The sequence below is a fragment of the Colias croceus genome, chromosome 24, assembly GCF_905220415.1.
Source record: "Colias croceus chromosome 24, ilColCroc2.1".
In the NCBI taxonomy this organism is placed as follows: Eukaryota; Metazoa; Arthropoda; class Insecta; order Lepidoptera; family Pieridae; genus Colias; species Colias croceus.
This window is the reverse complement of record NC_059560.1, coordinates 6874414-6995790: the sequence shown is the minus strand read 5'-3', so window position 1 is coordinate 6995790 and position 121377 is coordinate 6874414. Positions and strand designations below refer to the sequence as shown.

The window sequence follows — 121377 nt, the reverse complement described above, 5'->3', positions numbered from 1 at the left end:
AACATAGTTTGATCAGATCGTTAAATCGTCAACGTTTCACGATTTGGTCATCCACATTTGGCCAGATCGTATAAAATATAAAGAGTCCATAAAATATTAAAAAATTTCAGAATAACTATATTCTAAAAACTTGTTTAATGTCATTTAAGTTAGTGCCGCGGCAGCGGCCGGCGAATGCCAGAATCGAATCGTTTTTGCAATAGAAAACAATTAGGTTAGGTTAGGTTACACTTTGATAAACAACGCACGAGCCGAGCGAGCAAAGCGAGCGTGCCGCGGCAGCGGCCGGCGAGTGCCAGAAGCGAATCGCTTTTTAAAAAAACAAACAATTATAATAATATAGTAGTAGTTTCTTAAATTATTTTATTTAAGTCGCATTTTTTCTTAAATACATATAAGATATCCACATTTTCCATAGTACTCGTACCTCTTCGTCGTAAATTCTTTGCTATGACTTTCTTCATAATATTGTTATTAAACGAATTATGAAGTTTTTAACTGCGAATAATTTAATTTTCGCCAGCGGCCGCCATCTTATCACATAAACACAGAGCTTGCAGCGCCTCTACCAACGATTAATGTAACTATTTTACGATATGATCAAATAATTTAGGTCATTTCATGAAAAAACCGTGCGTTAATTGGCCATATCGTGAAACGATTTCTTATCATTGATCTGCCCAAACCACATCATGATGTGGCCAAACTAAATTGGCCATTTCACGATATGCGACCATTTCGTGAAATGGCCACTCATATCATGAAATGATCAAATCTACGATATGACCACGACATATACATTAACTAGAGTTTAACTGTTCCATGTTAGTTAACTACACACAATGAATGTGGAATTAAAGCAATAGTAGATATTTATTTTAATTCAAACAGTTATGATGATGGAAATTAGTTCTATTTAATTTTACATTTTTAACAAAGGTTCGAAATAAAAAGTCAGGTTTCTTATCTTATTTTAATAAACGTAACAAAAGGTTTCATACAAACGTAGCCTATTAAATGTAAATGAGATCAAAATCTTTGGCACAACAAAGATTACACAATTTATCAGCTATGAAAATATCGTAAAAATATTAGTATACAGGAAAATACAGAGGTTTCGAAAACCGAAAATATTGTAAATCTAAACATCAACATTTCAATACACATTTGAACACAGATATACACGATTTTTCATAAAAAAATTGAATAATGTTGATTTAATATTATTGGATATAAAAAATGCTTTTTGGCAGAAATCGGAACTAAAAAAATTGGTTGCCTGTAAAGTCGGTATACGGGCGAAAGTTTTACGTGACAACGACTTTTTATGTCTGTCTCTCTCGCGCTTAGGCAGGCTTACCATGCCCGAGTGGAAGGGACGCGTGCCTCTCACTCGCTCTCATTGTGAGCGCATAACGTGAGCGGAGCGTAACGCAGTTTCTTGAAGTGTCACCCGGCAAACCAATTTATAAGACGTTGTCACGTCAAAACTGACAAAGTCAGATAAGCCTTGTTTTATTTTTAAGTTATGAGTTTTAAAGCTTAATTTCGTACCTACATAATTTATACATAATAAAGGTAATATTGAATACAACTTACTTCTTTTGAATACAAAAATGTCTACAAACATAACTACCCAATAATAAAACACAATTTTAACATTCTCATTCATAAATGAAACAAACACATGAGACGAATTCTATGCATCTGACCATCAGATTATTGAAAATCAGAACAATTTTTATCAAATTCTCAAGGCGTGGGTATTTTAAGTCGGCGTGCTTCATCCGCGTCCAAAGCTCTCTTCATTTCATAGTATTTCTGCTTGAACGAGTTCAAATCTTCGTTCACTTTGTCCAGCTCTAAACGTAAATCCGTCACTTGCTTCTCACGCATGCTTAGTTCTGAAATAGTTAAAATTGTTTTAAGAGCCTTAAAAGAAATAACTATTTTCAGCAAAATGGAAAAAACAGCTAATTAATTATTTCATTGTTAAGTATTTAATTGTGTACGTGATTTTTTGTCATTTGACATGAGAACGGTAAATTTTAAAATGGCAATATTAGAGGACACTGAATCACGATTAATTATTATTATTGAGAATTTGAGAGTAACCAAATATGCATTCAACCTATACAATATACATCTTTACTGAAATAAGTAATTGCGAAAGTTACTCTGTTGCGATTTCACGTTCAAACTACCGAACCAATTTTGATGAAATTTGTGACAGAGAAAGACTAAACGCTAGGAAAACCCGTAATATTTTTTTATATTTAGTTATAAATTTATAAAGAATAAAAAAAAATTAGTTATTAACAAATATGTACAAAAGACAAAAACAAGTAGGTAACAGATGGGTTTCTATGTTAGTTTATAAGCACGTCAATTTGTTCAATTACAGAATTCTCCGTATTACAACGTCACCACCAGAGAAAATCAGCTTGATAAATTTATATTGATGACGCACAACCAACATACTACAAAGATTGAGTTGAAAGTTAATAATAAATAATAATTAATCTTACCAGCTATTAAACATTTCATTTTCGTCGTTCTTTGTGCAAGGGCGCGCTGTGTCCTGTTCAAAGTTTGCTGAAAGAAAAGATAAATAGACCCTTGACATATTATATACTTTTCAGAGAAGCATAGCATTAATGTCCGACTCTAAAAACTCTAAATCTTTACGTGCTGATTTACACAGGGTCAGTAGAAAAGTCAAAAAGCCGAAATTGGCGCTGCGACTGACTTTAACTGTTTACATGAAGTAGTAGTGGTGCGTTTCTCACGGTGACCACACGTTTGTAAGTCAGTGGGAAAAATGAATTCACGAAAACAACTGAAACGACGATTTAATTATTTGTTGAAAAATTTATCAATTTTGCTGTTGAATGAGTTAATGGAATATATTGTAGAAAATGAGATATAACTAAAAATAAACGACAATGGGTAAGAAAATGGATTTAGGGATTTAATATCCCAAAGGTACTCGTTTTTGCCATATTATAATTGCACCAATTTTAAGGTTTCTTTTTCGTTTACGGGTCATTTTTATCGCCAGCGAAAAAAACGTGGTCACTCTACAACGCAGCGGCAATGAAAAAAACGTGGTCACTCTACAACGCAGCGGCAATGACCTATATTACTTGCTCTGTGGCAATGATTAACCAAGCACTGACTTGTCTGTTTACACGGGATTTATTTGGCTGACGCAGGGGTGCGCGGGTACCGGGGGGCGCCAACTGACTTTAAAATATTCGTGTCCGAATATTCAACTCAGCGCTGACTTCAAGCCTCTGTACTGACTTCAAATCTGTTTACACAGGGTTTTTTTCGGGTCAGGCACTGCTATGCACTGATTTGCCTCGAATTTGTAGTCAGTTACTGACCCTGTGTAAATCAGCACCCTATGTATGTTGACAAATTTTTATCAAAATTATATCCACACATTTTACAAACCATTGCACATCGTGGTAATTGGTAAAACTACGATAAGACGAATGACGATTCAAAAGTGCTTCAAGAAGTCTAATTGAAAAAATAAATGTTTGAGTTTGTTTGCATTTTCCTCTTGTCTATCTCTTACCAACTCTAACTTTCTACTCCTATTCACTCTTCACCACTCTTAGTTACGATATTTAGTTTTATAGCATTACACACATTACAATTTTATGGTAATAAATCGTTCCAGATTTTTCGCCTAGAGAAATTTATATTCTTTAATATTTTCTCCATTCTTACTTATAAGATTTTACTAATGCTATATGGGCTATGTGGTCTGAAATAAATGAATTTTATTTATTTATTTTACCTGTATCTCAGGGCTTGGTTGTAACGCAAGCATGTCTTTGACGGCGCCGTACAAATTCCTAGTTTCTTTCAATTCACGATCTTTTAGCACCAACATTTCGCTTTGGGCTAGAACTTTCCTGTAGTAAGAAGGAATGAATAAAAGAATTCAGAATTGTCAATTATTTATTTAAAATTGATATTTATTGCTGTTGCGGATTATAGATAATGTGGTATTTCTATTGAAGTTATGACATCGGTAGGAAAAGTAAGGAACGAATTCAGATACTGAAATATTTTTTTTAATAAAAAATTGAATATTTGCGCTTCAGTTTGTGCGTGCGTAGGTGTGTGTTTTGTGCGTTTATGTGTATATTATATGATGTGTGTATATGATTGATCAAGTGTGTGTGAGTGTGTGTGTGCGCACCTCTGCGTGAGGCGCAGCTTGTGCGTGAGGTGCACGCTGTCGGGGTCGGTGCCCTGCAGCTTGCGCGCGCGCGTGTGTGTGTGTGTGTGTGTGTGTGTGTGTGTGTGTGTGTGTGTGTGTGTGCGCACCTCTGCGTGAGGCGCAGCTTGTGCGTGAGGTGCACGCTGTCGGGGTCGGTGCCCTGCAGCTTGCGTGTGTGTGTGTGTGTGTGTGTGCGCGCACCTCTGCGTGAGGCGCAGCTTGTGCGTGAGGTGCACGCTGTCGGGGTCGGTGCCCTGCAGCTTGCGCGCGCGTGTGTGTGTGTGTGTGTGTGTGTGTGTGTGTGTGTGCGCACCTCTGCGTGAGGCGCAGCTTGTGCGTGAGGTGCACGCTGTCGGGGTCGGTGCCCTGCAGCTTGCGCGCGCGTGTGTGTGTGTGTGTGTGTGTGTGTGTGTGTGTGTGCGCACCTCTGCGTGAGGCGCAGCTTGTGCGTGAGGTGCACGCTGTCGGGGTCGGTGCCCTGCAGCTTGCGCGCGCGTGTGTGTGTGTGTGTGTGTGTGTGTGTGTGCGCACCTCTGCGTGAGGCGCAGCTTGTGCGTGAGGTGCACGCTGTCGGGGTCGGTGCCCTGCAGCTTGCGCGCGCGTGTGTGTGTGTGTGTGTGTGTGTGTGTGTGTGTGTGCGCACCTCTGCGTGAGGCGCAGCTTGTGCGTGAGGTGCACGCTGTCGGGGTCTGTGCCCTGCAGCTTGCGCCAGCGGTGCACGTTGAGCGGCGTCTCGAGCGCCTCCTCGAGCGCGCGCACGCGGAGACGCTCGCGGCCCAACTCGCGCTCCAAATTGAACACCTGATGTAACGATTGCTCTCTTAATTCCTCTTTTTATTACCTTTCTCGTTTATTTTGATAGTGTAAAAAAATTCATACATTATATTTATAATGATGGCTTTGTACGTTTAGAAATAATATTGCGATAATATGATTTGAACAAATCTGCAATAACATAACAATAATGTTCGTTTTACTATCTTATCATTGCGATACCTGAACGCTTACTCAAAAAATCTTAATATGTTTGTATGATTCTGCAGCTATACTGAATGTGAATATTTGTTTTATAGAACTCGACCAAAGATAAATCCTTGCGGCACCCTTCGGTAACAATCGAACCTCGTCAAGGGCGTTATACTAGAAAATATTATTTTGCAAATCCAAGACTTGAATTTAGCACTAAAATAACAGTAAGTTCCAAATTCCTTTCAACTAATAAATAATCCTAAAATATCCTAGAAACACTTAATCAAATGGCTTTTGAAAATCTATTTTGGGCATTCCCATCACCCATGACTACTACCTTCTCGTTCTGTCTGTCATATTTCGTATAAAATGGGGTAATGTATATTAAAACATACGATTTAAATTATTTTATTTTCGTGTGGGACACTCTCCGAAATATTAATAAGAAAATGACCTACTACCTTCATAATAAGATAAATATACCAACCTGGATACTTTAATTTAAAACTTACCTCTAATCTTAAGTCTGTCATATTTTCAATTCCCTTTGATAATAGGTTCTTCTCTTTGCGTAGACGTATAATCTCCAGTCGAAGAAGTCGGATGTCTTCAACTCTTTGCTCGTATTGTCGTTCACCTAGTTTTGATAAATTTTATTTTATGTATCTATCTATTTACTACCAAGTGACAGTTAAAAAATGCCTGTTGATAATTAAGTATTAGTTCAATTTCTACACGAATATGTAAGATTCACAATATTATACATAGTTAATAACATATTGTGCAAGTTAACATATTATATTAGGACTGACAGAAATTTAAAAATTTTCAGCTTCGGCTTTTCTAATAAAGAACAATAAATTTCTTCTTGAATTATTGTACTTGCTATCCTAGTTTAGAAGTACATTATAGTAGTGTAGGTATGTATGTCTTCATCACCTCTATGCAACGTTAGCTCCAATATTCGTATTTTCTCATACAATAACGCAATTTCGTCGTTCCGTCGCACGAGCTGAGCGCCGACCACATCACGTTCGCTCACCAGACCTTCCACCTCTTTTTGTAGCTTCGCTTTAGCTGCATCGCTTTCCTAATGCGATAAATGCTTGTTTAACTATGTATAATGTGAATCCTACTAATATTATATATGCGACAGTTTGTATGTTACTCCTTCACGCAAAAACTGCTGAACCGATTTTCTTGAAATTTGGCACGCACATAGATAAATAGGTAAATTGCATCAGTTACTGCTTACTTATTTTCACATACTAAATACTTTGATAAATTGGTTTTGTCAAAATAGAGCCTCCATATTCGCAATCTTACAGAACCCCTAGTTTATGAATCAAGTTCGCACTTAATTGTTTTTTACCTATATTAGTTTCAATGACATTTTTAACTAGTGAACTGGCGAGGTCAATCGGTAATTGAAATACTTATTCACACCAATATTTGAAGATCAATTGAAGTAGATTCATGTGAAGGTCTAACGTCAAATGTTAATTCGTAATTGCGTAGGTCAATTTATTTGAAACTATCGATTGGAGAAAGTTTTATTGTTAGCAGGCTAGTGTTTTAGGAGGTGTGAATTTATTGGAATTATAGAGGAAAAGCTTATCTGTCATTTTTTTATTTATTTTTTATGTTTAATATTTTGCCGTATTTAACGCCTACGTACACCAGTTTCGCATGAATGGCCTGCTAAAGAATTAAAATCGACACATATGGTAAGGATATTAAGGAAAAGGATATGCTGCAAAACATAACGTCTTCTTGCATAGCCGGGTAAAAGTAGTCCATTCAACTAAATTCTCAATGACGCACTGGTTTCCCAAAAATTATCTCACAGTTAGTTGAGGGAAATCCCAATAAACAAACGAGTGTAAAAACTAAATCAATATTATATCTTGTAATGACAACTATTTTATAATTCTCGGAAGTAGGCGACATAAATGATTTTCCGTTTTGTACAGCTGTTTGAAACCTATGGTCTATTAGTATTACTGCTATTATACTATCTAAACTTTTTAACCTCAAAGCTCTCTAGTGGGATATCAAAATTTCTGTTTTTGAAATGTCTTCATAAGCTCTTTTATTCGAAAGCTATCGAGAGGGGAAGCTATCGAAATTATTGTTTTTTGTTTTTGTATAAAAAATTACTTTTTCTTTACGTAGCGTACGTAAAGATTTTGTGACACACATTTCGTTCAATTTATTAACAAATTCAAGGATATTGCATAAAAATATACGACGAATTTTTAGCAACAATTTGAAAATACAGTAGTATTACCTGTAAAAGAATAAAAAAAAAGATTGCTAAAAGAATAAAAAAATATTGATTTAAGTGAGGATTGATTTGTAAAAAAAAATTGTCTTCCAAATAAGAGGAAATAAAAAAAAGAACGTTTAAATATTATAATCTGTCATCAATAAAAGCCAAAAGGTTAAGCACCTCGGGTCTAGAATGAAATTAGGTAGAATTTGTTCGACTAGGTATTTCTAATATTGATTATTGGTATATATTGTTTAAATAAAATGACGTAGTCGGAAAATAAGTTCTCATAGAAGTCCAATGTTATATTTGAAATTAAACATAATTTATTTATACAAATTTTTAATACATGTTGATCTACATTGTTTATTGAAAAAAAGAATGGATTATAATAATCTCTATAGGAAACCCTGATTTGAAGGGCTCTTGGACAACAATAATAAATGGGCTAACGATAATATCATAATAATAAAACAATTAATTGTAATTTACACGCTTTACCTATTTTAGGGTTCTTTAACAAATGAAAAAATGTACCTTGTCAATTTTAAAATAATATTCAATCGCAGTGATTATCAATTGAGCCCCTTATTACCGAATTACCCCTTAAGTCGCGAATTTTCTTCTATAAGAGAAAAAAAATTGACTTCTCTCTGTCATCATCATCATCATCATCAGCCCATATACGTTCCCACTGCTGGGACACGGGCCTCCTATGAGGGTACAGGCCATAATCCACCATGCTGGCCAAGTGCGTGTTGGCGGATGACACATGTCGTCGAACTTTTTAATTCTTCGACATGTCGGTTTCCTCACGATGTTTTTCCTTCACCGTTCGAGCAGTGGTGATGTTACAACATGCGCAGATAAATTGAAAAATCAATTTATTTCCTGCGCGCTCGCCTGGTCTCGAACCCCGGACTTATCGATTCAAAGTCCGAGGTCTCACCACTGAGCCACCACTGCTCTAACCACACCACTTCTCTCTGTAGTGGAAGTAAATCACGTATAATAATTTGTGTTACTATTTACAGCGCGTTCAATGTGTGTGTGTGTGTATACACACAGCGAATATGTCCGCAGTGTGTGTGTGTGGTCACCTGCAGCGCGCGGGCAAGGCGCGCCTCCTCCTGCCGCGCGGCCGCGAGCTCGGCGCGCAGGTCGGCGTGCCGCGCGGCGGCCGCCTGCACGTCGGCGCGCAGCTGCTCGGCGCGCTTGCTGCACTTGCTGAGCGCGCCCTCGCACGACTTGAGCGCGCTCTCCTTGCCGCTTATGTCCTCTTTGAGCTGCTCGATTTGGTACGCCAGCATCTGTGCGGTACACGTGTCTTACTGATATTGTTACTGTTATTAAGCTGTAGCGACGACAAGCCAATTTATGAGTTATCGAATTTCAAGTGTAGCCCAAAGAAAGTTCACACGGTAACTCATATATTATAAACAGTTCGTGCGCTATGCACGGACAGTCACAGGCTTGTCGGGACGCGGGTGGGTCGCATTAGGTCGAATATTAATTACATACGAATAAATATATGTAGTTAACGAAATATAACCTTTTGCGTAGTTATTCATCTTTTATTACACCCGCACATAACAAGCCCCTATTGCGGTGACTCCCACAAAACTATTGCATAGCTTCTATCGCGGGATTTGAGCGCGGGGACCGAATCCAGAAATTCCGTAACGAAAAACCTCACGCTGACCACTCCGACGGACACGGAGGTGTGGCTTGAATGCATAGCAGACAATAGCTTTACCGCGGCAGTCCGCGAGTGACACACGTCTTTTTTTATCAGTAGTAGCTGTTTGTGTCTGATCAAAATAGTATCTATCTGGCAGTTGTTTGTGTCTAGTAGTGTTGTTGATTCTATTTGGTATATGTTGGTAATTGTGCTTGGTATATGTAGTTGATTGTGGCTAGCATAAATAGTTGTTTGGAATTGGTATACGTGATTGATTGTGTCTGATTAATGTAGTTTTACGTGTCTAGTTATAAGTGATTGTTTGTGTCTGATATGAATGATTGTTGTGTCTGGTATAAGAAATTGATTGTGTATAGCTTATGTGGTTGTTTATGTCTGGTAACTAAGATACATAATATTGTAAATGAATGCAAAATAAATGTCTTTATTTTTCTTCTATTTACAATGACCATATAGTATTATTATTCCCTAACCTTAAGCTTCTGTTTCAGATCCTGTATCTCATCCAGCGCTTCCGTATGGTTTTTGTGCAGCATGTTGCGTTCAGCCCTCGTTGTGTCGAGTGCCACGGAGAGCTTTCTGCTGTTGATGCCCTCATCGCGGAGGGCTTTCTTGAGGTCCAGGATATCGGCGGTGCGGAGTCGGACCTCCTCTGTATCGATCAATGATTTTTTTATTGAAGTGAAACTTCTTTAGGCGCGTTGAGAGTATTATTTCAAGGTCGCGCCATGGCAATACCGTCACATGATGGAGAAAGGCGACGATTCATCTTTAAATCGTGCAAAAGTTTCACTTCTGTCACGTGTGCTCGGCACACACGCTCTTTTTTTCGTTTGCAAACGAAATAATGATGAAATAATATATGTGTGTGTAATAAGTGTAATTTTAAGTAACTTGTATAATATTAAATCAAATGATTTTGAAATAAATACGTTATGGATGAAAGCACTTGTTTTATTTTTTAATCCACATATCCTGTAATTCGATGACATTTTTGTTTTATGCTAACACTTTTACCAAAAGTATTAGATTAAGATACATATCCAAGTAAAGTAACGTGTACAGTTTTTTGATATATTCACTGAAAATACACCAAAAAAATCTAAATTTGAAAGGAGGAAATTAACATAATACTTTAAGATTCGACAATCCACACTAGTACACTATATGAAATCAAATACGAGCATAATTAAAGTCAACCGTTGCAAATTACGGAATTAATAAGGCTCCGAGGTGTAATGCTTTATCAATAATTTATTATCTGTATATTTTAATTACGAAAAACACTAGTAAGATTCATTTTAAAAACTAACTTGACTAACGTTAGCTTGTTTCATTTAGTTATACATATTGGATTTAACATTATTATTTATTACCTACTTGAATTGATTAGTATCCGGGTTAAAGTTAAGTCTTCTTCGTCATCATAAAATATCAATTACGTTAAAATAATATTTTGGTAATTCTTATACACGTATATTTTAATAGTTCAGGATACATCGCCCATTTTTGCAAGTGACTACTATCAAGCTAATTTTCCGTTTGTAGCTTTATTTTGATGAGACACCGAATAATTTCGTGTACGAAACTCTCGATTGTGGTAGCTAACAGAGATAAGAAGGATAAAAATTTTTGATTTGATGGTTCTCAAATGTTTATTACTAACTGAATGAATTTTTTTTGTTCAATCTCAAGATAATTACCTAAATTATTCGAAAAAATATTTGTCCTACAAAATCTATGGTTTGTTCAAAGAGTCCCCCTTTCCAAAGTGTATCGATAACGTGGTCATCATAAATGATTACTAACAAGCTGATTTTTTTATTTTCACTTAGTTAATGTTTATATAATTCAACAGACATATTGTCCTACAAATTGCGTAATAAATATTTGAGAACCATCAAATCAAAAAATTTTATCCTTGTTATCTCTGTTAGCTACCACAATCGACAGTTTCGTACACGAAATTATTCGGTGTCTCATCAAAATAAAGCTACAAACGGAAAATCAGCTTGATAGTAGTCACTTGCAAAAATGGGCGATGTATCCTGAACTATAAACTATTACCTAGTTAGAAAAAACCAACATGAGGTATTCGTTTTTTATAAGATTACAATAGTAATATTTTATGCAACACTAGTTTTCCGCCTGCGGCTTCGCCCGCGTTTTCAAAGAAAAACCCGCATAGTTCCCGTCCGCGTGTGATTTCCTGAATAAAACCTAGCCTATAATCAGTGCTGTGCCGATTCGATTATTTATCTAATCGATTAATCGATTATGCGAACCAAGATAATCGATTATTAATCGATTATCTTGTTCGAAATAAAAAAATTTACATTGTCTTACCTCCAGATTACAAAAATGAAACAAAACTGAATTAAATCACATATTTATTTAAAATAAAACTACTAGATATTAAAAATCAAACAAATACACCAATAATTCCCAATCAGTGACCAGTTAGCATTTAAAAAATGATGTAATCTAGATGATTTGGCAGCAGGCTGTTCCTCCTTAAATTTGTCAACTGATCTCTTGTCCTTGCAAGTAGAGGTAATTCTAAGTATTGTCGTAATGTTATTATATTTTCAGTTGAAGATGTAGATGTTGCAATAAAATTTGATTTCCTTCGCTCAAAATGATCCCAGATCGATGGTTTTGCAGTTACTTGCTCAAGTTGTTGTGATTGTGTAATTACTAGCTCACTATAGTCCCTTGAGTGCTGTTTCTGAGATAAATTAGTTCTTCAAGACAACGTTGTTGGGCATTTGTTGCATTACTATCCGTACCGAAACCGAGTTTTTTAAAACGTGGATCCAGCAGACAAGCTATTGCCACATGTTTGTTGTGTAGGGTTACCATAACTTAAATGGCTTACTCCCAATCGATTGTATCGAAATGATAATCGATTGCAAACGATCATCTTGATAATCGATTAATCGATTAATGATAATCGATTCCGCACACCACTACCTATAATGAAGATGCAGCTTTCAAATGGTGAAAGAATTTTTGAAATCGGTCCAGTAGTTTATGCCTGAAAACCATACATACATACATAATTACAAATCTATCCTCGTTATAATATTAGTATAGATATGGCAAAATTGAATGCGTAGTTATTCATATAAATATCCTATTTGAAATTATCCCTATACTAGAAAAATGTAACATTGTTTTTCTAAGAAAATATTTCATATGCATTTACAAGATGTGGTACCTACTAAGAATAATTTCCCTCTCAGACAGGATAAAAATTTCTAGTTTACTTGCGAAAAGCTGAATGCAATATTATACCTACCGCGCATGTGGTCTATCATCTATACTACAATATTATTAAGCTGAAGAGTTTGTTTGTTTGAATGCGCTAAACTCAGGAACTACTGGTCCGATTTGAAACATTCTTTCGCTGTTAGATAGCCCATTTATCGAGGAAGGCTATAGGCCCATATTATCACATGGATAAGAGCGACAGGAGCGGAACACTGCGGGTAAAGTCGAGGAGCATAGCTAGTAGTCTAATATTGATAACAATAAACTTACCGGATATTTCGTCAATTTTCTCATTTAGAGCTATTGTGTCTTCAAGCATTCTGTAAAATAGAAAGTTATTTGAAATAATTACACATCCATACTAATATTATAAATGCGAAAGTAACTCTGTCTGTTACTCAATCACGCCGAAACTGCTGAACCAATTTTCATGAAATTTGGTATGGAGATATTTTGATATCCGAGAAAGGACATAGGCTACTTTGTATCCCGGGAAAATGACGCAATCCCGGAAATTCCACGGGAACGGGAACTATGCGGGTTTTGCTTTGACTGCCCGGGCGAAGCCGCGGGCGGAAACCTAGTTGTACATATATATTTTGATTAGTAATATCATGAAGACCGGAAATTTCTAAGATTCGAGAAAAAATAATTGAATAAAAAGTCTGGTATGCCTTTTTATTATTTTCAAGTCTGGTTTGTTATTTTATTATCATGTCAAGTCTGGTCAGTCTGGTCAGTCTGGTCTAGTCACATAGACCAGACGATATATATCGTCTGATTGACCAGAACGTCTCATCACCTGTCCTTATCCTTCTCCAGCTGTCTGATGATGAGCCGCTGCTTGTTCACCTGCGACCCGGACACCTCCAGTTCATGCTCCAACTGCTTCCGCCGCTGTTCTTGGCGGCTGATGATTAACAGGTTCTCCATGGCTTCGTCTGATGAAAAGTTTCTTTGATTTTAAGTAGTTAGTTTTAAGTAATAGTAGTTTTTATGAAAACAGGTGTTCAAGTGAATGTATGAACGAAGTAAAGTATAAATTATGTGCCTTGATCATGGAATGATGTATGCAACTTGTAGGATTGGACTCAAATGATTACGAAATTAAAAGCCAAAAGAAATATAATTCAGCAGTTATTCTGAACATTCAAATACGAATTACATAATTATGTTTATTCATTTTTGGAAAAAGAAACAATATCAGAAAAACTACTTTGTTTATTATTTACTTTAGCCAAATGTTTTCAATTATTTGTATGATTCAATTCACTGATGCCATAATATTATGATCACGAAAAAAATAATCTTTAGTATAATTAACTCACTCTGAATCTTCTGCATGTTCTTATTGAATATCTCCTTCTCTCTGTTCATGTTCTCTATCTCTCTTCTATCAGCTTCAGCTTGTTTCTTGTTTAACATGATCTCTCTCTCCATGACGCTCACTTGCTGTCTCAAATTCTCTCTGTTATAAAACAAACCTTTGTTTTTTTATTTCATTTCATAAAAAATAATTTTTAAGATAACCATAAATCAACAACTATGGACTATTTGCTCTCTATGGAAAAAGTGACCTTTAAAAGAGTCTGATTTTCTAGCTGATACTTCAAAAAACTGACTGAATTATAAGCGCGTTAAATACAAAAATTTCGAGTTTGAATTTGGATCGAGTTCGGTCATCATTGAAAAATATCCTTCACAACCAACAATAATTCGCGTAATCTAAAGCATTCATTACCAACTTCCGAAAACCTCACATTCTAACACTTACGAAAACCTCTTCTATAACATCATCATCATCACCAAAATCATCACCGATATCACCATCACCACCACCAACCTATCATGTTCCACTCCGGCCTTGGCCTGTTCCAACAGCTGGTACTTCTTCATCTGCTGCACGCCCTGCTTCGTCAGCTTGGACACTTCGTTGCGCAGACGGTTTCCATCGTCTATCGTGTTCTATATATAGATTTTTATTTTAGGCCCTACTAATATTATAAATGCGAAAGTTTGTGAGGATGGATGTGTATGTGTATGTTTGTTATTCTTTCACGCAAATACTACTGAACCGATTACAATGAAATTTAGCACACATGTAGAGGGTAACTTGGATTAACATATATGATAGATTTTATCCCGTAAATCCATTATTTCCATTACTGTATTTCATAGTTTGAAAGAAGCTTTCTTAAGAGATCACGAAATTCTAAACAGACTATTCCACAATCTAAACAGGAAAAAATCACACTTTTTTGAAATAATGAATTAACCTTTTGATACACTTACGCTATGTTATCAGACAACTTTTACTACCTAATTGTGAATATTTTAGTGTCGTGTACCTAAAGGTCGATACAATTAATATACCTATACCCAATATATAACAAACCTGTCATTAAGCATTATCAAAATGATATCCTAATTCCTAATACACAATGTTATTGAACTTTAGCAAAAAACACTTCCGAATTTTTTTGCTTCCGTGTTTTTTTGATAATAGCAATTGCAAATCTAATTTACATGTAAGTTTTGTTATTGACAAACAAAAGTGGATAAAAAAATGAAACTACTTTTTTCTAATAGATATACATATGCGTCACGCCATGACATTATAAAAAAAAAAAAACTTTCAAATATTTCTTTTGGTTTACGCATTTAAATGTTTTAGAAATCAAAATTTGTTAAAGAACAGAAAAAACGTCGATCGAACCCGCCTTACCCCGCATTTTTTTAAATTCTTTTATTTAAAATTTATTAAAAAACAAATGTTTTGAAGTGAAACTTCTTTAGGCATGTTGAGAGTAAAATTTTAAGGTCGCGTCATGGCAATACCGTCACGTTATGGAGTACGTCATGTCTTCTTGCCAAAGAAGTTTCACTTCTGACACGTGTGTTCGGCACACACGCCTTTTTTATTGTTTTATTGCAACATTTACCTTAAGTTCCTTACTAGTGTTAGTTAACGCTTGTTTAGTTTTATCAAACTCAGCATTAGTAAAGTCAAGCTGTTCTCTAAGTTGAGCTGCTTTATTTGAAGCTGCTTCTTGTTCCTGTTGAGCTACATCCAGCTTGTGATTTATATCTTTGAGCTGTCTGTCGCGTCTGTCGATCGTTTTCTCTGCTTTTGTTAGCTGAAAATTCAGATTTGCTTAGTAAGTATGTAAAATTAAATTAATATTAGATATCTAAAATAAATTTAGAATTTCTGTTTGTTTGTCCTTTGGATTTCGTATAATTTTATTTGGCACTTAAGTATTTCTATCAACTACCTTTAAATTAGTTCCTTTTATTCATGTAACCTGTGTTGTAAACAAAGGTTTACGTCAATTTCTCAAAATACCATTATAATTATTTCTACAAAGAGAATCAAAATTGTTACATTTCGTAATTTAAATCGTTATTTCTTACCTTATCTTTAAGACTGTTAATTTGATTCCCTCGACTTTCCACTTCACTTTTAAGTGTCGTACTCTCACCTTTGAGATGATCCACTAGTCTGTTTTGTCTAACTGCATTGTTATCTGCTTCCTGAACAGAAACATCTGTATTAGAAATATGTAAAGAGATATCTTTTTCATTCAAAACACTTATCAATTTTAATTTTAAGAATAGATTTTTTAAATAAACGATACGATAATGCTACTTTTAAAGATTAAGTTATGCCTTGTTTTTTGCCAATTTCAAGTTTAATTTGTTAAAATTAAACTGTTAAAAAAGTATGACTTAAAATATTTACGTGTTGTTGCGAAAAATCTAAAATACGCATCTAAAATACTCTTCACTCGCGTCATTATTCGCGCATTTATTTATTGCGTCTTCCCTTTTTAACCGACTTCAAAAAAAGGAGGAGGTTATCAATTCGGCCGGTATGTTTTTTTTTTTTTTATGTATGTACACTGATTACTCCGAGGTTTCTGAACCGATTTACGTGATTCTTTTTTTGTTCGATGCGGGATGGTGTCGAATTGGTTCCATAAAAATTTTATTCGGATCTAGGCCCAGTAGTTTGTATTTTATGAGCATTTTTGTCTGTATTTGTAAATGTTGCAAGTGCAAGTTTGAAGTCGGTTGTTTTTAATGCAGTTATCACTTGTTAATAAATAATTATTGGTTACTGATACAATAAAAATACCATTACATCTTCAAAAAATCACATGCAAAATGTAAACACACTTCACATTATGTCTACATACCTCCAATTGTTCTTCCAATTTAGCTATATTCTCATCAGCTGCTGTATTCTTCTGTTCCAACTCCTCTATATAACCGAGTGCATTGGTTAATCTCAATTTGACTCCATCCAATTCACCTTGAAGACGTGCTTTTTCCTTTTCGAATTTCTCTTTTTCTTTTACCGCTGATGTTGCACCTCTAGAAGGTTTAATATAGACTATAAGATAATCTGTGAAACTAAATTACGATTGATTTTTTGATAATATCGTGTTGTTTCAGGATTATTTCTATTTCTTACAAGATTTAACAGCTATAGTACCATAAATAAGTTATACAGCCTCACGACATTCCTTCAAATCATAAATTAAACCACTAACCACTCGACCCGGCTTCGCTCTAGTTGATCCGCTATAAAAGTAGTAAAATAAAGTCTTTGTCACTCAGTAATTTTTACCTAGCTCAGTGCTCACATGTAAGAATCTGTCCAGCAGTTTTTGGGTTACTTCAATTACAAAGCCACATAAAAAACACAAATCTTCTTTCTATTTATTATATTTATCACCAAAACTAACGCATCATCGTCCCCCGCGCGTTTCCTTGCATCTAGCTCTTTCTCCAGCCTTGTGACGGTCTTCTTCATCGTCTCCAGAGATTCCACGCTTGCCAGTTCTCGCGCGTGCATAGCGTCCGCTAGCGCTCGGGCTTCCTCTGTTTAATCGAAACTATACTTTTATTTCATCTATCTTCTTATAGATAAATAATTAAATATTTCAGGACAATTTTCACACACGATCGATCCCATACTAAGCTTTCGCTTGTATTATGGAAACCAGATGGCTGATAAACATACATATATAATTGTTAAATAAATACTGATATAGATAACTAGCTTTCCGCCCGCGGCATCGCCCGCGCAGTCAATTAAAAACCCGCATAGTTCCCGTTCCTCTGGGATTTCCGGGATAAAACCTATCCTATGTCCTTTCTCGGGTATTAAAATATCTCTATACCAAATTTCATGCAAATTGGTTCAATAGTTAAGGCGTGATTGAGTAACAGACAGACAGACAGAGTTACTTTCGCATTTATAATATTAGTATGGATTTACACCCAGACACAGAGCGAATACCTATGGTTATCACACAAATATTTGCCCCGGGTGGGAATCGAACCCATGACTTCTGGATTGGAAGGCAGGGTCAATAAGTACATCTTATACAGGGTTACTTGTAAAACACCAGAAACCTCGCAGGACAAGATAGCTAACATCATAAGTAACAACATTTGTTCTACGGCTTTTGAAAATTTGTTAGATTTTATTTTCATACAAAAATAAATATTCATTTCATTTTCCATCTGAATATTATAAACTCTATGCGCATCACAAAAATTACGTAAACAAAAAGCGAACGAGAGGGGGAAGGGGGCGTCGCGTCGTCCTTTCGATGAATAGAACATAGACTTACAAATGTTAGGAGAGTACAATAAAAGTTACATCTATTTCATCTAACTAATAATCTATTTTTTTGGAGCGCGAGCTTGCTCTATCATCTATGTTGGCTTAATAAAACTAACGTTAAAACTGTAACCTATCTGAATTATACATAATATTATACACTAAAATTATAAATGCACATCCCTTCTACTTGACTGTTACGGTTTCACGCCTTACCCACTAAACCGTAGTAAATTTGATTAAAATCAGACGTTTTAATTAAATTTCCTACTACGACAAAGTAGACCTTCGGAAAGGCTATTTTTTACGAAAATAAAATTTAAAGGGAGAACATTATATACACGATGATCGTGGTATTCTATATTCGATTGGATAATTTATTGGCAACTAGCTTTCCACCCGTGGCTTCGCTCGTTTTGTCTAAAATCTATTAAATTATTTAAAACCTTCCTCTTGAATCATTCTATCTATTAAAAGAAACTGCATCAAAATCTGTTGCCCAGTTTCCAAAATTGAAGCATACATATGGACATAGGGACAGAGAAAGCGACTTAAGATTGTAAACCAAAAACACACGAATTATTTAAAAAAATAAGAATTTTACAGCACTATTATCATAGCACAGGAATAAAAATATTGTTTAAAAAAATTATATTTATTTTATCCTACTGATATTATAAAATATTTATCGTTTACACAAATACTAGGTACTGAACAGATTGCAAGGAAATTTGGTATGTAGGTAGCTGAAGACCCAGACTAAGACATACTACTTTTTATCCCGGAAATCTCACAGATCGATAACTATACGGTTTTTTTTTTAATTAGTAAGTATTTAATATTTACGATCAACGATATAGAAACGATCACTTACCAATCTCAGCTCGCAACTTATCAATAGTTTTATTCGAGTCAGATATTTCATTGAGGTAGGTGTTAATAGCGCCATCGTAACGACCCACTTTATGCTGCAATGTGTTATTATAATATTTACTATTATAATTATGCATATAAAATAAATAGGCTAAATATCTATTGAAGAACGTTGTAATTTACGTGTTACTATATCTGTTTGTATAGATATAATTACCGTTAAACCAGCTATATTCTCCTGGTGAGCGATATTCTCTTCCTTCAGCTTATAATAAGAGTCGTATAGCTTTGTATATACGTCTGTATATAATTTGAGCCCTTCTGACTCTCGCATTTGTTCGAGAACCTAAAACAACAATTTAGAAGATGACTAGCTACTATTAACTTACTCATGTGGCTTTGGTCATGTGTATATTACAGGGTAGTAACTATCTATATATATATAAAACTCAAAGGTGACTGATATAGTGATCTATCAACGCACAGCCCAAACCACTGGACGTATCGGGCTGAAATTTGGCATGCAGGTAGATTTTAGGACGTAGGCATCCGCTAAGAAAGGATTTCCCGAAATTCTTGCGGGAACGGGGAAAAACGGGGATGCACGTACAAAGTCGTGGGCGGAAGCTAGTTATTTATAAAACCTTATTTTTGTAACAACAACTTGAATTGTCGCCTCTTAATTTAAAACGGGCATTTGTATTTTCATAAAATATGTTCAACTACATATAGCGTATCATCGCACATTTATTGTCTCTTGAATTATCAGGCCATACCATTAGGTAGAGTTTAAAAAACTGGTTTACCAATTAATTTAAATAGAAACAATAAAGTAAAATAAAAAATATATTAAATCAGTCATGTGTTGCGTATAGCTGTAAATGTACAAATCCTATTTCTTAATAAAAAAAGGATTCTTTATATTATGTGTATCTACGTTTTTTTTACCGCCAAGTATGTAAATAACATATTTGTGTTAGCATATTTTTATGTCGACACATCAAATGAATAGTATTTTTTTTTGATAAAAATATTATGTCTAAACGAACAATTCTTATGCCTATTAATAAAAAAAAGACTCAAAAGTATTTCTAACTACACCCATAACATAAACAATGCCGCAGGCTAAACTAGTTAACCAAAATATTACTCTTTCATATTCCTTCTCTGCTTCCGTAGTTTCAGAACCAATGACGATAGCAGCCCCAAAGTCTTCTTCCTCCACGGTATCCATTTTAAATTATAAATACAGCGAAAATAACTTAGCAAAACAAATGTCGAAAATACTGGATTGTTTACGGCGTTGCTATGGTTACGAGTTGCTACAGATAAGTAATAAAATGGATAATAAAATAGTGGTAAAATATATATAGATAATGTGATAAGAATTACTAATAAAATGCTTAGATTTTATTAGTTGACTAAAATAAGTAAAACTCTGCGTTGCTTCAGATCCGGTCTCTATATAAAATATCATCAATATCTGTTAAACCTTTAAGGTGTGATTGAACAAACAAACAAATATTCTTACAGATATAACTAACTTTTCCACTTGATAAAACGTTTACCTTTATCAAAATTAAGCAGCAGTTCGGGCATGATATTACAACAGACAGACAAACAGAGAAAATTAAGCCTTGAAAATTTAAATAATAACAATAGGAATTAGGATATCCACTCCTATAGCATATTCAAAAATCGTTTGAGAAAATCATTGACCATAAGGTCAAAACTATCAATAAATTGATTAAATTGACATGACCACGTACCTAATTGGGGCAAGGGGCAATAATTGTCCCATAATGAGGAAACTGGTCATTTTACAATTGTAGCGGGGACTATATTAATGTAAATAATTATGGGTCTAGAATTTCTTCGAGGTTACCGGGAGTCTTTTTGGAGAAAAATAATCAAAATTCCTACCTGGTCACCTTTGTAACTAAGTGTTGTAAAATACTGTTTAGAGAATAGGTTGTTCATTAAAAATTTAATACACATGAAATTTTGTAAAATTTGGTCAAACTTCACGACCAAATTTCGTAAAATTTGGTCGTGGAGTTTGCATATATGCTTATCTATCTGTATTCAAAATTTCACTCACTTTTTACCAAGTTTTTACACATTCATGCAAAATATTTTATCTATTAATATTATTACTTAGTAAAAAGATCCTTGCACTTAGTTTACTGTGAAGTTATGTATGGATAAACAAAATTAATAAATTAAGTTTGTTTATAAACACAACCGGACATTGTATGTAGATTGTACGTCTCTACGGGGAATAACTGTGGAATGTGGGACTGATATGGAAAGTTGTTAATTAATTATTATTAATAAATAGAGTAAATACAATAAACCAGAATGCATGATTCAGTCGCTCAATGAAACTGGGATTCCCTGCATATAGAATGTTGAGCTTTCATTTGTTGTAGAAACAAGTTATCCCTATATGGAATTATAGGTTTTAATCCTGTATTCATATAGGCTTATATTTATAATAAAAATGAATCGCTTAATGTGTTAGTAAGTGCAAAACTCGAGAACGGCTGAACCAATTTCGTTATTTTTTTTAATATTCCTTAAAGTAGATAAGATGAGATGGTTATAAGATAAGATGGTTCTTATGGAGGTTCTTACCACGGGCGAAGCCGGGGCGGACCGCTAGTTTATTAACCACTTGTATTGTTGTTACCTACTCAAATAAATTTATGTATTAAAAATGAATCGTCGAGTGTGTTTTTAACAATGACCTATTATACTAGTAGACGCGGCATACGCCAACATCATTGCCCTAAAAAACAGCGTAATTAATACATACCTACTTACTAACGCATTATCACCAATACAGTTGTTCTCTCTTTCACTCTCACGCACGAGACATAATACATGTCTCACTCATGTACTTCGTAATAACAACTGCCGATTAAAATACAAAAAGAACGTCCAGCGTCCAGCCACGACGCTGAATGGTGCGTGACTAAGTGAGCCCCGGGCACTTAGCTGAGTTTTTTCTTGCCAAAATAGAGAGCGGGTAACGTATCTAGCTTTTTTTATATATCATAGGTTTTTAAGCGTAAATCTCAAGAGCTCGAGCGGCTCTACAAATCCAATTTTTTAAAAGGCAATTTTTTAAACGTTTTTGTTAAAGGCACGAGGAAGTTTCTTATGGAGAGAAAATACGAAAAAGGGGCAATAGGGTAAAACAACGTCTGCTGGGGCACTAAATAAATTAATCTTTTATTGCTCCAAATACATTGAATACATATTACATACTAGATTTCCAACCGCGGCTTCGCCCGCGTATTCAAGCAAAACCCGTATACTTCCCGTTTCTGTGGGATTTCCGGGATAAAAAGTACCCTATGTCTTATTATTGGTCTTCACCTACCTACATACTAAATTTCATTGTAATCGGTTCAGTAGTTTTTGCGTGAACGAAAGACTACTGAACCGATGAAATAATATTAGTAGGATGCATACAGACAGCTATTTCTTTCCTAAACTTGTATGAGACAGCGGTTGTTTCATAAAATAAAATTAATTTGAAAATTAATAGAGCAGTTTTGTTAGTTAATCGTAACAAATAAAAAATCTAATCTTACTTTGTTACTTATAATAATATTAGTTTAAATTAGATTGAAGGTTAAGATTAACGTTTTTGTTAATAATTTTAATAAACTTATAAACCGTGAAACTTAACGCAAGGAAACGCTGTGAATCATCTTGAAATTTTACGTTATTGGTTTTACACCAACTTACTTATTTCTTATCGATAGTGTCATTTTTTAATAAACTAGCAGTCCGCTCTGGCTTCGCCCGTAGTACATGTTGTACATACATAAGTATGTACAACATGTACTACGGGCGAAGTGTTTCTCTACATAAGAACCATCCTCGTACTTCAAGGAATATAATAAAAAAAGAATTTTCGAAATCGGTTCAGCCGTTCTCGAGTTATGCGCTTACCAACACATTTTGCGATTAAATATTATATCTGTCTAAATTACATAAAACGATAAATTGTACAATTACTTAGTTAATGGTCCAATTAACAGTAAGTAATTAGAATTAAAGTGCAAATAAAATCTAATGTTAATTATAACTTCGTTTTTAATGTCTATTTTTATTTATTAGAATGTAAAGTTAATCTGAGAATTGTAATGGGAAATACTGTTAGTCATTGCTGTGTGACCTAGTTAGTAAGACTTTTAAAGAGTGCCATTATACTTACTTAGTACCAACTCAATAACTGCGTGAAAAACAACCGAATTCAAACTTGCACTTGCAACATTTACAAATACAGACAAAAATGCTCATAAAATACAAACTACTGGGCCTAGATCCGAATAAAATTTTTATGGAACCAATTCGACACCATCCCGCATCGAATAAAAAAAGAATCACGTAAATCGGTTCAGAAACCTCGGAGTAATCGGTGTACATACATAAAAAAAACATACCGGCCGAATTGATAATCTCCTCCTTTTTTTGAAGTCGGTTAAAAAGTGACTACTGTTTTATAACATTCAAGGGATTTATTTTTAAATAATACAAAAAATTGCTCCTGTGAAAGGCGAAATGCGATAGTTGATACCGCTTTGTGGTCTTTTTTTTTTAAATCAGAGAAATGGATGATTTTGCTGGATGATGCTTCAAACAATAACTGTACTGTATTTTAAACACACTTTTGAATTGTCATAGCGAATTATTTGCTAAAATAATATTAGCTTACCTACAATAGATATTAAAAAAACACAAAAAACAAGTAGTCGGATATTATAGTTTTAACATTCTTGCTAGTCAATATTTATTATGAAGTTACTAGAAAGTTTATTATTCTGCTAATCAAATAGTCTAGACTCTAGAGTTCTAGACCATAATATTATTCAGTTATTAAAAATATCGATTACTAGGTTTCCGCCCGCGGCTTCGCCCGCGCAGTCAAAGAAAAACCCGCATAGTTCCCGTTCCCGTAGGATTTCCTTGAATGCGTCATTTTCCCGGGATAAAAAGTAGCCTATGTCCTTTCTCGGGTATCAAATTATCTTCATACCAAATTTCATGAAAATTGGTTCAGTAGTTTAGGCGTGATTGAGTAACAGACAGACAGACAGACAGAGTTACTTTCGCATTTATAATATTAGTATGGATTAATACATAATTTATAATCTTCCAATTATTACATAATGGAATCAAGATATATAAATCATGCATCGTTCACCTTGTGTTTAACATCCAAAATAATTTCCTCATACCTCTTACAAATACTTTTTATGAATTATGTCTATGTTAAAAAAAGTTTTAAATAGAGGAAGTTCTACGGTGCGTTTATGATTTATAAGAACGCATACATATGTACAATATATTAAAAAAAATAATTACACTCATCATCAGTCTATTTTATTATAAACAAGGTCCCGGCTTCGCCCGTGGTAAATGTTAACGTTTTCCCTCCATAAAAACCGTCCTTACACTTCAAGGAATATTATAAAAAAAATTACGAAATCAGTTCAGCAGTGTTCGAGTTTTGCGGTTACCAACACATTTTGCGATTCATTTTTATATTATAGAAAATGATTAAATGGTAATTATGATAAGTTATCATGTTCCCACTGGTGGGACTCGGGCCTCATAATATGAGGGTACAGGCCATAATCCACCACGCTGGCCAAGTGCGTGTTGGCAGACGTCACATGTCGTCGAACTACTGTATTCATTCTTCATTAGTACTGTAGGTTTAGTTTAGTGAAACGACATATCACTAAGCCTTATATTAAAAAGAGACGAAATAAACGGGAATTTATTTTTAATTCATAATATATTCGTGATATAGATTTGCTCCTAGAGATTTTGTGTAATGTCTGATTTCGCCAATTTTCTGCGACATATAAAATGTCAGCTTCTCGCGTTAATAAATCGAATATTATTAAGATCTGTCCAGCTGTTCTTGATTTATTTAGTTTTAAATTGTGCAAATTATTTTTATTTTTAACAGCGTTAAAATTTGAATCTATACTAATATTATATAGCTGAAGAGTTTGTTTGTTTGTTTGTTTGAACGCGTTAATCTCGGGAACTACTGGTCCGATTTGAAAAATTATTTCGGTGTTAGATATAGCTTATTTATCGAGGAAGGCTATAGGCTATATCATCACGCTACGACTAACAGGAGTGGAGCCACGAGGATGAAACCGCGCGGAGCAGCTAGTTCAAGATAAACACAATCTAATATGAAGGAAAATAATTGGGTCCAAAAATAAATTAATTTTAGAAATAGTAAAAACTGATTGTGTTACATATTTATTTTGTTTCAGACAAACTACACGAATAAATAAAACAATATTTTAAACAAATACTTATGCAGATACTTACATTATAAATTTACTTACATGCTACCCAAATTAAACATTTGCGAAAGTAAACTGAATATTTTTTTCAAAACGTTCTTTATTTTGTAATTTTAGTTTACAAAACAACAACAACCGTAAAACCGTAAATAAATAATTTTTTAAATTACGTATTACGAAACAATTACGCATTCCTGTCAGAAAGATTATTTTTAAATATTCTCACGAATTTTTTGCAAATAAATTACTAAAAATAGAATAAAGTTTAATAATGAAAGTACTTTACCTTGATTTTTAAAACCAAAGGCTTCCTATTAAAACGTTTTTAGTTAATGAATGAAGCTGTTAACTGTCTTGTTCAATGGAGCGTTTTGTTCTGGGTTCGATTCTCATAATCCTTAGTAATATTATAATTCAATAATAGATACTAATTTTCAATTCAATTCAATTTTTTCGAAGAGTGGCAATTACTAACATTATAACCGCGAAAGTATGTTTTTTTGTTTGTGTGTCTTTCACGTCGCAACGGAGTGTATTTATTGTATGATTTATGTGTCTAGTGATATACATTGATAGGATAGTAAAATATTTTTATATTATATGCATAAAATACACTATTTATAATAATTCTTTCACACAATACCAGCAACAGAAACGAAACTTTAGGAATTCTACCTTTTAGTATGAGCGAACCGATTTATATTATCCACTAGCTGTGCACCCCGGCTTTGCTTGTGTTACACAGTCGAAGGTTGGTCGTATTCAGACACCTTCATGGATTCATGCGCAATCTCAGAGTATACATTAGCAATGCACAACACTTTGCTGAAGATAATCACATAAACAAATGTATTGTACGATTACGATTATAATTAGTGTTGCCCAAATGCAAGAACAAGACGAGACTTAGCCAGTCTTGGTCTTGGTCTTGCGCCAATACACCTGGTCTTGGTCTTGGTCTTGGTCTTGCGCCAATACACCTGGTCTTGGTCTTGCGCTCTCAGTCTTGGTCTTGGTCTTGGTCTTGCAGCAAGAGTCTTGCAAGTCTTGCAATTACCTATTAGTCTAGGTATTACTATTTATTAAAGTTTACTTTAAATCTTAGAAAAACGTATTACAATTGGAACATTGTGAGCTTGAATTAACATAGCCATGGTAAAGATCAAGCAGATTAATAAATAACTGAAGATTTGATAAGAAATTCGAAAAATCAAAGTCCTAGCTGCAAGACGCAAGAGTCTTGCAGGCTAAGTCTTGTTCTTGCTCAAGTCTTGCACGGTCAGTCTTGGTCTTGGTCTTGCTAAAAATACGCGGTCTTGTTCTTGGTCTTGGTCTTGCAAAAACGCAAGAACAAGACCAAGACTGCAAGACCAAGACTGAATTTGGGCAACACTAATTATAATACAATTATATAAAGGACATACAGACAAACATTCTATTCTTTATACCTAATTCATATTAGTTCCATATAATATAATTATCGATCTTTATCTCAGACATAGAAACAACGTCAACACATAAATAAAATAAAATAAATAAATAAAAAAATGAAAACAGACTTTTTCCTCCTACACTCATTCCGATACATCGTATATAGATTACCAATAAATTAATTAGTAATAAATAAATACTTGAATAATTACCCTGTTATTGTGCGTATGTAATAAAAAAAATAATATTGTTGATAAGAGGAAAAATAAGATGTAAAAGTATTATAAAACAGTTTGTACATCGTAGATAGTAACAATGTAATATCTATACTAATATTCAAAAGCTGAAGAGTTTGTTTGTTTGGACGCGCTAATCTCAGGAACTACTGGTCCGATTTGAAAAAATCTTTCGGTGTAAGATAGCCCATTTATCGAGGAAGGCTATAAGGCTATATCATCGCGCTAAGGCCAACAGGAGCGGAGCCACGCGTGTGAAACCGCGGAGCGTACTTAGTAATTTTATAATAGAGCAAGAAATGGAAACTTAATTATATTGAATGTAGGTTTTAGAATGTTTGTCCTTCTGTCAGTTTGTATGTTGGTACACGCATCATGCAAAAACTATACATAGGTACTCAAATTAAAAACACTTTTCCGCAATGTAGAGTTTTAAAAATCGGAAGAGTTTGTTTGTCACGCGTAAACTTAAAAATAACGATACAGTTTTTTTCATCTTAGTCTGAGTTGAAAGTTGACTTTCTTTATAAATAAGTAGGTGATCAGTCTTCTGTCTGTCAGACATATTTTTGTTAGTAAATCGAACCCTTTCGGTTCATTCGTTAACCACTGCACCATCGAGGTCAAGGTAAAATCTATGTTTTATGTATAAAAAAGTGGAGTCCCATATCCCCTAGTGGGGTAAGGGGCAGATGCGTTATACATCTGTTTCACTCTTGTTTCACTGATCGATTTTCTTTAAGGATAAGTAGATGATCAGCCTTCTGTGTCCTGTCAAACCGATAATTTTTTTTTCTTTGTCTCCACCGGGAATCGAGCCCAGGACCCCTCGGTGCTACGCTCACGCGTCTACTACTGTACCAGGGAGGCGGTCATGTCATGTTTTATGTATAGCTTCAAGATTTAACTTACCAGATATAGTCTATTAGAAAATTATTGCCTATAGGTACTAATGCGGAATTATACCTATTTTAATAAGCTGTTATTAAAATAATTGACTATTATTATTATAAATTGTAGAATATGTGGACAGATTATAGAGATGTTATTAAGGATTTATAATACTATAAGATATTTTAATTAAATTCTATTATTAGGTTGCCATATTAATAATTAAGGATACAATATGAGTTTATTTTTGTTCTGTCTAATTGTCTGAACACTTATTCGCACTTTTAAAAACAACTCAGTGGTTTGCTTAAGTTTTCAAACGCATGGCAGTGTGTGTATTTTTGAAGTGAAACTTCTTCATCGGGGTTGGAAAAAAATTTAGTGTAACATTATTCCATCTTTTTCTAATCCCTACCGCGCGTGATTCGACGTATTTCTGTAAAGTTGCATATAGTAAATTATTTTTTGAAAATTAAGGTCATAAAGAAGTTTCACTTCTTACGTGTGTACACTAGTACACAAACACATTTTTTTATTTTATGATTTCAATAATGTGTATATTTTAATGTTCGGATACTACGCTCGCTGCTTTAAATTTTATGAGTGCCAGAATTCATACTCCTCCGTCTCGTATAAAAAGATTGCATCGACTAGCTTCTCCTTAACAAATACTACTACTACTACCAATACTAATTTAAACTAATGTAAAATACTAAAACCTTCCTCGAGTTGTCATCCATTGGAGGCAACCAAATGAAAATCGGTGCGGTATTTTTTGATTTCATCGCGAGCAGACAGACAGACGTGGTAGAAGGTTTTATAGGCTAATACAAAAGCTGCGCCCCGAGGTTTCCCCGCGTGGCCGCGCTCCTGTTGGTCAGCGTGATGATATCTATAAATAGCCGTCCTCGATAAATGGGCTATCTAACACCGAAATAATGTTTCAAATCGGACCAGTAGTTCCTGAGATTAGCGCGTTCAAACTAACAAACAAACTCTTCAGCTTTATAATATTTAGTATAGATAAGTATAGTAGTTGTTATTACACATATGTTGTAGTGTTAAAAATAATAAAACAATATATTATATAGTCGGGGTACCAACTACTTATATACGGCACCGATTGTCGCCCAGTCTAGTCGATTGTGCATCCCGTTATTTCCTATGAGAGGATATTTCCGCAGAATATAGGCTGATACAAATGTATTGTTGTTTTTTTATTTGAATATATGATTTTTTTATTTTTTATTTGATTGTAATGTTTTTATAGATTTGTAAGATGTGAAAACCAGGTGTTTTTCAAAATGGTATATGAATGAAAATTATTAAATTGACATGTAGTACATATTTACCAAGATATTTACATAGATATATTATGTTCCATCTACTATATTGTTAGTTGTTTTCATTCGGAATTGTTAAACTATACTAAAAACCTGCTTAGTTACACCGTAATTAGCACACACTTATTTTTTGAAATTTTTTTCGGCTAATATCTACAATACGGCTAGGCCTGTTATTAAATTCATAGCATAACAAGTGTTTTATATTAATTTTTATACGATAAAAAAGTTTCCGTAAAAAACAACCTTGATTCAGACAAAGTTGGATGTCATCTAGTATTCGAATAACTCGAGAATTTTCTTCAATAATTATTTAAATCTATTAAAATCAAATTAATTTAAACATTATTGTTATACATATAATCCATACTAATATTATAAATGCGAAAGTAACTCTGTCTGTCTGTCTGTTACTCAATCACGCCTAAACTACTAAACCAATTTTCATGATATGTGGTATGGAGATATTTTGATATCCGAGAAAGGACATAGGCTACTTTTTATCCCGGGAAAATGACGCAATCCCGGAAATCCCACTGCGCAGGTGAAGCCGCGGGCGAAAACCTAGTATACAATAAATTACTTACATTTTGTTCGGGGAAGTTCTTTATTGTGCTTTTTCAGATAATAACTTCATTATTAGTCAAAAAACTATTTTCAGTATTTTCTAGTACCGAAATGTAATAAAACCTAAAATCGTAATAAAAATTAATATTTATCTTCATAAATAGAAAGAAGGAAAAATATAAAGTCATTTATTCAATAACTAGCTAGCGGTCCGCCCCGGCTTCGCTTGTGGTACATGTTTACGTTTAGTTTCCATAAGAACCATCCTTGTACTTCAAGGAATAGTATAAAGAATACACAACACATTTTGCTATTCATTTTTATATCTATACCTACTAATATAATAAAGCTGAAGAGTTTGTTTGTTTGTTTGAACGCGCTAATCTCAGGAACTACTGGTCCGATTTGAAAAATTCTTTAGGTGTTAAATAGCCTATTTATCGAGGAAGACTATAATAGGCTATATACATATATCATCACGCTGAGACCATCAGGAGCGGAGCAATGCGGGTGAAACTGCGGGGCACAGCTAGTTATAGATGAGCTTTCATTAGGTTAGATTTAAAGTTAATACATCACACACAGGTAACGAGTGGCTGAGTTGGTCAGTCATCCGCCCCGGAATGGCGCGAAAGGATGCGGGTTCGAGTCCCGCCTCGTGATCGAACTTTTTCATAACTTATTTTATTAGTATTCTTACGTTTAGATCGTAAAATAAGTTTATATTGTCTTAGGTTATGGTTTCAAAGGGACTGTATAAGTTCAAGGATAAATACTTTATTACAGTAATAAAATTTCCATGAATAATAGATTATGCATTGATTATATATGTATATAAGTGCATAGGAAATAAATGCAGATAAGTTTTGAAGTCAAATTATTGTACCTAATATTGAATTATTAATGAGCAATGCTTATTATCAAAGTGTCTACTTGCAAATCAATAATATGAAATTTTTGTATGTTTGTTGCTGTTAATCTCCGAAACGGTTAGACCAATTTTAAATTCCTGTGTAATTTAAGATACTTAGTATATTTTTAGAGAATAACTCGACTTACGTTAAATGTAATTTTAAAGATGAAGTCAGGGTCATTTATTCCATATTCTAGAGACGGTAGAAGAGGCATTCTTTTTAAAATTCGTAGTTTGTTTGGTTTTTAAAATTCTTACGAAAGCTTTAATAATTTATTACTTGGATGTTTGTATCAAAGATTTAGTTATAGAGGGCTGAAATAAAAGGAATTATTAGTACTTATAAGTTAACATGGTATTGACCTGTGTTATAATTTAAATGCTATGTTAATTAAGTACTTACTTAACTATTTTTTTTTTATTAATTGTTAATCGATTCAAACATTTTTTCGTCCAATCTAAGAAAAAAAAGTAAGCTAACCGAATTACAAAATTAGTAGAATACGTACGAACTTATTTATATTCTTCAGACTTCTCGTGTGATGAACGAAATAATCATCACACAAATCTACCTTCTTAGAACCGATCTTATTCGATTTAAAATCCTGCAAGATAAAGGCCAAGGCACACGCTGTAGCACAATCAGTTATTACCGTCTATATAAATTGGTATGAGCCTGTTACGCGCGCAGTTACCCGTTGCACCTTGCATTACACAAGCACTTGACAGTTCGCGTTTGACAGCGCGCCAATTTTTTTTCACGCGCGCGTCTGTGACATTTTGTGCGTTCCAAATTTGAATTTGTGTTTTTTTTTCTCGGATTTTGATCTGTGGTTTTTGCAGTGAGTGTTTTTTTTTTAATTTTAGATAAGGCTTAGGTGTAAAATTTTATTGTTAAAATTATTTTCATATAATATGTAGAATTAATTTAATAAAGAAGACACACATTTATTTTTAATTATTTTTTATTACTACGTAAAATATTATTTCCAAGTTCTATTAAAAGGCAATATAGGATTAAAATAATAGTTTTAATAAGAGCGATGAATACGTAGGTAATTAATAAAAAGCTATCTATAAAAATTAACTAATGAAATGGTATGGATGGAATGGAATTTTTAATTGAAATAGGCAATTTATATAATTCACATTAAGTAAATAAAATCTCCTGAAATATGAAACATTAAAACTAGCCGATTACAGACATCGTTCATAAAATTGGAATGCAACCTTAAAAATATAAACAATTTAATGTTAAAATTAAAATAAACGACTCAATAAAAACCAATAACGCACCAAATCTGTACTACTAATTTCATTTTCACTTTTTCATTTGTATGAATGTAAAGGACACACGTTATCTTATTAAATTGCATAAAAAATATTTATTGTTGTATAAATTGCAAAAAATTACAACATTAAATAAGTAAATTATAATACTAAAACAATATAATTATTATCGTGATAGTAAGAATATTTTGTTTTCATGTGTTGTTAATTAATTTAATTACATTTTAAATAAACCAACATTTATTATATTATAATGCTCAAAAAAATTCAACGTTTACGGTAAGCTTTGCAATTTTTTTCCAATGATTTATTTTAGAAAAAGTATAAAATATAACAACAAGCGTATTCCCGCCAAAAAAAAAAAAAACAAACACACACTGATTGATTCAATGTAAGTGTCAAATAGGTTAAAATATTATTATGTTCTTCTTATAAATTCTTGGTAAGCTTATTATATTATCTACTGAAAAATATAAAAGAAATCTTACTAAAAGTTTAAAGTACGTATCGCTTTTTATTCTTATAAAAAAACATGTTTTTATTCATAGATAATAACTATTACTACATATCTACTGATGTTATTTTTTCTATGGTTTATAAAAAAAATTGTTATAATATATTCGATAATGGAGAACTATTTTATTTTAAGAAAAATTACGGACAAAAAAGGTACGTATTATATTTATTTTTATCAATTACCTACTTATAGAAAATTCTAGCTAAAACGTGGAAGAAGTAGGACCACATAATATGTATTAAAATTAACATATTTTTAATTTTTAAATTACTTCCCATATGGCATAATATATTAATAAGACTTCTAGTTTGTTCACCGGTCGACATGCCGTCCATTGTCAAATCATTAATTATTTAATACATACATAGGTATTACAAACTATTTAAAATTAGATGGAAAAAACAAATATATTTAAAACAAAAAAATAATATGCAAGCGTTTGGCGCTAATCAATATTTTTGACAGTCTTTTTCAATTGTAATTAGAGCTAGCGCGCAAAAGCAACTTTTGTCTCCGCAACTATTTTGTCTCACCCATCAACTCTATGGGCTAGTAAGAAAGTGTGCGCACGTAACGACGCAACTCCCCATAGAGTTGATGGGAGAGACAAAATAGTTGCGGAGACAAAAGTTTCTCTTGCGCGCTAGCTCATATTTGCCTTCAGATTTTTCATTATTTTTTTTCATTTTTTCAATGCTGCATATTTTAAATTTCAACAACGTTTGCAATGAGTGTCTATATATTTTTATTATTATTAAATAGGTGCGCATTAATATTCAAACTGTTTTGTCATAATATAATATGTACCTACAATAAAAATATACTTAATGTTTGTTCCATACAATCCAATATATCCTATAATAAAAACCACTAGGCCTATCCGAATCAAATTTTTATGGGACCAATTCGAAGCATTCCGCATAAATTAAAATAAGCATCACGTAAATCGGTTCAGAAACATCGACGTAATTTTTTGAAGTCGGTTAAAAATATACATCCCCTAAAATAGCGGTAATTACCTACTGGTTTTCAACAATGTGTTGGTTTTCATAATATTATGTTGGTTTTACCACTATGCAACAATTAGGTAACTTCGTTGTTTTTTGTATCAATCGTTTTTCTAGCGATTTGTTATTATCTAACTTACGTAAGCTTAATATTTTTTAAATACTGCTGACGTTTTTCCTATATTCGTTTGGACTTTAGTTCAATCATGAAAAGAATTTTTTTTTTGTATTTACTTAATTCTATTGTTTTTTGGTATAGAGAAACTATTAAGTAATCTATAGTATATGTGATTTATCTATAAACTAGCTGTTCGCCCCTGCTTCGCTCACGTCTAAACTCTAAAGGATGGAATCTCGAACGGATTGAATTTATTTTTAACCGACTTAAAAAAAAAGGGAGGAATTCGTTAATCATTTAAATTAAGCATACATATTTTTAATAAAACTTTTTCTAACAGATACTTAATACTTTTCATACTATAGCTTTTCGCCCTGACTTCGCCTAATATGACTCAATTAAAAAAAATAAGCTTGAATGTACTTTTCTTAATTTCCCGGTCTATTAAAAATGCTTGCGTGAAAAGTAAAATGTGGTATCCTACTAATATTATAAGTGCGAAATTCTTAATAAATTAGTCCTTGAAAACGGAATGTTTGAAATCTGCTATATAAAACGTGCTAAGAATTAAAATTTTAGTAAAATATAAATACCTACTTTATCTTTTATTTTTGGGAATGCATACAATCATACATCCATTTTTTATGTTTAATTGCTGTAATTCGAATAAAAATTATATTAAATTTATGAAATAATATTCATATGCCAATTATTTAAAATGTGGCAACACTTTTATTCAGTTCTACTTCGTAAAATAATAATTAATTTTGTCATATTTAAACTGACATGGTCAGTTTTATATAGTTTAATTATTTGTTATAGTTTTATCGTTTTACAGAAAGTACACAACAAATGCGATTTTGCCGGAGTCAAATATTAGCGAGCGATCTTGATACTTTATGAAAATGAATGAAGTCGGTTACACATGTAGAAATAAGGGAAAGGTCGCTTTGTGGTAAAGAAGAATTGGTGATCGCAAAGGTCATTGACCTCTGTATACTTTGAATTTAGGTAATACCTACCTGAAATGATATGATTTAATTTGGAGATTTCTTATGTATCGTATTACTACAGCTTGTACTTTGTAGTTAATAACTTTACAACTAACATCATCGTCGATGGACAACTGACAAGATATAATCAATACTTAGTATTAAACAATCATTTAACTATGTAGGTACATAATATACATATTTTTGGCTATCTGGTTTAAATCAATTTTTCGGATTGACCATAATGATTTTGATTTTAATAAAGTATGTTAACAGATATTTTCTAATGGAAGTCACATTGTTAATCACAGATTTAATTTTGTTTATTACTTACCAATCTTACATTTTTATTCGTAGATCTTAAGTTACGTCAATCTTGTTTTTGGGAATAAGTGCAAAATTCTAGGCACTGTTTATTTATAAAATCATAAGCTTATTATTATTGGTAAAATCTGACGTCTGTTTAAAGCGTGATCAAACCCACGAACTTAATCTATAGGTATTGTGGGAAAGCAGCTTTTAATAAAAAAAAATCCGTGTGGTTATGTCAAACTTTTTTTTTCTTCAATACCTCGAAACACAAGTTCACCAACGAAACATTTAAGGCATAAGAAATTATAAATTTCTAAAGTTCATTTTTTATTACTTCGTATAATCATTTTATTTAATTTCATTTTATTAAATAATTAAACACATTTAAAAATTTAATTACATTTTTTTTTAAATTTATAAGTTGCCATCTTGTGTGTGACATTTCTTTTTTTAATCAATAGTCATTGATAGTTATCGCGCGCGAAAATCGAATTCTAAATTCGAAATGATTTGGCGCGTAATAAATTAAGTGTACTACAACAGTAGGTCAATGTCAAAATTGTTACAAAATAAAAGATGTAACCTTAGTCGGTGGTCAAGCGGTACAGACAATAAAAGTAAAATTCAAGTACAGGCGAATTATATAACTTAATGGTTGTTTAATAATAGACAATTTGTTTTTGTTATTTAGTTTGGAACATTGATGGAATTTTGCGTAGATTGTTAGGCTGCATTTTGTGAAGGTAAGCTTTGAATTGATTGGTTTATTGGTAGAATTCGTTGATTATAGAGCGTCTTATTAAAGCATATAATATAGAGGAATTGTTGTTTTTAGGGTCTTGAAAAATGACTACCTACGGTATATGAAATGTAACGACGTTGTAAATTGCTCGAAACTTCCATGTAAGTAAATAACTAAATGATAATAGTAAGGCACAACAACGTTTGCCGGGTTAACGTTTATATGGTACCTTTATAGGGATAGCTAGTAAACTATAAAGGTAAGTACCATATAACTATTAAATGACTGTATTTATTAACCGACTTCAAAAAAAAGGAGGAGGTTATCAATTCGGCCGGTATGTTTTTTTTTATGTATGTACACCGATTACTCCGAGGTTTCTGAACCGATTTACCTACGTGATTCTTTTTTTGTTCGATGCGGGATAGTGTCGAATTGGTCCCATAAAAATTTTATCCGGATAGGCCCAGTAGTTTATATTTTATGAGCATTTTTGTCTGTATTTGTAAATGTTGCAAGTGCAAGTTTGAAGTCGGTTGTTTTTAACGCAGTTATCACTTGTTTGTTTGAAAAACTGTCTACAAAATATTAATCACTTAGATAAATACTTATGCAAACGTTCCGTATTCGGATTCATTGCGAGTAAAGCCCCGGGCTGTAACTAGTGTTGAACAAAGACCTAATATAGAAGTAAATATTCTATTTCTTATTCAAATCTTATATGTGCATAATTAATGATGACAAACGGATGACGAATTGGAAAATACATCCATTATATATATTGTTGATCATAATGATATTATATTTAATTTAATCGTAACTTCATCTTGTTTCTATGCACATCTTATAAAAGGTTTTATTACTTACATATCCATAGAACAAATAATTTTTGAAATCGATGCAGTAATTCCTGATTTTAGCGCATTCAACGGACAAAGACTTCACCTTTATATTATTACTAGCGGTCCGCCCCGGCTTCGCATGTGGTACATATTTCGCAATAAAAGGTAGCCTATGTTCTTTCTCAGTGGTTCTTTTCTGTTGGTCTTAGTGTGATGATATATATATAGCCTTAGCCTTCCTCGATAAATAAGCTATCTAACACCGAAAGAATTTTTCAAATCGGACCAGTAGTTCCTGATATTAGCACGTTCAAACAAACAAACTCTTCAGCTTTATAATAATTTTATTAGTATACAATATATATAGTATTACATTATAGTGTGGTATAGATTTGAAATTACTATGACACTCGAACACGTTTTCCTTTTAAAAATTGAATCTGAAATACATACATACAAACAATTAACTTTAGATATAGTCCATTAAAAGTAATATCTATATCTATATTTTCATATATCCTTAATTATTTTCTGGAAATTTTCGATATACCGTCACTTCCTACAAATCGGCCAATGCTAAAACATACATTATTTATAGAGATCCTTATGTATGTTTCCGTCCAGTTTTTATTATAAGTATTTAATTTATATATCTGTGATTACAATATAATATATATGCAAATATTATCAATGGTAACAATCTTTTTACTCGACTGCGCCAGAAGGATGTTATGGTTTTTATTTACATTAGTTTCAAATATTATGTAAATTAATTTTTGATTTTCAGTTTATGTGCAATATTGTGACGTCATTGTAAGCTGTCAAATCGACCGTTCCAATCATGTTAATAGCCTTAATAGGTAACTAATTATAAATGAATAAAAAATAAAAAAGTAAAAACTATGCAAACATTTTTTTGCTGTCCATACTTTTTTAACGAGCTTTGACAGATCAAGGTCATTGACGCGCATATTATTTAAAGTTTAAACTTAAAATGCATCATATTATGTGTTTTGACACTGTAGTGTTGTTAGAATTTAGGAGTTCTAGATTGGTCTTAATTGTGATAGTGGCATAAATTAAAGCAAGCAATTAAAGATTTTGCAAGAAAAACCGCGGGCTGTAGCTTGTATTAAAAATAACATAATTATGACGAGAAAAGACCGGTACAATTTTTATAACAGTTTTGCAAGAAAGCTTATATTAAAATTCGTATATGTACCTACTTAAAACAAAAAAATATCAATCAGGGAATAACATTCATTAATTTTTTGTTAACTTGATATGTACCTTTATTAATTTATTTTTTGTTAGAACCTCATTTTACTAGCCAAGAGAATACAGTAATCCATACTAATATTATAAATGCGAAAGTAACTCTGTCTGTCTGTCTGTCTGTTACCCAATCACGCCTAAACTACTGAACCAATTTGCATGAAATTTGGTATGGAGATATTTTGATACCCGAGAAAAGCATAGGCTACCTTTTATTGCGAAATATGTACCACGGGCGAAGCCGGGGCGGACCACTAGTATGATATATGTAATAGTAATTTATCATCATCAGCCCATAAATGTTCCCACTGCAGGGACATAGGCCTTCTGGGGATTCAGGGGAGTTACCATGACGTCTTACAGCAGTATTATTTCCAGTATGGAAACGTGATAGCGCTGAACGACTATTAAAGCGCTTTTTTTCCATCAGGAATTAATACTACTTTACAACATCACCCCCGGTCATAATCATAGTATATCTAATTAAGTATAGGAAATCAAACTGTATGCTTCTTATATACCTAGTATTTTTTACTTTGTTACATAAAAAAACCTCGATTCTTCATCATTATTGTGTATGTCGGTTAAAAATAGAGCTAAATGTATGCATGTATTATTATCTACCTATCTATTTTACATATTATATAATCTAATATTACTTTTAAACAATTAAAATACAAAATTATAGATATACATATAGATATACATGAGATATAATCGTTGTTAGATTGTTCGAGATAAATTATATAGATTGTAAGATAATTTTGGCGTAGTTAGTAGGAAATTTGTAAATAGTACTAATTAACGATGCAACAGCCTTGTAGTCTGTAGATCCGCTCACTTCCGACGCAAGCCATGGGTACTTAGGTTTTGTGCTCAAATATTATAGTCAAAGAGTAAATGACATAAATAAAAGCTTATTTATCACATGTCGTCGTATATATAGATACTAATAGTATAAAGCTGAAGAGTTTGTTTGTTTGAACGCGCTAATCTCAGGTACTACTGGGCCAATTTGAAAAATTATTTCGGTGTTAGATAGCATTTATCGACGAAGGCTCATCACGCTAAGACCAACAGGAGCGGATGTCCGTGAACTTAGCAGAGCATTTTTAGCAGATCAAAAAAATAATGTGAGTTCTTATCGCGTGCAGTTGAGTTCTATAGTTCCTGATACTTTTTAGAAATAGTTCTGGCGTTTTTACCTGAAAAAACGACATTTGAAAAAATGATCTGCCAACTTCCCGTAGCAGAGCATTTTTAGCAGATCAAAAAAATAATGTGAGTTCTTATCGCGTGCAGTTGAGTTCTAGAGTTCCTGATACTTTTCAGAAATAGTTCTGGCGTTTTTACCTGAAAAAACGACATTTGAAAAAATAACTTAGCAGAGCATTTTTAGCAGATCAAAAAAATAATGTGAGTTCTTATCGCGTGCAGTTGAGTTCTAGAGTTCCTGATACTTTTTAGAAATAGTTCTGGCGTTTTTACCTGAAAAAACGACATTTGAAAAAATAACTTAGCAGAGCATTTTTAGCAGATCAAAAAAATAATGTGAGTTCTTATCGCGTGCAGTTGAGTTCTAGAGTTCCTGATACTTTTTAGAAATAGTTCTGGCGTTTTTACCTGAAAAAACGACATTTAAAAAAATGATCTGCCAACTTCCCGTACTAGATAATTTTTAGCGGATCAAAAAAATAATGTGAGTTCTTATCGCGTGCAGTTGAGTTCTAGAGTTCCTGATACTTTTTAGAAATAGTTCTGGCGTTTTTACCTGAAAAAACGACATTTGAAAAAATAACTTAGCAGAGCATTTTTAGCGGATCAAAAAAATAATGTGAGTTCTTATCGCGTGCAGTTGAGTTCTAGAGTTCCTGATACTTTTTAGAAATAGTTCTGGCGTTTTTACCTGAAAAAACGACATTTGAAAAAATAACTTAGCAGAGCATTTTTAGCAGATCAAAAAAATAATGTGAGTTCTTATCGCGTGCAGTTGAGTTCTAGAGTTCCTGATACTTTTTAGAAATAGTTCTGGCATTTTTACCTGAAAAAACGACATTTGAAAAAATGATCTGCCAACTTCCCGTACTAGATAATTTTTAGCGGATCAAAAAAATAATGTGAGTTCTTATCGCGTGCAGTTGAGTTCTAGAGTTCCTGATACTTTTTTGAAATAGTTCTGGTGTTTTTACCTGAAAAAACGACATTTGAAAAAATGATCTGCCAACTTCCCGTAGCAGATCATTTTTAGCAGATCAAAAAAATAATGTGAGTACTTATCGCGTGCAGTTGAGTTCTATAGTTCCTGATACTTTTTAGAAATAGTTCTGGCGTTTTTACCTTAAAAAACGACATTTGAAAAAATGATTTTCACACATTTCCGTGCGATTTTAGAAATTACATTCATTTCCTAGGAATTTTATAGAATGATGGATTACATACATTTCCGTTAAAATATATACTATGTTATCGCAAATGTATGAAATCAAGGAATTGAATACAAATCCGAGGAAATGTGTACAATTCTGTTACCATTTAGGAAATGTATAAAATGTTGTTTAATTAACTATTTAATGCATAGATATCCTAGGAAATGTATAGTCTTCCTCGGAATTGTATATAATTCCAATATCGTATTAGGAAATGTAAAAAGTAAATGATTTCTGTAATAAAACATGTTGTTATTTTTTTTTATTATAGCACTTATTGAGACAATCGGGTAAAGAACTCAACTGCACGCGATAAGTACTCACATTATTTTTTTGATCTGCTAAACATTATCTGCTACGGGAAGTTGGCAGATCATTTTTTCAAATGTCGTTTTTTCAGGTAAAAACACCAGAACTATTTCAAAAAAGTATCAGGAACTCTTGAACTCAACTGCACGCGATAAGAACTCACATTATTTTTTTGATCCTCTAAAAATTATCTAGTACGGGAAGTTGGCAGATCATTTTTTCAAATGTCGTTTTTTCAGGTAAAAATGCCAGAACTATTTCTAAAAAGTATCAGGAACTCTAGAACTCAACTGCACGCGATAAGAACTCACATTATTTTTTTGATCTGCTAAAAATGCTCTGCTACGGGAAGTTGGCAGATCATTTTTTCAAATGTCGTTTTTTCAGGTAAAAACGCCAGAACTATTTCTAAAAAGTATCAGGAACTCTAGAACTCAACTGCATGCGATAAGAACTCACATTATTTTTTTGATCCGCTAAAAATTATCTAGTACGGGAAGTTGGCAGATCATTTTTTCAAATGTCGTTTTTTCAGGTAAAAACGCCAGAACTATTTCTAAAAAGTATCAGGAACTCTAGAACTCAACTGCACGCGATAAGAACTCACATTATTTTTTGATCTGCTAAAAATGCTCTGCTACGGGAAGTTGGCAGATCATTTTTTCAAATGTCGTTTTTTCAGGTAAAAACGCCAGAACTATTTCTAAAAAGTATCAGGAACTCTAGAACTCAACTGCACGCGATAAGAACTCACATTATTTTTTTGATCCGCTAAAAATGCTCTGCTAAGTTATTTTTTCAAATGACGTTTTTTCAGGTAAAAACGCCAGAACTATTTCTAAAAAGTATCAGGAACTCTAGAACTCAACTGCACGCGATAAGAACTCACATTATTTTTTTGATCCGCTAAAAATGCTCTGCTAAGTTATTTTTTCAAATGACGTTTTTTCAGGTAAAAACGCCAGAACTATTTCTAAAAAGTATCAGGAACTCTAGAATTCAACTGCACGCGATAAGAACTCACATTATTTTTTTTATCTGCTAAAAATGCTCTGCTACAGGAAGTTGGCAGATCATTTTTTCAAATGTCGTTTTTTCAGGTAAAAACGCCAGAACTATTTCTAAAAAGTATCAGGAACTCTAGAATTCAACTGCACGCGATAAGAACTCACATTATTTTTTTGATCCGCTAAAAATGCTCTGCTAAGTTATTTTTTCAAATGTCGTTTTTTCAGGTAAAAACGCCAGAACTATTTCTAAAAAGTATCAGGAACTCTAGAACTCAACTGCACGCGATAAGAACTCACATTATTTTTTTGATCTGCTAAAAATGCTCTGCTAAGTTATTTTTTCAAATGTCGTTTTTTCAGGTAAAAACGCCAGAACTATTTCTAAAAAGTATCAGGAACTCTAGAACTCAACTGCACGCGATAAGAACTCACATTATTTTTTTGATCTGCTAAAAATGCTCTGCTACGGGAAGTTGGCAGATCATTTTTTCAAATGTCGTTTTTTCAGGTAAAAACGCCAGAACTATTTCTAAAAAGTATCAGGAACTATAGAACTCAACTGCACGCGATAAGAACTCACATTATTTTTTTGATCTGCTAAAAATGCTCTGCTAAGTTCACGGACATCAGGAGCGGAGCCACGTGGGTGAAACTGCGGGGCGCAGCTAGATTACAATATAATGTCTTGTACTGAGAAAGTTCTGATAATTTTAATGCTAAACTAATTTAGTTTATGAGTATTTTCTTTATTTAATAGTTGATGAAAAAATACAATAAAAGAAGAATAATAGACACTGAAAGAAAGAGTTGTTGCAACTGATAATATAGGTAATTGGAGATATTCTTTTAAATCTGTTTAGTCAAGTTATGTAGGAATAATGGTACATTCATTACTCTATCACTAGCAAATACTTCGTAGTTTTTATATGTAGTAACTATGTAGTATGTAGTAAATTATGTAGTTAAATAATTCGGGAAATTTTTATTTTATTACACTTGTTATTAAAACGATTATCCATTAATATATTACATTATCCTGTTTTAATAGCATTAATATTATTTTAACTCCTAAATTATAAAATAGATGTACTTATGTTCTAGCATTTGAATATTCACAAGTGCATCCTTGACCACTTGCGTTTATGGCTCATTAGAGAGGTGTTGAAGATTACATCTAAAATATACATTAAGGTAAATTTCGATGCATTTTTAGATTTAGAAAAATGTATTTAACTTTGCGCTTTTATTAGAGTCACCTGTATGTTTGTAATTTGTATGTAGCAGACTCCTTTAAGATCGATTTTGACCCACTTTAAACGGATAGATTTAATTCAAACTTTGTACACTTATCAAGGGTCGGTGACAATACGATAATTTCTAACTATATTTTTTTTCATAGTATTTTATAAAAATCTTCGTTGGAATGACGTTGAAAAGGCGATATATTTATAGTCGGAATCTTCTTTTCTTTGTTGATTGACGCTGATTTTTAATGTTTTTATTTATTAAAGCTATATTATTCAACGTTAAAAGCTTCAGAATTTTATTAGCATATTAAAGAAAAAAAACAACAACATTAACATTTCTAATTACTACCTACCTAATAGAATTTTATATTAAAATTAGATTAACATAGTTCCGTGACGGTATTTCACATTTCAACTCATACATTTACCTTACCAGCAGCAGGGGCAATATTGGAATTGCACCCTTAATTGGCTCCTTAAGGGGAAGCTCCCTAAATTTTATGTGTTTTTGCATTAATATTCTGAAACAGGCACACATACAATCAAAATGGAACTTTAGTATATGATTTATTGGGTATTTTTCTTTCGATGTACAAGACAGTTACGTAATTGTAACATTTTCGCTGGATTCATTTTTTATTCAAAAATTATGCCTTTTTAAAGGATTATTACATTTTTTTAAAGATTTACTTGGACTTTATGTCTAAAATAAATGTTAACAGTAAGAAAATAGGGTTTACTATCGAATGCCAAGATATTTTTTTCTCTAGATCAATTATTACTTTAGTTATAAACGAAATAAGAATTGAGACTCACATTTCGAGCTCGAACGCGTCCAAAGAGCGCACGCAATATTCAACTTTATTACAGCTGTATTAGCGTCTAGTACCGTAACCGGTCTCTCAGTGCCAGAAATGAGAAAGGGAGTCTGCTCTTAATTGTAATGTGTATAGGCAAGCAGGGGCAATTTAGAGAACAACAGAAAGTGCTCCGACCGATGTGCAACCGAGATTGTTCCAATATTGCCCCTGCGGCAGGTAGGTGAGAAGCCCGCTCAACTCAACCTTCCGATTGACATTATTTATCTTATATTTTGGTCTAATTTCCTTATGTAAATATACCTTAGGAAATTAAGTGACCTCGCCTTAAAATGGTTTAAGGTTGTGCTTGTGATATTTCTATTGTTCTATGGTGTTCACTGTGTGTGTATAACAAAGATTAGATAAGAAGGAAAACAAAAATTCAATGTGTTGTTTTTAAGCAATTGTTATCAAATTATAGACGATAGAGCAAGAAAATAGTCTTTCAAATATTTATTAAAGAACGATTGAACAAGACAAAATAATTAATTTATTTAGCAATTATTTATAAATAGGCACATTACTAAAAAGTAGTAAAAATCTATACTCATATAATAAAGCTGGCGTTTGAACGCGCTAATCTCGGGAACTACTGTTCCGATTTGAAAAGTTCTTTCGGTGATAGATAGCCCATTTATTGAGGAAGGCCATAGGCTATATATCATCTCGCTAAGACCAACAGGTGCGAAGCACTGCGAGTAAAACCGCGAAGCACCAGTTACATATATTACGAGAACCATAAAAGCTATATTTATTTTATTAAAATTCACAAATCGCCATTGCCTGTTATTAAACTCTAAAGAATCTAGAATATTTTTAAATAAACACTATATTTTATTAATAAGATCACGTGGCGAACCACGCGGTACGATTTCAAGTATAACCACTTAGGTATATTGCTTACATGACGTAGACTTTGTGCTAAAACATTGTCTGTTACAAAAATAAAGTCATAATTATTTGCATATTTATTATAATATCTTACTTCCTTACTAATATTAAATGCGAAAGTGTGTATGTTTGTTTTTCATTTCGCAACATAGTGATTATATAGAACGATGTTTGTGTCTAGAGATAGTTAAGAGGCTAGACAGTGATATGGGCTAGTTTTAATCGCTGAAAAAGAATTTTTAATGACCACACAGGTGAAGCTGCGGGCGGAAAGCTAGTTAAATATGAATATTAAATACTAGCGGTCCGCCCCGGCTTCGCCCGTGGTACATATTTCGCAATAAAAGGTAGCCTATGTTCTTCCTGAGGGTCTAAAGATTATCTGTGCCAAATTTCATCAAAATCGGTCCAGTACTTTATGAGCCTATTCATTACAATCAATCAAACAAACAAACAAACAAAGTTTTCCTCTTTATAATAATATTAGTGTAGATGCAATTGGTATAGTGTTCTTACTGTACAGAGCCATAGAGTGATATATTGATAATAAATACCTACAGTTTTGCTGGTTGGAGCCCACGGCTTCACTCGGCTAAAAACTCTATGAATCCAGACCATCATCTATCATCTATCTCTAACAAGTTTATTCAAATGTTGTTTAGAAGTTATGGCATAATTGCGTAACAAACATCTAATTATTCGCATGTAAGTAAGCAATAATAATAAAGTTGAAATTTTAATAAAAAAAAACTTATAGTAGAGAGAGTAGAGACAGACAGATTTATGTTTGTCGAAACTAGGTAATCTTTTTTTTATGTTATGGGGAGGCAAACGAGCGGGCGCACTGCCTGGCGGTAAGCAGGTTGCGTCGCCCATAGACCATAACAAAGGTTATGGTTGTTGCCTACCAGAGAGATATAGGAAGGATTAAGGGATTTGGAAGGAGTTAGGGAGAAAGGGGCGAGGATGGGAGGGATTAAGGATAGGAGAGGAGAGAATGGGTTGGGGATAGGAAGGGATGTGGGCCTCCGGACCCCTCACTCACCGTACGGAACGCGACAGTAAACTGTCACTATGGCGCCGATATTCTGCGAGGATGTGGTACCTTCCCCGGTGCGAGCGTGGCCCAGTTCGTGCCGAAGCATGCTCGACTCCCAAGAATCTCCGCAATTACTGATCCGATCTTGTTATTTTCACTATAAGCACATATGTAATATATCAACTTCTCGTGAATTGTATAGAACCACAGTATATAGAACTTTATAGAAGCACATAACATACATACAAATAATAAGACAGTTAATATGTATTTAAACAACTTAATAATCGAATGAAATGCGTCAGAAAATCTTTTGACACTTCCCGACTGATTTAACTCTGATTTTAATCTCCTCTCATTTTAAACCATAAAATATGGTTTAAAAGCTTTGTTATCAAAATTTTATGAAAATTTAGAGATGATAGAAAAAAACGTGCAGAATTTTTATGTTTTTACAAAATATACATATTATTATTACATTTACCACTTAACCTAATAATATTTTAAATAAAAAAAATTATCCCGGCACATAATATTACACAAGCTGTGCCCCGCGGTTTTACTCGCATTGCTCCGCTCCTATTGCAATTGGATGATATACAGCCCCATAGCCTTCCCCGATAAATGGGTTATCCACTGTGGTTATCCAACTATGAAATAATTTTTCAAATCGCAAGCTATCGATTGCTGCAAAATGCTTTTAAGCAAACAGACAAATAAATTCTATAGATTATAATCTTTTCTTTATGGTTATTGTCGAATTTTGTACAGTGGCGATTGACTACTATTATAACCAAATTATAACGCTCGCATGGTCACTGCGGTCAAAATTCAACCTTCAAATTTGAATGACACTCATGTGCGTTCCACTGCACGTATCGCGATGAAACATACATACCAAAATCTGCATCGTGATACGGAAATAACAGATATAATAGTAGATAGGTATATAATAAACAAATAATTAAAACATATTTTATGGAGAACTAGCTTCCCACCCGCAGCTTCGCCCGCGCTGTCAAAGAAAAACCCGCATAGATCCCGTTCCCGTGGGATTTCCGGGACAAAACCTATCCAATTTCCCGGGGTAAAAAGTAGCCTATGTCCTTTCTCGGGTATTAAAATATCTCTATACCAAATTTCATGCAAATTGGTTCAGTAGTTAAGGCGTGATTGAGTAACAGACAGACAGACAGAGTTACTTTCGCATTTATAATATTAGTATGGATATAGGTTACGTCAATGCTTAGAATCTCATATCCCTGAGTGGATATTTCATTTTATACATAAGTTAGTTTTCTTTTAGTTATTGAAAAGTTTCACAATCTTTGTTTAAAGGGAAAAATAAGTAGGTACCTACCCAGTTTAAAAGGAAATATAAATTTTAACTCAAAAGATAAATATAATGGCTACTCCTTTAATTATAGCAATAAAACTATAATGGGTACTGTTGAATCTTTTGTTGTAAGTTAGGCCTTAACCTGAATATTTGAATCAATTTGATTTTATCTCAAACCATTCAGTTCTGTTTTTTTTATCTATTTTTTATAACACTTATTTTATTGAAAGCAAAAAGTATTTTTTTCCTTCAAGGCTTACTCTACATTGGTATTTATGAGTTACGTGCCTTTATGCATTGTATCCTTGGTTTTAGAGAAAAATATTTTTTTCAGGTAGGTAGGTACTTAAATCTCTATAATCATACATCCATACAAACTTTCACATTTATAATATTAGTAGGATTAGTAGGATGAATCCTTATTAGCCTTGGTCACGGCATCACGCGCGAACGGCTGGACCGATTTCAATAATTATTTTTTATAAAATTCCTTGAAGTACGAGGATGGTTCTTATGAAGAGAAAACGTAAACAACAAACGTACCCCGAACGAAGCCGGGGCGGACCACTAGTTGTTTTAAAATTTTGATGTTACAGGTACTGTCAAAGAACTTTTTTATATTTTTGTTTAAACTATCTATGTACAGAGCAACTTTATAGAACTATATCTAATAAAATAATTTATTATATAAAGACGTTAGCTCACAAAAGAGCTAAAGGAAATGTCCAGCAGGATAATAATGTCATCGGTATTTAGTTGAACTGGGCTGGCTAGATGAAAAAATATCTGGTATTTACCTGAAGTGTGGTTAAACTGATGCCTAATTAATTATTTTTTTCGTAAAATAAGATTACATCAAGTTATTTTTTGTATTATCAATTTTCTGCTAATCAAATGATAAAAAACTACAATTTATATTAATTAAAAAAAAAGAGAAAGTCGTAATTATCGGCTAATTCATATTAATTTATTAATGTATGATTAACAATACAATATTCCATATATAAGAGAAGAATAACCCGGAGTCAATTAAAAGGGACAATACCTATATGAAGGTCAGGAATTTTGTTTTCCTGTTTGTATTTTAAACGAGTAAAACAAAGGATAACACATACTATACATATATACAAAATATTTTCCTTTCAATGGTTTTAGTATACGATTAAAAGCTTATTATAATTCATAATAATTTGATTATTATTTTACGTGCATTATTTAAAGTTTTACTGTAATCATGGTTAAGTCATTAAGTACATTGGTATTAGCAAAAAGTGAATGGTTATAATCGAACCGGCGACCCGTGCAAGTGTGCCAGACCTTGGGTCGATCTTTTGTTTATCTCGTGTTTGTCTGTTTGTATGCTGGTGTGGTCAACTATTGGTTTGATTTTTTTTATTTATGAGCATTTTAATGCTATAAAACTAAAAATTTTAACTATTCCACACATGGACTCGATTATATAATTTGAGTCAGCCCTGATTGTTTTTGTTTGCTTTAAATTTTTTCGTAGAGCTTCTTATATTGGTAGTTACCAACATTTTATTTAATTATTTTAAATTTGTATGCTTGATAATAATTAATAACAAACAAAACCAAACAATGTCTATTATTACAACGTTAGTGCACAATTAAATAAACTATAGTTTAAAGATTATGATTTTTCGTAGCAAATTACCCAGAAAATAAATAAATATTTGTGAGTTCGTAACTTATATAACTTGCACAATAAAACAATAAATCACAAAACAATTGCTAAACCATAAAAAAAAACAAAGATCACTCAATAAAAGGTTGACGACTTCTTATTCAAATGAGCCGTGAGAATTGTAGGAAGATGTACTTCGAATTGCAATTTACCATTTAGATACATGAAGATAAGCGAAATAATGCTTAGAATAAGATTTATATGAAAACTAGATTTATTGAAAACTAGCTGTGCTCCCTGGCTTCGCCTGTGTTACACTGTATACAGTCGTAAATTGGTAGTAGCAACTTAGAAACCTTCGTGAGCTCATACACACTTTGCTGAAGATCGTCACATGTTCAAATGCATAGTTTACGATTCTTTTATGGACATATTATAGACAAATATTATAATATGTCCATATATTATTTTTTTATACAAATTATATTATGTAGACAAGTTGTGTCCTTTTCTATGACATTTAGGTACTACCATTTTACCACAATATACAGATACAACCAGTAGGGAAACTTCAAACAACACGTTCGAAATGGCTCACGCACACAAGCAAGCGTGTTTACGAGGATCGTAAGGATATTATGATAATTGACAGATATAAGAATACCCTTAGACACGCTTGCTTGTGTGCGTGAGCCATTTCGAACGTGTTATTCGAAGTCTCCCTACTGTTTGCATCTGTATAATGTCATTTTACTATGACACAGATCACTTCTAGTTTAAGAGTCAGCGTACATAGCGTAAGATATACTGTTTTGGCAAAATAAATATTTTTTATGACACAGATATCACACAATTGTTTATATAATACTTTTTATACCCAGTAATATTTTGGGATGTTTAAATATCCGATGTGAAAAGTTTTCGCAAAACTTACAAACAACATCCTGCAGATAATAAATACGAATATAGTTTAAATACGATAAAACGAATTATCTAACTAGGTGAATGAGTACCTAAGATTATAATAAAATTTATTATTATTACCTACATTTAATTCAGGTGACCGACAATAAATTGTACAGAGCGACAGAATAAAAAAAAAAAAAAACTAAACACTAATATCAAATTTTTATCATTTAAGAATCGTTAAAATCTGTGTTATAAAAAGTTATCAGCGAAACAAGAAAGACAATTTCGAATATTCTCCTAATTAACCTACTTACAGAAAAGAGGCTATTTATCATAAAAATAACAAAATGTATTCAAATAGACGCGGAACTTTGAAACAAAAAATTAACTTCTTCTAATTATAACATAATAATCTTTCATCACGAAAACCTGTAGTGATTTAATAGTCAAATAAATCTTGAACCGTAATCTATACTAATATTTTATAGCTGAAGAGCTTGTTTGTTTGAACGCGCTAATTTCAGAAACTAATGGTCTGATTTAAAAAATTCTTTCGGTGTTAGATAGCCCATTCATCGAGGAAGGCTATAAGGCTATATATCATCACGCCAAGACCAACAGAAGCGGAGCCACGCGAATGAAACCGCGGGGCGCAGCTAGTAAAATATAATATATCCGACTTCAATATCAAAAGCGAAAGTAGGTATGTATTTTTTTTGTTTATCTGTCTGTTCGCAATAAGCTCATAAACTACTGTATCGATTTCCATATTGTTCCCTTGTTGATAGCGTGATTCTCCAGGAAGGTATAATTTGTTAAGATTTAGACAGCTGGCGGAAGTACAATAGATATTCTATAGTTATTTCCGGCAAAATAATGGTAAAATACTCATATGCCTAGTAAAAAAATAATAGGCTTGCAAAAAACTGTTTATATATTCGCGTAATTATTATGATATGGTAATTCTAATTATTATTATAATATATGTACCAATTCGCATATCTGGTATGCATCTAAAACTTCCTATAAAATTATTTAAATTTAATATTTTATCATGTTGGTTAGTCATCACTCATCACTTATAATAATTATGGAAATGTCGGTTTAATACTGTCGGGTAGTTTTTATGCCGGTATAACCCAGGCAAACTTGAGGTAACGTGCTTGTAGTAGAAATCAATTCAGGTATTTACTGTAAAAGATAGGTACTAATATAAAAATCGAACTATTTTTTGTTTGTTTAGGTATATCTCGCGATTTCGTACAACGAATCCTTTAATCTTTTAATCGCATTACCATTAGAATGTTGCATATGTACACAGTAACAATTTTTATCCCGTATCAACCCAGGCAATGCTGGGCCAAGCTTGTGAAGTTTAATTCATAAATACTTAGTGTTGCAATTAATAGGTACTAAGGGCAACTGGGTTGCAACTAATAGGTAGGTAAGTATAAGTAGTAGATATAAATAGTATTTTGCAAAAAAATCGTGAAAGGTTTTAATTCTGTGCTATGGCCAGTTAAAAAACCATTTGACATACAGCAATTAAAAATTTTAACATAATTAAGTTCTAACGCTTTAAAAGTAAGTGGAAATCGAATGTAATCACGATAAACAACAAGTATCACACGCAGTTATGTAAAGAAAAAATGTCTCGATAAAATAAGGTTTTTGACCCGACCTTGACCAACATGCCGTGCGTTGAACGTGTTTTATAGCTTCGCGAACTTTTTGTGAAGTAATTATGGTGATTATAAACAAACAGATTGAGGGATACTATTTATTTTTACGTATTCGCGTTCTTTATTGAAAATACTTCATTTTGATACACCATTTGATAGGTTCTGGAGATAAAAATATTTGAAGTGTAGGCGCAAAATCTTTTATGTATTTCAATTTAATGTTTTCGGAATATTAAAGCTAAATTAGCAATTAGGAAAAATATAGAGTTTAAAATAACTGCATACACAAATACACTGGAAAATTGACTTGCAGAGTGGTTGGCTTTTCTCCGGCCCGGCCGCGGCGATTGTGACGACATCACTCATCTATTTCTGAATCGACAAAACTATATGCAATTTTTACTTATAAAACGTATAAGTTATTATGTTTATCTCATGAAGTGCTCGTTCTAATTGAAGTATTTAGCTTTAAAAGTTTAAAAAATAACGCTATGACACAAAGCTGGTAGCTAGATGTCCAATCCATACTAATTAGGTATTATAAATGCGAAAGTAACTCTGTCTGTCTGTCTGTTACTCAATCACGCCTAAACTACTGAACCAATTTTCATGAAATTTGGTATGGAGATATTTTGATACCCGAGAAAGGACATAGGCTACTTTTTACCCCGGGGAAATGGCGAAATCCCGAAAATCTCACGGGAACGGGAACTATGCGGGTTTTTCTTTGACTGCGCGGGCGAAACCGCGGGCGGAAACCTAGTCTTCTATAATTTGAAGGATTCGACATTATTCACTCTTCCTAATGTCTCATTTGGATTGTTTATCAAAAGTGACTATCAACGCCCAGCCCCAACCCTAAAATCAAATCCGTCCAGGATCGTGCTAAAATTTGGTATGCAGGTAGATGTTAGGACGTAAGCATCCACTAAGAAGATTTTGATGGGATGAAAGTTTGTACCATGAAAATTTATCTTTTCCACGCAGGCGAAGCTACAGCTGGCAACAGCTAGGTAAGCCATATACTTGAAAGGACCTGTAAATTTTGTAAATTCACGGTCAAAAACAGGTGTCATTCAGCTCCATACAAAATCCTTCACACACTCGTACCTCGAACTCGGCCGGTTTATTTACCTTAATTTAAAACGAACATTAAATATTGTGCGTGCCGCCTAAACATTACGCAACTGAAGGCTAACCGTGCTTTGGTTTATGATTGCCTCTTACGAAACTATTGACCGCTTTAATAACTGTTTTGTGGAAAATTCAACATTGTCTTTTAAGCTATTGCATAGCTTCTATCGCGGGCCTTGAGCGCGGGGACCGAATCCAGAAATTCCGTAACGAAAAAACCTCACGCTCCCCACTCCGACGGGCTCTGAGGTGTGGCTTGAACCGCGGCAGTCTCCGAGTGCCACACGTCTTTTTTTATTTATTCTTTACATATTCGGAAAACAGCAGCACCAACACAACTATTACAATGGTTTGACTGTGAAATTAAAAAATAAGTTTGATTGTGTGTATTTTTATTCAATAGGGGATTATTAATTGTTGTTTGCTTGTACTCAATAAGCTCTGAAAGTATTAGACCGATTTTGGTAAATTTAAAACTGGTAGAAAGGTATAGTTTTGTTTAAATAATATTAAATCACAGTAACATATATCCATAATAAAAAATAATTTCCAAATTCCATCGCTTGGCATTATTATTTTAGTTTCTTCGCAATTTTGAACCGTCATAATACATACAAAACATTGGAAAAGGGTTTCTCCCTCAGTACTTAACGAGTATTGGTTAACGAAAATATAAGTGTCTAAATTATTAATCTCAGGTTTTTGGAGTCAGTTAAAAATAGTATTCAATCGTCATTAAAATCTATATTCTTGAACATGTTATTTCTAAAATAATTGAGAGCAATAAAACGTTAAATAATTGCGTTGCAGTTTTTAACAAAGTTAAATACATAAGCCTTGAGTTGCAATTTTATGAGTACATGGTTAAAGCCAGTCGCTTTAATTCTACTACAAGTGATAACTGCGTTAAAAACAACCGACTTCAAACTTGCACTAGCAACATTTACAAATACATACAAAAATGCTCATAAAATAAAAACTAATGGGCCTATCCGAATAAAATTTTTATGGGACCAATTCGACACCATCGCGCATCGAACAAAAAAAGAATCACGTAAATCGGTTCAGAAACCTCGGAGTAATCGGTGTACATACATAAAAAAAAACATACCGGCCGAATTGATAACCTCCTCCTTTTTTTGAAGTCGGTTAAAAAGTACTATTTAACTTTTATAAATGTATTTACTGATTTATGAAAATTCTTTTAAAAAACAAATCGTACGTGGTTACCGAGTAATGTTTCTTTTATTTATTTTTTATCACGGGGGTACCGAGGCATAACTAAAAACACAGAAAGTAGCTGTCAGTTTGGTAATTGGAGCGAATTCACAAAAATATATAAATAAAAAACAAATCAAGCTGTTGAAATTGATATTTTTGGTTTTATGGCATTCAAATGCTTTATAAATGGCCGTAGATAACCAAAAAGGATCCAACCCACAAAATGTTACTTTTGAGTTATTGAAGTTTGAAGTTTAACCTGTGTTTGTTCATATAAAGACTTGCTTGTGTTAATTGCTTCTTAAGGAAAAGTGTGTGTGTCAATGTATATTTTATTCTTACAAACAAATTTTATTGAATTTAGTTTTATTTCTTGAAATATTCAGCTAAATGTGTGTTAGGATCCTTTTTGATAAAACCTATTTTCAATTATGATAAGTGAATTTTCATTTCGCAAAAACGATTCAAAGTAGCTAATTGCTACTAAGATCCTTATTTTTTTTTTATTTCGTAAATAAAACAACTAACTTTCAATTTTTTTTTTCATTATTTATATAAAACATATTAATTCTATCCGATTTACTATTCTTCTTCGTGTGCAAAGTCCGGTTCATCGCCATATCTACATCGTCATGAAGTCTTGGATTGCCCCCTTGGATTGATTTATAGAAATCCAGGCAGTATTTAGATAAATAGTCAAAGATTGACTCCAAATCGTCTAATTGGGCTTTTCTTTAACATTTGGCCATAGTCATTGAAAATCATTATCAGATACCTCCGAAGATTTACCTTTCGAGCCCGCCCATACATACAACTTTTGCATCGACTAAACTGATCTGTCGAGCTGTATTCTCCTCTTGAATTCAACATGACTAAACTGTTTAGTCGATGGAGGTGCGCATACAATCGATTTCAGTCTTAATAATTTATATCCCCAACAAACCTTACAGTCTTCTATAGGCAATTCTTGAATGAAGGTAATAAAGATCACATGAGCGCGTGATCGATAGTTGTGCGAGTAATTTTTTTTTTTGTTACTTCGACATGTTCGTCAGCTTCGTAAATTTTTTCAGGTATTTTCGAAGTGCTTCTATTTTAGAAAAATCGGTATAAAAAAGGCAAAGATGTGTGACCCGATCAAGATACTTGGAGTGTGAACTTAATGCATGCCTAACGCCTCAAGCTTTAAATACATAATATTCAGTCTATCCAAATGTTCTGAATCGTTTTTGTTATTAAACCAGTATACATTTCTACAAAATTCAGTTTAACAAAAGAGATCCATGCTTTCTGAATCTTTTTAGTGATTTATCTATTGCATCATAATATCATAAAAATTAAATATCTAAAAGGATCCACATGCTTTTGGATTTTTTTAAACATTTTAGTTTTGTGTTAGTTTCTTAGACTGAGCGTTTTACAATATGATCCAAGAAGAATGGATTGTTTTTACGAAACTAAAATATGGCTTCTCCATACATGTGGGTTGGTACCCAGTGTCAATTTAACGTCAAAATATTCATATTTTACTTGGATTGTTTTTGCTAATCGAAAATATAGACCTAGACGAGCAGTTTGGTATATTTAACTCATTTTCGGTCATGTTGTGGGTTGGATCCTTTTTGCTTATCTACGGCCAAATATAAATTTATAAAGAATAGAAAAAATTCGATCACGAGGCGGGACTCGAACGCACATCCTTTCGCGCCATTCCGGGGCGGATGCCTGACCAACTCTAAATTTTTTTCTATTCTTTCAGTTTTATGCTGTGGTTTTATGTGTCTAAGGGACACACTGCGCTGAATCAAGCTGTTTACAGTACCCTGCATTCCAGTTAAAAAATAAACTATAATTGAAGAACAATAAGCATAAAAAATGCATCAATTATCATAATTGAATTATGTACTCTTTGTCATAAAACATTGCATTCTTCCCATGTAGTTGCAAATCATAAAAATATTATTATTTTGCGTGTAAATAACAAAATTTAGGTCAGAATTATTAACAATAATTATGAATGACAAGTACATGATTGATTGTTACTTGTCAACTTTGATTGCAATATATTTTAATGATATTGGCCATTGTTATTAGTGTCCAAGCATAAATATTAACTATTAAAGGTAACGCACTTGGTACCTATAATTATTATTATGATAAAATTGCAAATTTTATGTTATACTTAGATGACCTAGAGATGCTAAAATGTTGAATTATTTAAATTATTATTTTGAATTACCAACAAAAGATGGCAGGTTTATATTATACAGTAGTGCTTATTATTTTGAATTACCAACAAAAGATGACAGATTTATATTTAGTGCTTATTATAAACGAGAACAAATTTACACAGTTAATTATCGTGGAAAAAGATTAGGTACTATAATTTATAAGTATGTAAAAGCTCGAAAAACATAATATGTACTGTGTACATATTTAGGACACAAATATAACAAATAAAGGTAGAATGTATAGGCATAAAATAAACTATACATTTTTTTGGAAAAATATTTATACTATATAACCGAAATACAATTAAATATTATTTCTAATGCGGGAAATTTGGAAAGTTTCATTTTTTACTATTTTTTTTAAATATTGGGCTTTTGTTTGTTGTTTTTATAGTAGTGTAGTTTAAACGTTTATCTTTATTTACAGTAAAAATGGGTTCGCTACCACGAATGTCCGTCGTGACGGGCGGCCGGGTGGCCGTGCCGGCTGCGCCACTTCCCAAACACCTGGAACTGCTGGCGGCTGGAGACAGAACTGCACTGGTTTATTCAGGTAACATTATATTATATTACCTTAATACTGTTACCGTAGCTTACTATCGTAGTTTAAAGAAAACACGAATATCATCCATTTCCATCCTTCAAATATTCACTAACACATTGGTAACGCATATATCTTTAAGATACCTTTTAAGTATTAGTATTAAGTTCTGTTGTTTGTCTTCTCATTTTACTTTGATATTTATTTGAAACTATGAGTGTATCTATAATAATATTATAAAAAGGAAAGGTTTGTATGTATGTATGGTTTTCACGCATAAACTACTGGACCGATTTTGATGAAATTTGGCACAGACAATCTTTAGACCCTGAGAAAATGTACCACGGGCGAAGCCGGGGCGGACCGCTAGTTTACTATATTTTAGTTGTGCTATCCGCGAGGGGGGCTAGTGATCTGTACTACAGTTCTTTCACAGACCTATTTCAGACACTAGTCCTTAACAACGAAAATGCTACATGATTATACAGTTATAATATTGTTCGTTCGTAATAGTTTTAAGTTGTGAAGGTAAATAAATGAACTTTTTATTTTTAATTTTTTCTGTGACGCAAAGAAGCCGCTCCACACAGACAGTAGACAAAAAAATGATGGCTCGCGTTTTTATGTGTTACTTTCATAAAAACATAATTTTAGCAAAACAGCAGATTACATGCAGATAAAACCTTAACTAGAAACTACTCAAACCCAAAATAACTTTAGGTATATGTATCTGCAATTACAATCTCTCCATAACAGACAAAAAAGCATCGAAATCGTTTTATTTTTAGCGTAATAATCACGTAACAAACATTCATTAATTCTATATTCGGAATTTTGATAAAAAACCTATCTTTATATTTCGTATAGAAGGTTGAAAAAAAACTATTTTGAACAAGATTTCTGCTCCGGAATAAAAAGTATAATTAGTCCATCTCTTTTTCTGGGTCCATCTCTTTTTCTGTTTCAAATTTCATTGTATTCGGTTCAGTCATATTTGAGTGAAAGATTAACAAACATCCATCCATCCTCAGAAACTTTCGCATTTATGACCACTTTAAACGGACAGATTTAATTCAAACTTTGTAGGTACACTTATCAAGGATCGATGACAAGACAATAATTTCATGAGTTTCGGTTTGTAAACTAAATTAATTATTATTTATATAGATTATATTTTATCCCAGATGAAACCTGCAACATCCGTATAAGCTATTCCGAGTTAGAAGCCAGATCTAACTCGTTAGCGAGAGCTATATGCGCACACGCAAGGCCGAGAGGGTGTAACAGGGATCAAGATTATGTGATCGCTGTATGCATGCAGCCTACGCATAAGTACCTATGTTTTTTATGTTTAACAAATCAGGTTTTTTAAATTGTCTTTATTTATGAGATTACATTAAATTAAATTAGAAAGTCTTAATTTTTTATTAATTGAAGTCCTAAAAAATTGTTTTTGTTATGTATCGTATACCTCAAAAATAGAAGATATCGTTTAGGATTTAATAACTCAGCCCCCGGAATCACAGACACAATAAAAAATTTATTGTGTCGTGGACCGATCCGGCCGCTTGGGGCTCAATTGGTTAAAAATGTGCCATTTTAACTTAAACAATTTTAAATAAATTATGTATCAGTCTTAAGATTTGCATCAATTGTAATTTATCAAATAGTATTTACATTTACTTGAAAACGATAAATAAAAATATAGGTACAATGAAAATTACAACTAGATTTTACTAGTTTATTCCTACAATATGTATATTATTTTCAGCACAATAATAACACTATTAGCGATATGGAAGGCAGGCGCAGCGTATGTGCCAATGGAGCCCAGTTTCCCCCAAGCAAGAGTGTCGCATATTTTGAAAGATGCACAACCCTCTTTGGTTATTTATGATGATACCGGTAAGTTTGGTTTTATTGTTGTATTTTTATTTTTTACGTTGTTTCGTTTGCATTCTATATAGTTATTATAAATCTCCATACATCTTCTTATATATAAAAATGAATCACAAAATGTGTTGGTAAGCGCATAACTCGAGAACGGCTTAACCGATTTCGATAATTCTTTTTTTATTATATTCCTTGAAGTACGAGGATGGATCTTATGTAGAGAAAACGTAAACATGTACCACGGGCGAAGCCGGGGCGGATCGCTAGTAATATTATAAAAGTATGATGTCAAAATTTTGTTTGTAATAAAACTTAAATGATTATTATCACTGTAATCTTGTGTAATTTATTTTGTCTATTTTAATTTATTGTTTTCAAAATTTCATCAACGGAAAGTATGATGTCTGCTCGTTTGCCACCTTTACTAATAAATTAAAAAAAAAACATACTTTTTATTACAGCAAATCCATCAATGTTCAAAAACAGTGGAGTACCAGCCATATCATTTGAAGAAATATCACTAGACGCCAGTGCACTATCCTCAAACCGTTTGAGTGACAGTGACATGCTAGTGCGTTATAATGTTGACACTATCGCCATAGTGTTGTACACTTCTGGGAGCACGGGGATACCAAAAGGTAAGAAAGTTTTAAAGAATAGAAAAAATTCGACCCCGAGGCGGGATTCGAACCCGCGCCTTCTGAAATTATTAATAATTATTAATTATATTGGTTGAGATTGTTAAAGTTTTTCAATAAAGTTTTATTTCGGCAAAATAAGAGTAAATAGTTACTAACTATAAATTTTATCCGTCTCTCCAAAAAATAACAGCGGTTCATTATCCATTTACCTACTTACATACGTATAAAATATTATGGAATCTGTATAATTAATGTAGAATCCACTCAGTAAAATAATAATAATTAATTAAGTACAGTAGCTGGCTCTAGTTAATATGACATAATGCAATGTTATTTATTTGCATTTTTAAATTTAATTCTGGAAAATTGATATAAGTGCTTACTCATTCGGTTAATCACATTTTTTATAATCAAGAAGATGTAAGTACATTATTGGTTAGAATTGGCAATGCGGTAGTTAAATTGTCTGCTATTTAATATAATCGTGAGTTGATAAATTATGTGCTTATTAATTTTTCACATAAGGTCAGCCAGGGCCGTATTTGAGTTTTAATTCGAAGTGGAAACTAATTTTTTGCATTTTAATGATTTAAGAAATAATGTATTATTTTTGGTCAGTAGATTTGCGAAGCACAACAATAAAGCTTAATGTTTTAAAGGTGAAGTTATCAATTTTTAAATTATAGGTCAATGGAAAGGTACAACGTTTATATGAAGCTTCGAGTTTTTAAAACATGAAGTTCTATATTTTAAAATTTCTTAAATCGCTCTAATATAGAGTGGTTATTCAACTATTTCATGGTTTTATAAAGTCAGTACGTCCCTGTTCTATTATGAACCCTCACTTTAAATCAATTTTAAGCTCTTGATTCCGTTAAATACAAATAATGTAACGATGCTTATTAAACTGATCTTTAATTTTGCAAAATATGATTTGCTTCCGTATTTAAAAAAAATGCATTAGATTATTGTATAAAATTATCAAGGTATTGATGAAAAAAATTGCGATTTCTTTTTGTTTTGTTATTTTTTATTACCGTCTTCCTTATTTATTTTATCTTAAAATTAAATTCGAAGAGGTTTAATTGTAGATAAATAGAGGTTAGAGTAGAAAAAATATGATTATTATCGAAATTTTATTATTCAATTTTCAGTACATATTCTACATTTTTCATTGTCAAGTTGAAAATAAAATGGTACGATTATAAATAATGCACGAGCAAATATGTTTAATAAAGATTAAAGAAACCGTGCTTTAAGAATTGTTCGGCGTTACAAAATTGCAAGAAAATTATTTGATAATTATTATTTTAAATAGCTATATCTCTATATCTCTTAAATAACGATTAAGGCTTTTTGAACACAAAAAAATAAGGTTTAATATTTTTTGTGCCATAAAATAAATTTTTTGCACAATCTGTACTAATATTTTAAATGCGAAAGTAACTCTGTCAATCACGCCTTAACTACTGAACCAATTTGCCTGAAATTTGGTATAGAGATATTTTGATTCCTGAGAAGGGACATAGGCTACTTTTTATCCCGGGAAAATGACGCTATCCCGGAAATCCCACGGGAACGGGAACTACCTATGCGGGTTTTTCTTTGACTACGCGGGCGAAGCCGCGGGCGGAAACCTAGTAAATAAATATAAATAAATGGCATAATTTTTTTCTAGGCGTTCGTCTTCCCTATTCTGCCATTTGCAATCGCCTCTGGTGGCAATTCCGCACATTCCCCTACTCCGATACAGAAAGTACTTGCGTATGGAAAACTGCGTTAACATTCGTGGATTCTGTCTGCGAGATTTGGGGTCCATTACTTCATGGCAGGTCGTTAGTGATAGTGCCGAAGGAAACCACGAGGGATCCGCAGAAGTTGGTGCGAGTTTTGGCTGAGAACCGAGTGAGTTGTGTGCATATATTTGTTTTAATTGAAGAGGCAATCTAGAATGAGTTAGAAATTGTGCATCTAGAAATATTTGGCTAGTGAAATGTTGCTTCATAGAATTTCATCCTTTTGTTGTTTTTGAAAATGTTCATTTGTTCTATTTTTTGTTATGTTATAACTTAAATGTTGTTTTGCTAATTCACTTCTTGCAAATGTTGCATAATTTCATACTTATTTTACAAGATTTTGAAAGATTCTTTGATAGTTACCTTACCTTATCATACTAACTGTTAAAAAATTGTTATTCATCAAGTTGAAAAGCTAGCGATATTATTTCACAACTACTTTCGACTGCACTTAGAAATGTGTTTGTTTTTTGTGTTCATGTCTTGTTTTTTTTCAGATTGAACGTTTAGTCCTAGTGCCAACATTACTTCAATCGATCCTTATGTACCTATCGCTAAATCCTTCAGAGAGACCGCTCCAAAATCTTAAGCTCTGGGTCTGTTCTGGAGAAACCCTTAGTAAGGATCTGGCTTCTAGATTCTTCCAGTACTTTGGTGACCAGAATGGATATAAATTGGCCAATTTCTACGGCAGTACTGAAGTTATGGGGGATGTGACGTATTATGTTATGGAGAGAAGGGAACAGGTTGATACGTTCCCGACTATACCTATAGGTATGTATTTTGGGGAATTTTTAGTAGTAAATAGTCGAAAGTCTAATTTTTTCATCGAATTATGATAATTCTTTAAAGATCGATATTATCTCATTGATATATACCTATTATCTCTACTTATTTCTAAACAAATTTAAAAATTATCTGCAAGGAAAATTGTGCAAAAAAGGATAAAATACCTTCTGCCCTTAAACTTAAACACAAAAACTTCAAAAATTACTTTTGTATTTATTTATATCTGAGACTTATTTTCAAATCAGTCATTTGTCATTAAACTATATTATTCAACTTATAACGCCACTTATTATCAAACTATATTAAATTATGAAAAAATAACCCTTTATTTCCTATCCACAGGTAGCCCTTTATCAAACTGCGCAGTATACCTCTTAGACGAGGAAATGAATCCGTGCCGGGAATCAGAAGCCGGCGAAGTGTGTGTCGGGGGCAGTAACCTCGCGCGGGGGTATGTGGGGGGGCAGGGGGCAGACAAGTTCTGTGATAACCCACATGCTAATAATCCTGGTATGTAAATGTAATACACAGACCCTAATACACACACACACGCGCACACATAAACATTCATACATGCATATCGCGTAGATATGGTATTCACACTTTTATAAATTTGCATACACATATTAGAGTTATCAAGTCTTTTATATACAAGTTCTTTTCACACATTCAAACACACAGAAGCATGAACACCTTTTTTTTATTCACGCACACACATACATTAAGGGCATCTTCAGCCACACACACACACATAGTCATGATAAAAACAATATAAATACACGCATTTAAATATCAATCGTATCAGCTGAATTCACACACACCCACACACATATCAACATCATACACATTCAAATGAATTCATCATCATCAAACGAATTAATGAAATCGATAATTCCTTTCTCAAAATACGGCTTGACCAAATGAAGGATATCATTTTTACATTCTTACACTTATATTTAACAATTCTAACATTTACATATTGTATTTCAATAATTCCACCAACCAATATAATTATATTCATTTCTACACTTATACAATTTACTCTTATATAATTTTCTTACATTTCAATAATTAAACATATACCAATATTATCTATCCCCAGAATTCAGCCGTCTCTACCGTACAGGAGATTACGGTATACTTTACAAGGGTGTAATACTCTTCGCCGGTCGAACTGACTCACAAGTTAAAATTCGTGGCCATAGAGTCGATTTGCAGGAAGTTGAGAGGGCTGTAGCTAATGTGGGGGGAGTTGAGAAAGGTAAGAAAAAAAGAAGAAAAAAATATAAAAAAAACGTTAGTATTTGAAACTGTTAGCAATTGTTATAGTTAACAGACAGACAGAGTTACTTTCGCATTTGTAATATTAGTATGGATTTTCATAATTATTGAATTCTTTATTTCAGGTGTAGTACTTTGCTACGGTCTAGATCGAGGTAATCCAGAAATTCTAGCCTTCGTCAAACTGAGTCCCAATGTAAGACTTAGTGGACATAATATTGAACATACTCTGAAAGACGCATTGACCAGTTATATGTTACCACAAGTAAGTTATATATGCATATAATAATTAAATTAATATCACTATGGCCTATGTAGGTATGATGATGAAAATATAAAATACTGTGCCCCGCGGTTTTACCCGCATTGCTCCGCTTTTGTTAGCGTGATGATTTATAGCTTTCCTCGAGAAATACACCGAACCGAAAGAATATTTCAAATCGGGCCAGTAGTTGCTGAGATTAGCTCATTCAAACATTCAAACAAACTCTTCAACTTTATAATATTAGTATAGAAAAAATAACAAAAGTTTTTTCTCTTTATCTGTGGGGTTATTTTCAATGTGTATAAAATAGAAGAAAATACACTCCTTAAATATCTAAGCCTTAAACATTAATACTAAATCACACAATATTTTCTATTCCAGGTAATTATCATAGACGAAATACCTCTTTTAGTGAACGGCAAAGTGGATAGACAGGCTTTGCTAAAGATGTACGAAAATAGTAATAACAATGGTAAGTTATTTGTTTAGTAATAACTCAAAAAGTGACAATTATTACTTATTCGTGTTGAGTATGTTCCAATAATTAATGATATTATGTACAATTTAATTACCATTTAATGCGAAAACAGAAGACAGAAATGAGAGAAGTGAGATATAACATTATCTATAAAACAACAGCGCAAGTAAACATATGAAACAACAGTTATAAATTTATAATATCATATTTATTTTATTTTATTTATTTATACACTTTATTGTACAATACCAGTAATAAAAAAAAAATCATATATAATTTAAGTTTAACATGGAGAACATGAATATTATGGTAAGTGCACAATTGGCGGCCTTATTGCTTAAAGCAATCCCTTCCAGGCAACCGAAAAATAAAGGACATGTACGATGCTGGTTAAGCGCGAAGACGCAATCATAAAGAAAAATAAATAAATAAATAAAATCAGGGATAAGAAAACAAAATCAAAAAAAAATATTAGATAAATAGTAATGTATACAAAACTTAATAATATCAATATTACATTACATACATACTACATCAATACTTAAAAAAAAAAATAATAATATAATAATAAAATAAATAAATAAATAAATATAATACAATTATATAACATCTTATATTATGTATACCTACATAAATATGCCAATAAATAAAATATATCATACTATACACAATATTAAACATTTTTTATATAATACAAATACAGATTCATATAAATATATACAGATAAAAAAAAAGGTAACTAAATAGTGGAAAAAAAGTGCTCTTTGACAAGTGCTTTGAACAAGTGCGGTGATTTGGCGCGTCTGATAGTCTCAGGGAGAGAGTTCCACAGTCGAATTGCTAGGACGGTATAGGATGAGTTAAAAAAATTGGAATGGTGAATAGGGGTGGATAGGAGAAGGAGATCAGAAGAACGGAGGGAAAGGGAACTATTGGAATGTAAATATTGGAACTGATTCTTAAGGTAGATAGGAGTTTTCGGGTCAAACAGGATAGAGTACAAGAGTTGAAGGATGTGAGTATTCCGGCGAAGACGAATAGGGAGCCAGTGAAGTCTTTTGCGAAAGTCAGAAACATGATCGAACTTGCGTAAGCCGAAGATGAATCTGATGCAAAAGTTTTGCAGCCTCTCGAGAGCGTCCAGTTGATATTCGTGAAGATCGGGATAACAGGAGTCGGCATAATCCAGGAAAGGGAGTAAAAGGGATTGAGACAACGCAATTTTGGTAGAAATCGGAAGAAAGTTGCGCAACCGACGAAGAGAAGAAGCAGAGGCATATACTTTTTTCTGCACTTCCTTAATTTGATCACCCCAGGATAAGTTTTCGTCCAAGTGCAAACCAAGACTTTTCACCTTTTTACTGAAGGGAATCATCGTGCCGTCTACCGTAACACTAGGTAGGTCTTCCCAGTTAATTCGACTTGTGAGCTGTCTACTTCCCAAAACAATTACCTTGGTTTTTTCAGGATTTATTTTTAAACCATGGTCTTTACTCCATTTAACGATGGCAGCTAGCTCAGTATTTAAGCGAAAAATCTCGTTCGGTAGTTCAGATAAAGAGGCGTGCGAATATAATTGGAAATCGTCTGCATACATATGATAGGGAGAATTAATATTACTGGAAATAGAGTTAATAAAAATTGAAAATAAGAGAGGAGACAACACGCCACCTTGCGGAACGCCAGCATTTACGTTACACCAAGAAGAAGACAAGTCTTCAACCAAGACACGCTGCCGACGTCCAAACAAGTAACTTTGAAACCAGTCAATAACCGTTGGAGATATGTTGAGAGAGCGTAGCATTGCTAACAAAACATCATGATCGACGGTGTTAAATGCGTTGCTAAAGTCAAGTAGAGAAAGTAATGTTAGCTGCTTGTTGTCAAACCCCCGGCGAATGTCATCTGTGATTTTGATAAGAGCAGTAGTTGTGCTGTGACCTGGTCGGAAGCCAGATTGAAAAGGATTGAGGAGATCGTGAGTATTGAGGAAGCGACTTAGTTGCTCTTGATCATATATCATAGAAAATATATCATAGGATCATATATCATAGATCATAGAAAATATATCAATTGATTATAATAATTAGTTAAACGATCGATCACTAAAGTTTTAGCCTGGAGCTCCGTATTCATTTTAAACATTTTTGTAGTAACAAAGTTGAATAAACATGTTGTTTCAATTTTATGTGTCGCAGAGTAATGCATGTTCAATAGTTCTCAAAAACAACTTTCATTATTGCCACAGATAAAACAGTTTACTTATTACTTATCAAATTGTTTACTATGAAAACAAGGATTTACTGACAGGCTACCATCAAAGTATCGTCTTACCAATATTACCAGATGACTTATTACTCCCGATCGAGTTTCAAAAATAATCCTGGTTCTGTTTCTTTTAACTTACCTTAGTTACTCATAACATTCAACTTAAATTTGATATATCGTGAGATATAGATAATTGTGACGCTGAATTTTACTTACATACATAGACGACATCATAATGAAAAACAAACCCTCCACGGTTGAACCTGACCTTACCGACATGCGTAATATCTTAGTCACCGAGACGAGGCGAGGGGTGCTATATCTTTAAAATCTGTGTTTTATGAGTTAGGGGGAAACAAACTTAGCTTTTTATATGCCATCACGCGGTTTAATTTAACATTACTGATCAACCCAGACACTAATATTGCTAGATTTAAGATTCCAGTGCGTTCCGAAATCATCTTGTTTCTTTGACTTTGTTTAATTTAGATAGACAGATATATGGGAGCATTATTCTTTATTGCACACACACAGAATTAACATATAACACAGATGATACACAGAGACAATTGTGTACCATTTTATCTGCGAATTACTAGAAATAGACTCTTCCGATGCTACTAATATAGCCTAAAACTGACATATTCCTAAAAAAACAATCTTTTGTCCAACCAGACGACACCACATTATCCCTAGAGCTAGACTACACAAACGTCCGCCCCGATCAGCTAGCAGCCGCTAGGGCGCTGCTCACTGCAGTGGGCGAGGCGATAGGGCGCGGGGCGAGGGGCGCTATATCTTTACAAGCTGGGTTCTATGAGTTAGGGGGGAATTCCCTTAACTCTATCTATACGATTACGAGGCTGAGGGAGAAGGGGTATTATATCGGTGAGTTTTTATAGATAATATCTATAAATTATATTTACTGTAAATTTAATTTTTTTTTTATTGTATTGTCTTATTCTAATTGTATTGTGTGTTACTCGTGTTTATTTTGTAGAGTCAAATAAATGATCTTTCTTTCTCTCTAAAAGTAGTAGTAGGTAAAGAGCTATTCTAATTATTTTTACTTATCGTAATGAAGTTTAAAATGTAGAGATTTAATATCCTTACTAGTGATTAATAAAATTGTCTTTGCACACCACTTAATTAGCAAATTTAATAACTTTAAGAAGATGATTAATGCCAGTGCTTTCACTTAAATTAGACTAATATTATAAAGCTGAAGAGTTTGTTTGTTTGAACGCGCTAATCTCAGGAACCGCTGGCACGATTTGAAAAATTCTTTCCGTGTTAGATAGCCCAAATGGGCTAATCGATAAAAATCGAGGAAGGCTATAGGCTATATATTATCATTACGCTAAGACCAAGAGGAGCAGAGCAATGCGGGCGAAATCGCGAAGCACAGCTAGTTTAAATTTAAAAATGATACCTTTTAATACCTTGATATATTGATTTGATCTGATTTGTCGAAGCCATAAGTTTTCTGATCATCAAAAAGGCATTAATAAAACAAATATTTCAGATATAAGTGATTTCATCGGAGCAGCAAATCTTGGAGAAGTTCTACAGCGTCTAACCACAAACCCTGATAGTGTCAGAGACTCTGATGATGCTAAATTCAATGTGGTCTCAATGAGAGATGATCATAGGGAACAGGTTATCGAGTAAGTATTTATTTTAATTATTTATTTTATTTAAAACTTTAAAACTGACTGTTTCAGAATAATTAATTAATTTATGCTAGTTTTATATTAACAAGAATTTTAATGCAAAATTGAGGAGTAGTTCTTTTCTGATTAGGATTTACCGTTACGTCATTAAGTAAGGCGACGATTTTATTGTTTGAATCTTGCCAAAGTAGTTTCACTTCTGACACGAGTGCTCAGCACACATACTGCATGTTTTTATGTTTTGATTGATATTATGTATAAAAACGTAACCGTTTCTGTAAATTTCACCAATATTACTGGTGCTTTGAGTACGTCTTCCTGTAAATAAGATTTTTAAAGCATTCATGATTTTTTTTATAGGAGATTTATCTGATTTAACTAATGTTTACAGAATGATAGTATCATCATTTTACGAAAAAGCGGAGTTGGAGCAGTTCCTCCGTCACGAGATAGACACACGTGACTACGCGCACTGCATCAGCGCTTGCTGGCAGCCATTGCTGCAGGCCGGCCTTAGTGTTGTGCTGGAGGATCGTGAGTCTTATTGCTTTTATATACACTTCTACACTAATATTATGAAGAGAAAAACTTTGTTTGTTTGTTTGATTGTAATGTAAAAAGTGAAGTCCCGTGTCCCCTAGTGGGGTAAGGGGCAGATGCATTATGCATACATCTGTTTCACTGATCCATTTCCTTTAGGGACAAGAAGGTGATCAGCCTTCTGTGTCCTGCCAGACCGAGACATTTTTTTTTCTTCGTCTCTACCGGGAATCGAACCCAGGATCCCTCGGTTCTACGCTCACGCGTCAACCACTGTACCAAGGAGGCGGTCGATTGTAATGAATAGGCTCATAAACTACTGGACCGATTTTAAAAATTCTTTCACCATTCGAAACCAACATTATCCACGAGTAATATAGGCTAGGTTTTATCCAGGAAATCCCTCGGGAACGGAAACTATGCGGGTTTTTCTTTGAAAACGCGGGCGAAGCCGCGGGCGGAAAGCTAGTATATCAATAAATAAATATTTCAGGAAAATTTTCACACTCGGCACGATCTGATCCCGTACACTAAGCTTTCGCTTGTGTTATGGAAACCAGATGGCTGATAAACATACATATATAATTTTAAATACATACTTATATAGATAATTAACACTCAGACACAGAGCAAACTTCTATGTTCATCACACAAATATTTGCCCTGGGTGGGAATCGAACCCGCCCTGTGTAAAATTTGTCTTGAAATATTATTAGAGACTGAGAGATTGAGAGCATTTGTTTGCAATTTAACGCACTGTTTTTCGTTAGACTTATTAATATATCGCAGTTGTGGACTAAGCCGAGAATTTATGCCCAAACGTCCACAAGCAAGTCAACGGTGCCGACTTATTTTTCTGTTATTAAACAGATCGAATGCCATTTTCAACATTTATAGGTTCACATTAATTTATTTATAATCGCAAGAAAAATACGTTAAACTGATAGTAATGTTGTTGATGATTTTAAAAAATTGTTTTTTGATAATAAAACTAATAATTATATGGTTATGATAATGATGATATAAATAATAACTAGCTTTCCGCCCGCGGCTTCGCCCGCGTTTTCAAAGAAAAACCCGCATAGTTCCCGTTCCCGAGGGATTTCCGGGATAAAACCTATCCTATCTCTCAAGTTGGATCGAACTGCACATGGTGTGCGAATTTTATTATAATCGGTTAAGTGGTTTAGGAGTCCATTGAGGACAAACATTGTGACACGAGATTTATATATATTAAGATAAAACAATTGTTACTGATTCTGTCAACCCAGATGATGATTTTCAATTTATCTTTAATGGTAAAACTAATAATTATGATGAAATTAATAACAATAAAACAATTACAGATACATCCAACCCTATAGCAGTAGCTCTGAACTTCGACGCGCTAGATGAACCAGATATAACTCTATCTGGAGGACTCGCTAAGATAATGACGTTTTTGGAAGCTGTGGAGAGTTCTGTGAGAGATACTATGCTACCTGGTGGAAAAGGTTTGTTTTTTACGATATATTTATTAAATTTTTGTAATACAAATTTCTTACTATTGTACTGTTTGTTATCTTAAATGTAAAAAAAAAAATAGTAGCTTGATCCAATGACCTATTATACTAGGCTTGATCCCGTTTCAATAACGCGAATAAAAAGTAATTGTAAGCATGGAAGACTTCCTTTTGTCTTCCTGCCTTCCTTCCCTAATAGGGAATAAAATAAAAACACATACAATCAAATCTATTTATTTATTTAATTCTATTTATCCAGGTACAATCCTCCACTCCTTCATGATGGCCACATCTTCAACCCTCACAGCAGGAGATAATGTATCAGCTATAAAAGAATTAGAAATAGCCACCATGGGGGTTGCTAAAGAGAGGGGGTTCCGGGGGGTGTTTACTACTAATACTAGCCCTTTGACTCAGGTAGGTTTTAGTATTAGTATGGTATTAGTTTAGAGTATGGTATTAGTTTATACCATTAGTTTAGAGTATGGTATTAATTTATTAGTTTAGAGTATGGTATTCGTTTATTAGTTTAGAGTATGGTATTCGTTTATTAGTTTAGAGTATGGTATTCGTTTATTAGTTTAGAGTATGGTATTCGTTTATTAGTTTAGAGTATGGTATTCGTTTATTAGTTTAGAGTATGGTATTCGTTTATCTAGTTTATAGTATTAGTTTAGAGTATGGTATTCGTTTTTGGTATTAATTTGAAGTATGATATTAGTTTATTAATGTTGATTTAAAATATATGGGGGTGGTAAAAGAGAGGAGATTCCGAGGGGTGATTAATCTGATTATTATTAATACTAGCCCTTTGACATAGGTAGGTTTTAGTATTAGTTTATCAGTTGAGATTTCAGAGGATAGAAAAAGTCTATAATTTTAGATTTAGAGGAAGAGGGATAGTATTAGTTTATTGGTTTAGATTTAGGGTACATATAGTATTAGTTTATTTATTTAATACTGTAGTATTATTTTATAGTATGTGTGATATATTTGTGGTGGGATATATTTTATAGTCATGATCTATAAGATATAGGTGACGATGAATTATTTTAACACTAATCATTTTTATTTATTCACAGCAACTAGGCACAGACGTCTTCGGTTTCCAAACACTACTGGATTATCAAATAAATCAGTATGTAGACGCGAACGGAGACAGGATATTCGGCCAAGCGCCCGACGACATGAGAGCTATCGTTTGTTGGAAACCCGTCGAAAAGAACACAGCATTTTAGATTAAAATATTTCTTTATAAGTTCAAATTCATGACAGTTACTATTAATTTTATGTTATTTTGCATTCAATATAATGTTTATATTTATATTTTAATATAAGTACAATGCCTATATTATGTATGTATGTAATAAAATTACTATCTTCGAACTTCAAGCAGTGACGTTTTGGGAGATATTGCTGATCCTGCATCCTTTAGGGCTGATTTTTCAATCCTTGGTTAATACTTATTCGTCGAATGACGTACTAAACTACCATTTCAAAAATGTATTCTTTAGCCGTATTTGACAGTTTACGGGTGACATTTTAATATTATCGTGTAATACTTTATTGGGCGGATAAGGCCGGTTGCAGAGCTTGACCGACCATCAGTGTGGAATCATATGTATGGATATACGCGTGCGTATGGTCGGTCTAGCTATGAACGGTTTTATGAATTTCCATACGTATGACAAGCGCGACTGACGTACGCACTGATGGTCGGTCAAGCTCTGCAACCAGCCTAAGTTTTAACTATGGATTGAAAAATCGGCCCTTAAAACTATATCATTTTTGGTGTTTCATTCGTAAATGATGATAGTAATATCACAGATAATATAATACTTATAGTAGTTATATTGCACTAGCGGTCCGCCCCGGCTTCGCCCGTGGTACATGTTTACGTTTTGTTTCCATAAGAACCATCCTCGTACTTCAAAGAATATAATAAAAAAAGAGTTATCGAAATCGGTTCAGCCGTTCTCGAGTTATGCGCTTACCAACACATTTTGCGATTCATTTGTATATTATAGATTTGTAAATAATTAATAGGTAATTGTTTAACCTGCATAGTTAGTACCAAGAGGTAAAACAACGTTCAAATAGTATTATTAACCTAAGAATATCTAGACTATATTAAATACTAAATACATAAATAAGCATTAGTAATTTACTTCCTTTGAAATATAAAAAAATATATAATAAGTATAAAACAACATACATAATAAAAAAATAATTATATAATTTGTTGTTTAACAATAATTTTAATTAATCAATTTTAGTGGTGACATTGTATTAACTTTTTTTCTCCTTATTATAGGTATTAGTTTATATATTTTTATAAGTTTAATCGGCTAAATATGTATATTTTTTTCATCCTCGAAATCAGAAATATTCGACCTGATTTAATATCTAACTAATCTTTTAAAAAAAATGAAATTATAAAGCGTACATATGAATTTAAATTAAAAAAGTTTTATCAATTTCGCTAGTTTTTGACAATTTTGCAAAATTTTGCAACTTTTTTAAACAGATTAATAATTATTATAGAAACAGATGTACCTACCTATTTAAGTTAATAATCCTATCTATTTTGTACAAATTAGTTTTATTTATATGGTAAGATCTCTATCCATTGTGATACTTAGGTTATATAAAATTGTTATTAGATAAGTATTGTATTTTATTTGATAATAAATATTATTTTAAAATATGCTTTTGTTTTATTTGTTCATGATATCTAATATTAAAATGCGGTCCGCCCTAAGGTGAATCATCAAATCATCAGGCAAATCCCTGTCCCAGTAATACGTAGTATATATCTGTCAACTGTAGCATTTATTTATATTTTGTTGAACTGCCAAAATATGTTGCCTATTAAAATGACTCTACTATCATTTCATAGTACAATATATCTAATTAATAAATAGTCTACATTCAATTTAAAATGACACACTTTTTATTAACAACCATTGTTGTAGTTAATAATGATGAAACAAGAAAAAGATAAAGTAGAGTAATAAATTTGCTTATTTAAAAAAAAATTCAAAAAATTCAAATTGCTTTATTTGCAGAATGTAGAATACAGATGTTTGTAGATACAGATAATATAAATCCTTAAACATTCTGCTCGTAGTTGAGCGTGCAAATATATTATAAACTACATTATACAATATTATATACCACAGCACTTATAGATACACTTATATAAAAAAAATATATTATTAATTTATGTCCAGATAAGATATCCATTAATTTTAAATTTCTATTTTTGATTTGTCAAGTCACTTATATCATAAAATTGCTTTGTAATTAGCCAGTTTATTAACCTCGTCCGGAATATATGTACAGGTAATTCTTTAAAATCGTCTGGTATTTTATTGAATATTGTAATGCTTCTAAAAATTATACTATTTTTCGCAGTATTTATTCTACACGTCGGAAAATAAAGTTTGTTTTGATGTCTGGTCATAATTTGAGTATTAATTTCTCCTTTTTTCGTGTAATACTCGGGGTGCTTTCTTACAAATAAGCATACATCTCTAATATACATACATGTCAATGTTAATATACGAAGCTTAGCAAATATGGGTCTACAGCTGTCTCTTTGTCTCAATCCTACTATGGCCCGTACGCATTTTTTTTGCGCTATAAACACCTTTTGTCTATCACAAGATTGCCCCCATAATATAAGTCCATATGAGAGGATTGATGACACATATGCATGGTAAGCATTGAGGGCGGCCTCCATGGACACTGTGTTCCTGAGTCGTCTTATGACATAAACAAATCGGTTTATCTTGTCACATATGTATTCAATGTGCACATTCCATTTTAAATTTTCGTCCAAATGGATACCCAGAAACTTGTAGCTTTTTACCTGTTCTATGGTTTTGTTTTCATAATCAAGTTTTAATTCGATTGGTCGAGTATTTTTAGTGCAAAATTGGATCATTTTAGTTTTGTCAAAGTTGATTTGGAGGTTATTGTTTTTAACCACCCTACTATATCACATAATGCTTTACCTATTTCTAATTTGTAAGAAGTATTCCTTGCGTTGCCTTTCACAATAAGTGTGGTATCATCAGCGAATAAAACTGTTTTATGTTTGGTTATGTTTGGCAGGTCGTTTATATACATGAGAAATAGAAATGGGCCGAGAATACTGCCCTGTGGCACTCCGGAGCTATTGAACCTTCTACTGGATTTATATATAATTTTATTTTTGTTAACACATTTTATTAGTTCGACATATTGCTCCCTTTCTCTGAGATAGTTTTCAATCCATTCATTCGCTTTGCCTCTGATCCCATATTTCGCTAGTTTATATAAAAGCAAATTATGGTCTACAAAATCAAACGCTTTACTCATGTCCAGGAATACAGCTGTCGCGGCATTCTTTTCAATAAAGGCTTGAATAACTTCTTTTACTAAGTCAAAACAAGCTAAGGATGTTGAACTGTTTTTTCTGAAGCCAAATTGTTGTCTAGTTAATAATTTATTCATGTTTACGAAATTTTTTAGTCTTTCTACTACCACCTTCTCAAAGATTTTTGAAAACACAGGTATTAATGATATGGGTCTATAATTCTTTATATCAGAGGGATCCCCTTTTTTATACAAAGGTTTTACTACTGCGGTTTTTAGAATAGTAGGGAATATTCCTTGTTCCATAGATAAATTTATCAAGAAAGATAGTGGCCTAGCTATACATTTACTTGATACTTTCAATATCTTTGTACAGATTCCATCGGATCCTACTGCATTTGTATTTTTTAGTGATTGAATTATTTTAGAGACTTCTTCAACGCTAGTTGGGGTCAAAAACATTGAATTTAAATTATCATAGGTCATTGTTTTTTTAATGTCTGTCATATTGAATTGGAAGTTCGTCTGATTAGTCATGTCAATGAAATAATTATTGAATTGTTCGCAAATGTCATTAATTGAGGAATACACAATATTATTTATTTTAATCTCACCTATTTCTTGTGTATTACTGACTTCATTGATGTTATTTGATATCATTTTCCATAAAGCTTGGCCTTTATTCTTATTTTTGAGTATGTACTTAGCACTTTGTATTCTTTTAGATTTGAAAATACACTTTTTTAATATATGTGTGTACTTCTTGTAATTTTTCCATTTGTCCTTTTTATTATTATTTGAATATAAATAGTTTAAGTACAAGTATCGTTTCCGTACACAACATTTTCTTAAGCCCTTCGTTATACAGTTTATGTTTGTTTTGTTTGTACTTATTTTTATCTTAATATATGGAAAACATAAATTATAAAATAAAGAATATAATTCATGGAATGCTCTGAAACACTCATTTATATCGTTCGATTCGTATATTTTCGAGAAAGTCAATGATGATATACAGTCATTAAATTTATTTATATTATATGTGCAGTAGTCTCTCCTTATTTCAAACCAATGTGAATTTGTTTTTTTTTTACTGATATTTATTTTTACAAGTTGCGCCGTTTCATGGTCTGAAAGGCCAAGATGAATAACCTCTGCCATTACCCCTCTTTTTATATTGGTAGCTATCTGGTCTAAGCATGCTCCCTGTCTTGTCGGTGTCTTTATGTGACATTCAATATTAAAATTTTTTAGCAATGTATTTAGTTCATACGATAGCTTAGTATTTTTTAGTACATCAATATTCCAGTCCCCACACAATATTACCTTTTTATTGTTAACTAAAATAACTTGTAATAAATCTTGGAGCCTTTCAACAAAAATGTTAATATTAAGTCCGGGTACTCTATATATACAGATAACTATCGTGTTTAAGTGTTTTAGATAAATTCCACAACATTCAAAATATAAATCACAGGAATAATCCTTTAAGTAGTCTAAATTAGTGCATGGAATATCTTGTTTCACTAATATGCAAGTTCCTCCCATTTTTTGCTTTATAAATCATAATTCATATTTCGTTATCTGGAATATTTTTCAATAGAACTCGGCTGTCATTTTTCACATTAATGTTTTTGGTGGGACCGAGTCTTACGCAATGAAAATGAATAAACAATAATCCCAAAAGAAAATTCTTATTTAATTTTATATAAGTGGTTTTAATGTAACTGTTCGGGAGATCCAGTCAAGAGCGGGACTTATAGGCGCTATGATAGCAGACGAGGCCCTAGCCAAACTGTGTTTATGCATTTTCTTCAGATGATGCCGCACTTGGCATTTCATTTCGCTCGCGGAATTAATACCAACAATACCAGATGTATGTATCATCGGTCCACCTGAATCGCCGCCACATATCATCGCCAGAGAGCCGCATGCTGATGAGACACATATCGAAATGTATCCTGCTCGTATTTCCTCCTTCAAACAAAAGTTGATCATACCTTTATAGACTTGTAATGGTTTTTTTAAAGGATACGTGGTGTCCACCGTTGAAGACACGTTCGTCATCCCGTGGCCAGCTACATACACCTCTTGTCCTATAAGCGTCTTATAATCGACTGCACTGATAACCGCATATTCAGATATATGTATCCGTTGTGTTCGGAGGAGGCAAATGTCAATGTTGGGTAAATAAAAAATAGTATGGACGTTAGAGTCGTATGAGGGATGAGGGATCACCTCCAGCACCTTGGAAAAGTTGCCCCGGAGTGTCGGTTGGTGTGACCCGTAATTAAGAGCATAATATTGAAGCATGGGTAGGTCCATCCTGCAATGAGCAGCAGATATCGACCAAATTGGCGAAATAACGCTACACGTACAAAACGGGAGAAATTCGTTATTGCCTTTCAGATTTAATAGTCCCAAAATAGCGACGTATGGAAACTCTTCAAGAATAACGTCCCGACCTTGAAATATTCGCCGCCCTGCTTCACACTCTACGCTAAATGCTACGAATAGGCAGTTTAATAAATAAATCATTTCGAACGTGTTTTACTAGAAATATTCATGAATAAGTTAAGAATTAGAAATAAAAATTTTATGCGAAATAAATTTACTTTCATTCTGATCGAATAATAAAAAGTGTTGTAATAGAGATTACACCCGTGAAATTCACTGCTATCAGTGTGGGGAAGGACTGGTTTTTTGGACATTTTCTAGTAGTCAACTATCTATCTGGTAGTTTTCTAGGAATTGAAGCTATCTGTTGCAATAGTTTGTCGCAAAGCAGTATCTATAAATTATGAAAAATCGTAAGAAAATCAAAACTGAAAATTGAATATTTTTTAAATAATACTTATTTATTTATTTAACACTTTATTAGTTATACAAACAGGAAAACCTTAGAATTACTTACAGCTAAAAACAGAGTACTTCTAACTTGGCGGCCTTATCACTTAGTGATCTCTACCAGGCAACCACGGTAAAAGGTAACGAGCAAAAAGGTCACATATTGGCGGGACGAGAACAGAAAAAAAGAATAATAATTGCAAGAAAAACCAAGAAAAAGAAGAGGTTTTATCATACAAACATACGTAAATTAATACATATCTAAATATATATAATATCATATACTTACATACATATATAATGATAATAAATTCTTACGTGATCTAGAATAATAACTAAGCCAAAAATATAGTTTTTAGAATTTTTAACTGTATCTGTTTGTATGTATGTATGTCCAGGCTAATTTACTTCAAATTTTGTACAGAAATATCTTGAGACCAGAGGAAGGACAAAGGATAGGTTTTATCCCGGAAATCCCACGGGAACGGGAAACTGGTTTTTCATTGGCTACGCGGGCGAAGCCGGTGGCGGGAAGCTAGTCTACTCTATCGTTTTTGTATCATATAGTGTATTAGTATAATATTTATATTGGTTTAGACGTGAATATATAATTACTTTTGAAGATTAATTCAACTGAACTTCATTGCAATACCGTCACGTCGTGGAGTAAAGTGACGATTTTTAACCGACTTCAAAAAAAAGGAGGAGGTTATCAATTCGGCCGGTATATTTATTTATTTTTTTTTTATGTATGTACACCGATTACTCCGAGGTTTCTGAACCGATTTACGTGATTCTTTTTTTGTTCGATGCGGGATGGTGTCGAATTGGTCCCATAAAAATTTTATTCGGATAGGCCCAGTAGTTTTTATTTTATGAGCATTTTTGTCTGTAGGTATTTGTAAATTTTGCAAGTGCAAGTTTGAAGTCGGTTGTTTTTAACGCAGTTATCACTTGTGGTATCTTTGAATCATGCCAAAGAATCTCCACTTCTGACACGTGTGCTTGGCACACACTTTTTATTAGTTATTTTCTAACCTCCATTTCAAAAGTATGTAGTTAACTAAGTGTTGCAACACACTTTGTCAATTTTCAACAATAAGATTTTTATAACATTTGCTTGTCGCTAGAGTTAATATACAACAATTCAGTGTTTCGTAATTTTTTTATTTCTTCACACACTTATTGAGAACTAGTTACAGTCGAAATGTTTTGTTTGATATTCATATTGATAGCTCAGAGCATACAGTGTGAAGCTGGACGGCGGATATTTCAAGGTCGGGACGTTGTTCTGGGAGAGTTTCCATACGTCGCCAACTGGGGAACTCTGATAAAAGATGCCAAGAAAACGAAATTCGATCCTTATTGCACATGCAGCATCATTGCGCCTACGTGGGCAATATCTGCTGCACACTGCATGGAGAAGCCACCCCTTTTGACGCGAAATTGTATCAACTACGCGTCTTATATACCAACAGATTTAGGAAAGTTCGCTGAAGTACTTCAGGCGATTGCACATCCTAACTATGACTTTGACGATGAAGGTACATTTATGAAGAACGATATTTGTCTCATACGCACTAAACGGATTCAAATAGAGACATATGCTGTACTCAGCGCTGTTGATTATCTTAGTCTGATCGGTCAAGAAGTATACGTAGCTGGTTACGGATCCACAAACGATTCTTCAGAAGTGGATTTAACGATTTTCGTAAATAAGCCACTGCAAGTATTCAAGGGTATGGTTATAAAGTGTATTGAAAGAAAAGCAGATGCACCTTTCAGTTCTGTTTGTGTTTCGTCACCATGTGGCTCGCTAGCCATGATCTGTGGAGGAGATTCCGGTGGACCCGTGATACATACATCTGGGATCGTTGCAGTTAATTCTTGGCGCCAGAACGAATGTGAATTTTTAATTCATTTGAAGATGATTCATAAACATTCCTTAGCTCGAGCCGCGTCTGTCGTTGGTTCACCTGTCAGCGCAGTGCTCGACTGGATCTCGCACACAATCGCGAATACAGTTTGATAGTAATACAGTTTGATAGTAATATAGTCGTAATATTGTTAAATTATATAGTTTAATTTCAAATGTTTTACGATTTCTTTAGTATCTTCTTTTTCTTACCGGTCAATTTTTACCGGTCATAAAATAAATTCGGTATTAGATAGATTATTTTAGAAACTAAAACATATAACTGTTGTTATAATAATAACTTGTATATACAATTAATTTTTCTATATTCAATATAAAATACAGATTTTGAAAGAAAAATAACGAAAAAGACTCTTTTCTAGGTATTAATGATAAGACCACAAATGGTTTTGCATACTAGTTTTCATTTAAATACAATTTTGTATGAGTTTTATAGGAAACCATAGTCTTTCTGTTAGTTGATATAGCAATTATTTCATACTAGCTGTGACCCGCGGTTATACCTACATTGGTACCTACCCACACTGGAATATATTACCTATATTCGTATAAGTGTGAAGATATATTATATTATATACCCTTATGGCTTTCGTGGATAAATGGGCTATCTAACACTGAAATAATTTTTCAATCGGACCAGTAGTTCCCGAGATAAGTGTGTGATGTGCCCAAACAAACAAACTCTTTTCAGGTTTATAGTATTAATTATTAGTATAAGATAGATTATAAGTTTCGTAAGTAGGAAAGTAAGGAATTAAAATAAAAAATCAGAATATAAAAATGATAAAGATTTTTTTTTGTACAACCATTTTATTCAATCATGAAAAATAAATACATATAATGTTGTCCCTAGACGGCAATGCAATGCATGACATGCATTACGTGGTGTCATGCATGCATGATCGTTTAGATATTTAAGTCATGCTAAAGATTACAGTGATTCCCAGTTCACTTTAGAACTATCATAAATCGAGGCTGGACGCGAACTGTATAAAACCATTTTTATATTGTGCATACAATATGCATGTATGCATATCACGTAAACGTTATGTTTCAATTACTGTCTATATAGTGACTACGTAACAAATTCATTAATAATTATCTAGGATTTTGAAATGGCATCAGAACGATTAATTTTTTTTAGTTTCTTAAATAATCTACCTAATACAGATTTTATTTTATGACCGGTAAGAAAAAGAACATTTTAATGAAATCGTAAAACATTTGGAATGATTTGATATATTACAATAAACAATATTATGTTACAATTACTATCAAACTGTATTCGCGATTGTGTGTGAGATCCAGTCGAGTACTGCGCTGACAGGTGAACCGACGCCAGACGCGGCTCGAGCTAAGGAATGTTTATGAATATTCTTCAAATTAATTAAAAATTCACAATCGTTCCGGCTCCAAGAATTAACTGCAACGATCCCAGATGTATGTATCACGGGTCCACCGGAATCTCCTCCACAGATCATGGCCAGGGAGCCACATGGTGATGAAAAACAAACGGAACTGAAAGTCGCATCTGCTTTTCTTTCAAGGCACTTAATAACCATACCCTTGAATACTTGCAATGGCTTATTTACGAAAATCGTTAAATCCACTTCTGAAGAATCGTTTGTCGCTCCGTAACCAGCTACGTATACTTCTTGACCGATCAGACTAAGATAATCAACAGCGCTGAGTACGGCATATGTCTCTATTTGAATCCGTTTAGTGCGTATGAGACAAATATCGTTCTTCAAAAATGCATATTCGTTGTCGAAGTCATAGTTAGGATGTGCAATCGCCTGGAGTACTGCAGCGAACTTTCCTAAATCTGATGGTACATGAGAGGCGTAGTTGATATAATTTCCCGTCAAAAGGGGTGGTTTTTCCATGCAGTGTGCAGCCGATATTGCCCACGTAGGCGAAATGATGCTGCATGTGCAATAAGGATCGAATTTCGTTTTCTTGGCATCTTTTATCAGAGTTCCCCAGTTGGCGACGTATGGAAACTCTCCCAGAACAACGTCCCGACCTTGAAATATCCGACGTCCTGCTTCACACTGTATGCTCTGAGCTATCAATATGAATATCAAACAAAACATTTTGTCTGTAACTAGTTCTCAATAAGTGTGTGAAGAAATAAAAAAATTACGAAACTCTGAATTGTTGTATATTAACTGTAGCGATAAGCAAACGTTATAAAAAATCGAATATTGAAAATTTACCAATTTTGTGTTGCAACACTTAACTACATACTTTTGAAAACGAGGTTAGGAAATAACTAATAAAAAGTGTGTGCTGAGCATACGTGTCAGAAGTGAAACTTCCTTGGCAAGATTCAAAGATACCCAAATCGTCACTTTACTCCACGACGTGACGGTATTGCCATGAGGCGACCTTGAAATTTTACTCTCTACTCGCCTATAGAAGTTTCATTTCAAATATTCAAATGTAATTTTATATTCACGGATCTAAACCAATATAAATATTATCCTAATACACTACATGATACGAAAACGATAGAGTAGACTAGCTTTACGCCACCGCGCCCGCGTAGCCAATGAAAAACCAGCATAGTTCCCGTTCCCGTGGGAATTCCGGGATAAAACCTATCCTATGTCCTTCCTTTGGTCCCAAGATATCTCTGTACAAAATTTGAACATTGTAAAAACTATATTTTAGGCTTAGGTAGGTATCTATTGTAGATCACTCCGCAAGTGTTCTTTTAAAAAAGTATTCAATAACAATTTTGACTTTCCTACGACTTTTTATATTATGTGCCTATAGATACTGCTTTGCGCAATTATTGCAACAGAGAGTATAGCTTCGATTCCTAGAAAACTATTAGATAGATAGTTGACTACTAGACAATGTCCAAAAACCAGTCCTTTGCCACCCTGGCGAATTTCACGGGTCTGACTGATTTCTCTATTACAACACTTTTTATTATACGATATGAATGAAAGTAATTTTATTTCGCATAACATTTTATTTGTAATAAATACTTATAGTCATAAATATTCCTAGTAAAACACGTTTGAAATGATTTATTTATTAAACTGCCTATTCGTAGCATTTGGCGTAGAGTGTGAAGCAGGACGTCGGATATTTCAAGGTCGGGACGTTATTATTGAAGAGTTTCCATACGTCGCTATTTTCGGACTATTAATTAATCTGAAAGGCAATAACGAATTTATCCCGTTTTGTACGTGTAGCGTTATTTCGCCAATTTGGTCAATAACTTCTGCTCATTGCAAGCAGTCACCACCCGCACATAAATATTATGCTCTTAATTACGGGTCACACCTACCGACACTCCGGGGCAACTTTTCCAAGGTGCTGGAGGTGATCCCTCATCCCTCATACGACTTAAACGCCGATTACAATTTAGCCAACCTCGACATTTCGCTCCTCCGCACACAAAGGATACATATATCTGAATATGCTGTTATCAGTGCAGTAGATTATAAGACGCTGATTGGACAAGAGGTGTATGTAGCTGGCCACGGGGTGACGAACGTGTCTTCAATGGTGGACACCACGTATAATTTAATAAAACCATTAACTACAAGTCTATAAAGGTGTGATCAACGTTTGTTTGATGAAGGAAAGACAATATAGATCCTATTCCTTATGTGTTTCATCAGCATGCGGCTCGCTGGCGATGATATGTGGAGCCGATTCAGGTGGAGCGATGATACATACATCTGGTATTGTTGGTATTAATTCCGCGAGTCAAACAAATTGCCAAGTGCGGCATCATCTGAAGAGAATACATAAACACAGTTTGGCTACGGCCTCGTCTGCTGTCATAGCGCCTGTAAGTCCCGCTCTTGACTGGATCTCTCGAACAATAACATTAAAACAACTTATATAAAATAATTAATAATTTTATTTTGGGACCAATGTTTATTCGGGCAACATCGTACAATTTGTCTGCGATATATTTTGAACTGACGGCAAAATAATTAATTATTGTTACAATCTGATTTGTTTTCAAAAAGCAGCACAAATTTTAATGGATTTTCCATTGATTATACTAAGACCATTATGAGTTATTCAAAACTTTAAAAAGAGCGTGTGTGCCGAGCACACGTGTCAGAAGTGAAACTTTTTTTGCAACATTCAAAGATACCAATTTCGTCGCCTTACTCCATGCTGTGACGGTATTGCCATGAGGTGACCTTGAAATTTTACTTTCAAAGCGCCTAAAGAAGTTTCACTCCACTAAAAAAAATCTAGTACCTTTGACCAGACAAACAAATTTAACGAAACGAGAATTTTTTAAAGAATAAAAAAAAAACGATTTCTTGCCGGGATTCGAACCCGCAGTTTTCGCCTTACCACTTTTGATTGAACTTGGCTTGACACGCTGCACCAATAATGTGCGAGGTTAGTTTAGTTTGATATTTGAAGCGATACTATTGGTTATTTATAAACATATTCCTCGCTACACATCCTCACATATTATTTGTGCAGTGTGTCGAGCACCCTAAAGCTTCATACATACGTAACGATTTATCGTAGCGATAAATCTGTGCAGACCAGTTTGCGCAGTTTTATCGATCGTGTGTATGAAAAATTGATGATTTTATCACGATTATACACACGATGGATAAAACTGCCCAAACTAGTCTGCACAGATTTATCGCTACGATAAATCGTTACGTATGTATGAGGCATAAGGCATACCTAAATTCCACTGAAACGACTGGACCGATTTTTAGGTCTAACTATCGGTCCATATCTATTGTTTTTCTTCAATGCTAAGGGTACAAAAAATGTTACCCGTATCTACTATAGGTAAGGATATAGGAAGGAAGGAAAATAAAGAGCAGAAATACTAGTGTATATTTTTATTTTTCTAAATATTACAATCTACTGACTAGTATACAATTGACTAGATTATGCTCATGTTAATTTTCGGTACAACAACTTTTTATGTTAGTACAATACATAACATATTATATTTTATATAATAGGAAAAGGCTTGCTTGAATCATGCTTAAAATGCGATACAACTAAGAATATACAATTACCTTTATGTGTCAAATGTATTTTGAAACATAAGACTTGTAAACCCTTTTTTCATATCTATAACAGTTTATTTTCTTTTCCCTTAAATAATTTTAATACAAATGTTATTGCTTAAATTTGATTATTATTAGTTTGAAAAATGTTCATATAAATAATAATAATGACGTCACAATATGGCGCTCAGTCGTTCCTATTCTTAATTGGATCACGTAATACAAATGCAAAAGTGACTCTGTCTATCTATCAGTATTAACTTTGTATTTGTTACCTATATTGTACAAAATATGTGCGTCTACTGTTTTTAAAAATCGTATTATATTACGTAATAAACAATATTTACTACAAAGAACAATAGAGGTATTCAACTCTAGAAAGATTCTACTGTATTCAATAGTTAATTAATGTTGAATATTCTATACTAGATACGTTTATCGTAATGAACTAGTTTACGAATATTGTTACGACTTTTGTTTTACAATTAGTTACAAAGTTCAAGTTTAAGTTTTAATACTTAAGTATGTTTCTTTTAACTGTATTCTACAATAATAAGTAATCATTGGTAACAACAAAAAAACACTTAAAACATTCAAATATTCCCGCCATTTCAACAGAACCACGTCTTGACGGGAGCTGTCCCGTCAATATCATTATGTCAAATGCCAACACCGTCAAATTTAGGATCCGGGAAACCTGTATCCGGATTAACATAACTGGGATCCACTTTGACATAACCAGGATCTACTTTGACATAACCGGGATCCGCTTTGACATAACCGGGGTCCACTTTGACATAACCAGGATCCGATTTAACATATCCGGGATCCTGTTTTATCGGCACATAATCTTCGGAACCATCATTAAAATCGACGATTGGATTCTTCAGTAGTAAATTATCAAATTCGCTAGCTATATTCGCTTCGTTGAGGAGTTTAAGCGATTCTTCTAGCGCCAAATGTCTGTGTTCTGGTGTGTGTGTTTCTGTGTCTGTGTGTGTCGGTGTATGTGTGTGTGACTTGCGATGATGGAGTGTGTTTGCGTAAGGGGGAGGTTGAGGTCGGTTGTAGTTTCCGGCTAAGTTCGGGGTAGATTTAGGGCTATATCTGGTGAGGCTGTTGTTGGGGCTGAAATAAAAAATATATATATTATTTCGTAGCTTAGTTTGTGTTCGTAATCTAATTCTTTTTTGCTATTTTTTGCAATTTAAAAAGATTGTGACATCGGATTTAAATTTAATTAAGTACTTAAATATCAAATATCGATCTATAAATGAGTGCATTTGTTTATGCTATAATTTATATGAATGCAGGTTGGATCTTCTCTTCGAATCGATAAGTCCGGGGTTCGAGACCAGGCGAGCGCGCAGGAATTAAATTGATTTTTCAATTTATCTGCGCATGTTGTAACATCACCACTACTCGAACGGTGAAGGAAAACATCGTGAGGAAACCGACATGTCGAAGAATTAAAAAGTTCGACGACATGTGTCATCCGCCAACACGCACTTGGCCAGCGCGGTGGATTATGGCCTGTACCCTCATAGGAGGCCCGTGTCCCAGCAGTGGGAACGTATATGGGCTGATGATGATGAGGTTGGATCACGGATCACAGATAAAATAAATAAAATAAAAATAAAATAAAAAGTTTATTTATTTGCCTTCACAACTTAAACTATAATTACAATGGAACAAAATATGTAAACGTGTAGCATTTACGTTGTGAAGGACTAGTGTCTGAAATAGGTCTGTGAAAGACCTGTAGTACCTACAGATCACTAGCCCCCCTCGCGGATAACACTACTCAAATACATTTGTAACTTAACATAACAATAAACAATCGAATGGCAAGAAGAGAAAAAACAAAACAATAGACTAAACTTAATATCTACTTCTACTTAAAATAATATAGACCTATTAATACGTGACCAGTGTATGTGTAGTGTTTGTCTGCATGTATGTGTGCGCGTGTAATATGTATGTTTGTATGTGTGGGTGTGTGAATGTATACAGATAACTATTATTTTACTTTAAAGTAGCCAAGATCAGACCCAGGATAAAAACGAAATAGAAAATAGACATGTTACTTCCTAATAATGTAGCCTAATTTATTCGCGAAAAAAAATACAATTGGTCCAGTACTTTTAGAGCCTATTCAATATACACAAATAAAAAAAAACGACGTGTGTCACTCGGGGACTGGGGCGGTTGCGCTATTGCATGCTATGCCTTCAAGCCACACCTCCGCCCGTCCCCGTGGGGAGCGTGAGGTTTTTTCGTTACGGAATTTCTCGATTCGGTCCCCGCGCTCAAGGCCCGCGGTAGAAGCTATGCAATAGCTTAAAATGTCTTTTGATATAAGTGTACATTTTAAGCATAAAAATAATTAAAAAAAACAATCACCTTACTCCCAAACTCTTGGTACTTTCATCGTCGACGATCTGACTTTGCTCAGTGTTGCCGGTGCCATATCTACACAGTTCCACTTTTGTTGTTTTGTGTGCTCTGAAAACAATATTTTCATGGTTAAAAAAATATATTTTTTATATCATTTTAAGTGTAATTTGTTGCTTAAATTATTTTTTGTAATTTTTTGTAATGAGTTTAAAATAATAATAATTATTACATCTAATTCCTGTCCCAGAATTTCGATTGTATTACGGTATTACTATCATTTTAAAATTATTAATCATTTTTTATAATTAAATTCCAAAATTTTAATTTATATTTAGTAAATGTTAATTCTCACTTTTTTCATTGGTGGTATACATGCATTTTGTAAAAAAAGGTATTAGTTTACAAATAAAACTTTTAAATTTTTGTGTTATATTTATTAAAAGGCAATGTTAGTTAAGATTTTTAGTTTTAAAATATTGACACACAATGTTTAGTAACATACCTACACTTTATTAGTCGGTAACAAACAAATTAATAGTGTTAAGATTCAGTTTTTAACGCAAAAATACATAATATATCATATTATTTGTTACAAGAATCACGCGCACACAATCTAACCTCCTTCGTTTATAATCTGCGCAGATGTGGTAAATGTCGTTTATGAAACCTTCCGATTCTGGATCGCGTCTGAAATTATTAATTTTAAGTTTCTTTATGAAAAAAAAAACATAACTTTCTTTCAATCGGTCATCAGATAAATTTTTACGAATGATTATTTTTACAAGTTATCCCTATCGTATCCCGTTTATACATAAAATTATTTATTACATACTTACTTATAAAAATAACTACATAATTTTTGTTGCATGCAATGTAGCAGTAGATAGCAGTATTTAGAGTACTTATCCTACTAATATTATAAATGCGAAAGTTTGTGAGGATGGATGTGTGTGTGTTTGTTACTATTTCACGCAAATACTACTTAACCGATTATAATGAAATTTAGCACATATATAAAGGGTAACTTGGATTAACATATAGGATAGGTTTTGTCCCGGAAATCCGACAGGAACGGGAACTATGCGGGTTTTTCTTTGAAAACACGGGTGAAGCCGCGGGCGGAAAGCTAGTTTACATATCTACCAAGCTAGTTTACCAAGTTACCGTACTGTTATGTTATGTTTACTAAATTTCATTGTAATCGGTTTAGTAGTATTTGCGTGAAAGAGTAACAAACATATCTACATACACAATATACACAAACACATGCATCCATCCTCACAAACTTTCGCGTTTATAATTTTACTAGTAGTCCGCCCCGGCTTCGCCCGTGGTACTTACATATTTCGCAATAAAAGTTAGCCTATGTCCTTTCTCGGGTATCAAAATATCTCCATTACCAAATTTCATGCAAATTGGTTCAGTAGTTTAGGCGTGATTGAGTAACAGACAGACAGAGTTACTTTCGCATTTATAATATTAGTATGGATATTATACGTATAGGTATAATAGGTAGGACTATACTTGTTATATCCATATTATTTTATTTAAGACTAGCTTCCGCCCGCGACTCCGTCCGCGCGGATGTCGGTCTTCGCGTGGATGGTTTATTTCTCCATTTTGAGTAGGTACCTCTGACAATAAAATCTTATAAATATCTATTGGACCCAATTCCCAAATACGGCTAGGCCTATAATAATACGCAACGTGTGTTCGCGGTTCTACAGAACGTCTATGGACGTCTATGGATAAAACTGAAAAATTAAGATTAATTTTTTTCTACGTATTTTTCCAGGATAAAAAGTATCCTATTTTACGCCCAGGATAATAAGGTATAATTATTATACCAAGTTTCATCGAAATCGAACCGCTAGTTTTCACGTGATGCCTTCACATACAGACAGACAGACAGACAGACAGACAGACAGACAAAAATTTTTTTAATCACATATTTGGGTTTGGTATCGATCCAGTAACACCCCCTGCTATTTATTTTTTCAATATTTTCAATGTACAGAATTGACCATTCTACAGATTTATTATATGTATAGATAGGTACTCACATAGCAGCATAATGGAAACACAATACAGCACTCAACGCAGCAACAGACAGCAACATCAACACCAAAGGAACAGCAATCGTCACAGATAATTGTTGCACGTAACTTCTACTCGGAAGAGCTGTTCTACTGGGAGCAGACCATGTGTCTTTTGTGTTGAATAGACTGTTCTTATCCGGTCTACTGGGCGGTATTTCTGTAAGGTATTCGAGACGCTCTGTGGTGCGCTCTTTGTAGATTGTGTTGTACTGAAAGGGATAATATTTTGCGTGATGAAATATAGTACAAGTTTTTTATATGGTTTAATACAAAGTATGCTTAAATGATTTAAAAAAATTAATTGTTAACCGAGTAACTTAAGCTATTTTTTGTAACTGGCAAATTGATCGAAGTCGGGAGAATGGCAGTGTTATAGTAATAATGTAGATAGATGTATAATATTTGTATCTAAAAAAAATGGTTATCTGTACAGTCGGTTTACTGACGATAGTTGAACGTGACAACGTCCGATTGTGCTTCTTTTGTCGCTTGTTCCGCGCTCTCGCTCGCACTTCAAGGCCTTACGGAACGCCTCAGAGCGAGGTAACGCCGCATGAGTCATGTTTTTTCGTGCATGCATCCGGATCTATCGAATTATAAGACGTTGTCACGTCAAAACTTCCTATAGAATCACTCTATCAATTAAAAAAAACCGCATCAAAGTTGGTTGCGTAGTTTTAAAGATTTAAGCATACATAGGGACTAGAGCAAACGACTTTGTTTTATACTATGTAGTGATTATTATTGTAATACTAGCCGATCGGATTTTGCAAGAACATTGTTACTGTAATATACCTAATATTATACATTCATCCTTTATTGAATACACTAACTAATAATTGCCAGATATAACAAATAATTAAAAAAAAAGTAGCAGTAGTGAAGTCCCGTGACCCCGTAGTGGGGTAAGGGGCAGATGCATTATGCATACATCTGTTTCACTGATCGATTTTCTTTAGGGACAAGTAGGTGATCAACCTTCTGTGTCCTACCAGACCGAGACATTATTTTTTCTTCGTCTCCACCGGGAATCGAACTTAGGACCCCTCGATTCTACGCTCACGCGTCAACCACTGAACCAAAGAGGCGGTCAATAATACTTATCAGTTCAACTTACTAACTCATCCTTCTCTTATTATTTTCACTTTCTACCATATTAGTTTTATCTCTAGAATCCAGATCTACTCACCAATTCAAAACTACACCAATCCAACGTAAACCCAGCATCCCTGAACAATCTTTCCACAGTAGTTCGTTTAAACTCTCGGGGACAGCTTGGTAACCGGGAAAGTGGTCGAACTTCCTCCCGGAGACGCTTTAGTTCGCTAGAGAATGGTGTTATACTGCCTAGACGAACTACTAGACTGAAAAAGACATTATAATTTACTTTATAAATTGTAGGACATCATTTTGTACATAAATCTAACTTAAACTTCGTGTATAATATAGTAAAAACAAAAAGTTCGATCAAAATATCTCGGGGACAATTTGGTAATAAGTTTGGTAAGCGAGAGAGCGGTCGAACTTCCTCCCGGAGACGCTTTTGTTCGCTAGGAAATGGTGTTATGCCTAGACGAACAACCAGGCTGAAAAGAGGCATTTTTATTGTTATTTTTTAAATATATTTTATCTAAACTTCATTTGTGACCCACACTTAATAATATACTGTATATATTTTGTCATTGGAAAGAGGTTGTAGCTAGTAAATGGTGTACCTACACTTCCTAAACGAACTAGGTACTAGGCTGATAAAAAAATATTATGTTGTAAGTGTTACTTAGCTACTCACCCTTCACCATCGCTAGGTTTCAAAGGCAACCTAGCCCCTAAATCAATGGCCGAAGCTAGAAACGTAGCATAGAGGTCGCCACTGCTTTCCGTCCATAGCTTTGTTCGAAGAATGTCTTTAAGACGCGTCATTCTGGAACATTTTAAAAATAAATAAATGTAATACTTAGATTACAAAATAAAAGACAGATGGAGCGTTGCCGAACTAAACCGAATAATTTATCGTCATTTTCAATAAAGCTATGTGTGCTGTCATTTCGCCGCTGCACTGTACGTACACGGTGCTTCTGTGTGCATGTAATGTTGCCAGATATTGAAAAATTTCCCAAATTTTTCCCCGACTACGGAAAAAAGAGGGTTATGTTTTTCGAGTTTATGTATGTATGCACCTGCACCTTCTTTGACACGCCCTGCACCTGCACCTGCACCGTTGGACCGATTTTGAGTTGTGAGGTTTCATTGCAATGATCTGAATTATTATGTTAGTGGCGGTAGTGACGTAGGCTATATGTACATAAATGAGAAGTCAAGTTTTAATTTTTATTTAAATTCTTTTATTACATAAAGTACCTGCCTACTAAAGTTATATATGGACAAAATAATTGTATTCAATTTTTTATTAAATAAATTACATAAAAAAAGTTTCAATATTAACTATAATAATTATATTATTTTTTATTTTTCATAATATATGAATACGAATAGCGGTAGTTTTGAGTCGAGAATACGGGACATTTTATTTTCATCATATCCATCATGGAGTTCACATAAATTAAATGGCTAGCGAAAACGACTATGACGTTTTTAAGCTTTATAAAAGTAACAAAATAATGTATTAGGTATGCTTATTAAAATAATCTAATAATTATCATGAACCTTTAGTGCACTATACAAATAATCACATTCACGATCGAAAAATCCAACAGCATTACCCTGAAGATCTTTTAACCATTTTACCGTTTTACCAATAAAAATGGTAAATTCATTTTCAAAATACTGGCAACATACGTTGAAGTTTAGTATTCCTTCATATCTGTAAAATTATTATTCGTATTAAAGAAATAAATCAGCCAAATTATCTACAGAAAACCTGTGAAACGATGTTTTATCTTTTTTTTTGTTTTCGGGAACAAATTTTACAGCGTTTTATTATCACAAGACGGCATTTTTTTACTAAAATTGCAAACCCTTTTTGACGTATTGCATGACACTATATGCGCTATAGCACTGGTGCAGCGACGTATTTGTTTTTGATTTCGTATTTTCTTTGACAAGGGCGACGGGCGGTTGTCATGCTCCATCTGTACTTTATTTTGTAATCTAAGATGTAATAGATGAAATGTAAATTTGAAATGATTTTGTAAAATTTTTAAGTAGGTAAATGATTGTTCGCTCAAAAAATCTTATTTTTCATGAAAAAAGAAAACCATTTGCGGCTTCGAAGAGATAATATTTAAGCTAATTTTTGACTTAGCGGGTAGACAATAAATTTCGCTAATCTTTTTCCAATCAATCAATTATTTTCCTAGTCTTTATCAATTAAGTAATATAAAGTCAAAGAATTATTTAACAGCAAAATTAAATTCAAACCGTTTAAGAAATTCCATGTTATCTGAAATACAATTCTATGTTTATTTATTTATAACACTTTATTGCACAAACTGAATTATGACAAAAAAATAACAATAATACAAAAGAAATGCATAGTTTGTACAAGAGGCGGCCTTATTGCTAAGCAACAATCTCTACCAGGCAACCTGATAGGAAAGGAAATGTATGTTCCTGGTAATAAGGCATAAACTACCACTTACCTATGCTCATCAAGTAAATCCTCTACATTAAGGTTATCTATTTTCAATTCCACTTCATGAGTCGCCATCTTGATTTTTGGTTCAATTCGTAAGTTGAGCAAAACCCGGCGCGTTTCATAGTCTTGTCTGTTAAGACCGATTACTTCCAACTATAAATATATACATATACTTATATTATAGAGATTTGTTTTTTTATCCGTTTGTAATTACTACTACAACTGCCTAACCAATTTTAATAATTCCTTTACCAGCAGGGTTTATTAATTTTTAATCTGGTGGCACCCAGATTTTTTTTTTCATATTTTTGCCTAGATGAACGGCTTCTAATATAAATTTATGAAACGGATTGATAATTCAACAAAAACGAAATTTAGTTTCACTCAAAAGTACAACATATTACATAATATTTAAGTATGATAAAAAATACATAAATAATAAATATTAGTAGGACATCACAAAAAATCCTACTGACCACAAAAAACCACCAACTGTTTCATAAGTTATAGGAAATATACATACATACTCCAGTGTATGTAAATCAATGCAAAAAAATCGCACAACCCCCTACATTTTTAGGTTAATCTCAATAAAATTTAATCAATATGCTTTCATTTGATATAAGTCATATTTTCCAAATATGTTTAGAACATTAAAATAATTGAAGTTGAACTTAGAATGTACAGAGTGTGCGATTTTTTTTTGCACCCGTGTGTACTTGTCCAAATTAAATTCTTACCGTAATAGGTGACTCCGTATTCCTAGGGGGTGTACCAAAAATGAACCCCGAGTGATGTCTACCACTGTAGATGTATCGAAGCCATGAGGGCAGTTCTGGCTTACCTATTAGTGATGCGTAGAAACGGTATTGTTGATCAAATTCTGTAATAAATTAATTAAATTTGGAGAAAGAGTTAAGAGTAATAATGATAAGAAATTAAGAGTTTCATGTCAGTAAATTTGTGTTAGGCTTAGTCAAATTATAACCCTTGCGAGCGTACCTATATCGGTGCGTACGAACATAGTGCTAGAGCATTCTTCGTGATCTTTTAGTGTAAACGAAAACTCGTATTCAGTGTTGTTCAGTATTAGAACATTGCATAAAATCTTTTCGAACGCACTAAGAACAACGAAAGAATGCTCTACGCTTGTTTACACTAAAATTTGACATAGTTGGCTCAGAATGAGCATTCGCTCGTTTGATGTAAATGCACCTTTAGACAAAAAAAAACGTCATTTCATTTTAGATGAGGGCTATGTAGCCTAATAATACCTAATTTAGATTTTTAGACCTTACATACTTATACATTATACACAAACAGACATACAAGTAAAATAAAACCATAAATACCTTGATAGGTCCAATTGAATAAATTCGGGCTGATTGGTATCGCGAACATTTCTGTCTCAACTGCTTTATACTCATGGGCCAAAGCCCCATGAGTCAGCAGTATCATCCATATGATTAACGGCATCTTCTGAAAAGAATAAATAAATCATGTTATAATTGATCATAAGTTGAAAGAAAATACGAAAGTAGGCGTTTCCAAAAAAAATGTTGGTTTAATATGCTGAATATTGTGAAAACAATAATTTTTAGTTCAAAATCATCATAAGGCATGCAGGAAGGTAGTTATGTAAAAGAAATCAATTTTTCAATGCTATTTTTCTTCAAGGTTCAAACTCGAACGATTAAAAATATTTTATTCAAATAGGTAGGTACTTACAGATTTTATTAATTTTGTATTTATATTTTGTACAAATAAATATTTTAAACAGCTAAATCTGTGTGGAAACACCTACCTATTATAGAGGAATATATACCTACGAAGCAAAAATTTAATTTCAAACTACTTATAGGTAGGTAGATACTTAGATACCTACTATTTTTATATACGAACGTGCATAATAAAACATGAGGTAGGTACCTATTAAAATTAAAGTATTGAATGATATTTTAAACATAATAAATTGAAAGTTTGATCATTTCATTGCAATCGAAAAATAAATAGATTATTATTTCATTTTAACACGCTAGTACCTATAATATATAAATAGTATAAAAATATAGATTACTGAATCCGTGTTTCTGAGTCGACTAGGTACTTTGAGATTACAAGACGAAAATAACCAACATTTAATTTAAAGTTTATCCAGTTAAGATCCATGTAATAAAACTAAAAGCATCTAGTATATTTATTTACTTACAATTTATTCCATTTATTTACGTTGGTTGTCGATAAAAATAAGCAAGTACGTCCCTGAAAGTAGGGCGTGACGTAAAACTAAAAACGACGTCATTGGTTAACTCCCAACAGTGTTTTGTTATTGAAAATCACGTTCCGATTCATTTTAGTAGCATATCACAAGTGACGTAACACTAATTAATAATTTAAACATTAATATCTTAGACATTTTTAGTAGTGTACTGTGTAATAAAAGCCTAAAAATAAATGAATAAAGATTTTTTTTATTATTCATCTCCTGCGAATATCTATAAATACTCTTCAGTGTGAAGTTCGTTCGTGACACGCAGTGACGTTACCGTGAAACGGAGCGCGCTTCATTCATTTATTTAACATTTACAAATGTCAAAAAACTTGAAAGGGCGAGGAGGGCGATATTGCTTTATCGTGTAAAATTATTTTAAATTGTGTTAGCAAAATAAACGTAACTACTGTAATATTATATGCGGTGTCTGTAGTTATAATGTACCTGTGTAACAATCGCGGCGTGGCTGCCACATAGCGCCTGTATTCAACCTCGTTGGACTAAATTGTTTTGATTGATTTTCGGTATGTTGAAGTTTAAAAAAATGGGTTCAGATAAAGTGCCTCTTCTATTAGTGACTGCAAACGTCGGATCTATCTTCGAAGATGTGAGTATCTGTATAAAAATACATTTTTCAGACCTCATGTAAAATCTATCTACCTACATAATTTAGTTTGTTGCGCATGTGATAATGTTCTAATTTTAAACAAGTGGTTCGATAGGCTTTAATGACTTTCACCTAGTGGATAAAAAAATGTTCTTATTTTGAATTTATGAAAATGGCGGGTTTTAAAAATTATGGAAATATGATTATTCTGATGTCATCTCTATGGTGTAGTATTAATTATTATCTATGTCAAGGCAAATATTAATTCAGTACAACAGAAAATATCTATATTTATTTTATAAATTGTACAACTAAGGAAATAAGTTTGTATATTCAAATGTTATTTTTATAACATTCACTTCAATACCTATCTGATTCATAAACAAATCCTGAATGATTTTTGCACTATGCTATTTTTAAATCTATAGAGGAATAAAATCGATGATACTAATGATGCATAAATATTATAAGACTTAAATTAATAAATTTAAAACCTCTATTATGCTTAAAAGTAGTTACTACAATTTAGAATTCCAAAGAATTAGATGGCAGCTTTATCTTTCCAATTAGAATTTTACAACTGTCATTCCCGGAGCGCAAACAATCTATAGACTACACCTTTTTACTTTACTAATATCATTGCCATTATCAAAATTTGTTATTACTTCATTTTAATGCTTATGTGTTAATGACAAAAAGGTGGCCACTCACTATAATTTGAATAATTTTTACTTATATGTGTCTACTAGCGGTTCGCTCCAGCTTCGCCCGTGGTACCTACATGTTTACGTTTTTTTTCATAAAAACTATCCTATCTCTCAAGTTGGATCAAACTGCACATGGTGTGCGAATTTTATTATAATCGGTTAAGTGGTTTAGGACTCCATTGAGGACAAACATTGTGACACGAGATTTATATATATTAAGATTTGTAAGTGGAACTATTCATAATATTCATAGTGCAGAAATTAATTCAAATTACTATAATTTATCTTGGTTTCGATTTTAGGCATAGAACAGGAAATTTTATATAATATACATAGACCGGCCATACACCATGGCTGAGTGACGTACACGGACTGCTTGAGTGGTCGTTCGTTGACTGCTCGAAGCAGTCGGTTTCAACTGCTTGAAGCAGTCCGTGTAGGGCCACCCATAGGGTTTCAAGTTTCGACACACATCTTTGGAAAAACAAATAGTTTTCAAGTTAAAATAGAAATTGTAAAATTTTCTCATGTGCATTACATTATCTAAAAACTTACATGTACATTACCAACATGAAACGTTACGTAATAATTATATGTTGATGATAAAAACTCAAATGGAATTTTTATCATGAACAGGATGGTGTGATTATTTTATTAAAATATTATATTTCTAAGCCAGATTATATACTAATATGGCAAAAAGCACACAACTCCCTTCGACATAGTGGTTATAGTTTAGATTTACAGGTTCAGTACAGGGGTTAATTCCTGACGGAGTCTTAGTGTAGTATGTAAGGATCTTATTTATCTATATTTAATTCAATTAAATATTATCACATTGCGAAAAATCATGTTTATTGAAGCGGAGCCCCCGATTAAAAAATAAAAAAAGACTTTATAATCTTTGCGTACAGAACCCTAAAAAGGATAAAGTTGCATGAATCACTACATAGTATAAAACAAAGTCGCTTTCTCTGTCCCTATGTCCCTTTTATGCTTAAATATTTAAAACTACCCAACAGAGTTTGATGCGGTTTTTTAATAGATAGGTAGGTTTTAGTATATTAGGTTTTAGATAAAGCGGGCGAAGCTGCGGGCGGAAAGCTAGTTGGCCTAAAACATGATAAAAAATTATATAAAATGTAATATACAGGAAAAAAATTCATTTTTAACTATATTGTATAATAAGTACATAATTTTAATCTTGATAAACTGTTCAATGTCATATTTGATATTATGGCAAAAAATTGTTTTCTGAATAATATGTTTTGTTTGTTATTATTTTTTAACTAGAATTTTTTATTTTATGTAATTGGTGGTTTCCTGCTGATCCTTTGAAGATGTTTATCAGAAAAACAAAAAAAATAACAACGCAGTTATGCGTTAAAAACAACCGACTTCAAACTTGCACTTGCAAAATTTACAAATACCTACAGACAAAAATGCTCATAAAATAAAAACTACTGGGCCTATCCGAATAAAATTTTTATGGGACCAATTCGACACCATCCCGCATCGAACAAAAAAAGAATCACGTAAATCGGTTCAGAAACCTCGGAGTAATCGGTGTACATACATAAAAAAAAAAAAAAAAATATACCGGCCGAATTGATAACCTCCTCCTTTTTTTTGAAGTCGGTTAAAAATAAGCATTTTACTTATTAGTTCATGTTAGTTCGAATAAACCTTGCCAACAATTAGGCCAATTTGCAAGTGTTTTTTTGAATAAATATGAATAAATTTTAATGTTTTATGGAATTTCTATAGAAACTAGTAAATAGGCAAGCATACTTTTAAACATTTTTTGTACATAAATGCATAGCTAGAATAAAAAATATTTCACTTCGCAATATTTTCCATTATTAGAAATTAGAACCCTCACCCTCGAGAGTAATAATTGACGTAGAATCTAACCACTGCGCCAAGGTGTTATTTTTGTATCGTGAACTAGTGAAAATTATAATAATAGACGTAATTTTTTTTTAATTACCTAAATGTGTAAATTTTGGTCAAATAAGTATCACATAGTTTGCAAAACATGTTCAAACACATCATATTCAAATAGATTATATGTATGTGCCTAATGCCTATGTGTATAGATATTCCTTTATATTGTTGTTTTAATCATGCTGTAAGTTGTTTTTAATATCCTGAAAGTAAGAAGCACTTTTCCTTGTATTGGATAGTACAATGACCGAGATTATCTAAAATTTATATAAAATCACGCTACGACCAAAAAGAGCGCAGCAGAGTAGCAAAAATATTACGAAACTGCGTGCGACACCTCTTTTTTTTTTTTGTAAGGTGTTTCTCAATGTTAGCCAGAAGGGCTTCTCCATTTTAACGCGGACGCGGGGGTGAACTGAAGGTTCACCCTGGTAGCGACATGCACAAGGGCGTCCCCCCTTGACGGGGATCTCGAACCTCGGCTTGGGCTGTCGCTTGAGTGGAGGAGGCCAGAAGGGCCCTAATCGGACGGGGTGCGACAGCTCAATTCATATATTTGTAAGAATATAGTATGAGCCAAACATTAGAATCCTTTCACATTGAGACTATTTATAATATATTATATTATTTCAGTAATTACAGCAAGGCCGCATGTCACACCGATTGACGTAGTTGATGATTTGTTATTTGTTTCTCTAATGTTAACATCTTTATGTATTGAGGTGAAAAATCATGAAAGACATCTATATATTCTACTAGCTTTCCAACCGCGGCATCGCCTGCGCAGTCAAAGTAAAACCCGCATAGTTCCCGTTCCCGTGGGATTTCCGGAATAAAACCTATCCTAGAACCCGGGGTAAAAAGTAGCCTATGTCCTTTCTTAGGTATCAAAATATCTCTATACCAAATTTCATGCAAATTGGTTCAGTAGATTGAGTAACAGACAGACAGACAGAGTTACTTGCGCATTTATAATATTAGTAGCTATGGATGTAGAAATATTAAGAGAAATATGAAATGTTTTAATTGCTTCATGTAGGTAATCCCTGAAACTTCGTATTGCCTCGTAGTTATAGTACTTACCTAATCTGTTACGAAAACATATTTTAAAGAAATAGTAGTAAAATTATTCAGAAAAACTGTACGGAACGGTACTGGGCAAAAAGTAGCATAGCTGCTAAGCTGATTATAACACTATTAAATAATCTCTGTACCAAATAACAAAAATATAAGATACGCAGTTTTTGCGTGAAAGAGTTACAAACATCCATATACCCATCCATCCATCCTGATTCTTGACAAACTTATGTTTATATGCTGTAAATAAGAAATTATAATACAGAGCTTCATTTATTAAAGAAGTTGCGTAGTGAACTAAAAATAATATACATGTTGTCGTATTATTAAAAGCTTCCTCATATTATGTACGCAAAAAGATATTTACGACTAAAGCGATGAAAAATCTAATAAAATATCGTTCACCTCGATTAGATGATACGGCGCTGTTTATATTTAGAACTTTATATACTTCAGGGCCTCATGAACTCATGTACCACCTGTAGTACCTACAGTATCCATACTAATATTATAAATGCGAAAGTTACTGTCTGTCTGTCTGTTACTCAATCACGCCTAAACTACTGAACCAATTTGCATGAAATTTGGTATGGAGATATTTTGATACACGAGAAAGGACATAGGCTACCTTTTATTGCGAAATATGTACCACGGGCGAAGCCGGGGCGGACCTCTAGTTTAAAATAAAATAAGGGCCACTCGTGTATTTCAATATTGGATAAAATTGAATTTTCCTGAATTGTAAAAAATACATAATACCATAGTAAAAAAATTGCTCCGATACTACGTGAAAGATAGATAAACAATCAAACACTTTCGCATCTATAATCCTGCTAATATTATAAACGCAAAGCTTTGTAAGAATGTATGCATGTTTGTTACTCTTCACGTTACTCCTACTCAGAATTGGCTGACCGGATTCGTGTAAAATTTGTTACACAGATAGATAGATACCTTTTACGTAGGTATATACCACGCGAGTTCCAGCTAGGTCTAATATAAGTAAGGATAGCAACGATTGTTCCTAGATAGACACCTTTTACGTATATCACGCGAGTTCCAGCTAGGTCTAATATAAGTACGATTGTTTGTTAAACTACGTACGTTTTCTTTCAGCCATCCGTCATGCTACCAATATGGACCGCAGAATTCCTGCAAGCAGTATCAAGAATGGACCCCAAATTCATAGCCCTGCACTTACAAGAGGTTGGCGGCAAAGCATACGAGAAATCAATGCAATATGTGAAGGACTTCGTTCAGAGGCTCTGTGATTGTCCAGAACTTCGGCTGTTCGATAAGATAAGGATCTATCTGGATGAAGACTTCAGCTCGCCGGAGAAGTTTACGGTAAGGATTTTTTTTGGCATAGCTATATTTTGTCTTTTTTGGTAATATGTTGTTGATTGTGTAGATAGTTCTGATTAGAATATACACGATATATAAACGTATTCTGAAACAGATCGGTATGTAATAGGAGAAAAATTATTTTAGGACTGGATAATGGATATAAATAGCTGTTTGAGGTTCCATGGTTCAAATCCGATAGCTTATAAATAATGAAGAATAGATAGTTCAGGATACATCGCCCATTTTTGCAAGTGACTACTATCAAGCTAATTTTCCGTTTGTAGCTTTATTTTGATGAGACGCCCAATAATTTCGTGTACGAAAGTCTCGATTGTGGTAGCTAACAGAGATAACAAGGATAAAAATTTTTGATTTGATGGTTCTCAAATATTTATTACTAACTGAATTTTTTTTTGTTCAATCTCAAGATAATTAAATTATTCGAAAAAATATTTGTCCTACAAAATCTATGGTTGGTTCAAAGAGTCCCCCTTTCCAAAGTGTATCGATAACGAGGTCATCATAAATGATTACTAACAAGCTGATTTTTTTATTTTCACTTAGTTAATGTTTATATAATTCAACAGACATATTGTCCTACAAATTGCGTAATAAATATTTGAGAACCATCAAATCAAAAATTTTTATCCTTGTTATCTCTGTTAGCTACCACAATCGAGAGTTTCGTACTCGAAATTATTCGGTGTCTCACCAAAATAAAGCTACAAACGGAAAATCAGCTTGATAGTAGTCACTTGCAAAAATGGGCGATGTATCCTGAACTAAGACGCGTTTTACCTCTTACCAAGCCTCTTACTGAAAATGTCCATAAAAGCCTTTTTGACAGTTACTGACCTATATTTTCTTACTTTATTTGTCACTTTAACTGACAGATAAGCTTAACAGAACATATCTATCTATACTAATATTAAAAAGCTGAAGAGTTTGTTTGTTTGTTTGAACGCGCTAATCTCAGGAACTACCGGCCCGATTTGAATAATTCTTTCGGTGTTAGATAGTCCATTTATCGAGGAAGGCTATAGGCTATATATCATCACGCTAAGACCAAAAGGAGCGGAGCAATGCGGAGCACAGCTAGTTGGTTATATTGTATTAATTTGTAATAATAATATATTGTCACTGTAATAATAAATAGATCTAGTATAACATCAAAGTGAAACAATTTCACAGTCAATTAACGATGACATCACTTCGCAAGCCTTTGCCACGATTTCATTCATGCAAGGAATGTCGGTATTTCACTAATTCATAATCGCTTCCTATTTCTATTGATAAGTGTTGTGTATGAGTCATTGGAGAATTTATGGTAATTATTAACCAAATGAGTAAAATATTGCGACTGACGTACGCACTGATGGTCGGTGATGCTCTGCAACCGGCCTTAAATTATGTATTTTGACTATCCAAAGGAAGTCTAATTGAATGAATAAGACTGGTTGCAGAGCTTGACCGACCGTCAGTGCGTACCGTCGGTCCTGACGATACGCATCAACAAAATGTATGAAGATGACACTAATACGCATGACAATACGCGTGCGTATGGTCGGTCTAGCTATGAACGGTTTTATGAATTTCCATACGTATGACAAGCGCGACTGACGTACGACGTACTGATGGTCGGTCAAGCTCTGCAACCAGCCTAATGTATGAGTTGGAATGACTAAAACAAAATAAATAGTTGACTTCAGTAACGTGTATGTAACTATAAAATTCATGTCACGTAGACATGCCGAATGTTTTTATTATGTTAACTATTTTTTGGAACTAAACTACTATTTGCCAGTAAAAGTAAATAAGAATAAATTAGAACGATATTTGCCTCTTTATGATAGGTATTATATGCTTGTTAACTTTGTAATTTTATGTATTTATATTGGCCTTTTTATGGGTCTTCGTGAGCAATTTGTTTCGAACCGATAATTCCAACATAAAAAAGAGCGTGTGTGCCGAGCACACGTGTCAGAAGTGAAACTTCTTTGGTAAGATTCAAAGATACCAAAATCGTCACTCCATGTCGTGACGGTATTGCCATGACGCGATCTTGAAATTATACTCTCAACGCGCTTAAAGAAGTTTCACTTAAAAAAACAATTATTCATAACAAAACGAGTATTTTGTACAGGCGTATTAGGAAATAGTGTTATATATAGTGTACCTATGCTTTATTTCCCCCTGTGACACTGTGAGATCTTGAGATGTCGGGAAACGCGTCCCGCTCTTTGAAAATAACTTTGAATAGAAACTGTCACTATTCACCAGACTGTATAGTGTTTAGAAATTTTAAGCACAGTATTTAGATACATTTATAATCATTGTGAAAAGGCTTACGAATACAATAAATCATATAAATTTAGGTGTATTGAATCCGTAAGCATCCGTTATAAGCTACTCGTATATCATATTGCAATGCTCTCATTAAAAAGATATTTCCACACCTTTTCAATGCTAATATAGCACTAATGACGTCAAAATAGCAGAATTCCAATACGTATAGTAAGTTATGGCATGGTGCATGCATCTGTAACAATGTACAATGCAATACGTTTTTAGGGATCCTTAGGCAAAACTAAGTCTAGATAACATTTTCTATAGTCTACTAATATGAATAGGAAAGCATTGATGGTTGTTTCTTCCGAAACTTTTGAACCGATTTGGGATCGAAAGTATTTCACCAGAAAGCTAAATAAAGGCCTATTCAAACAGGTGAGTATTCCGCTTCCAGCGTGGGTAGCGCTATCCCGATGCGTACGGGATATGTACTAAGAGAATTAATCACACTACCGAATTAATTATAGTATTTTTATCCTTTACCCGACGGTTGCCTGGAAGAAATGGCTTAAAGCCATAAGGCCGCCCATTGTGTATCTTTTCTTGTATTTTTATTTTCATTGCTGCATTTCGTAACTGTAAGTATATAAAATGACGAATAATAGTTAAATAATCGCGCACCCATCCGGATACCGCAGTCCGCAACCCACGGCGCGGCCGCGGCGGTATATTTTATTTTTATCTCCGGTAAGGTAAAGGCGGAGTCGGGTCGATCGGCTAGTAATAACTAAAGCTGAAGAGTTTGTTTAGTTGACCGTACTAATATCTTAACTGGTTTAAAAAAAAGCTATTTATAATATATTGTAAAAATATTGTAATTTACGCGGGAAAATCCATATTTTATCGACTCCACATAAAGATACGTGTATTTTATCGATACGTAGAAGCAATACTATAAAATATCTACGTACGGAAAACCATAAAAACATAATTTAGTGTTAGTAAGGAATATAAACCTTTGCATTGGTGAAATGATTTTCCAAAACGGTTACGTATTTTTCGAGTTTAACTAATACAAACATACATGAATCTTTTACCTATATAATTTTACTGTACACATACGATTATCAATAACTTTTTCCTTTTTACCGTATTTGAGTTGGAATGAGGCAGTGACCTCAATGCAATTAGCATGCTTCATGTGACGTCAGGTTCCCTTTATAGAAGTACATCTATACATATAATAAATCTGTAGAAGGGAATCTGTACATTGAAAATATTGAAAAAATAAATATCAGGGGGTGTTACTGGGTCGACACCAAACCCAAATATGTGATTAAAAATTTTTTTGTCTGTCTGTCTGTATGTGAAGACATCACGTGAAAACTAACGGTTCGATTTCGATGAAACTTGTTATAATTATACCTTATTATCCTGGGCATAAAATAGAATACTTTTTATCCCGGAAAAATACGTGGAAAAAAATAAATCTTAATTTTTCCGCGCGGACGGAGTCGCGGGCGGAAGCTAGTACTACATATACATATAGGTAGGTATTACGATACTATATAAGTAAGAGTGACGTCATAAAACGGTATATTGTAATTATCTGCTTGTGTTTTGAGGTTCTAAATGTAAAAGGTAAATGGAAAAAAAGGTACCTAAATGGAATTTGTTGTATATGTGTTCAGTTTACAGTGTTTTTACTCTGATGGGAAAATGTTTGTTGAATTTGATATTTAGTTATTAAAATGCATTATAAGTATAGATTTTTTAAAGTTAAAAAAAAATCGAAGACGAGACGGGATTCGAACCCGCATCTTTCGTCATGCCTTGACCTCTCGGCCACCCGTGACCCCGCCAGAGCAATATATTTGATGAAAAAAGATAGTGATAGATAAAGCCTATGAACGCTTATTGAAACCTATCTAATACTTAGCTATAAATAAATTTCTATAGTGAAAGTAGGTAACTAAAATTATCACATAAAAGTTAAAACATTACCTATCTGCTCCTGAAATCTATGTCAATTGTTATTCTATTACTTATCAGTTTTATTAATATATTATCTAATTTAATTTCTATGTAGGTACATAATATTATATGTTTGCACAAATTACTATCTATCGCAATATTTTCCATGTAAGACTGAACACATTTCCATACTACTTAAATATCACGTCTGACCCATTAATTTTTAAACCCGTTAGAAAAGAAAACGGTACCCTCCTTTGCGAAGTCGGATAACAATGCAATTAACACCTGTATTGCGAACATAATTCTTGTGACGTCATACTTATGTAGGAATATCCGTGAAGCCTTATGAGTACTGTGACGTCAGAGAATGCGGGTATTTTGAGAATTACTTTTCCTTATTGTAATGATTTTGAGTTATTATTGTGGATTTTATACGTTAAAACATGCATAATATTTACGGAGTTAAACATACATTTTTGGTTAACATAAATTATTTAAAATAATAAAGTGGCTTATAAATAAAGCTGAGACTTTATGGAAAAGGTTTATGATATTAAAGTAGCAAGTGTAGGATGCTGTCATGTTAAATCTAAGAATTAGTACTGAAATAAAATAAATAAAATGTTCGTTTAAAAAACATTCTGTCTTACCACAAACAACCTTAGCCAGGGTTTAACTTTAAGCGCGGGTTCTCTTTAATCTGGTTTTGTCGTATTTTACATAGACAACTATTAAAGTGACAGATCGCTGGTTTAAAATTAGACTGTGTTTAAATTGTTTTGTGTTAAAGTAGGTTTAATTCATTTTCTCTCATAAATTAAACGTAAACAATAAGGCAAGGGATAAAAAATGTTATTAATTAGTACTACAAGTTAATTGTTAATCGTGCGAAAATAATTGCGTTTTTATAACGTTGTGAAGTGTAAATTAAATATGAGTGCCATAAACAGATAGACTAGTTAAGGCGCTTTTAAACAGGTTTTCGATGTGAAGTTATAAGTATGAACAAACAAAAACTGTTATAGGAGTTAATGCATGTACTTTTTGAAGTGAAACACTTCTTTAGGTGCGTTGAGAGTACCTAAAACTTCAAGGTCGCGTCATGTCAATACCGTCACGTCATGTCAATACCGTCACGTCATGTCATTAACTTCTGGCACGTGTGTTCTGATAAGCCATACATATATATTATTAGTTACTACCTTACCGCTTCGCCCGCTTTGTCTAAAACCTAATAAATTATATACTAAAACCTTCCTCTTGAATCACTCTATCTATTAAAAAAAACTGCATCAAAATCCGTTGCGTAGTTTTAAAGATTTAAGCATACAAAGGGACATAGGGAAATATGGACAGAGAAAGCGACTTTGTTTTATACTATGTAGTGATTATTGTATTGATCAAGCTCTGTACGCTACGCTTACCTTTTGTGTCAGCCTAGTAAAAAATAGGATTACCCTATGAACTAGTTTAGAGCCATTGCTTCTGTGCTGTTCCTATAGATCTTTTCAGTCTGTTTTGACGTTCGTAGTATTTTGAACGACTGAATAAATTTTAATAGAACTCTCGCTGATTAATAGTGGAGTATGTACTATGTATGTGTTGACATTTCATACCAATATTATTTTATTTATTTTTAATCATCGTAAGCATAAATTGAGCTTAGTAAATAAACAAAGAAAATATAAAAATTACTTGTAACATAATATGTTTGTGTAGCCCTTATAAAATAGTCATATCGTAATTGAGTTAACATTTATGGCGAAGTACAACTTTATTGTACGCTTGGAATGTCAGTTTTAATTAATATTTTTCCTAACACAAATAATTGAATAATTTAATTCCTATAAGAATAAATTGAAAAGATTAGACCCAGTTAGGGTTCGTTTATTAATCATGACTATTATTTTTTCTTGAAATTTTATTTTTGTTCTGATTTTTTAGATATTTACAAAAGAGCGTGTTTATGATTTTGAAGTCATTTTTATGTCGAATGAGAATTCAAATTCATTGGGTCATCATCATTATCATCATCATCAGCCTCATCATATACGGTCCCACTGCTGGGACACGGGCCCCCTATTAGGGAATTCATTGGATAGATGATAATAATTATCATCTATCCAATGAATTAATTATAATAATTCCTGTAAATTGTTTTGTTTCTTACGTACGTACACTTTGATTTGTAGACTGGATAAAAATTATTCCGCTTTGGAAAAAATAAACAAACAATGATGTTTTAAATGCTACTGATTGCATAAGCTGAGTATTAAGGCTAAAACGGATAAAAAATAACATAAAAAATATGCATTACGGCTTAAGTAAACCTAATTAGTGTATGTTTAAGGCTTCTTTACAAACGTTTATGAGATTCCAGAAGTTTGAGTTAAGGGCCCATAGTAGGTGAAAACGGCAAAATGGACTATGAGCTATAATTGAAAATATTGAAGTTTTTTCGTACTGAAATTTCTAATATGTATTACAGAAGGTATGTGTGATGGGATGACTATTTCCAAAACAAGATTGGAAAAATTTTGCTCGATAAAAGAAAATCCTGAAGTTACCTCTAAAATACATGTTAATGCTCATTACAACCTATTTACGATAATAATTCGTATAAAATCACAAATACATATTACCTTCTCGATTTCGTGACTGTTTTAGATTTAGAAAATACTAAATATTTTCATTCACTTTTTGAAAAAATGTGAATGGCGCTAACGATTTTTAGTTTAGAGCATGTTGATTCCATACTAAACGCAGACCCCCTCACTCCTTACCTAAGACGCGAATAGCTGAATTTTCGCTGACCGCCTAAAAGAAAAAAACTGAAAATATGGAATCGATAAATAAGGATGTTTTACAATACTATTAAAAATGTTTGCAATATAATTTCTTTATAACAATGTAATTCAAACATGTTGTAACAATGCAAAGCGCAAAGTTTCTACCTATTCTTTACGTAGGTACTATCGCAAAGAAAAAATATGTTTTTCGATGACTACATTTCCGCCCGCAGCTTCGCCCGCGTTTTCAAAGGAAAACACGCATAGTTCCCGTTCCTGTGCGATTTATGGGATAAAGAGCAGCCTATGTCTTATTCTGGGTCTTCAGCTACCTACATGACCAATTTCATTTTAATCGATTCAGTAGTTTTTGCGTGAAAGAGTAACAAACATCCATCCATCCTCACGAACTTTAGTATTTACAATATTAAAAGGACATGGGAATTAAATGAATTTTTGTAAGTGAAAAATTCCTTCACTTATTTGAAAGATATGTTATTAAATTTGGCACAGTTTCTGATATTATGTCTAAAGAATTAACACGAGTAAACTTGAGATATTTATTATAGTTACGAAACTATTCAAAGAATTTTGTGTTTGTTAATTTGTATACCTCTAAAGTCTAATGCAACAATTGGCTTATTTGTAAATTATCTGTGTGTTAATGTTATTACAAATAGCTTATAGTCATTTGTATAAACATTTTCTTTGTATACAATTGTAAACACATTCGTTTTAATTCAATATCATGCTATGCGACAACTATGAATTAATTTTGTGACGTCATAGGTGTCAATCGAGTTAATAATCTAACAGTGCATTTACATCAAACGGCTATAGAGCTAGAACAAGAGCATTCTTTCGTTATCTTTTAGTGTAAACGACAACTCGTATTCAGTGTTGTTCAGTATTCAGTACATTGCATAGAATCTTTTCGAACGCACTTAGAACAACGAAATAATGTTCTACGCCTGCACCTGTTTACACTTAAAGAATTTGACAAAGTGGGGTTAGAATGAACATTCGCTCGTTTGATGTAAATGCACCGTTTCTCAAGTAATAAAACCACAATAAAACGGTTCCTGTTGGTCTTAGCGTAATGATATATAACCTACTAGAGGTCCGCCCCGGCTTCGCCCGTGGTACATATTTCGCAATAAAAGGTAGCCTATGTCCTTTCTCGGGTATCAAAATATCTCCGTACCAAATTTCATCCAAATTGGTCCAGTAGTTTAGGCGAGATTGAGTAACAGACAGACAGACAGAGTTACTTTCGCATTTATAATATTAGTATGGATAGCCTTCCTCGATAAATGGGCTATCTAACACCGAAAGAGTTAAGAGAAACAGAAAACAAACAAAGAAACTCTTCAGCTTTATCTATACTAATACTATAAAGCTGAAGAGTTTGTTTGTTTGAACGCTACTCGCTGAAATACTCGCGGAAATACTGGTGCGATTTGAAAAATTCTTTCGGTATTAGATAACCCATTTATCGAGGAAGGCTATAGGCTTAATTTCACCTGTTTACATGTCTCTTTGAATATAGCAATATTTTGATATCTTTTCCAGGCACTAGGCAACATGTACTTCGCCCATACCTCGCTCACGGATCTCAAGGTGTGGGACTTCGAAAAGAGGAATTATGTAGAAGCCTCTGGTAGAGAGGTTAACAGCGGTAATATAGAGAAGGTCACTACTAAGGAGAAGGTTAAGTTCCCGCAGCATTTCTTCCCTGAGGTAAGTTTGTCAGAAGTGGGATGAATGTTTTTTTAATTTATTTCTATGATAAAATCGTTTATTATTAAAGTCAACTTGATGTACTTAATAATAATAATTAATATCCTAATGGTTCATTTATGTGATACAGTTTTATTCAAATACCTACAAGATTTTTTATCTATTTCTTCATATTTATTTTTATTAATGAACTCCTTAGATAACAGAAAAAAAAACTTTTTTAATAATCTAAATACGTATAAGGAAATGTTTAAATTACAAACAAAAAGCTCTCATAAGTACCAAAAAAACTTACTTTTTTTATTCTTATTCAGTGTAGTAGTATTTCTACACATATTTCACTCAAAAAATCCTATTTTCCAGTGCAAATGGTCACGCAAAGGTTTCATGCGCACGCGCTGGTCGATCCGCGGAACGGCTGTGGAGTTTGTGAACATACATCTGTTTCATGATGCTTCTAATCTGTTGGCTTTAGAGCCTTTTCCGTCTGTGAGTATATTTATAAACAAATGTTTACTTAATTGAAGAATTTATTTACTGTAAAAAAATGATTTATAATCAAAAGAGTAATTATTAATTTATGTTGCTGTAGCGATGCTTGGTTGCTCGCAGTCAAGTCCCATTTCGCAATAACATTTCCTGCACTTCTTCTCTATTTATCGTAAAAAAAATTGTATTATGAATAATTAATTCCTCTTGATTATAAAACTCAAAAATCACGATGTAAAATGAAGTCATGTAATAGTGTGCAAGTGTGCAATATAAACAGTAATCTAATATTTGATGCTACACTTAGCAATATTTTTCTCCTTTCCAAAGGTAATTTTACAAAAAATTACAACAAAAACTTTTTTTATCTTTTTCACAGGTATACTGCCGAAGTCGTCGTCGCGCGTTACGTCACACGTTACGTCATCTGCACTCGGATGTTAACGCGGCGCCGTATTTCATATTCGGCGATTTTAACTTTCGCACCGATACTGGGGCTGTTGTTAAGGTGATTGTTTTTAAATAAGTATCCTTATAAAATTTTAAAGAATAAAAAAATTCAATCTCGAACCGGGATTCGAACCCGCGTCTATAGATTTCGATCACGGTCAAGAGGATTTTTTAATTTTTTTTTTTATATTTGGTTGTTTATAGGGAGGAAATAATTTGCAAAACTAATGCATACTAAATACTACTACTAATTGTAGAAAAAACATCAAAATAGTTTGATTTAACACTCTTGTACTTTCTTAAAAATACTAAATACATTTTCTTTTTAATTTAACAAGTACATTATCATTGTTATCATTGTAAAAAACATTTGTAATCTCTCAAAAATGAAACTAGGACAAATTTAATATGAAGATAATAATTGTTCCTTTAACTGCATAGGATTTTCCAGATTCGGCGATCGTGGTTATTTTTTTTAGCCTATTCCTATTGATTTTATTCAAATCAGCAATAATAATACATTCACGTAAAAAATCAACTGTAAAAATAATATTTTTTCCACAGAAAGTGACCGAAGATCTTCAAGCTAGTCGCGTACAAAATGGCGCCAACGTGGATTCTTCCAAACTACAATATAGATCTAAAAACGACGATAGAACTATACTCACGATTGGCAAGAAGGAATTCGCGCATGTAGACCATCAGAAGATATTTAGGGAGTCTTGGGTGAGGGTAGATAGAAAAAAAATCAAATGTTTTTAAATTATAGGGACATTAAATCTAGAATGGTATTATGAAAGTCATAGACTACAGGCCCATGTTGAAATAATTATGGGTCATTTGAACCACCAGGTGACCTATCTAGAACGATATAAGAGCATAAAATAATAAGATTCAGCACTATGCCGTCACTTGTAAGGGGAAAAAATCTCTACCTGTACTTTCGAATTCTCATCTGCACTCAGTTGGACAGCTTACAAGTGACGGCATAGTGCTGAATCTTATTATTTTATGCTCTTATATCGTTCTAGATAGGTCACCTGGTGGTTCAAATGACCCATAATTTTTTCAACATGGGCCTGTAGTCTCTCAGGTAATTGACTGACTTGTGTCGGCGAGTGAGCGAAATGTGAAATGTTTTATGAGGAAGGTTGAAAGAGGACCCGTCCTCTATAAACGGCTTTTGCTGTTTTAAAATACTATATTCTTATCTGTCTATGCTTTTGATCCGCATTTGTTAGAACTCTCAAAAATTTTATAAGTTTAAGGGCCGATTTTTCAATGCTTGGTTAAAACTTATCCGTCCAATAAAGTATTACACGATAATATTAAAATGTCACGTAAACTGTCAAATACGGGCAATAAGAATACGTTTTTAAAATGGTAGTTTTTTACATTATTCGACGAATAAGTTTTAACCAAGGATTGAAAAATCAGCCCTTAGAGATCATCTATGCTAAAAACTATTATTTTTATAATACCTACGTAAAAATATTTTTTTTCACAGTTGCTAAAATACGACAGAGAGCTAGAAGCCCTAAAACCGCATTTATACGAATTTCCAGTTAAATTTCCACCTTCATACCCATTTGAAGAAGATGTGCATCTACCCACACATTATATGAAGACCAGGTGAGGGTATATCTAAAAAAAAGAGCGTGTGTGCCGAGCACACGTGTCAGAAGTGAAACAGCAATATTCAAAGATATCAAAATCGTCGCCTTACTCCATAACGTTACTCTCAATTCGCTTTAAGAAGTTTAACTTTAAAAAATACAAGTAAATAAACTTGATATCATCGTTTTGAATAATTTACTAACCTAACTATTAGTAATAATAATTAACTTAAATTTGTGGGCTGTGTTGTTATACATAGCAACAAGAAAAAGTTAAGTCCCATGTCCCCTAGTGGGGTAAGGGGCAGATGCATTATACATCTGTTTCACTGATCGATTTTCAATCACCATCCTTTATTAATTGAATAAGAAAATGCAATAACAATAATTGTAAAAAATTATATTAATTTCAGATGTCCAGCGTGGTGTGATAGAATTCTTTTGTCTCAATCTGCGAGATTATTGGTGCAAGATCGTTCAGAAAATAGAGTCCATAACTCCAGGTTAGTTAAATTATATATGATATTTTTGGTTTTATGGCATTCAAATGCTGCATAAATATAAATTTATAAAGAACTAGCGGTCTACCCCGGCTACGCCCGTGGTACATATTTCGCACTAAAAAGTAGCCTATGTTCTTTCTCAGGGTCTAAAGATTGTCTGTGTCAAATTTCATCAAAATCGGTTGAGAGGATAAGTGGGAAAGCGTTACAGACAGACAGACAGAGTTACTTTCGCATTTATAATATTAATATATAGTAGGGATAGAAAAAAATCGATCACGAGGCAGATTCACGCCAATCCGGGGCGGATGCCTGACCAACTCAGCCACTCGTAACCCGCCAGAGCGATCGAATTTATTCTATTCTTTCAGTTTCATGTGTCTAAGGGACACAAAAATCTTTTCACATTCGTGCCAAATAATATTGAAACAAATAAAAACAGATAAAAAAAATATTTATTTTCAGGAAATCGGTAACCGATTCAACGGATAGTGGCAGTGGAAGATTGTCATCATCAGATAGCAGTCCGGCTAGATCTGCTTCTCCGGCAAGGCATAATCAGGTAATTTTCCGAGTTTACAATCCAACTATTATTGAAGTGAAACTTCTTTATCGGGGTTGGAAATAAATTTAGTGTAACATTTTTTCGTTACGCGTGACATTTTTCCGTTACGCGCCATCTTTTTTTATCCCTACCACGCGTGATTCGGTATTTCTGTAAAGTTGCATAATATAGTAAATTATTTTTTGAAAAATAAGGTCATAAAAAAGTTTCCCTTCTTACGTTTGTACACTAGTACACGCACTAATTTTTTTTCAATTGTTTGTATTCTTTTGAAGTAGAACAGTTAAATTTCATGTAAACGTCATGGAGTAAGGTGACAATCTTCGAATCTTGCCAAATAATGTACTTGTGTCAGTTATGTCACGCGTGCTCGACACACACGCTTATTTTCTTAATTAAACAAAGTTTGTAGCTTATAACTTAATTTTCTACGTTTAAAATATAAAAAAAAAACATTAAATTTCAGTGGAGTCCCGGAAAAAAGCTGGAAAAGAAAGGCAGCATGGCTGAAATAGACGCTCTCAGTGTGCCCGGCAACACTGTCAGCAGGAAGAGCATCGCCGACCCCACTAGCGTGCAGCAGGCTATTAGCGCCAGGTGATTGTTTGTTATCATCGTCATCATACTCATCATAATGATGATAATAGTGTGCAATAGACGCTCTCAGTGTGCCCGGCAACACTGTCAGCAGGAAGAGCATCGCCGACCCCACTAGCGTGCAGCAGGCTATTAGCGCCAGGTGATTGTTTGTTATCATCGTCATCATACTCATCATAATGATGATAATAGTGTGCAATAGACGCTCTCAGTGTGCCCGGCAACACTGTCAGCAGGAAGAGCATCGCCGACCCCACTAGCGTGCAGCAGGCTATTAGCGCCAGGTGATTGTTTGTTATCATCGTCATCATACTCATCATAATGATGATAATAGTGTGCAATAGACGCTCTCAGTGTGCCCGGCAACACTGTCAGCAGGAAGAGCATCGCCGACCCCACTAGCGTGCAGCAGGCTATTAGCGCCAGGTGATTGTTTGTTATCATCGTCATCATACTCATCATAATGATGATAATAGTGTGCAATAGACGCTCTCAGTGTGCCCGGCAACACTGTCAGCAGGAAGAGCATCGCCGACCCCACTAGCGTGCAGCAGGCTATTAGCGCCAGGTGATTGTTTGTTATCATCGTCATCATACTCATCATAATGATGATAATAGTGTGCAATATACGCTCTCAGTGTGCCCGGGTTATTATGATGATTATAGTCATCTTAATATAACATAGACACAAATAATCACCTTAATATCATTAAATCAACACCACATCATCATAAAAACAATATTATCATTATCATCATAATCGTACACCATAAGCATTATTTATTATAACAACAAGCACTGATACGTTGTTATAAACACAATATGCATAACTAAAAGCACGCATACGTTGTTAATCATCACCATTTGAAATAAAAAATAAAAAATAAACATCGGAATCAATAAATTCATAACCCCTGACAAGGCAATATCAATATTATTATAGTAGAGCCATTTTAATAGGCAACATTTGACAGTTCAACAAAATTCAACAACGTAACCTAGTAACGACGACATAGAATAACATATTTCGTTTTGTTAGAACTGCACATTTGCTTAACTTTTTTCAATTACGATTACATATTTATAATAATAATGACTGATACAAGTAATTTTAAGATTTCATTTTACTGATAAACCATCCTAAACATAATAAACAATTTCTGAATTGAAGAACTGACGTCGCTACAATTTTGTGTCAATAAACCTTTTTCTTTTTAAATACTAGAGACGTTACTCTAAAAATCGAAATCTGACATCTAGAATCGAATGCATTGATTACTTGTGAATAAAAATCATCATAAATTAATAACTTCGATTGACAAATGTTTCAAATCCGTATCGATTAATACACTTTAATCGATGTTTTAAGCAGGTTACCTCTCTTCGAAGATAAAATTGATAGACGTCAAATGTTGCCTATTAAATTGGCTCGACTATAATCACAACTACTATTTTTAAGGCACGATGGATATTTGAAATCAACGTCATGACTATTAATTAAACACACACAAATATATATGAACACCTTTATTAAATAGAAAAAGTAAATGTTCTTTTACACAGTATTAAAAAAAAAATCTTCTAGTAGTAATCGAACTCACGTCCTGTTTCCCTATAGTCAGATTACCACTTATCTAATACAAATAAAAAACTAAAAAGTTATGTTAACATAATTTCAGGCTCATGTCGCGCACTTTGTATGACAAAAAACAGTGAGTGAACACCTTGAATGAATGGTCCGAAATTGATGTTGTTTTGTATTTTTGACGACGCGGTTGGCGCAGTGGTAAAGTAACTGCCTACTGAGCCGACGGTCCCGGGTTCGATCCCCGGTCAGGGCAAATATTTGTGTGATGAACTCAATTATTTGTTCTTGGGTCTGGGTGTTATTATCTATATATGTATTTATTAAATATTATATTTATCGTCGCCTAGTACCCACAACACAAGCCTTAATTGAGCTTACTGTGGGACTAGGTCGATTTGTGTAATAATGTCCTATAATATTTATTTATTTATAATATTTATTTATTTATATTTATTTTATCAATTTTGAGTATAACGTGATGTGTGTTGTTGGGTGGCCCTAAAATTTTTTGGAGGTTGTTTTCTTAATATTTTCTCATTTTATACTAACATTGTGAGAATCTTAACAACAATAACATGTAAAAATATTATATTTATAGTATTAAATGTTTTATTTTTTGTTTTATCAGCTTGATATTTTAAACAAACATGACATAACACACCATTTAACAAAGTACAGTTAGCAAATTACTGCCTATAAAGGTTATTGCGATTGTTTCTGCATGAAATTATTTGAATCCCAATGTGAATTTGAGTATCCTAAATTATATATCTAACTAGCTTTCCGCCCGCGGCTTCACCCGCGTTTTCAAAGGAAAACCGCATAGTTCCCGTTCCTGTGGGATTTCCGGGATAAAACCTATCCTATGTGATAATCCAAGTTATTATCTATATGTGTGCTAAATTTCATTGTAATCGGTTCAGTAGTATCTGCGTGAAAGAGTAACAAACATGTGTGTAATCCATCCTCACAAACTATCGCATATTTATAATATTATTAGGATGCGAATATTTATTTTTACATGAGCTTGATTCCCAATTCGATTTTGACCTACTTCATCGTTATCTAATTCTTGTTATCAAAAATAAATAAAAATAAATTGAGTTTCAATCTCCCCACAGAGTATCCGACTCAGAAACGTCACCGTCCCGTCGCAAACTTGTCCGCAACCAATCCGAAGGGTCACCGAAAACTGGTGACACTTCGGAATTGAGACGTTTAATAGATGTGCCGACTAGACGACGCAATGAATACGGTGTGATTGGTGACGCTACGTGTATGGGGGATCATAAGGTTTGTTTCTACTAAATCTGGTAGATTTTCTACTATGTTTGGTAGAAATTCTACTATGTTTGGTAGTAATTCTACTATGTTTGGTAGAAATTCTATCATGGGTGGTACATTTCTACGATGTGTAGTAGATTTTCTACCATTTGTTGTATGTTTATTACCATATATGGTACGTTTACTATCATGTGGTGTAGATTTTCTACTACGCGTGGTAAATTATTAACACGTATGTAAACAAAATAGCTGTAAACTTTTCTACTAAATAGTACAATTTACTGATGGTCTGTTTTTCAATTAAAATGCAGTTTAATTTTAATTTGAATAGCAGTTATCATTTATCTAGGAATAATAACAATGGTGATTGTTGTACTATAATAGTTTGTTTTTTGTTTACATTTCAATTTCAATTTGATTTTCTCTATTTTCATAGAGCATAAAATACGATGGACAATAAATAGCCGACGTTAATGAGTAATGAAAATTGTAGTAATTAGTTCTTATTAATTATTTAAAGCTAGCGAATTCTATTTTTCTGCACGTTATAAGTCTATTTTAATAATGAAGTAAACACAACTTAATAAAAAAGCATGTTTTAAAAGTAAATTGTTATAGCAAAATTTCCCTTCTTGATATTTTTCTTCTATTATATTTGCATAGTTATTTTGTTATTAAATATTATTAATATTATTCACCTTATAAATAATTTCACTTATGCAAATGTACTTGAGCCATAGGCTAATTTAGTTGAAATATAAAAATTATTTAGAAGTTAGAACGCTCTATTAAAGTAATTTTAAATGCCCAAACTATGCTTAAGCCTAAACCTAACCACCTAAAGAAAGTGAAGTAAATTGTTTCATTTCAGCCGATATATTTACGAGTGATGCTGCAAAGCGACCGAGGTACAGTAGCGTGTTGTGAGAATAGATTGCCGTGTGTATTATGCTCTTGCGCACGACTAACCCCCACCCCTAGGCCAAAACTTCCCAGACTACCCACAGACCCAGACCTGTACTCAACAAAAAACCCCAAAACCATTCTATCCGGCAGCCACCCGGACAAACTATTATCCGACGAATACAGATTAAAAAGAACCCGCACGGGATCGTTAAACGAAAAAATCTTAAGAATACCATACGTCGAAATCACTAGTGCTGACTATTCGAGTTATCACGATATATTCGTTAACGATATAGATACAACACTATTGAGTGCGAGACAATGCCTCGATCCGTATACCCCAGAAAGTATCGATTCACATTCCCCAGTCGATGCATCCGGCTCGGAGGACCAAACGGAAATAATCGATGCCAATATCGATTTGAAATCGAAATTTAATCGGGATCGCAGCGTGTCGCCGACGCAATTGAAGAATCGATTGGATCGATTGTTGAGTGCAAACGACGATGTTCCTAAATTGCAAAGGTTGGATAGTAAAGAGTCGTGCAAGTCGGATAATAGTAGGAAGGGAGGGTTGTGTTGTTTGGCGCTCAAATGTTACGGTTTTTGTAGACGACGCGCTCGTAAAGTTAATTGTAGCTGCTTTAATTGCACTTGATTTTTTGTCTGTGGAAATTGAACTGTGACGTATAATGTTTGACTTTGTTGTAAAATTTAGAAGATCGTTACGATGACGTATTAAAGCAGTATTATTTCCAGTTTGCGTGCAAGACGACGAATATAGTAATTCTCTCATACTGGAAATAATACTGATTTTAGATATGGTAATTCCACAGTTGTGACGTAATTCAATCAGATTGTGTTATTTGGAATGATTAACATTCCGATCGTTTAGATTTTTTGACGTTGTTCGGTCGAGTTGAATGAACTTTGAATTTGAAATTAGTTTTCTTGAATAAGAATTGATGTTGTTCATTTGTGTTCGATATACTTTGAATGTGCAATAAAATGGACGTAATTCAATTCGACCTGCACTTGAATTTGGAGTAAGTAGTTTAAATTCCAAGATGACATTTTCTGACTCAATCTGATTGAATGAAATGTGAACATTTTAATTTCCAAAGGCTGTAGTTTAGATATTTTTATTACCAGTGTTACTGCTGAATCTGACGCTTAAGCGACGGGCATGCATTTATTACGCATGCATTTAATGCAATCTGAACCAATTTATACTTAATTTAGTACTTATTTTTAAGAGTTTTATAGACTAGTCGAATGCACGGCAAACAATTATGAGTATTTCGTATAAATTAAACGCATTTGACTTTCTTTGATTTGAAATGCAGTTTTTAAAGCTGTGCTTATTTAAGAAATTATACCAAATCTTTGTCATTCTAGTCTAGTTTTACTCAAGTTAATCGTTTGTCCCTTTCTGGTGCTATCAACGTGTAGGTGTGAAAGGGATAAAAGTATAGTTATTGTACTCAGTGTATAAAAGTATTATATTTAGACTTATATTAAGGTTAAAATTAACATTTGACAGATATCTCAAAAACACCAGTAATTATTGCTTAAATAATTTTGTACTTAAAGTGATAACTTAAAATTATACAAATGCGGGTATTTGTACTTTTTATAACATTGTGTACGCGAACGCTCAGTCACGACTCGAACGTCGTAGCGAGCGGTTGTGTGGACACGTTTTCATTTGAATTTCGACTGACATAACTTGCATTTTTAACAAGTTCATTTAACAGTAAATGTTTCTAGTCGTAATTTTTTTAAAGTTTTCTTGTAGCGTGTCATTAAATATACTTAATATATTATCGTTATTATTTAATAACGATTTACGACTTTATTAAATAAAAAATACACGTTCTATGTAATTAAAGGCTTTGTGCAATTTGTATGTTTGATTTGATGACAATAGCATGGGTTTTACTTTTGTATTTATTTGGTCAGTCCTATGCATTTGCTGCACTGTTTTTGATGCTGTTTGTAAATGCTATTGCTGTCAAGTCATTGTAGCATGCTATCGTCTAAGTATAATGTTATGTGGTGCTTAATAAACATTCCTAGTATTTTATGTTTTTTTTTTGCTTTTCTTCCTGTAGACGCATGTAAATATGCCAAGATGTGTTGTTTTAGTAGTGTAGTAGATAATTTTTGTTAGCTAGTTCTTAATGTTAATTAAAATAAAGTTTGAAATGTTAAATGAAACAAAAACATAGTAGATGCCAATTGATTGATTGATGAAGTTCGGTCACTAATCGTTTAAATAACGGGTTTCAAAAATTTGTTTCTGCTAAATTTCATGAAAATCACTACTCGTTTTTGAAAGATTGCAAAACAAGTCGATTCAATCGATCGACATTTTTACATATTTATTAAGAGGAGGCTCCCTAACATAATTTCTGGCACTGAGAGACCGGTTAGACCGCTACAGTGCTAAACGCTAACACAGCCGTAATAAAGTTTAATATCGCGTGCGCTCGTTGATCGCGTTCGAGCTCGAAACGAAATCTCAATTCTTATTTCGTTTATAACTAAAATAATAATTGATCTAGAGAAAAAATATCTTGGGATTAGATAGTAAACTATATTTAACATTTATTTTAGACATAAGGTCCAAGTAAATCTTAAAAAAATTATCCTTATGATAATAAATCCTTAAGAAGGCATAATTTTTGAATAAAAAATGAATCGATAAATCATGTACTAAAGTTCCATTTTGATTGTATGTGTGACTGTTTCAGAGTATTAATGCAAATTCACATAAAATTTAGGGAGCCTCCTCTTAAATTTTGTAATTTACGTATTTTACTGTTATTGATGGTGTTCTAGAATGATATTTTAAACCATTTTACAAGTTACATACAAATGATTAACTGAAATAAATCTTGTTTTAAATCCGTTTTCAAGTATTTAATAATAACCTAATAACTAGCTGTAACATATTATGCTAAAGTAGACAGTGTGTAGAATTTATATCACTTTTGGTCCATCCCACTTCTGTTGCTTGTAAGTACACCTTGCACTATTTGACGTTTTTAGTATATAAATAATTTAAATAATACTACCTACTAAATAAGTTTTTAAATATAGTTTATTATTTTTAACCGACTTCAAAAAAAGGAGGAGGTTATCAATTCGGCCGGTGTATTTTTTTTGTGTTATAAGTTTTGTTTAACTAGCTAAAGAACGTGGTTTTGTGCGCGTTAATTCACACTTAACTACGATTGTGGCTATAATTGTATTATTTCAAACTTATTATTCGGATATCCTAATTCTTGTTTCACACAAAATGATAGTAAAAAAAATTTAGTATATACTACATTCAGCTTCATCAAATATCGGTTTGGAAGTTTTATCGAAATCGGTCCTGCTGTTTTAGAGTTTCGTTTTGTGAATTTTTCATAAAGAGAGAAAATCGTTTAGAAATAGAATAGAAAAATCAATTCCTCAAAAAATTACTACTAGTTCTTTCTTATACCGTTTTGGCTTAGATATTACAAAGTAAGCCACGAATTATAGTCTAAGAGTCAGTGAACAAAATTATGAAAATTTAGACTTAGTGTAAGAGTCAGTGTAAAAAATATATTTATAAATGAAAAATGAATTTATTTAATTTCAGGCACATACAGACACGAGTTCCATACAGAAACATCGCCGAAATGCGTCAACTTGGACGTTCAAGACAATGATTCAACTGAATCGCAAAGTCGATACATTTGCTTCAATAATACTCCGAATAATTTGTTCAAAGAAACAGATATATAGATTTTATCTAGTCTATTTACCACACAACATATAAAAGAGGTAAAATGCCTTTCTAACCTCTTTTATATGTTCTGTGCTATTTACTTTTAGTAGAGAAATTTAATTTGGAGTTGATTTTGTCTAGGATGAGGTGAAAGAAAGATGATAATAGATATTGTATCGAAAACCTGTGAAAAGACAAGAATTATGGTATAGTATAGAAATGTTAATTTTGGTTGGCATAGAAACAAGTGTTAAAGTATCAGCATGCTAAATAATGACGTCACAAGAATAATTAGTTACTTGAAAAGCAGATGTGGGAGTTAATATGGGCGAAATAATGGTTAGGAGGCAAAATATAGTTCAAACTTTTTACAAATTACACAAACAATCCTAATATGCATCAACACATCTACATAGATCGGAATTGGTAACCATGGCAACGGTTTAGGATGTATACGAGACGGGATAGGGTGTGGCAGTAAGATGTAAAGAAAAGGCACTGGTTGCCATGACAACGTGGAAATGCGCGGGAGTAGATAGGATAGACTATATTGTTACTATAGCTACATGACGTAATGGTTACCATAGCAACGTAGTAAATGCCGCTCGCGGATTGGCTATTCTATTAGTGACTACAGCGCCATCTTGCTTTGTTGTACATAAGTACGTTACTAAATAAATAAATAAATAATAATATTGGTTGGTAGAAACAGCTAGCCGCTATATTTTAGATGAAGCATATTGATAGAAATAATAAACATTGTTACGTATTATCCATTTAAAATTGACTTTCGTATATAAGCTTTTCGAAGGAGTTATTAAAAAAAAACCATCATCCTTATTAAGAAGCTAAAAATATTATGGTTACTTTAATAATGATTAACTAACACATGACATAATATGATAAAAATAATGTACCTAGGTACTGCGCCAAAGAAAATTGAAATTATTCCTGCTAGTTAATTACGAACAATATAAATTAATATCTTATAATACGTAGGTATATATAAATATCTATATATTTTAGATATAGTTTCTTGATTCCTGTTAAATTAGATCAATGTGTATACTTACCATTTGGTATGTGCTTAATTCTAATTTATGGTCGTTTATTAAAATATCTGTAACATAAGGCTATATTTACAAAGAAATATTAAGAAAATAAAAAGAAAAATCAGTATTTATATCCAATTGTAAGATTAATTTCG

At 33.1% G+C, this 121377-nt stretch overlaps 6 protein-coding genes across 6 annotated transcripts; 3 read left to right on the top strand and 3 right to left on the bottom strand.

Annotated features, from left to right (window-relative positions):
• Window positions 1–1518: 1518 nt before the first annotated feature.
• Window positions 1519–20198, bottom strand: LOC123702923 (cilia- and flagella-associated protein 58-like). Its single transcript, XM_045650773.1, has 19 exons — window positions 20115–20198; window positions 19182–19310; window positions 18966–19059; window positions 17208–17343; window positions 16656–16833; window positions 15871–15990; window positions 15399–15593; window positions 14300–14421; window positions 13785–13924; window positions 13259–13397; window positions 12727–12776; window positions 9657–9835; window positions 8582–8791; window positions 6149–6299; window positions 5722–5846; window positions 4884–5041; window positions 3812–3929; window positions 2529–2595; window positions 1519–1904 (listed from the first exon to the last, which is right to left on the bottom strand). The coding sequence occupies exons 1-19, from the start codon at window positions 20196–20198 to the stop codon at window positions 1753–1755; spliced, it is 2547 nt and encodes an 848-aa protein (XP_045506729.1). The 3' UTR covers window positions 1519–1752.
• Window positions 20199–31388: 11190 nt separating this feature from the next.
• Window positions 31389–71618, top strand: LOC123702703 (tyrocidine synthase 3). The gene is made up of 17 exons (XM_045650482.1): window positions 31389–31534; window positions 56158–56283; window positions 57456–57603; window positions 58043–58176; window positions 58626–58802; window positions 60484–60710; window positions 61099–61375; window positions 61733–61900; window positions 62493–62651; window positions 62797–62936; window positions 63318–63408; window positions 66358–66570; window positions 67208–67349; window positions 67747–67889; window positions 69242–69388; window positions 69657–69814; window positions 70480–71618. Exons 2-17 carry the CDS (start codon window positions 56163–56165, stop codon window positions 70633–70635), a joined length of 2601 nt encoding a protein of 866 aa, XP_045506438.1. The 5' UTR covers window positions 31389–31534; window positions 56158–56162; the 3' UTR covers window positions 70636–71618.
• Window positions 71619–77813: 6195 nt separating this feature from the next.
• Window positions 77814–78635, top strand: LOC123702654 (prostate-specific antigen-like). Its single transcript, XM_045650416.1, has one exon. The coding sequence runs from the start codon at window positions 77814–77816 to the stop codon at window positions 78633–78635; it is 822 nt and encodes a 273-aa protein (XP_045506372.1).
• Window positions 78636–79816: 1181 nt separating this feature from the next.
• Window positions 79817–80668, bottom strand: LOC123702653 (trypsin-3-like). Its single transcript, XM_045650415.1, has one exon. The coding sequence runs from the start codon at window positions 80636–80638 to the stop codon at window positions 79817–79819; it is 822 nt and encodes a 273-aa protein (XP_045506371.1). The 5' UTR covers window positions 80639–80668.
• Window positions 80669–83377: 2709 nt separating this feature from the next.
• Window positions 83378–93974, bottom strand: LOC123702859. The gene is made up of 10 exons (XM_045650684.1): window positions 93867–93974; window positions 93010–93136; window positions 92398–92540; window positions 91662–91810; window positions 89852–89983; window positions 89252–89426; window positions 88027–88271; window positions 86582–86650; window positions 85970–86071; window positions 83378–84694 (listed from the first exon to the last, which is right to left on the bottom strand). The coding sequence occupies exons 2-10, from the start codon at window positions 93131–93133 to the stop codon at window positions 84226–84228; spliced, it is 1608 nt and encodes a 535-aa protein (XP_045506640.1). The 5' UTR covers window positions 93134–93136; window positions 93867–93974; the 3' UTR covers window positions 83378–84225.
• A 284-nt stretch (window positions 93975–94258) lies between these two features.
• Window positions 94259–118192, top strand: LOC123702780. Its single transcript, XM_045650574.1, has 12 exons — window positions 94259–94536; window positions 99384–99614; window positions 108242–108409; window positions 108773–108898; window positions 109278–109406; window positions 109913–110074; window positions 110856–110980; window positions 111378–111467; window positions 111933–112029; window positions 112499–112629; window positions 115339–115510; window positions 116373–118192. Exons 1-12 carry the CDS (start codon window positions 94456–94458, stop codon window positions 117063–117065), a joined length of 2205 nt encoding a protein of 734 aa, XP_045506530.1. The 5' UTR covers window positions 94259–94455; the 3' UTR covers window positions 117066–118192.
• The last annotated feature ends 3185 nt before the right edge of the window (window positions 118193–121377 follow it).

Excerpts from the sequence above, each read along its gene's own strand:
- LOC123702923 (XM_045650773.1), bottom strand. The coding sequence starts at position 20,198 with ATGGATACCGTGGAGGAAGAAGACTTTGGGGCTGCTATCGTCATTGGT. Across the intron at positions 5,847-6,148 it reads GGAGCTAACGTTGCATAGAG|GTGAACGACAATACGAGCAA; the intron begins GTGATGAAGACA and ends TATCAAAACTAG. Across the intron at positions 3,930-4,883 it reads AAGCTGCGCCTCACGCAGAG|GAAAGTTCTAGCCCAAAGCG; the intron begins GTGCGCACACAC and ends TTCTTACTACAG.
- LOC123702703 (XM_045650482.1), top strand. The coding sequence starts at position 56,163 with ATGGGTTCGCTACCACGAATGTCCGTCGTGACGGGCGGCCGGGTGGCC. Across the intron at positions 61,901-62,492 it reads CCCACATGCTAATAATCCTG|AATTCAGCCGTCTCTACCGT; the intron begins GTATGTAAATGT and ends ATCTATCCCCAG. Across the intron at positions 67,350-67,746 it reads CATAGGGAACAGGTTATCGA|AATGATAGTATCATCATTTT; the intron begins GTAAGTATTTAT and ends TAATGTTTACAG.
- LOC123702654 (XM_045650416.1), top strand. The coding sequence starts at position 77,814 with ATGTTTTGTTTGATATTCATATTGATAGCTCAGAGCATACAGTGTGAA.
- LOC123702653 (XM_045650415.1), bottom strand. The coding sequence starts at position 80,638 with ATGTTTTGTTTGATATTCATATTGATAGCTCAGAGCATACAGTGTGAA.
- LOC123702859 (XM_045650684.1), bottom strand. The coding sequence starts at position 93,133 with ATGCCGTTAATCATATGGATGATACTGCTGACTCATGGGGCTTTGGCC. Across the intron at positions 91,811-92,397 it reads ATACGGAGTCACCTATTACG|TTGGAAGTAATCGGTCTTAA; the intron begins GTAAGAATTTAA and ends ATATATTTATAG. Across the intron at positions 89,427-89,851 it reads AAACCTAGCGATGGTGAAGG|TCTAGTAGTTCGTCTAGGCA; the intron begins GTGAGTAGCTAA and ends TGTCTTTTTCAG.
- LOC123702780 (XM_045650574.1), top strand. The coding sequence starts at position 94,456 with ATGTTGAAGTTTAAAAAAATGGGTTCAGATAAAGTGCCTCTTCTATTA. Across the intron at positions 108,899-109,277 it reads CTTTAGAGCCTTTTCCGTCT|GTATACTGCCGAAGTCGTCG; the intron begins GTGAGTATATTT and ends TCTTTTTCACAG. Across the intron at positions 115,511-116,372 it reads CGTGTATGGGGGATCATAAG|CCGATATATTTACGAGTGAT; the intron begins GTTTGTTTCTAC and ends GTTTCATTTCAG.